This window comes from Cupressus sempervirens, chromosome 7 (assembly GCF_028749045.1).
Source record: "Cupressus sempervirens isolate cs-2001-9-10 chromosome 7, ASM2874904v1, whole genome shotgun sequence".
Taxonomy (NCBI): Eukaryota; Viridiplantae; Streptophyta; class Pinopsida; order Cupressales; family Cupressaceae; genus Cupressus; species Cupressus sempervirens.
The window spans coordinates 812,607,339-812,751,517 of record NC_143124.1 but is presented as its reverse complement, the minus strand read 5'-3'; the positions used below and the strand labels follow the sequence as shown (position 1 = coordinate 812,751,517).

The 144,179-nt window shown below is 35.4% G+C and overlaps 1 protein-coding gene across 2 annotated transcripts; it reads right to left on the bottom strand.

Annotated features, from left to right (window-relative positions):
* Positions 1 to 43,610: 43,610 nt before the first annotated feature.
* On the bottom strand, positions 43,611 to 107,464 carry LOC149549879 (apoptosis inhibitor 5-like protein API5). Of its 2 annotated transcripts, XM_089793097.1 has the most exons (16): positions 107,121 to 107,464; positions 81,099 to 81,260; positions 78,458 to 78,557; positions 78,314 to 78,379; positions 71,259 to 71,341; positions 71,050 to 71,124; positions 50,565 to 50,714; positions 48,805 to 48,870; positions 48,636 to 48,701; positions 48,305 to 48,415; positions 47,971 to 48,060; positions 47,731 to 47,837; positions 45,050 to 45,164; positions 44,899 to 44,964; positions 44,656 to 44,759; positions 43,611 to 44,559 (listed from the first exon to the last, which is right to left on the bottom strand). In XM_089793097.1, the coding sequence occupies exons 1-16, from the start codon at positions 107,205 to 107,207 to the stop codon at positions 44,352 to 44,354; spliced, it is 1,656 nt and encodes a 551-aa protein (XP_089649223.1). In that variant the 5' UTR covers positions 107,208 to 107,464; the 3' UTR covers positions 43,611 to 44,351. The 2 variants fall into 2 exon arrangements, with proteins under 2 accessions (XP_089649223.1, XP_089649224.1); XM_089793098.1 differs by lacking the exon at positions 107,121 to 107,464 and having other exon boundaries at positions 80,167 to 81,260.
* Positions 107,465 to 144,179: the final 36,715 nt, after the last annotated feature.

The window sequence follows — 144,179 nt, the reverse complement described above, 5'->3', positions numbered from 1 at the left end:
TGCTTTGTCATCACTCTTGTGACTGTGCACTTCAGTGCCATTTTTTGATGAGCACTCTGGCACTGCTTTTGTGACTACGAGGTCCAACACTATTTTTGTAACTAAGCACTCCGGCACCACTTCTCCACATCACGCATCGCGCGCTTGGTCTCGGTGCCACGCACGCACGCAAACACATCCATGCTCACCACAACACCCACCTCTGCTTCCATGTGTAGCACTACTCTCATAATTGCATTGCGCACCTCATAATTGTGTCGTGTACCTCTCAAACGCGCTGCGCACTCCAACAAATTAGGGTCGCATGCATCCCAATCGTGCCACCAAAACACTGCGTGCGGCGCTTCATTTAAACCACTCCACACACACTCCACATGTAGTTTTTAGTTTTTGATTTATTGTGTTTATTTTATTTATTTAAAGTTTTTTTTTTTTAATAATAAGTTTAAAAATATATATATTTTTAAAAAACCCAAAGGGGACTTTTTCCCCTTATGCTTTTTTTTAATTTTTAGTTTAATAACATCTTATCTTTCGACTAATAAATATTTTTCTCATTGTGTGTAGATAATCAAATGGCATCCACATCTGGAGTAGCACCTAAGCCTGTAGTTTTCAAGTTCCAAGGTGTACCATCCAAATCAAGATTTCATGATGATTATGTCGAGATTCGAGATACTAACCCCAGACACACTAACTTAGAGGAATTCCTAAAAAACTATAATAAACCAACTAAGAGATCAGATCTATTTTTGTCCTTGATATTTTTTGATTTGGTGAACACAGCATCACATCCCATATCAGTGCAATCAACAAAACTAGTAATGACATTGGCGCAACATTTTGTTTATGAAGAGAGAGTGGTGAAAAGTGTGACAGGAGAAGTGGTCCTTGATCTTTGACCTGACAACATTGAGAGGGTATTCCATCTCCCAAGAGCGAATCAATTCATTAGGCTCTCCAATGAATTAGCAGAGAGATGGTATAGGGAACATATAAAGCAGGTGACAGATATTATACAATCATCCTACCTTATTGAGAGACCTCCTCAAGGAAGGATAATAGGAAAAGTGGATATGACTCAAGGATATATAAAGGAGGGTATTGGTTACTCCATCATCCTTTTGAGTAGAGTCATGAGTTTATCTGCAGTAGGCCACCTCAATATCTTCATGATCAACTTCATTGAGACCATCAAAACATCAAAGATACCATTGGACTAGGCCACCACACTAAGTGAAAACTTGTGTGAGCAATTGAGGATAGTGAAGGACAAGAAGAAGTTTTATATGATGTCTTACATAGTATACCTGCTTGCAACAAGGGCAATAGATTATCCCAGATTGTATAGAAAGAGCAACATGCAGGATCCCAATGCCTAGCCTTACATAATCTACCCTCAACTAGTGAAGAAGAAACTATCTGCTCAAAGAAAGGAATATAGAATCATGAATGATGCATTCATTTTTGTGATTATTCAATTAATTGAAAGAGATTATGGAAAGAGGCTACCTGATGAAGAAAAAGCACAGATAACAACTCTCGGGGCCTATTTCATTCAGTTTAAGACATTCACATACCTGCAAGTAGGTGGTGCCACTATCAACCCCAATAAGCTCCCGAGATATTTGAGTGACAAGCTGGTGCTATTGGAGATTTCCTGGCAAATTGAATCTACATATGAAAGGGTGAAGAGACAAAGAAGACCCTGTTGGACATGGCCTCTCATCATTGGACCATACCAGGTAAAGTAGAAGCAAGACATTCTAACTTTTGAGTGGGAATGGGAGAATTATCCCCTTGAGGAGTACAATTCCCCTAGGATACATTTTGATAATATCAGGAAAGTAGAGTGTATGGTTGGAAAAAGGTTCCATCATGAAGATCCTATTGAAGATCATTGGATGAATGTGACAAATGACTATGATATCCACATACGAGATTATTGTAGGATGAATTTGTAACTAGTAGAGAAGACCCTCAATCTCAATTTTCTAGAGGAAATAAGGAAACAAGATTCTAAGGAGCTATTGGACCCCTTGTTCAACTTAGACAAAGTCAAAAAAAGACCCATTATGAATGCAAAAGTTGACAGGGAGGAGGGCAATGATATTGATCATTGGGAAAGACATGTGGTTAGAATGATGAAGGAATAGATCAAGCAGCCTTTTTGACTTGATCCTGTACCTGACACTATAGTCTTCCATGCTCAAGCCTGCCCTGAGAAAGGTAGAGGAAGGAAAGTTACAGTTCCTACCTTTGCACTCCAATCTCCCATTAGGCCAGAGATAGTATACCAACTTGACCACCCAGTTCAATACTATCATCCTCCAAAGAGGACAGGAAAGAATAAAAGGAAGAGGACTTCCCCGCAAAGAATTCAAGCAGAACAGGGTGAAGTGCAAGCACCTTCCTGAAAACAAGAAGAAGATGTGCAAGGATCTGAGGATATCAGAGCTACTCAAGTCTAGGATAATCCTCCACTACCTCCTTTTGTACCTTTCCAATCTAAATAGGAAGAGAGTCAACAAGTTTCTATGCCTCCTACGTAAGAACAGCCAATATCCCCTTTCACCTCCACAAAAAAAAAGAGGATTAAGATCTGAATGAATAAAAGGAAAAGGGTGACTAAGAGAATGGTGTTTTTTCCTTCTATTCCTAAAACCATCTCAGAATAAGAAGAAGAAGAGGAAGAAGAGGAGACAAATGAAGAGGAAGAAGTGCCCATACCAAGAAGAACCCAGCTAGCTAGAGCCATGAAGGAAGAAAGGAGGAGTACCTCGAGCATACCACCATCCACTCAGGCAAGACCCTTACAAGTCTCTTCTTCAAAAGATGAAGTGCAACAGTGGGTAGATGAGAAAAGTGAAGAAGGGGATGATGTATTTAAAATGTCTATTTTTGACTATTGCCTATGGGAACAATGTTGATTAAGGGCAAGATTAGGCATACTCCTACATGGAAATCCCAACAAGAAGGCTAGATGCAGATACCACCAGGCACACAAGGTCTTGATCATGCTCCCCCATCTCCACCACAAGTTATAGTGGTAGATAAAGTTTTGATTATTTCTCTACTTCCAAGATTAGAAGAACAAGTTCAGAAGGAACCATCTCAAGAGGAGAAATTAGAACAAAGGGCAACTAATGAAGTGTCTAAGGAGGGATAAATAGTCAAATATTCCCAATCACCTTCCCCAGACACTGAGGTGCAAGCTATAGGGTCCACTGAGACCGAGAAAATAGAAGGAGAGCCCTCACAGATGGAAACAACTCCAAGGAGGAGCGATAAGGGGAAGGAAGTTGCAGAACATACTCCTTCATCCTCAATAAGAAGACCTCCAGTTGAACACATTCCAAGGTGGCTGCAAAGGGAAGTGATAAGAAGCTCCAGACCTAGATTCTGAGCTTCAAAGGAAGAAATTTATGAGATTGTGGAAATTTTGAATAAACTTGAGTCCCCGACACATGAGGCAATACCATTGGCATTTGTTACAAGTACACATAATAGCCCAAAGTTGTTTGCATAGGTAGTTGTTCCTCCTAGAGATATAGACATAGAAAGCCTTGGTCCCAAGGATTATGAATTAAAAATTGTCATGTTGGGAAAACCCACATGAGATGCATCTCGATTAATGGTGACCATGGGAATTAAATAAATTATGAAGAACATTGGGGAGGATGAAATGGAAATCCAAGAACTTTGAAGGTAGGTTGAGATCCTAAAGGGATATTTGGCCGAAGTTGTTGGTCCTCTTGATCCTGAGTGCCCTAAGGAGACATTGAATACTGTTCTTACATAAGGGGGAGAAATCCATATGGATCCATTTTTTAGAGCCTCTCAGTAATGGCGGGAGAGTTTTGAGGAGAAAGGAGTCATGATTATCACAACAAACCGAAAGATGTTGCATGCTACACAAGAAAATTTGAATAAAAAATGGTGGCAATTTTGAAGCAAGACTTCCGCATTATTGATGAAGTACAAGCCTGGAGAAAAGATTTATAGACTCTACAAGCCATAAAGGGGAAAAGGTACTAAGTTTTGATTGATGTGTAGATGGGAGATGAATTAGATATGATTGATGACTAGATATAAAAGATAGCAGATAGCAATAAAGTAATGGAAACATTACATGATGAAATTCATTGGCTCAAGGATCAAGCCCGAGAGCAAATTTTGGAAGCAGAGAGGCACTATAGTGATGCCTGCTTGGATATTTTTGAAGATGAGGAACGCGAGAGATTGCTACCTGTAGATATAGTAGTGGGGAATTTTAAGAAGATTTTTGTGGAATTTGATGATGAGGAGGACATTCGGTAGGCCTTCAAGACCGAGGAAGCATTGTTAGAATTGGATACCAAACTTGGGGATTTTGCTGATACCCGAATTGAGGTAGAAATTATAGATGAAAGGTCAAGGAAAAATATGAGGCTTTGGATTTACCAAATGCAGCCAAAATCACTAAGATTATAGAGAAATTCAAGGGCAAACATCCAAACATACCTTTAGGATGAAGAAGAACAAAATCTAGATGCCATAATTTCAGTTTTGACACTTAGTGAAATTTTGAGATTTTTTGACCCTATCGAGCTCTGCAGCTATGCAAGTCCATAGCTACACAACTCTACAAGTCCCCAGCTTCGCAAGTACACAGGTCCGTAGCTCTGCAATTCTAGAGGTGCACTGACAGTTAACTGCTAGTTCCAAAAATAAAGCTTTCCATGCATTGAAAATGCATTCTGACAACAATTTAACTTCGACAAACACCCTGTGAAGGATCAGCTTCTAATTTTGGCATCTCCAAACACTTCCACTTCAACTCGGAGCTTTCACATGCTTTTCTCTCATAATTTCTTTTTTTTTAACATGTAAAGGCTCATGCATCCAATTAATGAATATAAAATGGATGGAGTCCTACTAAGCACCAGTTAAATAGATAGTTTGTATATAATTAGTTTGTTTTATTAATTTAAAAGCATCTTATTGCATGAAGATATCTCTCACTCTCAACACAAATTAAGGAGATGATTTCTTATAAATACCCTATTGTAATATGTAATCAAGGCCATCGTTATTTTGCAATAAGATTATGCTTTTGGTGCTTGCATTTGGAGTGTATTTATTCTTTCCTGAATGTGTCATTATTTTGTGAATTTTATTCATGAGATTGTGATTGAACCAAAGGTTTATTGCGTTGTATCTAGTTGTGCGATCTTTTAGTTCTAGTGTTCGCACAGATTTATGGATTTTACTTACGTATCAAGCTCGAGAAGGAATCACCAAATTGTGCCTGCATAACTCTCTATCTTGCTTGATTTGATGAAGAGTGAAACATCATTTGACTTCTTAAATATTCTCACCAATGATTGCATCAGTAGATTCTAGGAAGCATTGCTCCTATTTTCATTGGTTTCCTATCGATTTCTTCGAAGGTTCAACTCGCAGCATGTTGTGTTCTGTAGCTTATGTGCATTTAGGAATTTCAATTTCAATTCATTTGATTTCATATTATTTTCTTTCAGTTTCACTATTTTATTTGCTAACCAATTTTTAGGATAGGAATGCATTTTAGTTGCATTGGTAGTTGCATGCATTGAAAAATAGAAAATACAAAAAATATTGTTCTTTTGGTGTGATATTTTGAGACAACAAACAGATTTACTTCAATTCTGAGATAAAAGATTTTTTTAGAACCAACAAAGGCCTCCTTGTGAACACTCACATTTATCTTCTATTGAGCATATTTTGGTATGTCACAAGACAAATACTGAACCTTGGAGCGGATCCTAAAAAAGATTTGCTTTTCAAGAGAGGAATTACGCAATGGATTCCTATTATTGACCTCATGCGAAATGAACACCCAAAAAGTCCCCATATGTTTCACTCGGCATGTACTATAGCCTAGTCTCTACTAAGGTGCTCAATAACCTTTGATTTGTTTGGCATGTAGTAAAATACAAACTATTATAATATATAGTCCACTGATACAAATGAGAGGGGGGGTGAATTAGTTATCCAACTAATATCACAATTAACAGCCTTAAAAAATCTTAACCATATGAGTAATATAAATTGAAACCACAACAAGATACTCATACACAATAACACTAGATATGTTAACTAGGGAAACCCTTGATCAGAGGGAAAACCCTAGTGGGGATGGTACCCACAAGATGATGTACTAATATTAATATTCCTTGTTAGAGAATAGACCCTATTAGGTGTATGTTACAACATTCAATAAATATGAGTCCCTATTAAAAGACTTTGAATCCTTGTTAGGAGATTCCAACCTTGTTAGGAGTTGTGCCAATCCTATTAAGAGTTGTGGAAGATAGATGGGCCTACTACCCAAATAGCTTCAAGAGAAAGACTAAAGAACCCACTGTCCAAATGATCTCTATATTATTCCTTGCAAAATAATAGAATTGAAATGTACTTCCTTCCTCTATCTCTATCATGTCAACCAAACTTTTGCTTCTTCAGATCTTGTAACTAGATCTAATACTTCTTATCCAACTTCCCTTGGATCGCTTACATGCATTTAGTAAGCACTTTCCTCCATTTTTTACTTCACACTTCTTCAATAATCTCAATACACATCATACACTTGATCACACATTTACAATAAAGGAAAACATATTTCCTTTATACCACATCATCATAATTCCTTGTGGGCCTTAAGGCTTTCCCAATTAATTAAAATAAGATAATTAATTACAATTAAAATAGCACTGTTGGCTCATAGTCTATACAAGACTTCACAAGTGTGATATTAAGGCTTGCACAAACACTAACATCATCATCTAACTTTTATGAATCATTGACTGACTATGCATCTCTTCATTACATCCCAAATGTAAGATAGCCAAAAATTATTACGAATTTCTTTCCCAATACTCTATCTGTGTACTGCTCTTTGTAAATTAGATAGAACTTCTATACAACTTTGACTAATACTTTGTGTACTTAACCACATCATTAGGACACTATGTCATACATGTCCATAACTACACACAACTAGAAAATCATACCATTGTTCATAATATCAAGATCTATGTCTACTACTCTACCAATCTTTCTAGAATCAATGCTATGTTGACATCAATGATAAACATAGTCATGAATGCAACATATCAATATCTCCAATGCTCAATATACTCCCCAAAGTATTATCATTAGCATTCATTCTAACAATCTCCCCCTTTGGCATTGATGACAACATAGATGAAAAAACATCTAAGTTCCAAGAATACCAAGTAGTAATCTGTTGTTTCTTCTATCCTCATCTCATGCATACTCTCCCCCATGCTTTAGGAAAGGTTTTTCATACATATTCTCCCCCATTGATATCAATCTCAATGTACCAATTGTTAATCACTTGCTCAAATTCATCAACTAGTTGGAGTGTCCAAAGACATTGTTCACTACCAAATACCAAATACCAAGAGTCCTTAATGACTCAATACATACCAGATACTCCCCCATATGGGAAGCATCATCATTCATTCTAGTCAAATAATAGTGCTTTGTACCATTGGACTAATGCACTTTTTACATCACCTAATTAGATTTAGGTAGGGGCATAAGCCCAAGCATACCTCTCAAGTACTCAAATGTATCTTTAGGAAAAGGCTTCATAAAGATATTTCTAGTCTAATCCTTAGTATGTGATTTGATCTCCTTTTCTACTACTTTCTCTCTTAGCACATGATACTTAATAGAAATATGTTTAGTCTTAGAATGCAACACAAGATTCTTAGACTACTCATTGTACTTGTGTTACCATAGTAAATTATAATAGGTTCTTCAATCTCAATTATGTTATCCTTCAAAATCTACTTCATCCACATAACCTTATTATAGGTGTTTGCTACTGCAACATACTCTACCTCAAAAGTACTCTGTGAAATGCAATCTTGCTTCTTTCTTAACCAAGAAACCAATCTTCCTCTAAGAAAGAATGCTCCACCACTAGTGCTCTTTCTGCCATCCATAGTGCCTGCCAATATGCATCAGTATATGCACACAAAGTGAAATCACTTGACCTTTCATACTAAATTCCATAATTAGATGTCCCTTTTAGATATCTAAATATTCTCTACACTTCTACAAAATGATATTCCTTAGGATCATCTTGAAATCTAGCTACAATCCCAACTACACTTTCTATATCTAGTCTAATGTGAGTTAGATACTATAAACCTCTAGTCATGGATCTATACTTCTTCTACTCCACTGCAGGTATCTCATTTTTGTTGGATAACTTATGACTAGTTATCATAGGTGTGCCAATAAGTTTACAATTTTCCAAGACAAACCTTTTCAAACAAATCTTTTAGGTACTTATCTTGTGAAATGAATATAGCATCATTATTCTACACAATCTACAAACCTAGGAAAAACTTCATTTCTACTATCATGCTCATTTCAAAGTCATTCTTCATCTCCTTAGCAAATTTATCACTAGCTTCACCATTACCTCCAAAAATGATGGCATCAACAAATATTACAATAATCAACAAACCATCTTCAATTTCTTTCAAATACAAGTTATTTTCTATCGTACCTTTATAAAATGCAAGCTTTTCCAAGTAACTATCTAACCTTACATACTAGGCTCTAGGAGCTTGCTTTAGACCATAAAGATCTTTCTTCAATCTGTATACTATGTCTTTGTCTTCTGATATAGAAAAACTTTCAGGCTACTCAATATAAACCTCTTCTTCTAGTTCTTCATTTAGAAAGGTTGATTTAACATCCATTTGGTAAACCTTGAATTTTTTGTTTGCTACATAAGCCAAGAACATCCTTACTACTTTCATTCTTGCTACTGGTGCATATTTTTCCTTGTAATCAATGCCTTCTTGTTGTGAATAACCTTTACAAACAAGTTTGGCCTTGTTTCTCACAACTTCTCCTTGCTCATCCATCTTATTCCTAAAAACCCATTTTGTTCCTATCACACTCTTGTCTTTTGTTTTAGGAACTAACTCTCATGTATCATTCTTTACTATCTAATCCAATTATTCCTTCATTTCTTGGATCCAATGATTATCTTTGACTACTTCATCTATGCACTTGGGTTCAACTTGAGATATCAAACGTATCTCCTCATTTACTCTATTCCTTGTCATTACGCCTTTACTTCCAATTATCTACTCAAGAGGGTGATTCCTTATAAAATTCCTATTAGGGGTAGGAGTTGAAATCTCAAGCCTTATTGCTTCTATAGTTTTAGAACTATGTTCTCCTCTATGCTCAAAATTTAGCACATCATTTTGCAAGTCATTGTTGGTCTTAAAAAAAACTTCAAAATTATGTCTAACAATTCTAGAGTGATTCTCTTCTTCATTTAAATTATAATCTACCATCTTTTATTTAGTTCCAAACTTCTCATCAAATTGTCTTAGTTCTAAAGTTGAAACATTTGTAAGCCTTACTTTTTAATGAATAGCCAAGAAACATACCTTCATTTCCTCTTGGATCAAACTTACCAATATTATCGTCTCTCTCAATATAACATTTGCTCCCAAATATCTTGGAATATTTGATTGATGGTGAATGTTCAAACCATAGTTTATAAGATATCTTGTCCATATCTTTTATGATATGTACTCTATTCAAAGTATATATTATTGTATTAATTGCTTCTATCCAGATTGTCTTAGAGACATCATTCTCAAATAACATCACTCTAGTTGCCTCTGCTATGGACTTATTTTTTCTCTCACCAATCCCATTTTTCTCAGGTGTTCTTAGTGTAGATAGTTGTCTTTTGATTCCATTTTCTTCACAAAATATGTTAAATTCTCTAGAGGTGAATTCTCCTCCTCTATCAGATCTCAAACACTTAATATTAACACCAGATTCATTCCTCAACTCTATTCTTAAATATCTTAAACTTCTCAAAAGCTTTGTATTTCTCTTTAAGAAATGCTACCCACATCATTCTAGTGAAATCATCAACAAAAATCATAACATACCTTTCACCATATAATCCTCTTTTTCTAGAAGGACCTCTCATATCTGTGCGAATGATCTCTAGCTTCTCTATAGTAGTGAACTTCTTGCTATGGAATGATACTTTCTTCTACTAAGCCAAAATACATTCCTTACACATAGCATTAGTATGCTTAACAATCTTAGGCAAGTCTCTGACTACAAAAGTGCTACTAACCTTCACAATATTATCAAAATTTATGTGACAAATTTTTTTATGCCACAATCAACTATTATCTACTTTAGCTACCAAACATGTCATCTTGGTAGGATTCAACTGAAATACATTACCTCTAGACTAGTGCCAATTCCAATCATCTTACCATCTCTATCTTTGATAGTACAAGTCTTCTTAGTGAATTGCAACAAATAACCCTTGTCCACCAATTATCCAACATGCAACAAGTTATGCTTCAATCCATCAATAAAATAGACATCATCAGTGTTAGTTTTACCATCAAGAGTAATGGATCCAATTCTTTTTATATGAGAGGCTACATTATTACCAACTCTAACAATACCTCCATCATGATTCTTGAACTCAAAAAACTTATTCATATCACCAGTCATGTGATGTGAACAACCATTATCAATCATCCTATCAGACTTTTTTTCCACTTGGGTAACTAGAGCTCTTTCTTCTCTAATTTTTCTATCAAGATCATCCTCCTTGATAGCCACAAATCCTAATTCATCATCACTTTCATTTTGACCTTTCTCATCAAATTTATCATCTTCATTTGCATACAAACAATTTCTATCTCTATCTCTTCTAGTGTTCAAATTTCCCTTATACTTTTTCTCTCTTTAAGGATATTTAGATGCATAATGACCAAATCCATTACAAGTCCAAAATTTAAAGATTTTCTTACCATCTTTTTCTCTTCTCACCTGAAGGGATATTCCTTCCTCAATCTTCTTTTCTTCATCAGCTCTACTGCTACCAGCAAAATCTCCACGAGTGCTTACACTCCTTGTCCAATTACATTGAATATTTAGGGCACTAAAAGTTGTTTCAACTCTAGCAAGTTCTCCAGACTATCTCATATATGTGTCTGATGATTCTAATCTTCCAAGCAATATTTTCTTAGTGAAATACTTAGTTCAAGGCATCACTAGTTGAATCATCTGAGTTATTGGCTTGAATGGTGGTGTCAAACTTTTCAAGATCTTCCATATGACTTCATCATCTTCCTTTGTTCCACCATGAGACCAAATACCTACAACTATTTTTGATATTCTACCAATATAACTTCCTACAAATTCATCTTCCATCATTCTAGCATCTTAAAATGCACATATCCAATTATGTAATCTCATTCTTCTTTCATGATCATCACATTCAAAGGTAGATTTTAATGCATTCCAAATTTCATGAGATATTACAAGTGACTTTACCTGACTATATTCATTCTCTAGAAGAGTTTTCAATAAGGATTCTCTTTCTCTCATGTTACACATGAATAGATCTCTTTCTTCTTCACTACATCCTTCAAGATTTTCTTCTTCAACTATTATCTTCTGACTTTTTGTCAAGATACAATATCCTGGAACCATGCACAATAGATGAGTCTTCATCTTCTCCTTCCAACTATCATAGTTGGCCCCATTTAATCTTGGACTATCCTTCTTGAACATATTTTCCATTGATCTCCCAAAGTTGTTAAGATTATTCTTCAAAGACCTGAAGCTCTGATACCAATTGTTAGAATATATAGTCCACTAATATAATTGAGAGGGGAGTGAATAATTTATCCAACTAATATCACAATTAACAACCTTAAAAAATCTCAACCATATGATTAATATAAATTAAAATTACAACAAGATACCCATACACAATAACACCAAAAATGTTAACTAGGGAAACCCTTGATTAGAGGGAAAACCCCAGTGGGGATGGTACCCACAAGATGATGTCCTAATATAAATATTCCTTGTTAGAGGAGAGACCTGTTAGGAGTCTATTACAATATCCAATACATAAAATTCCCTGTTAGGAGACTTTGAATCCTAACGCCTTGTTAGGAGTTGTGCCAACCCTATTAGGAGTTGTGGACAGCAACCTGACCCACTGGCCAAATAGCTTCAAGGGCAAGACCAGTGAAACCATTGTCCAAATTATCTCTATATCATTCCTTGTAGAATAATAGAACTAAAATGTACTTCCTTCCTCTATCTTTATAAGCTAGGTTTTGCAAATGGGGTTGCAAGCTTTGGGTTTAACCATGGAGGAAACTCTGTAGTTAAGTGTGCTCAAGTTGGAGTAGTACTAGGATGGGTAACCTCCCAGGAAGTCCTAGTGCTTCACCCCTATGAGCATCACCTAGATCCAATGACTTCTAAGTGTTCCATTTATTCTCATGAGAGATGGATTCATGTTGAATCACTACTCATGAAACATGGGTCAATGAGTTTGACTCAAAATCACACAGTTAAATCCTAATAGCAATATCACAATTTGACTTGTTGTGGAAATTATCTCCTACTTATCAATTGATGAGCTTAAGGGAGTTTCTAATGAATGGTTCATAAGGCACAACACTTGGTGAAGGTTTTGCAAATGGGGTTGCAAGATTTGGGTTTAACCATGGAGGAAACTCTGTAGTTAAGCATGCTTTTGCAAATGGGATTGCAAGCTTTGGGTTTAACCATGGAGGAAACTATGTAGTTAAGCGTGCTTAGGCTGGAGTAGTACTGGGATGGGTGACCACCGAGAAGTCCCAGTGCTTCACCCCTATGAGCATCACCTAGATCCAATGAGTGTTAAGTGTTCCATTTATTCTCATGAGAGATGGATTCATGTTGAATCACTACTCATGAAACATGGATCAATTAATTTGACTCAAAATCACATAGTTAAATCATGATAGCAATATCACAATTTGACTTGCTGTGGAAAATATCTCCCACTTATCAATTGATGAGCCTAAGGGGATTTCTAATGAATGGTTCATAAGGCACAACACTTGGTGAAGGTTTTGCAAATGGGGTTTCAAGCTTTGGGTTTAACCATGGAGGAAACTCTGTAGTTAAGTGCGCTCAGGCTGGAGTAGTACTAGGATGGGTGACCTCCCGGGAAGTCTTAGTGCTTCACCCCTATGAGAATCACCTAGATCCAATGAGTGTTAAGTGTTCCATTTATTCTCATGAGAGATTGATTCATGTTTAATCACTACTCATGAAACATGGGTCAATGAATTTGACTCAAAATCACACAGTTAAATCCTGATAGCAATATCACAATTTGACTTGCTGTGGAAAATGTCTCCTACTTATCAATTGATGAGATTAATGGATTTATAATGAATGGTTCATAAGGCACAATACTTGGTTAAGGTTTTTAAAATGGGGTTTCAAGCTTTGGGTTTAACCATGGAGGAAACTCTGTAGTTAAGCACGCTCAGGTAGGAGTAGTACTAGGATGGGTGACCTCCCGAGAAGTCTTGGTGCTTCACCCCTATGAGCATCACCTAGATCCAATGAGTACTAAGTGTTCCATTTATTCTCATGAGAGATGGATTCATGTTGAATCACTACTACTCATGAAACATGGGTCAATGAGTTTGACTCAAAATCACACTATTAAATCCTAATAGCAATATCACAATTTGACTTGTTGTGGAAATTATCTCCTACTTATCAATTGATGAGCCTAAGGGGCTTTCTAATGAATAGTTCATAAGGCACAAAACTTGTTGAAGGTTTTTTAAATGGGGTTGCAAGCTTTGGGTTTAACCATGGAGGAAACTCTGTAGTTAAGCGCGCTCAGGCTGGAGTAGTACTGGGATGGGTGACCTCCCGAGAAGTTTTGGTGCTTCACCCCTGTAAGCATCACCTAGATCTAATGAGTGTTAAGTGTTCCATTTATTCTCATGAGATATGGATTCATGTTGAATCACTACTCATGAAACATGGGTCAATGAGTTTGACTCAAAATCACACAGTTAAATCCTAATAGCAATATCACAATGTAAAACATTTCAAGCTTTCATTAAAATGGTTAAATAAGCTTATTTTGAATTCAAGTTGCATTATCAACTTTATTCGATTTCTTCTCTTTTCACTTCATTACATCCAAAATAAATAATAATAAATAATAGCCAAGTTTCTCAAAAGAAAACATGCATCCAAACTCATGTACCCATTAATGATAGTAGATTCGCAATCCTACACATTCTCTTCTTAATAGACAAGGTTAAGCTCAACTATAGGTTCCAACAATATGCTTATCATATCGTCTAGTTGTACATGTTTCTAAGATCTTTTTCATAGATTTCATATTTTTTAGGATTTACCCCCAGAGAAAAATAATAATTACATGCAAATATAACCAATATCATAATTTAATAAATCACACATAAGTGAATACAAGACATAGGGATTTAATTTGGTTCACCCAATCCGTAGGCTACATCCACCAATAGCAAGTCCAATATTATTATTATCCAATTATTACAATCTAAAATCTCTTACAACTCAATACCACCACAACAAGCTACAATATCATCATACATTATGAAATTGTTGAGATAATGGGTGTTGCACACATTGCATAATATTGTTATACTGTATAATTTTATTTTATTATGTAATGTTGTATCTAGGAGCACCTAGATGGATGTGCAACATGTAAAGATTCCCATGGGATATACTTGATGAGTTGTATTGTAACATTGTGATAATATTTCATGTAATTATTTAATATTGGAGAAAATAATTAAATTTTCAATATTAAATGTGGGTTCAATGAGTTAGGTAGCACATGGTTTATGTAATACCACTTGGTGGTTTTGTGGGATTTGCTACTATATAAGTAGCCACAAGGGTAGTTTTTGTATGAGAAGAAGACAAGAAAAAAGGAAAGAGTCAAGTGGGATAAGGCTTGACAAGTTAGCTAAGGGAGCATTTGTGAAGGTTGGAAGCATGGCATGAGATGTATGGATTCATTCTTGTTCACATAGATGGCTTGGTAGTAGCTATGGCTTTGAAAGCTTCCATTATTGTATTATAATAGTGTTTTTGTTGAATAATACATGGTGATGGATGCTTTTGGAGGTTGGGTTTTTCCCTCAATGAGAATGTTCCAAGGTATATCTTGTGTCACATTTTTGTGGGTATGTTGTCTATTTTCTCGCATGTGGATTTCAATTACATATTTATTTAAGATCTATTATGAGTTATTTATAAATGGTTATATTCTTTATTGCAAGTTTCCTTACAGAAATCCCTAACCATAAGTTATTTTATAAAAACTTTTATCACTTACAAATTTAGGGCTAGAATAAGTCATCCAATAGAAAAATAATAGTCGACATTGTTGGTAAATAGATTGTTCTTTCCTTTTACTCTTTGGATGCCCAATATTTGTGAACAACAACTAATTACAATAGCTATGAAGTTTTTTTTAAGTGACTAACTTCACTCTAAATTCTTAGGTAAAGCTCCCTTTTCTATTTTTGATTTGCAATGAATTATATTTATTCTTAACTCTAAAAAAGAGTTATGTTCTTAACTCAAGAACATGAAAGGTGAACCAAGTTAGGCCTAACTAGGAACTAACTTAGGTGAGGATTTCAATGTTAGGATTAGTCAAATTTTTGGATTCACACATCTTATAAACCCACAAAGTTTAAAAATTCTACAATGAATGTTATCTAAAACTAAACTGATATTAGCAAGATTCTAGCTCTAAGAATGGAAAAGAATAACTACAAAGAAAAGCATAGAAAAGAAGCTCTCTCTTGAACTTCCAATAACGATAATATTATCTTCAGCTCGTTGCTTCAAAATAGGGGAATAAAACTCTGTTCATTCCTTGATTTGATTCAGACCAAAAGAGAAATGTAAAACTAGAAAAGAAAATAAATGGAATAGAAAAATTTTGACACAAAATACCATCAAATTGTCTCTACAACATCAAGTATTTCACGCCAAAAATTAGCTGACCTTTTATTAATCTTTCAAATCAATACATATAGGATTTTGAGATGACCATTATAAAATGGGATTCAAATTGGTTCATCTCCTCAAAATTGACAAATGGGAAGGAGTCAATTGTCAGTTACAACTAATACATCAAAATGTGAAAAGGTGGGATAAGAATCACTTCGCCTTCTTTCCTTTTTCTAACTTTTCATTATAAGCCTTGGTAGCAACAATGGTTGGAATCAACTCCTCATGTCTATGAACATGAATGTTAGTGTATCTTAAGAGCCACTTGGAATGCTCTCTTGTTAAATCTTTGATGACATTCAACCGCTCATGTATTTCCTCCATAGCCACGTGTATACACCTGTAAAGTTTTTCGAGCTTGAACACTTTGTTCCATTGATTGGAAGATATCTTTGTTAAGCTATCTAGATAATTGGAGAAGTTCTTTTGCATGACGACCACTCCAATTATCCCTTTTCCTTGTCCACTAGCCTAGGAATCTATATGTAGGCATCTTAATAATTCATAGTCTATATCTTGATCCTTTTTAACTTTAGCTTTTATTTCGTTCAATCGTTCCTGTACCACTAGGATCATTTCATATTTGAATTGCATTATTTTTAGCCATTCAAATAAAGGCTTATCTCCCCTAGGTAGAATATTTACCACCATAGCTTCCTTAGCCCTCATATGAATAATCACCTTCACTAAAGAAATGCAATCTTCACTCTTGACTTTCTCTATTACTAGGGTGACTCGATTAGCTAAGATATTATCCTTCTCTATTTCAAGCCTTAGTGTTGCATTGCCAATTTTCTCTCAAAACCCTCATATTTGAGTTTTTCACTCCACTCTTTACCAATCTATCTGAAGTGCTTGTCTTCTTGTAACTGGGAGATGAGATCTTGAACGTCAATAGTAGTAGGATCACTAGTGATTGACATTCTTGAGATACTTTCCAATGGGGTGACTAATTTCTTGATGAAGTAATTAAGTTCATGAATCTTTGCCTTCATTTTGAATTTAGCTAGCATAAGGATTTTAAGTTGTCCTTCTATCACATCATTTGTTGACTTCTATAGGCCCACCTTAGTATCATGTCTTACTTCTCTGAGATCTATAGAATGCAAGGTGAAATCATCTACAAACATGTCTTTAATTCTCCCTTCTTTAGTAGGCTTCGCAATCTCCATAGTCATATTCCCTATGTCAAGATCTTGTCCAAGAATTGACAAGGTCTTCTACTTCTTGACTTTATTCAATCTTGATCCACAGTGGATAGCTAGAGATAAAGTATCTTTATTAATAACTCCCTCTTCTTTCCTCTTCCTTTTTCTATTCAAGCCATCATTATATCCAGCTCTTCCCTATTATCTTTGTAAGGCTCTGAGCTTATGGGGGTGCATTTGAGCTTGGTTAGGTATGTATTGCTATACATATTTTGGGTGTCATCTTCCACCCCTTCTACATCAATGTTAACTCGGTACATCTTCACCTGATCAATTGTCAATCTGGAGAAGGCTCGATCATGACTCTCAAACTCATCCTTGCAGTCAACCCATTAATCCTCAATGGTGGTGATATGCTTTATTACACTTCCTATTTGCAAACCATCCCTAGCTTACCCATTCTTGTCAAACATGGGCCTCAGGACTTAGTACATGTCCAACTTATACTTCATCTCAAATACCTTCAACATATTATTGGCATCAAAGTGACTGTCAAAATTGAAAGCCCTTGCCTTTATGGGGAATTCATATCATTTCTTCTTTGAGCTCCCACTCAATATGTTCACTTGAATGGCTTGTCGCACAACCTCATTCATCACGAGCATGTCACTAGGATACCTTGGTAGCTTCAAGGGGAATCCATCAAAATTTGCAAGATGCAAATAAGAGAAAGATGAGAATTGAATGAAATAAATCCCAAACTAGTTGATGGTGGCCATGGCTTTAGGATTGAATCTCCTTTTTGGACATCCCTATAGCTCCTTGCAAATCCTTATAGTGAATGCATCATTTACTTTCACATACTCTGCATAACTATTATGTAACTATAAGTATGGATAAAAACTCATAAGATTTCACATCATCGGGAAAATTCTCTACACTTGGAAGGCCCAGCCATAGATGTAATGAGGCCAACACATAGATGAGGAAAGAGGACATATAGAACGTATTATAAATTTTGGTTGTATGGAGAGCATTGGATAGAATTTTTCTTACCTCTTGAGCCAAATCAATGTATTGAGTGTCAAAGAAAATGACTTGTACTAAAAAGAAATATTACTGAACAAAATTCAAAGCTTCTACCTCACCTTTCAACCTATGTAGGAGAACCAAAATATCAATAATCTTAGGTTTGAGGTTGGTCCCAAATAAGGTTTTAGGAACTTTACTCTTAGCACTTTGTGGTTTCTAGAACCATGTCTGCATGATTTCTTTCCTCGAGATCATTTTTTTGTGGAGAACTCAAAAATGACTCCTCTAAAGGTCAAGTCTGAGAATTCTTCTCATTTTGGTACATGAAGGCAATTCACCATAGTTTGCTTATCAATTGAAATCAACACTATGTTATCAGGTAGCACAATTTGCCTTGTCTCTGGGTTGTAATGATGTATGCATTCGTAGATTAGCTCGAGGGCCTGAACTACAACTAGAAAACCAGTAGCTTTGACCAACCCACATCCTTAGAGTTTATTGACAATGGGCTGAATCCATTTAGACTTTAATCTCTTTTGAAAATTGTTTATGTCGTAGAAGCGAAGAGAAGCGTCTGTGAAATTATGCAATTGGAATTTGATTCCAGTCAATCCATCAAAACCCATGAACATAGTTTCCATGACTTTGAGAACAAAATTTGAATTGATAAAGTGAAACGAATGGTTAATAAAATAATCACTAACTTTTCAAAAATATATGCACATTAATAGATTAATAGTTCAAAGAAAGAGCGGTAGCTCGTTCAACTATTTATGTTTCTATATATGGGAGCCTCAATTCATTCGTTGATCTTCAAAATTTGTGCCACATGAATAAATTTAAGGGGATACCCATTGAATAATAAATGAAACATTTTAACAAACATCTAAAGGTCTTCTCATTGTTTTGTTGAGCTCAACGGTAACCTTCTATATCTTCATAACTTACTTTCCTATTTTCATTTAAGTTTAGGGATGTTACCATTAGGGTACTCTATGGGAGAATGTCTGCCAAGTTAAATCTTGATTATTATTTCTTTTCCATAATGGTTAGGTTTGCTTTATTACCATTCTGAGATATCCTAAACATGTCTTGTGAATTCAATCTGATTGTTAACTTAATTTTCTTTGGAATTTGGGAAACTATCCTCATGGGTTGAAAACCCACCGAGGAGAAGACAATTTCCACTTCTCCGTTAATGTTTCCTTTCTTAGTCGAACTTTGGACAATCACCCCTCTTGAAGTTAGAAATTTCCAAATGAGATGTGAAAACCTTCTTAAGGACCACTTAACATTCCTTTTAGTTCCAAACTACCTTTTCAGAATACCAACTTCATGAGTTGAAACCCCGCTAAGGAGAAGTAAGTTTTGATTTTTCCATTGAGGATGATTATTTGGGCCATAATGAATCTAAACCATATTTGGGAGTCATAATCATGATTCACTATATAATGCCTTATTACTTCCATGTTTTTGATGCATGTACATCATTTAGTGATCTTTGCAAGAAATCATCCTCATGGGTAGGAAACCCACTGAGGAGAAGACGATGTCCAAATTTTTGTCAGCATCATGTTTTCAAATAGTAATAAGTCATAAACAGATATAGCTTTTAGTTGATCTTTGAATGAGTAACATGAATCTCCATTAGATTAGGCACTAACCTACCTGTAAGATCACTTGACAAAATGAAAAACTACCCATCTAGGAATGAGGAGAGGGAGAAAAGGGAAAGTCTGATAGAGATTTGCCTAACCTAAAGGGACTTAGACCTAGACTCAAACTAGATTGAAACTATTCTTCTTTCATTAAAATACAAGAACTCACTTTTTCCAATTGGTTAGAGAATGAAAAGTGGGGCAAAAGTTGGCTTTGTCTAGGGACTTTGGCAATCTATGTCCAAGCAAGGAATCCAAGTAGTTTAGCAAAATTAAAGGGTGGCTATACAAAAAAACTAGAGCAAGAAAAGTGAGGGAAACGTAAATAGGAAAACAAAAATGGGAACTAAACATAACTATAGTACAATACATGGGATACCTATTTTCAATTTGAAATTTGATGTAGCTTCAAATCCTGACCATTGTATGTTAGGGGTAGTACTTCACCATCTAGATATGCTAATTTGAATGAGTTGTTTCAAAGGCATGATGAATATTGAATGGGCCTTTCCACAAAGTATCAAATTTCTTGTGCATGCCTCTCGGTGCCCTTCACTTATCCCATAGCAGTTAACTATCTCCTACAATGAATTTTTGTGGCCTTGCCATTTTTTCGAATGAGTTCTTTACACACATTTGATGTTGCATAATGTGATCCACAATATCTTCTTTTTCTTCTTTGAGCTTGCTCAAGTACATGATTTTCTTCTCTAGTCCATCTTTAATGTCATCTTCAATAATTATCCTTAGTCTGGTTGTAGCCAATTCTAGGGATAAAGGATGATTGGCTTTCATTCCATAGACTATTTCAAAAGGAGAGATGTTGATCACCTTCTTTGGGGTCATTCTATCTACCCAAAGCACCTCGTGTATCTTTTTGTGCCAAATTTTCTAATTATTTGACACCAATTTTTTAACAATGTTTATCAAATTATTGTTACTAGATCTAGCTTGACCATTACCTTGTAGAAAGTAGTCAGATGAGTGACTAACTATCATGCCATACTCAAAACAAAATTCAGTAATCTCAACTGAAGAGAAATGTGTTGCATTATCCATTACTAGTTTGATGGGTACACCAAATCTAACTAATATGTTCCCCTTGATGAATTTACAAACTGCTTCGAAAGTAGTTTTCTTGGTTGCTTTTGCCTCCACCCATTTGGTGAAGTAGTTAGTTGCAATAATAACATATGTGTGACCAGCGCTAGATGTTGGACTAATTGGGCCAATGAAATCGAGACCCCATTTCTAAAAGGACCTTCAATGATTATAGGTCTGAGAGGCAGAGTGGCTAATCGAGGTCTATTCGTGAACATTTTACATTTTCACATTTTGACACCTAGTAGTAGTAGGCATCCTTGAAAATTTTGGGCCAATAATAACATTGTTGCAGTATTTTGAAAGCAGTGACTGAGGATGAGAAATGTCTGCCGCATGCTTCATCATGAAATTTTTTCAACAATCTTTCCTGTTTTGTTTATCTACACACCTAATAAAAGTATCATGTATAGCTCTTTTGAATAATTTATCATCCCAAATCACATACTTGGCAGCCTTTAGCTTAAGGTCTCTTCTTTGCTTCATTGTCATCCCTTCAAGATATTCTCCATATGTCAAGAGATAAATGATATTCTCAAACCAAGGGTCTTGTAGACCCACAGCCAAGACCAATTGTTTATCTTCTAACTCTTCGGTAATTAATTTTTTTGCAATAGCTTTGCATAGGGAATTACCTCTTACTAGCTTGGTGGGCTTAATTTCAATTTCGTATTCATATGTTTTTTCTACCCATGTTCCTCTAGTATTTCACCCTACATCTTGTTGATTCAACACACTCTTTACTACTACATCAGGTACGTAAACCATGAAATGTCAATGCAAGATATAAAACCTAAAAAAATTTAATGGTTTGACCACGACAAAGGCATGTTTTTTGATTTGAGAATATTTCAGCTCATGACTTTTCAGGGGTATACTCATGAAGGCAACAGGGGCTTGTATTCCTTCTTTGTTAGCTTGCATGAGGATGGTTGATAAGGTGTGTTCAAAAGCATAATAGTACATCATGAAATCTAGCTTATAGTTAGGATGACATAATATTGAAGCATTAGCAATAGCAATGTTTATATTTTGGAAGGCCTGTTTTCCTACCTCATTCCATTTAAAGCCCAAAATTCCCTTCATCATATCTATAATACACTTAGTGATTTCTGCAAAGTCAGGTACAAACCTTCTCAGGAAATTCACTTATCTGAAGAATGACTTAACTCCTATTATGCTTACTGGTAGGCTTAACTTTTGAATGCCCTCAATTCATTTAGGATCGATTATGATACCTTCTTGAGATACTATATGACTGAGTAGCTTTCCCTCTATTATGTAGAAAATAGATTTCTTAGGATTCAAAGAGATTATGTGTTCTCAGCACCTTTATAACACCTTTTTCAAAACTTCTAAGTGGTTTTTTCTCTTCTTTGAGAATACAGTGAGGTCATCCAAGTATATAATAATAATTTGATCTTTTAAGTCAGCAAAAGATTTACTCATACACCTCTGAAATGCAGCACCAGCATTAATGAGGCCAAAGGGTATTCTATGATATGTGAACATACCCCAAGGGGTGGTGAAAGTTGCCTTGTATTGATCTTTCTCTTCCACTTTTACCCGATTGTATGCTGAGAATCTGTCAAGCATAGACATCATTCCAGCTCCAACCACTATTTGTAGTAGATAATCCATGTTAGGGAGAGAGCATAATTATCTTTCAAGATGCCTGGTTTAGATTTCTAAAATCTACACAAATCCTTATTTATTTGTTCTTCTTTCTAACTGGTACTATATTTGCTACCCAAGTAGAATGATGAATAGGATAAATGATTCTAGCCTTTAGCATCTTGTCAACTTCCTAGAATATAGCGTCTACTATTTTTGGATTATAATTTCTCTGCTTCTGCTAGAAAGGAGTTGCATCAAGTTTTAAGGGGATCTAATGTTTTATTTTTTGGCCTCTATAGCTTTTCAAATATTTGTAACACTAGACAAAAACATCTTGATATTTTATGAAAAGTTGTTTGGTGACTTCTTTCTCCTCAAATGAGCAACACTTTCCAATATTTATCATCTTGGGGCTTTGGATGTCTCCATTGTTCACTCCTTTGTACTCACCAGTAGTAGGCCCCTTTTCTATCCTCTTTTTCTTTATGTGGATATCATTCCTATTAAACAATTTTTCCAATAATACAAAGTATGGGGGAATGACATTACCTTGTAGTTGAACTTCATTAGTTTGATCTTATTTTTGCATCTGGTGAAGGTCCTCTTGATTAATTTTACTAGGTTGATCCTCGCAAGTAGCTTTAGCATTTTCTAAAAATAGATGTAGAATCTTGTCATCTTCAAACACTTGCTAGGATTCTATATTGTCAGGAACGGAGGCTCTGTACACAATTTCTACCTGGTACTTTTTGTCCTTGAATTCAAGGTGAGGAAGAAACAAGGAGGTGGAAGCAGCTAATGAATCTTCTTTAGAATTCATCTCTCTAGGAACTAACTCGATTGTGAATGCATCTAGCCCCTCCATTGTGTCATAGACCCTATTTCTATAATTTTTTAATTTATGGTTTTTCACATAGTATTGTCCTTTAATCTGTCACACAATGAGCTCTGCATCGCCCCAAGCTCTTACGATCTTTATCCCCTTTTCCTTCATAGCTATTATCTCGAGTAACATAGCTATACTCCCAAATTCTAGTCTGAAATTCATGGGTTTGGAGGGTCCTTTAGGGGATATCAATACTACACCTGCACTGGACCCAGATGAAGACCAACTCCCATCAAAATCCAATGTCCATATGGATGATGATTCTTCTTCTTCACTAAGGATTTTATTTTTCAAGTCTTCATCTTCTTGATCATTTAAAACATCTTTAGTAAACAACATATAGTTACCAAATTCTAATTCTTGGTAGAGAATTTGGGCTTTGGGGTCGTCTAACTTTACAATTGTAAATTTAGCTTTCTCTTTAGGTTCCAACTTAACCTTCTTGCTTTCTATAAGTATGACTACTTGAGACCAATCTAACTTTATTTATCCTCCTATATCTCTACAAAAAAAAATTCTTAAGTGCAGGCCATAGCTTGTCAGGATATCCACAACTAGGATAGTTAACAATAGTTTCTTCTCTAGATGAGAGGCCAGTGCTACCTAAGCATCTTTAATTTGTCCAAGTAATGGGACTTTTTTGACATCCATAGAATAACATCTACCATGAACTTTGGTGAGAGTGAGGCCTAGAGCTTGAGCTACGGGATAAGGCGTCACATTGTCTGAGGCACCTAAATTGATTATGCAATTACTTAAATTGCACTCATTGATGTATAGTGATATGTAGAATGGGCTGGGTTTTTGTCCAAGGAAGTTCATTAAGATTGTGGATTCATCTTGATCAAAAAGGTTAGATGTTAGAGGTTCATCTCTTCTTCGGTGGTAACCTTATGATTCAAATTCAAGTCATCTCCTTTATAGTGATCCATGAATCTTTTTAATTCAGATGGATGAGATTTTATGTAATCTATGGGAGAGATTTGGATCTTGGAATCTTTACAAAACTAGATGAAATCAAAAGGATTCATTTCCTTACCTTGTTGAGATATTGTGGATCCTTAAACAATGTGACTGGTACTTGAAGAAGGGATGGTATCACTTCCTGGAATATGACTAGAAGACTAATTCTTGTGTTTTTTTCTCTTAGATAACACTATATATGAAGTTCCATCAATAGTTGCATAGCATTTGCCTTGTTGCTTAAAGTCTCACTCATACTCTAATAATAAATTTCTAGAGTCATCATTTGAGTACAAATCTGACTCAGAACTAGGGGTTACAATATTTAACTCATTAATGGCTAACAATTGCATCATATGAGTTGTTTCAAGACAACTTTCACTATCGTGATCCGTTGTTAAATGAAAAACACACGTATTCCCTTTCTTACGTGTCGCTTCAATTGCCAACATCTGTTGTGGACCTACAAGCTATGGGAACTTTGCATCGGCATTCCTTCTTGGTAGATTTTGGGAATTCTGTTGGTAGGAGTGAAAGTTGCTTCTTGATGGAAACTATCTCATTTGGAAACTTTTGTATCATCTCATTAGATGAAGTGGTATTACTGGAACTTCTCTTGAATTGAAGTTCTTGTTTCCATTTTTTTGGCAGAAATCAAGTCGTCTTCGAACTCAACCACTTTCCCTTGTGCATCAACCAAGTCTGTGGGGTGGGATGTCCTTAGAACATAGTTGATATCTGGTGGCAATGCACTTATGAAGAATGTTTTCAAATTTTTGGCAGTGGATTTGTCAGTGGTAGAAATTCTACTAGTGATCTCATTGAAAGTTGCAACAAAATCTCTCATACTCATAGAAGGTTATTTTTTAATGGACATCAATTGTGTCAATAGGATGTGCTCATCTTCTGCCATTTTGAATATTGTTTTGAAATTCATCCTCATCGTGTCCCAACTTGTGATTGAGCCATCGTCCAAATGATAAAACCAATCTATTGCATTCTTTGTCAAAGTTTCTACAAATAGCCTTATGGCCACATCTTCATGAGCTACCCCTAAGATATGAGTAGCTACAAAAAAGGCTTTGATATGTTCATCAGTAGTAACTTTCCCATTACCTAAAAACTTAGGGAAATTCTTTCTCAAACTGAATGGGAGTGGGTGATAAGCTATAAGCACTAAAATACCTATTTCTACAACCCAAGGAGCGGCCATGATTGTCCTAGAAAGGTATGGTCAAAAATTGACAACTGGAGGGGCAACTACCCCGTGTAAGGCCAATACCTAGTAAGTAGTATGTGAAGATTTTTTATTTCTAGGAGATGAAGGTAGCCTACTCTGATTTTTCTTATTTCTAGGAGATGAAGTTAGTACTTCTAGGATGGGCAAACCAAGTTTTGTAAGCTTTTCAAAAATAAGGTCTTGCCCACTTTGGTCTTTGGTGCTTCTAAGAAACCTTTTCTTGGTCTAGGATGTTAGATTAATTTTGCCTTTGGGCTTTTCATTCTACTTGATTTTTTTCTCTTCAAAGTTCTCTCCTATGAACAGCTCTTTCCAATGCTTCCACTCTAGCTTCTTCTTCTTCTTTTAACACTTGGCTAGCATTTTTATAGTACTCTATGTTCCTCTGATTCCTCCAAATGAATGTGTTAAGGGATGAGATTATATCTTCCTGGTCATCTTGGAATCTAAGATTAGGTTAGAGTAATGGAAATATGTTCTCATGAGGTAACACCATCTTTCTTCATACTATAGGTCGATTAGTCTAGCGATTGTTCATCTCCTCAGTAGAGTCACCAAAAGATGCCTTTTACAATAGTAGTCATTATGGCTTTGGGGGTGTTGCCCTTGAAAACCCTCATAGGGACGTTGCCCCTCAACCTCACCCTGTACTACAACAAGGAGTGCACTTGGGGCATTGCCCCAAGACCCTGCAAGGGGTGTTTTCCCCAACCCCCTTTAGAAATAATCTAGAGAGGAAACCACGCTAAATAAACCTCTGATTCTAATTAGGTTCCACATCACAATACTCTCTCGCTTGGAGACTGGTCGGACTCCATAACCATAACCTCCCACTTGGAGATTGATCGTAGCACTGCTAAACCTATAGCTCCAACTTGAATATTAAACCACCCTAGACTTTGATGTTCTTTTCATTCTATTCATTCTAGAAGACCAACCAAAGCTAAATAGGAGTTCAGCTTCTCCCTTGTGACTTCCTTTGTAAACATATATGTTGGATTATCATATGTATGTATCTTCTCCAGCTTTAACTATTCATTATCCAAAACTAACTAAATGAAATGGTATCGCAATTGTATGTGTTTTGTCTTAGAATGTAGAGTAGAATTTTTTGGCAAGATGAATGAAACTTTGGCTATCTATAAAAAAAAATTATCCCTCTATGAGTGTCCCATTGTTCCATGAATAACTGAATCCATATCATCTCTTTGGTTGCCTTTGTAGCAACAACATACTCTACCTCTATAGTAGATAAAGCATTCACCTTTTGTAATTGAGAAACCCAGCTCATTGTTGCCCCACCAATAGTAAATAGATAACCTATAGTACTTCGTCTAGTATTAATATACCCTACCAAATCTAAGTCAACATAACCCTGTAAATTAGTAGTAGAGCCCCCAAAATGTAAACACTTACTGGATGTTCTTCTCAAATATGTAAGAATCCATTTGACTGCATTCCAATGCTTAATTCTAGGATGACTCATATACCTGCTAATAACTCTCACTGCATGTGCAATATCTGACCTAGTACATACCATGGCATATATCAAACTTCCTTTAGCTGAAGCATATGGTACCTTGGACAATTTGTCCTCCTCTTCTTGTGTCTTGGGACACATCACCTTAGTCAATTTTAATTGATCAAGTAAATGTGTGCTGACAGTTTTAGCATTCTCCATAGAGAAACATTAAAACACCTTCGCAATATAATCAACCTGAGATAAAGTCAATTTTCTATTTTTCCTATCTCTGCAAATCTACATACCAAGGATTTTTTTTGTTACCCCCAAGTCCTTCATAAAAAATGAATGTGCTAACTATCATTTCAACCTCATAGTATGATCCATGTTAGACCGAGCTGCAAACATATCATCAACATATAAACATAAAATGATGTAGTTTTCATCATCTAAACTCTTAAATAAATACAAAGGTTAGAATGTCACCAATTGTAACTATGCTCATGATAAAATTGTCAAATGTAAGATATTCTTGTTGAGGTGCTTGCTTCAAGCCATATAAACTTTTCTTAAATCTACACACTAAGTTCTCCTTACCTTTGACATTAAATCCCTATGGTTGTGTCATATATATATATCTCTTCATCCAAATCACCATGAAGAAAGGTTTTTTTAACATCAAGTTGCTCCAAATCAAATCTTCAGTAGCCACAATACTTAAAATAATATGAATAGAAGTCATTTTAACAACAAGAGAAAATATCTCATCGAAATCAATGTTATTTTTCTATACAAATCCTTTTATAACTAACTTGGCTTTAAATCTTTTCTTACCTTCATCCTCTTCTTTAAACCTATAAACCCATTTTTTCTATAAAGCATGTTTACTTGCAAGCAACTTGCATAAGTCACATGTTTGATTTTTTAGCAAGAAGTATGTTTCTTCTTTCATTGCAAACTCCCACTGAATCTTTCTATCCACCTACACAGCTTCATCATAACATTCAAGTTCATCGGCGCCTATTAATAAAATAGAATACAAAGAGGGAGAAAATCTTTCTAGAGGTCTACTTAGCCTTGTTGGTCATCTAACATTCACTAGGGTGTGTGGTATTTTTTGTTGCACAGCATAAGGGACTTCTAGAACATCTTCCTTTTGAGTATCATCCACCACTACATAATCATTTTCTTTCTTCTCATGTTGTTGCAAAAAATATTTCTACAATGCTTTCTCATTGAATATGACATCTCGACCTCTTACAATTTTACAATTTTCAAAATCCCAAAGCTTATAATCGAAGTCTGTTGAAAATAGATTGATACAAGTATGAGAATGTGTTTCAATCATTATTTTCTCACTGATGTCAAACATGATACTTACTAGTAAGACAATTTCTTAGATGATTTGAGTACTATCATTTATTTGATTGATGAAGAGAATTTGATCAAATGAGGTAACAATAGCACCTAGAGGAAAGGTCAAGTTATGATATGGAAAAAGAGTACAAAGATCAATTAAGATAGTGATATTATAGTGCATTGATTATCTACTTAAGTTGCAAAGGATGGATACACTGATTAAGTTTAGAAGAATATGTAAAATAAATTGTGTCTATCAAGCTTAATAATCTACATAGTAGGTGCCGACAAAAGTTAGTGTAAGTCAAGTAGAAAATTAGTTGGAGCTGAGCAAAGTCAAATTTTAGTGTATGCCGAGTGATTGTTATCCAAGTAAAGTTTTGTTGATGTTGAGCACTAGTAAACCTCAGTTTGTGTCGAGTGATTTGATAGTGGATGTCGAGCAACAAAGTGGTATGTGTCAATCATCAAAAGTAAGTTAATGTCGAGTGTCAACATTATAAGAAAGATCATGAATTCAATGAATCTAAGCTGTTAAGTTTGATTTCTTGGATTTTGTGAATCATGTGGAAGATAAGCTTGATGAGCTAGTGGCACAAAATTTAAGATGAACCATTTTGAGGTAAATTCAAAGAGAATTGAAGGAGAAGTTTCTAAAAGGGAATTAAATGAAAAGATGGGTAGATTCATTGAATCCTACCTAACCATAAAATGGACGATAGAGGATGAACAGAAAAAGATCTAAAAAATTTATTTATAGAGATGGTTGGTCAGAAACAAAGGTTGTCATGTGCAAGAACCGAAGGAAGACAAAGAGTCTAAGGTATTGCTTCATTCAATGACCAAAGAGAAGAGATTGATATTGGCAAGCAAAGCAAGAAGGCTTAACGATATGGATGCTTGAAGGGTGGACAACCTATCAAAGTTGAAGTGTGTGAAAGATAAGCAGAATGGAGGATTGAAATAGAGATTTGTAATCTGCAAAGTGAAGTTGTAACTTATTATCAGATCAAGTCTTACTGTTACTTTCTAACCATTATATCAGTATAGAGTAAATCCTTTATATCAGTATAGAGTAAATCCTTTGGATTAAGGTTGACCTAATAGTCATTTGTAAATCCTTTAATCAGGTGACATTCCAAGTGAATGATCTAAAGTCCTCTAACAAGGCTCACTCCTAACAGGCTGATTAAAATCCTCTAACCAGGTCACATTTAATAGTGTGCATTATAACCTTTAATAGGGTTGGCCTTTCACATGGCATCATTTTAGAAGAGTGAGAATTAGTAGCATATTACTGGTGATTTTTTCCAAATTGGTTTACACGTAAAATCATTGTATCAAATGTGTTATTGAATCTGTTATGTTTTACGCTTACATTTCTACAAAGTTGATTTGACAGTAACTTACAAGTTTAAGTGATTGTATGATCTAATGGATGCATGCATAATAAATATGTTTTATGGATATGGGTTCACTAAGTTGTAAAAAAAATTATTTGTACATCTGGACCTTGGCTAACTGATTCATCCCCCCCAGCAAAATAACAAGATGTCAAAAAGAGAGGTGTCAAAGCTTAATAGAGATAACTTTCCTGCATGGTAAAGTTTGATGAAGCTACACCCAGGAGGTCTTCGAGATCATGCACAATCTACGATCATCACAAAGCATGTCAATCCTATTGGAGCCCTAACTACTGAAAGTCTAAAAAAAGAAGAAAAAACACAACCAGGCAATGTTAGAGATTGTCTCTATCCTAAGCTATGTTGTATTTGATAATATCAAGGGTTGTGATAGTGCAAAGAAAATGTAGAATGCTCTTCACACTATTTATGGAGGAGACACAAATGTTCTAAGAGCCAAATCTAAAAAATTAGAAGTAATTTTGATGATATGAGAATACAAGAAGGTGAGAATGTTGCTCAATATTGCTCTAGGATAAAAATATGTTGTTAATGCAATAAGAGGAGATACTGGTAAGATGGATGATGAGACTATACTAAGAAAAGTCTTGAGAACACTGTTGCCCATTTATACTATTGGAGTTTCTGCAATACAAGAACTGAGATGCATACCAAGTTCTAATTTGACTCTTGAAGGTCTGGTAGGTAGGCTCTAATTTTGATAATTTCAAATCTAACAATATTGAATTTACTTTCAAAGCCAAGTTTTCATTGAAGGAACCTAATGAGAATAAGAAGAAAAAGGTAAAATATGTTTCCAATGATAGTGATACAAATGAGGAAGATGTAGAACAACTTGAAGCACTACTAGTAAGGAGATTTTATAGAGGTAAAAGAAAATTCAAAGGTAGCTTACCTATCATGTGTTTCAATTGCAATGAGGTTGGTCATATTATTGCTAGATGTCTAGAGAAGAAAAATTATAGAGGTGGAGACAAGTATAAAGGTAGAAGAGATGAGACAGAAAAGATTGCAAATATAAAGCCAAGAAGTCTTGCTACATTACTGAAGAGGAAACTAAAGATGGATCTAATGATCATCATGATGAAGTGGTGTATGTTGCAATGAAGGATGATTTTGTTAAGGATGAGGCAACTGCATTGGTGTCTTGTGTGAACAAGAATGATAGATGGATCATTGATAGTGGTTGTTCACATCACATGACTGGAGATAAAAGTAAGTCCAATACCTTGAATTATTATGATGGAAATAGAGTAAGATTTGGTAACGATGAACCCTGTCTGATAAAAGGAAAAGGTTCTGTCAAACTCACAAAAAAAATTATATGACAATGCTTATTATGTTGAAGGACTTAACTATAATTTGTTGAGCGTGTCACAACTGAATAGTTCAGGTTGTAAGGTTGAGTTTGAGAACAAGATTGTTAAGATATATGATACTGATGGAAAACTAATTGGAAAAGGTGATCAAACTAGAGGTAATCTATTCTACCTTGATATGGAGGATGCCACTTGTTTACCTATAGAATTTGATGATGTATGGCTATGGAACAAGAGGTTATGTCATGTTAGTTTTGATAACTTGGTTAGTATCAGTACCATGAGAAGATTTAGAGGTTTTTCTAAGTTGAAGAAACTTGACAAAATAATTTGCAAACAATTTCAGTTAGGCAAAATGACAAAGTCGAGTTTTAAGAGTAAGACTCATACCTCTAAAGGAATATTAGAGATTGTTTGTGTTGATTTGTGTGGACCAATTGATGTGCAAAGCTACAAAGGAGATAAGTACATTATGATATTTATTGATGATTATTCTAGAATGATGACAATTATGTTTCTGAAATAGAAATATAATACTTTTCAAATATTTAAGTGGTACTTAGCAAGAGTTGAGAAGGAAATAGGTAAAAGTCAAAAATGTTTAATATCTAATAGAGGAGGAGAATTTACATCAAATGAGTTTGAGATATTTTGTAATGATAGAGGAATCAAAAGACAGACATTTGCCTCTAGGACCCCTCCACAAAATGGAAAATGGAATTGATGGAAGGAGTAACAGATCTATAATGGATTGTGCTATGACAATCATGACAGAGAAAAAAATTTCTTTGAAATATTATAGAAAAGTTGCAAGTATAGTTGTCTATACCTTAAACTGTGTGCAAGTCAAGAAAGGTACTCATTCAACACCTTTTGAACTATACGTATTTGGAAGCAAGTGTTATATTCTCAAGGATTTCAGGAATGGTAAACTAGATGCAAAAAGGGAAGAAGGTATATTCCTTGGCTATTCCACAAGAAGCAAAGCTTATAAGTGTTTAAATTCTAACACTAACAAAGTTGTTGAAAGTGAAAATGTGAAATTTGATGAATATACAAAATCACATGAGGCTAAACCTACGAAGGATTCAGAGGAATACAAATCATTTGTATATTTTTACAAAGATATGCCTGTTGACGAAGATGTTGTAAATCAAGTTGCAAATCAACAACAAGTTTTAATGACTATCGAGTCACATACTATGAATGTCGAGTTGCATTTAAGAACCGAGCTACATCTAGGTGTTGAGTTATAAAATGAAGTTGAGGCTCATTCTGATTCTAATATTAGTGTGCATGAAAGAGATGTTGAACTACCTAATAAAGATGTACATAGTGATTCAAAACTTGAGAAACCAAATGAGAAAAATAAAGTAGAACCAAGATTGTCAAAGTATGTCAAGAGACATCACCTTGTAGCACAAATAATGAGAGATAAAGATGCAAGACCAATGACAAGGAACATGTTGAGAAATGATACATGTTTTTCTTAGCATGCATGAACTTAAAACAATGAAAGATGTCTTAGAAGATGTCCACTGGAGTAAAGTCGTGAAAGAAGAGATTTAACAAATTGAGAAAAATAAGATATGGACTCTAGTTCCTAAACCAAAAAATAAAAATGTGATTGACACCAAGTGGCTGTATAGAAAAAAGTTAAATGAGAATGGTGAAGTCACAAGGAACAAGGCAAGATTAGTTTGTAAAGGATATGTACAAGAAGAAGGGATAGACTATAGAGAAACATTCGCTCCTTTTGCAAGACTAGAAGGAGTGAGAACTCTACATACAAAGGTTTCAAATTTTATCAAATGGATGTTAAATCCACATTTCTAAATGATATATTGGAAAGGAGGTTTATATAGAATAGCTAGAAGGATTTGTTGATGCTAGCAACGAAAACATGGTATGTAGACTACACAAAGCTTTATATGGTTTGAAGCAAGCACCCAGAGCATAGTGTAAAAGGCTTTATAATTATCTTGTGAAGATTGGATTTGAGAGGACTAATGATAACAGCAATCTATACTTGGAGACAGAGAAAGGAAAAGGCATTTTACTATCTGAAATTTGTGTTGATGATACTATATTTGGAGGTCAAGATACTGTATGTAAGGCTTTTGCAAACGAAATAAAGAAAGAATTTGAAATGTCTATATTTGGAGAGATCAAGTTCTTTGTGGGTTTGCAAGTACATCAGATGAAATATGTATATACATCACTCAGTCAAAATATGTAAAGGAGATACTAAAAACTTTTAGATTGCAAGATTCCAAGCTAGTAAGCACACCTATGGTGATAGGACATAAATTATCAAAAAATGATGATTCAGCTAAGGTGAATCAAACATTGTATAGGTCTATGATTGGAAAATTACAATATGTAGTACACAAAAGACCTGATATTGCATTATTTATTGGGATAGTTACAAGATTCTCTACTAATCTCAGGGAGAATCATTTGATGGTTATGAGAATAATGAAATATCTGAAAGGAAAAAAAGACTATGGTCTATATTATAAGAAAAATGAGAAATTTGAATTGAGAGCCTACAATAATGTTGATTAGGCTAGAAATATTGATGACATAAAGAGCACTAGTGATGGAGCATTTTTCTTAGAAAAAATGTTGGTTACATGGACTAGCAAGAAACAAAACTGCATATCTCAATCTATTGTTGAAGTTGAATATGTTGTTGCAGTAAATTGTACAAACATTGTATGGATCAAACAGCTACTCAAAGGTATGAAGGAGGAAATCACTAAACCTGTCATACTTTATTGTGATAATACAAGTGTTATAAATATATCAAAGAATCATGTGATGCATACAAAGACTAAGCACGTTGCAATTAAGTATCATTACTTAAGAGAGTTAGTTCAAGATAAAGAAGTAAAGATGGAATGTATTAACACAAAAAAAGAAAATTGTTGATATCTTCACAAAAGCATTACCTAGGTATGCCCATGAGTATCTAAGAGGTAAATTAGGGGTGATACCCCTATCCAAGGCTATTTAAGAAGCATGAAAAGTGTCCTGCATCAAACAAGATGATTGGTATATGTTATACACTGATGTAGTGGATCTTACTTTAGGAGTTGCCTGAAGTAATCAAAGAGCTAGAGCTACAAATTAGTCACAAGCTAGGTGATATAGGGAGAAACTAAAAATATTCATATCTGCATAGTAAGATGATAAGTCTTTAGCATTTTTGACAAAGAGTGAGAAAGACAAAAAAAAGAGAGAAACATGGAATATCTACTCAGAGGGAGATGGTGTTAAGGGAGATATAAGAAGTGATCAAGAGGGAGTCATAAGGATGAGTTGATTATTTGTTGATCAGAACATAATTTTGTACCCTATACAGAATATGAAAGCTGTTGATAGAGGGAGGGACTTCAATACAAAGAATTATTTTCTTTTTGGTATTATTGTTGATTGTATTGATTTAGTTTGGTTTGCCATCAATGTCAAAGAGGGAGATTGTTGAAAATGGATTGATATAAGTATGAGAGTGTGTTTTAGTCATTGTTTTGTCACTGATGTCAAACCTACTACATGTTGATAAGAAAATTACTTAGATAATTTGAGTACTATCATTTTTTTGATTGATGAAAAGGATTTGATCAAATGAGCTAACAATAGCACCTATAGGAAAAGTTGAGTTCTGATATGGAAAAGGAGTACAAAGATTAGTTAAGATAGTGATATTATAGTGCATTGATTATCTACTTAAGGTTGCAAAGGATGGATACACTGATTAAGTTCAAAAGAACAAGTAAAATGAATTGTGTCTGCCAAGCTTAACAATCTACACAGTAGGTGTTGAGCAAAGCTAGTGTAAGTCGTGCAGAAGATTAGTTGGAGCTGAAAAAAGTCAAATTCTAGTGTATGTCGAGTGATTCAATGTTAGCGGAGTAAAGTTTAGTTGATGTCGAGCACTAGTAAACTTTAGTTCATCATGAGTGATTTGATAGTGGATGTTGAGCAACATAGTATGTGCCAAGCATTAGAAGCAAGTTAATGTTGAGTATCAGTATTATAAGAAAGATTGTGAATTCGATCAATTTAAGCCAAGTTTGATTTCTTGGATTATGTGAACCATGTGGAAGATAAGCTTAATGAACTGATGGCACAGAATTTAAGATGAACCATTTTGAGGCAAATTCAAAGAGGATTGAAGGAGAAGTTTCTAGAAGGGAATAAAATGAAAAGATGGGTAGATTCATTGAATCCTACCTAATCCTACCTAACCTTAAAATGGATGATAGAAGATGAATGATAAAAGATCTAAATTTTAAATTAATAGAGATGGTTGGTCAGAAGTAAAGGTTGTCATGTGTGAGAACCTAAGGAAGACAAGGAGTCTAAGTTATTGCTTCATTCAGTGACCAAAGAGAAGAGACTATTGTTGGCAAGCAAAGCAAGAAGGCTTAAAGGTATGGATGTTAGAAGGGTGGACAATCTATCAGAGTTGAAGTGTGTGAAAGCCAAGCAGAATGGAGGACTTAAACAAAGATTTGTAATTCGCAAAGTGAAGATGTAAGTTGTTATCAGATCAAGCCTTACTATTACTTTCTAACCATTGTATCAGTCTAGGGTAAATCCTTTGGATTAAGGTTGACCTAACAATCATTTGTAAATCTTTTAACCGGGTGACATTCCAAGTGAATGATCTAAAGTGCTCTAACAAGGCTCACTCCTAACAGGGTGATTGAAATCCTCTAACCAAATCGCATTTAACAGTGTGCATTGTAACCTTTAGCAGGGTTGGCCTTTCATAGGGCATCACTTTAGAAGAGTGAAATTTAGTAGCATGTTACTGGTGGTTTTTTCCAAATTGGGTTTCCGCGTAAAATCATTATGTGAAATGTGTTATTGAATCTATTATGTTTCATGATTACATTTATGCAAAGCTAATTTTATAATAACCTACAAGTTTAAGTGATTGTATGATCCAATGGATGCATGCGTAATGAATATGTTTTATAGATATGGGTTCACTAAGTTATGAAAAGTTTTATTTGTACATCTGAAACTTGGATAATTGATTCACACACCCCACCCCCCCCAATTATTCTAAAGAATTTCAACAAAATTCATCAATGTTATATCCAAAAAATACACATTTCTTTGACTTTGCTTCCAGCTTGGTTCTATTTTCAAGATCTATATGTGCAAATGCTTCACAGTTGAAGGTTTTGAGAAAAGAATAAATCACCTTCTTACCAGTCCATGCTTCATCGAAAATACCACAGCCCAAAGGAGTAGAGGGACCTCTATTAATTCAATATACAATAATATTGATAGTCTCTGCCCACATATTCAAGGGCATCCTAGCATGCAACCTCATGCTCTATGCACGCTCCATTATTGTCTTGTTCATGTGTTCAGCCATTCCATTTTCCTATGGAGTCTCTGGAACATTTTTCTATCTATGAATACCATTAGTGGAGCAATAATCTTCAAATTCATAACTACAATACTCACCGCCATTATCATATCTAAGATATTTTAATCTCTTACCAGTCTCATTTTCAACCAAGCATTTCTATTTCTCAAAAGTTTGAAATACATCATATTTTTGTCTAAGGAAATAAACCCATACTTTTCTAGTTGCATCATCAATGAATATAACATAGTAATGAGATCCACCAAGAGAAGATACTTAAGCTAGTCCCCATACATCTGTATACACAAGCTCTAATTTCTCTTTTTTTTTCCTTCCCACTCTTCACAAAACTCACTCTCTTTTGTTTTCCATACACACAACTTTCACAGAAATCCATATTAACACATTAGACTTGGTAAATCATTTTTTGAATGAAATGATTTCATACCTTTCTCACTCATGTGCCCAAGTCTATTGTGTTATAGTGTTGTATCAGAATCTAGAGCAACGATTTGTTCTCCCTCCTCAACTACAGCAACCATACCTGAACATCAATTTTTCTCTAAAACAATTAAAGTAGAAGGAATAGTATGACCTATACAAAGATATACGATGTCTACTTTTCACACCTTTTTCTACCACAAGGGAACCTTTTGAGACCTTCCAATTTTTAACATTATAATCAACTACGCAACCCTCATCACCTAGTTGCCCTACTGAAATTATATTCCTACTCGGCCTTGAAACATGTCTTACCTCATGTAGTAGCCAGTGATTCTCATTCTACAACTTAATCTTAACTTTTTCCTTTCCTGCAATCTAATAGGGTTCATTTCCCCCAAATAAACAAGCCCAAAATCCCCTTGGACATAATCAATAAAATAACTTGTATGGGGTGCAGTATGAAATGAAGCCCCAGAATCTAAAAACCAAGAATCATTAACAATTTCTAAAGAAAGAAGCAAAGCATCCTCTTTAGATTTGTTACTTACCATATTTTCCTCATTGTTCCCTTTTGATTTATCTCCTTCATTGTTCTTTCAAGTCCAACAATCTTTCTTTGTATGCCCTAGTTTCCCACATTACCAGCAATCTCTTGGTCCTCTAGATTAAAACTACTTCCCCTCTGATTTTTCTCTTGATTTCCCATGATTTCTAGAATTACTTCCTCTCTTAGTCACTCTACTTCTACTTTGTGCATTCAAAACACTTCCTGGTGTAAATCCACCTGAGGTTTTTCTATGATTTTCGTCACTCAGGACAACACCAATCACATCATCAAATTTTAGGGTATTAGATTCAGAAATAGAATTAATCATAGCCATTATCAAGTCATTCTAACTTTCAACCTAATCTCATCATCAAAACTAACATTTATGGAAGATAATTGAGTAGTAATTGTATTTAACTCATTTAAAAGATTTGCAACAGATCCACCTTCTCTCATCTTCATATTAAATAAATGCTTCATGAAAAATACCTTATTTCAAGTAGAGGATTTTTCATACAGTTTCACTAGGGTTTGCATTAACTCTTCTGTCATCTTCGCTTTTGTAATGTTAAATGTCACAGATTGTGTCAGTCATAATCGAATACTTCCAAGTGTCTTTCTATCCAAAATTTTGCACTCCTCATCTATCAAAGTTTGTTATTTATTGGCTTTTCCTGGTCGCCATAAATCCTTCTGATAAAGATATTCCTCCATTTGCAGTTCTCATAAATGAAAGTTTTAGCCATTAAACTTCTCGACCTTCAACTTAACCTCGTTTGTCATCACTGCCACTCAACCATGAGACCTTCCTGCAGAGGATAGCAAAAGAAAATGACGAGTCTAGGCTATAAAAAAATTGATGATGGTCTGGCTAGATACCACTTGTTAGGATTAACTATGAGCAAAAATATCAATTACATGTAAATATAACGAATATCATAAAATAATAAATTGCACAGAAGAGAATACAAGACACAAGGATTTAACATGGTTCACCCAATCCCTGGGCTACATCCACCAATAGCAAGTCCAATATTATTATTATCCACTTATTACAATCTACAATCCCTTACAGCTCAATACCACTGCAAGAAGCTACAATATCATCATACATTAGGAAATCCTTAATCCTAAGCCATTTATACAAGCTTTTGTTGCTTACAAAATTAGGGCTAGAATAAGTTGTCCAACAGAAAAATATCAACCGACCCCTTTTACAATAGTAGTCATTTTTGGTTTCGAGGGTGCTACCCCTGAAAACTCCGATGTTCCCCTTGACCCCACCCACATGAGGAGCTACCTTAAGACCCCACAAGGAGTGCTACCCCCAAACCCTCGTATAAATAATATAGGGGGAACCATGTTAAATAAACCTCTGAGTCTGATTAGGCTCCACATCACAACCACCTCCCACTTGAAGACTAAGCAAACTCTGCAACAATAACCTCCCACTTGGAGACTAATCAGACTCCACAACAATAGTAGAGTCATTTTTGGGCCCCACAAGGGCATTGCCCCTTAATCCCACCTTATACTGCGACATGCGCACCTAGGGCACTGCCCCAGGATCCCGCAAGGGCGCTCCCCCAAACCGCTATTGAAATAATCTAGGAGGGGATTGTGCAGAATAAACCATATGTGAAGTATTCGTCAATTAAGAACATTTTAGGGCTTCTCCCTATAAAAAAATATAATATTCATAGGCATGGTCCACAATAACCATTTACCGAATCTCCTATCATGATTATAACTCTCTTACTAGGTTGCGATGGAAAGGGTGCAACTCTTCTTCTTTCATGCCTCATCTGTTGTCAGCTAACTACTCCTACCAGTAGTATCTTGGTCATATTTGTTGCTCACCCTTTCAAACTTTGCACGATCTTTGATATGGTTTGATTACTTCACATACTCGAGGGGTTTTACAGACTTAGATGATGGCAGATACTGTTATTCCTACTTGGCCTACTATTCCTTAGCTTCAATTGTAGCTTCTGACCCTACTGGTTGAGCTCAGTGCTAGTATGTGTAGATCTCCATACTCCTCAGCTTTGTGCATTTCGATATTAATCACCTTCCTCCCTTTCAGTATTCCCTAAATGCTCTCACTCATCTCCTCCCCCCAGTCGAAGTTCAATAAGGCTATTAGGATGGACATCTACAGGAGGTTTATTCACGTGACTTGGATTGACCTATCTAGGGGCCTCCACCCGTATATGGCCTTTTATGTAGAACACTATTTTGACATTCAGGGTGGTATCATTGCTCGACCTTACTACTCTTCCTGGTGGTGGCCTCATGCCTTACGTCTACAATTAGGCTCCTTCAAAGTGGACTCTCACCAACTCTGTATTTAGATAGATCACCAAACCAACAGAGATGAGCGGTTCGACCAATGTTGTGACATGGGTGTGGTTGAGACTAAGATCCACTTCCTATTCTACTATCTGATTTACTATGAGATTTGAGAGAGATTACATTTCTTATTCAAAGAGTGCAGGTCCCTTTCCTCTTTCTTTAGATATGTTGATCAGTGATGCCTTGCACTCTATCTCCAAGAGGTCTTCGTCTTCAATATCTCACTCTTCGGGAGTCTTCCCTTCTAGATCTACATCCCCTCATCAACTTATCACTTTCTTCTTCACTCTAGTCACCTCTCCTAGAGGAACCGAGCGGTGTATGAGCATGTCCACTATTACACATATCAGATTGGTGAGACTAAGTAGAGATCACACAAACATGCATCCCCAGCGATAGCGGCCATCCTCTCTCTAATGATGGGATCAAACTTCTCCACTTACAGATAGTTATCCTTCGGTGTTGAGCTACTTTTCAATGACTACAAACTGCTAGTTGTTTGGCGATTGCATAGCCTCTTGTTTTGTATTCTTTCTCCTTGTTTGCCTCTTGTTCTGTTGGTTTCCTTTTGTACACAAACTCTATTTGGTGGGCTTGTTGCATTCTGACCCTCATTTGTACTCCGAATCCCTTAGGCCCATTTGTGGTCTCTTGTTGGACATTAATATTTTATCTTATCTTGTCCTAATTTTAAGCGAAAAAAGCATCATGTCAATCTGATAACTAGAAAAATTTTGCACACATTATACTTTGTGAGTGTTGATGTTTGATAGCTTATGTTGGATATATATATATATATATATATATATATATATATATATATATATATATATATATATATATATATATATATATATATAAGTTTATTATTATATGAGAAAAATTAATATAGTATTTGTGTGTGTGTGTGTGTGTGTGTGTGTGTGTGTGTGTGTGTGTGTGTGTGTGTGTGTGTGTGTGTGTGTGTGATTAAATTTTTATCATATTAATTATCTAATTAACTAATAGAATGGGACATGTCTCTTCATGGCTTATACTCAATTTAAATAAGAGATTGTTGCCATTTAAAAAACTATTACCAAACATTATGGTAGTTTTAATGTAATTTGAATATTGATAATGTGGAATGCACATAATTGTTTGTGGAGGAATTGATAAGCCACATAATTATGTGCATTTAGAATGCACATAGTTTTTAATAAGGAAAACAGGTTTTGAAAGAAGCCTGAAACCCTTTACAAATCATAAAATTTTCAATGAAGCTCAAACCAAACTAAACTACAGACCAAAAGTGAAATAGGTCACCCAACAAGACACAATAACCAGAGTGGCATCGCAGATAATACAATACTCATCAACCACACAAACAGGTTTTGAACGAGCACTTGAAGCCCCATGATAAAAAAAGAGGAATAGACAATAAGTCACTTACCATGTCAGACAACAAAGAAACATGCCAAAAGAGCCAAGAAAACCAACGAAAAGGATAACCACAACTCAAGCTTTCCCTTTCAGTCTCGACTTTTGAGAACGTAAAGCCACATCAAAAAGTGTGGAGGGCTTGACCTTTTTTCATTTAATGGTGGTCCATCCATCCTCCACCAAACTAGCTGCCTTTTACCAAGCAAAGTCAGCAACACCACAATCATCCCCTAAAACACCCGCAATCGGGGAATGGACCGCAACAAAAGAACGATCAATAACATCAAGAGATGGGACAGCAATATCTAGAGATGAAATCGTAGGTGGGACAACAGTCGAGTTGCCAAAGACATAATCCGAACAAAGGTGATCAAAAGAGCTCTCCACCATAGGGACAGTCGTGCCATCAGAAACAGCAATCGAGTCCGCCACCAAAGTGTCCTGAGAAGAGTTACCATTCCCAACAAAGGAATCTTTCTGAACCGTGTAGTGATCATCTTAAAGCCCCTTCCACCAAGGAGACTTCTTCGTTCTAGATTTTTTAGAAGAGCAACAAGCAACAAGGTGGTTGGTCTTGTGGCATATCCTGCATCGGAAAGGAATGCCCTCATAATCAAGAAGCCAATTCCAAGGGCCATACAAAGAATTCAACTTAATCATTTCAAGGAGTCCCTTAAAGACGTCAATCTCAACCAGGATATAGGTTTATCTGACAAAACTTACCAAGCATCAACACTCCCATATATATATATATATATGGTTTATCTAATAGAACTTACCAAACATCAACACTCCCATATATATATATATATATATATATATATATATATATATATATATATAGGTTTATCTAATAGAACTTACCAAGCATCGCTCCCTCTTAGCTAGGAAGGATCAAACACACGTGTTACCTTACAGTAATATCAAGTTAGCAAGATTAAGGCTATATATCTCATTCATGGGACATCTCTTCATGACTTATTCTCAATTTAACTAACAAGTCACTGTCATGTGGAAAACACATCCTAGACATTATGACAGTGCTATTACATTTGCAATGGTCTTCAGAAAAACAACAGTAAGTTAGAATACAACTTATAAATAGATGTACCTGTGTTGATATACTTGATAACAAAACTAAAGCGAAAAAATGATGCTTAAATTTTAGACAATATATAATATGTTGCTTGCTTACATTTGATTGTCACATATCAGTTCAGCTTTCAACCAAAAAAAAATCAAATCACAATTTGAATTTTACATATACTATGGCTCTCTGCAAGTGAGAACCGTTGGAGCATATACACAAATGTTCCTCTGTTTGCGCGTGCAAGATGCATGTATGTGGCCATATGAATGTTTCCCTCCGTGTAAATCTGTACTTTTGTCCATATTTGTGTAAACGTGTGTAATTATTTATCTATTTGTATCAATCTTTGTTTTTGTCTATGTGTATACAACTTATGTAGGTGCGAATATTAGGAATAGTCATGACTTGGACAAATTATTTGTGTACATATGTGACTCAAAGAACTGAGAGAAACATTAAAGAATGCTGAATGATTTGTTATGTGCACAAGGGCCAAACCGTAATCATTTATAGGTGTCATTAACTGCTAACTTAAAGTAGCCCTTATAAGCAGCAGAACTACCTCAAAAAATTGCATAATTTATCCACACGACATATTCCCCTAAGAACCAATACTTTCCTCGCTAGTAACTGCTTTTACTACTTTTATCAATAATTATATCCATGCATGAGTATACATACCCAAACCATCTGTGCCCACACGTTTGCGAGAAGCCTGAGTGAAAAGGCTTACGCATGGTGGTGGCTGAAGTGTGATTGTGTGCAACCTTGTATTGGGATGTTTCTCGTGTGCCCGCTCCGGCATAATAAATTTTGCAACATAAAAATTCATTTTAATAGTTAATCCGCTCTATAGCTTTGGTTGAACTCAATACACTTCGGTACTAGTGTAACTTCAAACCAGAGAAGCTCTCCAAAATTGAGTCTTACCCTCCCACTAAGAATAGTTATTTAAACTGTCGTGTCAAATTATCAAAAAAATATTACAACCATCGACAAAGGATTTCAGTGGGTTTTAGTCCCTTCATCCTACTTGATATATATCAGGTTAAGATAAAATAAAAAATGGTAGATGGAATGTTAAGAGGCTCAATTTAATCCATAAGAATTGTCCTGCAAGTATGTAGGTCAAGAAAACTCAAAATACAAATGGTAGATGAAATGTTAAAGAGTCCCATTTTAATCCATTACAAATGTCCTGCAAGTATGTAGTTGAATGTATAAAAATTCAAGAGTGAGGTGCCATTTGTCCTTTTTTCCTCTATTACAAGCCAAATCCAGAAATATAAACGACCGATTCCAAATAAAATGAAACTAAATGTTACCTTGTAAGGATCTTAACACTTAAAGTTAGCAACTTACAATTGGCATGCTGAAGTCATTACAGTAAATGCTAATATTGAAGTTGAAACACGACTCCATAGGTGCATGATCCAAGTCCATTGTGTTTAATGATCTTTGAATGACAGGTTGAAAAATAACTACAAGGTTAAAGCTGGTACTTGAGTCTACTAGTACACTTCGAGAAAATTGCAGAAACTATCTGCTTAGTGGTGCAAAAGTCAATTTGAAAAATCAAATTAGTGTTTAATCCCAGCAAAGACAGCTTAGCACTTGTATCGAATCATACTGATGACTGTTCAGCATTCTATTCTCCCTCCTGCATATTCTGACATTTGCTCACTAATCTTGATCATCTAAATATATAACATGTGAGATAGAAACAGAACACTAAGAAAGAACTGCAACGACGATGGCCTTCAATTTCTCAAGGAATATGCTCCAAGCAAGGATCAAAGAGGGCTGTTAATACATCCACATCTACAACTCACTCATAGCTGCCATAGTATGTTTTCTTCAACTTGAACACAGCCACCAAGGCATCCAAATTTCATGAGGTAGAAAACAGAACACCACTGTTGCCATCTGGCAAACCTACCAATAACTCCTTCCCCGGCCACCACGACCACCTCTCCAACCACCCCTTCCACTTCCTCTTCCACTACTCCCTCTGCCTCCACCTCGAGACAAGCTTGCAAGTGCCCTATTCACAAGCTGTGTGGGTGGCACGCCTTCCACACGTCCTTTCTTCGCTTTATTAACACCAGAAGTACCATTGTTTACAGGAGCCGTTCGCTTCACCCTGCCATAAACAGCTAAGTCAATACATTTCTTCTCTCATCTTCATAACAATAACCACATTTTTTGGAAATTTGATTCAAATAAACCAAAGACATACCCAGCCACAGCTGAAGCGGGAGTTGCAGCAGGTTTTACAGCTTCTTTCCAAGAAAGATTTATTTTCTTATCTCCAATGAATGTAGGGGCCTTTGAATGCAGAGGCTACAATGATGCAAGAGAAATTTCATTAACAAGAGAAACAGGAGTCATAAGACTGCCATATCAGTATGATTTAAAATGACCGACACTCAGATCTTTGATTCAACACATTATTATTAATAACTTTAAACATCCACACTACCTGAGTCATCGCCAATATATTGTTGCAGGTCTTTAGACCTGTAGCTGTATTCTGCTTCTTCACTTTCTGTAAAAAGTGTCGAGAATTTGTGTAAGAGCCTAACCTGGCATTTAAAACCAGTCATAAAATAGCTAACAAAAGGATAACTTACAACATCAGCCTTTGCAGCATCATCCTTAGCAGCAGCCATGGCTTTAGTATGCTCTGACATTCCTTGGTTTAACTTTCTCAAAGTGGCTCTTGCCAGGTCTTCAACAATGGTCAATCTAGAAGATCATAAAAACTGAAGCTTGTCAATTATAATTAGAAAATTGAAACAGGTAATTCAAAATGATGAACTCCTCAAACTAGAAAGCCATCAACTTTGGAAGGTATTGATTGAATGAAATGAAATGATGCATGTTGCATGGTCTTCCGCTATGAGACAAGGTTTATCCAGACTCAAGTTTGGCAAAGAGAAATAAATAAAAAATAATGTCAATAAACAAAAGTCAAAATCATTCTACATTTTTTTAATTTGTCATGTTGAATCTAAAATTTAAAAAATTAGATTCTAGTAAACTAAAAAATTATTGAAATATACATATTAAGAACATAAAATATACTAATTAAAAAATGGAGAAAAAAATTAAAACATATCCTAATATATTAATGTTAAGAGTAATTTAAATAATTATCAATAGTAATAAAAAATGCCTACAAGAAATATAAGATTCTTATATGTTTGTATGTGGACCATACGATTTGAAAAACTCTGCAACATAAGTCTTCAGTATTTGAAGTACAGAGAATTTCATAAAACAAAATGCACGACACATGGCCTTAATCATAAGTCACAGACTCACAAAAATCACCCACAAAATAAGACTCTATTGGCAACAGTAGAAGTAGATTGGAAGCACAATTTCTTGATGAAGTATGAATTCTAATTCCAATTTTGTATTTTGCAAACAAAATTGGCAAATGCGAGTATTTAGATTTTCCTATTCCCGCCCAGTTCCTGCAACCAAACAGGACCAACCAAACGGGGCCTTAAGGTATATAATTAGAAAGATATAGATTAGGTGTAAGTGATCCGTATGAGGAAAGAATAGAACTTCAATCTTTCTCTTATTTCTTATCGTTCCAGGTTTTTGTTTAAATTTTGTGATCAGCTAAAGGCTGTAAGGACTGGCATGTGTATTGGCAGTTAAAAGTTGACTGTGCAGGGAAGTGGCAGAAAATGGATTTATTCAATTTATTTTATCCTAACCTTATTTAGCCTATGATTTTAATTAATAGCAAGGAAACCTTAACCGAATTTGCTTTGAGGAAGTTTCTAATATGGAGCTGGGTTGGTAAGGATGAGATAATTTTGCAGATTGAATAGTCTTTTACTGGGAGTTACAATGTGAATTTCTGTCTGCATTGATCCGCAGGAAAGATGATCCAATATTGAGTACATTAAAGTTTTAAACTATATAATCAGTCAAGTATATCAGTGGAAAAAAGGATGATTTACCCTTCCTCAAATATATTTATTATTATATTAATGAGATATTGATATATGACCAGATTTTTTTGTAGGAAAGTGCATTTCTTTGTAAGTTATTTAAGAAGTTACTAACAATGGTATTGGCTGTGCAGGTGAGAATGTTTTTGCGGCATGATGATGGGAGATTCATTTATTAAGCATTGAGCTTGTCAGATAATTTAGACATGCCAAATCAAGATAACAAAGATCTAAATTAATTCAAGCCATTGTATCTTTTCCAGCTGAATGTAAGTAACAGAAAATTTGTAAAAAGGATTAAGTGGCCCTATCGTAGGATCATCCTATGTAAATAATCCCAGCATGGGAAAGATGAATGTATTACATTTGTAAATGAGGGTATTCCCTCATCATCTGCCTTCATAGCAGCTTCATCGTGATCTTGTATCTAATTTTAGTGGACTTTGTCCCAGGCAAGACTGGAGGGTTTTTCACTCCATTTCTTCTTACCAATGCCCATACCAAATGGATTTGGAATTTAAGTTATTGATATTTTTAAAAATCCTAATAGCTTTTGTCTTTTACCAATCCAAAAAAACATGGTAAGCTAATAATTCAACTTTTGAAAATAATCAAAAGATCAATCCAACATGATGAGACATCCATGAGCTAAAAATGTATAAATCCACAAATCCTGTCACTGCCAAAGATATCTGAAACATAAGGATAACTACATTCAGTTCCTTTAATGCATGCCCAAAACACATTGGAAGACTCTGAATATGAGAGTAAAATTGTGCACAAAACATATAACATCTTTCTTCAAAGACTGATCTCAAACAGAGCACACTAAATCAAGCTCCCACTGGGGTTAAAGAAAGCCAAGGCAACCAAATAACTAGAAAAAAATATGAAGTTCTTCTAACAGAAGACTTTAACGATAAACACATCTTTCAAGGCAAGGCACCTTTTATTACACCAAATGAACAAGAAGGTTACAACCTCCAATAAATGAACGGGATTCAAAAGAAAACCTTGAATAAAAGATTAGTAAAAAAGCACTTATGGACATGGAGTTGATGTCTTTATAGACCCCCTCAAAATGGACCTTAACAACTCATATCTTTAAAAAAAAAATAAACAAATAGGAGAAACAGCAATAATGAAAGAGTCATAATTTTGCGCTCACATGTGTAAGGGCACCCCACAGTTCCATCTTTGTTCATATGGCTCTTTTGTGGGAACAAGAAGAATATTGAAGAGAAAAAGCAATTAATGAGTGCTTGTATCACAGGATTCCCAAATTCTAAAGCAGCTATCAATATACAATACACAGAAAATATAAAATTAGATTATCTAACCTTTCAGTAAAGTCCTTGAAATTCTCGGAGAAATCCTCCCCAAGCCTATCTGATGGCTGACCAGTTACTATTTTATAACCACAGAGACTATTTGTAGCATTTGGTGTCTGCAGCAACGAACTTACTTCAGAAAGTAGATATAATATATACCAGCAAATAGGACTGAACTCTTCAATACAAAATCAGTTATCAATGAAGCATGACGGACACAACCTAATTAAGGGTTGCAGTTAACCAAACCTTGTGAGCAAGTTGATGGAATGTGTACAGAAGGCACTCAACATAAGTGAAGTTCAATTCCTCTCCTGTCTTACGTCGTGGCATATATTTCTGAGCAATGACAAGAAAATGATTTGATGAGAAAAACAGATGAAACTTTGAAATAGAATTAGCAAGCAGTGTCGCAAACTTTAGATTCACATTGCTTAAACATTATGTAACATGAGAATAAAATATTTTTACAAACAACTCTAATATGAATGAGATGTGCAATGGTATTAATTAATTTACAGGCATCCAAAAGAAAATACAGTATTAACAATCTAAATTTTGTTTGATATAAACAGTCGTAGACCTTAAGAAGTTGAAGGATTGAGGGAAGAAGATGTCGTGCATCCTGAGGTGTTGTGTAAGGTGAACTTTCCGCAAGGTTCTTCAATAAATCCAATGTCTTTTCCTCAGGAAGCTGCAGTAACACCGATACAGTGCATTAAGAACCTGCATAAATTTATATACTAAAGCATCTGTTTGTAGGATAACTGTAACTTGATAAATGTAAAACCACAGAATGCTACCATTTATTTTTAGACACCAGAATCAGTAAACAATTTTATAATTCCATTCAACTATATAACAAATTGTGATTACATTTAAATTTTCAGCACTGAATAATCAAGGCATCATACCTTCTCGAACACAGGAAATATATGTTTGTTAAGATAGTTAAGAAACTTGCTGTTTAAAGCTCCTCTCTGCAGATTGGCATCCCAATGGCACAATAATGCTGGTTAGGTCTACCATACATCAATCCCCAACAAATATTATGAAATTCTTTGTATTGAAGATGCTGCTTACTATATAAAAGGGGAGAGCCATGTAAAGACATGACATCAATCTGTCAATGTGATCATTATCTGCAACCTGCCCTCAAGCCATCAAAAGAAATATGGTAAGTGTACCATTTTAAAAAGCTGTTTAACTGCATCACGGGCAGAAAACATATTAAGAAAAGTAAAACTGCTAAACAGTCCATTGTGTGTTAAAGACATATGTTGGAGTCGTGGAGAGACACTGTATTAAAGGACTATGAAGACAATTTGAGATTCAAACATGTCAACTAAGTTGCCAAATCAGGTACGGGTACGTGTACAGGCATGTGGGTACAGGGTGCCAATGCACAAAAAAAATTAACAATCTATTAATATTCTAAGTTCTTCAATATTCTTCTCTTCTTCTCTGGCATTAGTTATGCTACGGCCAATGGGATCAGCAGCAGCAGCAACATTAGTTGTGGATGCCAAAATATCATTGAATTTTGCAAAAAAATGTGATTTCTCTGTCTGTGGACTTCATATTCTTCTTCTTCTTCTCCGGCATTAGTTGAGCTAAGGCCAATGGGATCAGCAGCACCAGCAACATTAGTTGTGGATGCCAAAACAATCATTGAATTTTGCAAAAAAATGCGATTTCGTTGTTCATGGGGCCCAGCAAACAGGTGGGTTCGACACGGGAACTTGTTTCGAACCAATCGAACCCCCAGTCAAGAAACAGCACCCTGCCCAAACCAGACCAGAACTTCTAACCAGTTCCAACTTCTGCGAAGAGGGGGGGGGAGGAATGAGTCATGGTAACTTAGGGTTTTCCCAAGATAAATGTATTGAGTCTTTTGTGTATTGTTTATGCTCTATTTTTGGCTGTTTTATCTTTATTTCTGGGCAAAACCTTAACAAAAGCAATATCATGAATTTTTCCTAGATTGTGGAATTGCATCAGGTTCCAAAAAAAAAAAAGCCTAATGCAGGGCCAAAAACTGAAAAATATCTCATAGCAGATTAATCTGTGTTTTAGAGAAAAATAATCTTAACCCAGACAGACCCACAAGGTTTTTCAGATGTATCCACTTCCAGTACATCCTGTACCCTAAATCATTGAAGGAAGTGTGGTTTGGTAAAATAGCAACTTCAACTCCCACAAAGATCTCTGAACAGCTGATATATGTTTTCAATCTAGTTGCCAGATCCTGATCAAAACCAAATACAGACATCTGGACTGGCAGTATTTGTTCGAAGCAGATTTTAGTTTTAAATTCCAGATATCCGAATTCTTTTAACATCTTGAATGAACCATATTCAAGCCTGCCAAATATGGCTTTTGGTTGTTTGGGACAAGAATGAAAGGTTTCAGTAATCACTTTCTGAGATCTACCTAACTAAAACTTCCATTAACAATGAACTTCAGCAATTATTGTCATTACACTAAGAGTCCACGGGCAACATGGCATTTTAATATTTTCTTCACCTTGTAAAGTATAATTTTGATGAGTAAGTTTGTCCAAAGACCTATAAAGATAATTGGAGACAACTGTCAGAGCTTGACCACACAAAAAACTACGAGACAGATACAATCTACATAAATATGCCACTACCAGCACTATCTTCCAATTTTTGCATGTTATTGCCCACATTTTGATCAACACACTATTACTGTTTCAACTGCTTGTGCATAACAGCTTCAAACGCAATTAACATTGCATCATCAACCTTAACCTAAAGGAAAAAACATTCAGTTCATTATTATCTGTAATACAACTACATTTGGAGCTGAATAGTACTTACATTAAATTGTGAATCCAAATCTGCTTGTCCTTCAACAATTCTTATAAGCTCTTGCACACGCTCTGGTGGAGCCTTTTCACCAAATATACTCAGACTCTTCAAAAAATCCATAAACATCTTGAACTCTGCACCAGTAACATCTTGCAAACTCTGCAATGAATGAGAAAAACGAACAATCATAAAGCACTCTTCATTTCTTCATAATTTTGTGATTACCAAACAAATACTGATCATTGTAATCTAAAATATTTTGAAAAACAAGCTACAATGTAGAAAAGATTTGCTAAATAATTCTATAAAGGCTTTTTGTATTACAGATAAATCATAATACACAATGGATTCCATAAAAGAAATTCTAATAAATCAAAAGGCAGAAAATAGGTAGGCGGACTTGTCATTGAAACTGAAAAAATACAATGTCCATCAACGAAGTCTTAGAGCTGCCTTGGTTGTCACTGATTTTTAAAGTAAATCACTTGATGCAAAAAATGACCAAGGTTCATGTTTCTTATTCTTTTCAGCAATTTTGAAACTAAGATGTAGAGAGAATAGTGAAAAAAGTTTAAAACAGTTGACTTAATTCCCCATCATATATTTGTTAATTTTATAGCATCGTCTTTTGCAAATGTAATAACGTTGCTATTTATTTGTGTTCCAAATGTATATAAATGTATAGAGGAGACATTTCTCATGAAGAGACGGGTCTCTATGGTTTATTAGTTAATAACCATTTAGACAATATTAACATTAATATAAATAACCATATATATATATATAAGAATATTTGTCTAAATGATGATTTACCATCAACAATGTATCTAGTGATCGAATCAATCCGACTAAAGCTACAAACTTAACACTCCCTCTTAACTAGGGAGGATTGTTATAGAACAATTATGCTCTCAAGTATATGAAGAGATATCACCTCAATATGATATTCTCGGAATGGCATATTTAAGGATATCAACTTATATCCATCAACTTAGATGTTATCTTTCAATGTAATTTGAAGTATGATTCAACAAGAAATATCAATCATATGATATTCATCATACTTATATTCGTTTGGTATGTGCACTGGCATCAAAAAGTCCTTGATGCCTACCAAAAGAATATGTTATATCCTAGTAGGATATGAGTTATCTAATTTCCGGCACTTTGGGACAGCAACTTAACAAGAAATCACAATGTCATGGTCTCTATCATGATCTCCGACACTCTAGGACAACTTAATGAAATTTGACCACGATATGTTTGTTATCATGACTTCCAGCACTATGGGACAACTTAATGAAGTCTATCATGATAACAGGTCTACCATTTATAAGATCGTCACCTTACAATGGTTATCTTTTGTTTATTAATGTCAATGAAAGATCATCACCTTTCATTACATATCATATGCGAAATAGTAACCACCATGAACCAAGTCAGAGGTTGGTACAAGGGTTTTCACCTCAATTCTCTCTCACAAAGAATAATGCAATACAAGGAACTTCGCCTAGAAATTTTCATGGAGAAGAACTCATTAACAAGGAATTGTATCTTGAAATTCTCCCTCTTAACAAAGATCCTGACAAGTCAAATCCTCTAGCTGCTCCCTCAAAGTTCAAGGATGCATGTTATAACATATTAGACTCCCTCTGAATCTGATATCAATCTTCTGACTTTCTGGTGACAAGTTGTTAGTTCCTCATAATGTAAACAAGGTTAAACCCATCAAAATCATGCAGTCACACACATATTTTTAGACTCCCTTTGAATATCAATCTTCTAAGCTCCAATGTTGCCTTTGAAGAAGTGTTAGACTCCCTCTTAATGGAAGAGCCCCTTGCCTTGACTTTACTTCATAGTCTTGGATGTTATCACCCACTAAGATGCATCCATTCCTAATGCATCACTCTTCTTTTCCTGGAGGAATATCACTGTAGACCAAGGAATAGAACAAGAGTATATCAAGGCAAATAACTCTTATTATTCATATAAGTAATAGAAAACAATAAACAAGTAAATATAATACTCAAAGATAATAATACTTATTTGTATATCAACATCCTTGATTCAAGTTGTTCCAATGAAGTTCCATATGCATCAAATCAAGAAAATGCCTTCATATAAGTATTTTGTAAACAATGGGAATGGAACATTTGTTATTATCCCCGCCCCTGCAATGTAAAATTCTCATTCTTATATCGTTGAACAATTTTGTATCAAACTTCTTTCTACTTGATAGATCTCAAATCCTTAGTCTATTTGTAATATGAGAGGGACTCGATAGGAGCAACCAAAGTCATTTTCATGTCAATCCCTATGCCATCTTCTAGTTTTTTTAGGCTTTTTTTTTTTTGGTCTCCAAGGGTTCACAACATTAATATTTGCAGTTAAAACCTTTATCCATATTCAAATACATTTGTTGTGGCAAAAACACACCCAACTTCTCCACAATCTTCTTCGCTATAATGAGAAATGCATTCTCAATATTGTCTCCATGATGCTTGCTAGAGCTTCTAAGGTCAAATATTATTTATTTTCTTATAAGTGTTCACAAATGTAAGGTAGACCCACAATGACCAGGCTAATACTATAGAAATCTCAACCTGCAATGCTATTATTTTATCAAATCCTTGAAAATTGTAAATACTTTTGATTTGTATATTTTGTGCCTTTTCCATTATCCCAAACTTGTTATGTTGAGCGGTAAAAACATTATTTACACCCACATATATCACTGAGCACTCTACTTCAATATTCAAATTATAGCTCAAAAGTTTAAACATAAATTTTTACTACGTGTGGGTGGTCCCAAAAATTTTGTTATGTACCATATCTTTGAAATGGCTTCATCATTCAGAATATCCATAGAAGCTCAACGTGTAGCAAAATCAAGAAGATTAAATATCTATATCAAACTGAGATGCTTGTTCAACATTATGTACAAACAAATATAGGAAGTGTCACTTATGTCTCTTGTCCAAGAAATATGTGAATGTAGTGAATTGAGCTCTCTACCCTACCTACAAGCCAATAACTTTAGTATTATTTGATCGCACTTATTAATAGCGACACTTTAAATCATTGGAAATGTAAATAGAAATATGCAACAGAAGGCTTTCCACATAATACTTTGCAACCCTATCTGATAATGTTAAACACTAAACATAAGGAAAGTGAGAACCATCTTCTATAATCTTGGCAAAATAGTTGCTGAATAGTTCATCTTAAATAAGACTTTAGAATATATATTGGGTTCCATCAATATTGCCTCGCCACTTAATTGAATCAATTTTTCATTCATAACCTATGTCGAACAACATGGCAATACTTCATTTAATATGTTCCGTAGTACTTAAATTTAAATTGATGGAATTCTTGTAATTTCCATCTCTGTGAATTTGTAATGGTATCTCTTTTGGTCATTCTATTGAAACTTCTCGTGTTTTGTCTATGCTTCAACATTTTGCACACATGTTTATCAAAACCATTGCAAATACAGCTGACAAAAAATCCACTCCTATATTACCATTCTTGCTTTATAAATGCTAGTCTTATATTATTATTAAATTCTTTGTATGTCATCGTTTTGACATTGCTTCTGATAAATCCTTAGATGTCCCTACTGATAGTGATCGGCAAATAAGGTGTCTGATGGAGATAATTTGAGGTATGGAATTTGCTTCACACGAGAGGCATAGAGATTTTAAAAAAATTTACACTACACTACAATCTTCCTTGAGTTTTAATCAAAGCCTTCTAAAAAAATTACAGTTGCCCTAAATGATCCATTAAGATACCAAACACTATTTTATGCAATTACGGAGGTTGTCTGTGAAATGTCAACATTAGAGAACAATGCAGTGAACTCATCAATTGTCTCCTTTCTCATTTATTTCTTTGACTTTCTCCCTTTTGATCCGAGTTGTCTTTGTAATACACGATCACCTTGCAGTCTGACTGCCTTTGGAATATGCCGATTAATGAATATGCATTTAAAGTGGCCTTCTCATTAAATTCCAAAACTGGATCGCTTTGACCCATTCCACTACAAGTGTGGGGCCCTCTTGTCGATGTGGGATATCATTCCCAATTTTATTGCTGAAAACACAAAGGTCGTTGAACTCGTATAGCTTGGCACGATCACCCAACATATTTGGCAGTACCAATTAAAACACACTTCCAAGTTACTTGTTTATCGTGCATACTAGGAAGTCCCTCTACTAAATGCAAGTTAAAAATTTGTGGAGGAAAATTTGCCCTGTTATTTCATTCACTCGTTCCTATTCCCTCTTGACCATAAATGGCAATGCAAATCTTTATTAAAGAATTCAATTCTTATAATGCTCAATATTTGATTATATTATCTCTCATTCCTGCTTAAGACAGTTTGTTACTCTATGTGTTGACGAGTAAGTCAAGGTATTTGCAGAACTTAAGAATGAAATGGTATGCCCAAGTTTTGAGTACCTTTTCCAAATGAAGCTATTGATTCCTTAAATGATAATACTAGTAATCAATTATTATGTCTGATCACAATTTGAAATTCACAACAATCGCCCAACCAGTTTTGCCAATTCGTTCTTCCTATTCCCAATGTCATCCTATCCCTCAAATATATCTCTTGCATTATATCAAATAGTCATTGTCGTATATGCTTCCCTTTAGTTCTTTAATTTGAAGAATGATCAATTTGTTTATTATTTCCTATTCACTCCCGACATTGCTTTTCTTATTGAAATGTAGTCTTCACTTGTCTGCCAGATATTTTCATTGTATGTATTCACGTGTCTGAATATCGTGTTCTAATTCTGAAGATTGATTCTTAAGTTGCTGATGTATTCTTTCCAGATTCCTGATATCAAACCAGTAGTATTCTTCTATTTTAGCCTATGTTTTGGGTATTGCTATTTTGTTCACAGATCTCTAATAATATGCAGGAGTAAGATGTAGTTCTTTATTCATATATTCATCTGACTTTTAGGATATGCTTTTCCTTTATGTTTTAATTTGTTCCTTTTTTCTTACATTTGCAGTTTGGCTCTGATAACATATTTATAGGATCCTTTTCTGCAAATGTAATAACATTGCTATTTATTTCTCTGTGTTCCAAATGCAGATTCAAATGTATATAAATATGTGTAGAGGAGACATGTCTCTATGGTTTATTAGTTAATAACCATTTAGACAATATTAAGATTAATATAAATAACCATATATATATATATATATTTGTCTAAATGATGATTTACCATCAACAGTGTATCTCATGATCGAATCAGTCCGACTGAAGCTACAAACTTAACAATATTTAATAGCCCTTGAGGAACAACTCGCTAACCTCAATTTTCTAAAAGGAACTGATACGGTTCAGTATATGCTACCCCTGAACACTTTGCAGTGGGATGCATCATCCGTAGACTTTCAAGGACAGCCTTATTAAGACTTCTCTAAAAACCTCTCATATATGCATGTAATTACTCAGATAATCATCCCCGGGATGGTACTGAAATCAATGAAGCAGCTACCTGTATTTTTATGAGTGCGGTCCTCTTCAAAACAATTGTATGTAATTTGCAGACAAATTGCAGGACACTCTTCAACTTTATGGTCAACAGGGATAAACACTGAGCAATAATATTTGATCACACTTTGTCACCAGTTCCACAAATTTGTCAGTTTATAGCAAGATGAATTAACCTCAAACAATTGGATTTCACTGGAACTCTGAGGTGTAGATATCATTCACATTGCATATAAGTAGCTTCATGTTATATTTCATATATTGCAAGCAGAGAAGAATAGAACAAAAAATGTAGATAGTTTGGGGAAAGACTGGTTTGTTCCATGAGACCTTAGTTTCTTAAATCTCTGCTTACATGTCTGGCTATGAATAATAAGGAAACTTGTAATTGAAATTGTTAAAAACGGGACAATAATTGTATTATCAATGAACTCTTAAATAGAGTTTACAAACGATAATAATAGCCTGAACAAAAAAGGCAAAGTTGTCATAATAAAGACAACTTCTATAAATAGGAACTGAAAGAGAAAACTAAGAAGAAAGCCAGAATGATCGTTAACCAGAACTAGCTAAATATAGCGAGAGATTAAAAATATAAGTATTCTAATAGCCTCACTTAATGGTCATTCTATCGACTACACCAAGTTGCCCCTAAACTTGACAAAGTTTTCCGGAGTGAAAGACTTGGTGAGGATGTCTATAGTGTTGTCCTCAGTGCATGCATATTGCAACATCACAGTCCTGTCTTCGACAAGCTAGCGGATGCAGTAACAGTGAAGATCTACATGCTTTGTCAGTTAATGGAAGATTGAATTCTTGGCTAACTTCATAACTCCCTCATTATCCCAAAATAGGGGAGTAAGGCTTGCTTGAGGCAGATGCAAGTCGGCAAGCATTTGGTGAAGCCAAACTACCTCGCAAGCTGCCTTAATTGTTCATTTGCATTCAGCTTCAGTAGATGAGAGTGATACTGCATGTTGCTTCATGTTGGTCCATGTGATGACACGTGCAGAAGCTGAAAACAAACACAAAAGTAGACTTTCAATCATCAATAAAACCTCCCCAATCTAAGTCTGTATAACCAATGAGTCGAGGATCTTAACTTCTGCCATAAAGAATGCCAAATATAGGAGTGCCCTTCACATATCAGAGCACACACATCGCAGCAACCCAATGTTCAACCTTGCGGGTTGCCATGAAGCAAGAAAGATAACTAACAGCGCCGCTAGTGTCAAGCCTATGATAGTGAGACAGATAAGGCTGCCCACTAGTTGTCATTATATCAGACTTATTCTCCACTAGTGAATTTGATTTAGCTGAAAGCTTAAACCCTTTCTCCATAAGTGTAGAAATGGGATTGCAATCCTAAATCCTATATTTGTTCAACAAACTTTTGGCATACATTGACTGAGATATGAAAATGGAAGTATCTATCTGCCAAACTTCTCCAACAAGAAGCTAATGGAGATATTCCAAAATGGTCATGGGAAATGTCTAATACAAATTTTGTTTAGCCTACACAACCAGACATGTTGCACTACTAGTAAGGATCAATTCGTCACAAAATGACAAGAACAAGAATCTTGCCGCTATCATGCTTGACATACAAATTAGAATCAGAAGGACCACGCTAAAACCAGTGTTTCAGGACTCTACAAGTCCGAGCAGGACTCTACATGTCCGAGGCAAAGGCAGCCTTTCCGAGGCAAATGGCCTCTAGACTCGGACTCGGCTAAGTCCCAGCAAAGTCCCAGGGACTTGCTAGACTCACTGAGTCCCAAGCCCAAGACTTTTGCCGGTGGCTAAGGCCAAAAAGTGATAAAATAAAAAATAGAAAAAGTGTTGACTTGCATTTTTTCAGTTTATATAACATCTATTTGAACTAAAAGGGTCATTCCACCCTTTGTTAATGTTTGTAATAGAGAGGAAAGAGTTAGAGAAGAGTATTGGGTTTTTGAAAGAGAAATTAGCGAACCAGTTGGCTCTCCCATATCAATTGCTAATGGTTTGTGCAACTTTGTAGTTTGCACTTAAGCATTGAGAGGAGCTTAACGAAGCATTTGGAGGAGGCTTCTACAAACTTACTTGCATTTCCATAATTTATGCAAATTTGAAGAGGTAAGCAACAAGTTGCATTTCTTTGTGTTGTTTTGTAAATTGTTTTACATTCATATTTTTTACTTTCCATTTTGTTTACATTTGTTTTAGTCTCTACTTCTAGTATCTACGATTTAGATATATTCTAATTTATCTTGATGACAAACTTGATAAATAAGAAGGCCCTAAAGTTTAAAAATCTGATTTGATGCTAACTTTTTTCTATTAATAATATATTCATATTGCAGCAGCAAACACACTGACATCATGCCTCAAGGTGAGCCTTGTGGAAGTGGAACTAGGGCTGCTTTAACCCTAATGTAAACCCAACTGCAATAGCAAGAGATAGGACTTGGAAACATGCCACCCTAGGCCACAAAAAGGGAGTTCTTACAGGTTGGCATTGCGATGTAATATATAACGGGAAAAGCATAAATAGATTTAAGTATCACCTACCACATATACCTAGGCGTGATGCTAAAAAATGCAAAGTACCCCAGAATATTATGCAAGACATGCAAACTCTTCTAGAGGGAAAAATGGAGAAAAAGGAATTGAAAAAGTAGCAACAAAAAGAAATGGCACAACTTAGCCCAATAGGGATCTTCTAGTTTTCACTCTCCATTATCCCCTACTCCACCTACTGTTGATGCTGCTTCTACGAGTGTGACCATTGGGCTTCGCATTCATAAGCAAAGATCAACACTTGATTCCATCTTTATTCCATGCACGGCTCCAAGTGCACAACCATTGCTTGAGAGCATGGGTTGGAACATGGAGAAGTATGATAATGCAAAATTGGCACTTGGAGACTTCTTAATCTACAACAACATTTCATTCAATGCAAAGAGGTACTCATTTATTTAAATTTAAATTTATGTCTTACTTCTCTTGCTTTCAAGTTTCAAGAGACAATAATATGGTTATTTTGTTTATTTTAATTTGTTTTCAAATTTAATCGTAATAATATAATATACCAATTTGTTTAACTTTAAATTTTATTTTATTTGTTTTAGGTCCCCTTATTGGCAAATTGAAATCGATGTCCTTATTGTTTGTGGTCCGGAGTTCAAAGCCCCTACTGTTGACGAGCTAAGAGGCCCTATTTTGACCCAAAGAGTGGCTGATGTAGAAGGCGCAATCAAGGAGCAGCACGAGGCGTGGAAGACGAAGGGTTGGACCATCATGATTGATGGTTGGACTGATAGAAGTAGAACACTCCTCAACTTTCTTGTCTCCTCCTCAGATAATTGTAGACATTAAAAATTTAGAAGTAGAACTTGTACTTAAGTGATTACGTTTATAAATTATGAATTTATGATTGATCATTAATCATTATACTAATTTTTTTTTTTTCAGTGCCACTGTTTTTTGAAATCAATTGATGCCTCAAGAAAAACAAAGAATGTTGAATATCTTTGTGATGTAATGGATGAGGTGATAAAAGACGTGAATGAGGAGAATGTGGTGCAGATAGTTACAAATAATGCACCAAATTATGTTGTTGTGGGAAAGCTTCTTATGAAGAGACACTCTCACTTATTTTGGACCCCTTGTGTTGCTCGTTGCATTGACCTCATGTTAGAAGATCTTGGTAAACTCCCTTGGATTAAAAAAATTATAGAACAAGGAAAGAGTGTATGCAAATTCATATATAATCATACATGGGTCCTCAGCCTCATGAGAAAATACACAAACCAAAAGAAGCTGTCTCATCCAGGGGTCACTAGATTTGCAACCAACTCTCTCACATTGCAATCTTTGTTTGATTCAAAGTGAAGTTTGAGACTCATGTTTGTAAGTGAGAAGAAAATTGCATCATCATATGCAAAGACCACTGTAGGGACTAATGCAGCTGATCGCATTTTTTATGAGGTTTCCTTCTGGATACCGATCGAAGATATTGTGACGGCAATTTTCCTTTTCGTCCTCATTTCAACTTTTTGGTTTATGAAATTATGGTATAAATTATTGTTCATTTTTTAAAGAAAAAACTAAAGATGATTGTTTCTCTTCCAACTTTCATAATGATTACAGTTCATAAAGCCGCTTGTTGTTCTCCTAAGAACTACTGATGGAGAGAAGCCCTCAATGGGCTGCATTTATGAGGGCATAGATAGGGTGAAAGAGGTCATTCGCTCTTTTTTAGCAAGAAATCGAGATAGGTATGGCCTATATGGGATGTCATGGATAGGTGTTGGCACAATCTACTTCACAGGCCTATACATGCAGCGGCCTACTTCCTTAATCCAACATACCAATTCAGCCCACATTTCAAGGCTGATGATGAGGTGTGGAGTGGCCTCTATGATGTTGTAGAGAGAATGTCACCTGATTCAAGAGTTGGAACAATTGTAGTCCATGAGATTTAGTTGTTTGAGAAAGCTCAAGGGGACTTATTTGCACGGGAGTTGTGCAAGAAAAATAGGACTGAATTGATGCATGGTAAAAATCTTTGATTCTACATCCTAATTTCTAATTCCATTACCATTTTAATTTGATAAAGTCAAAGTTATTGAATTGATTTAAAAATTTCTTGTTTCAGATGCATGGTGGGAAGTGTTTGGCACTAAGGTGCCAAATTTACAAAGGATTGTCATTTGCATCTTAAGCTAGCCATCTAGTGCATCAGGATGCGAATGTAATTGGAGTCCATTCAAACATATACACTCAAAGAAGCACAATAGATTGGCAATGCATCACTACAATCTTCGCCTTCGCCATACACAGATCCTAGGCATTGATACATCACCGATTGTATTAGAGAATGTTGATCCACATGCAGAGTGGAACACAAAGATTGTTGATCCTGTCTTCAGTGAGGAAAATGTAGAGTGGGTTGATCAAGTGGATAGGGAGGCTGACGCAGTAGCGATGGCAGTCGAAGAGACAGAGTGCAAGACGCCGAGGCTAGTTGTGATGGATTCGAGTCTGATGATGAGGATTATGTGGGCGAGGGTGAGGATGAGGGTGAGGTTTGGACTCAGACAGAGGGAGATAGGATGGCTCTACACTCTTCCATGACTTATCTTAGGCATACTCGTAGGAGGACATAGGCTAGTACGAGCCTTAGTCTTCTATTGTTCTACACTCTAGTTGTTATTTTGATATATTTTTTGAACTTTTGATACCATGGATTTCGTAATCCATGAATATTGTAAACATTTGACGCTACAGTGACACTATGTTCATTACTTTATATTGCATTATTCAGGTTTTTTCCTTCAAAAATTCACTTTTATACTTATGTGATCTATGCAAAATTATGTATGTGTATTAAGTAGCTTCTATTATCTCAATTATTGTGTATTTGATGTTAATTGACTAAAAGATGCATGAAAAAATCTTAAATCCTTATAAATCTTTGAATTTCATGAGTTTTTCAATTTTTCGAGTCCTTGCCGAGTTCGTTAACTGAGTCAAAGTTCGAGTCAAATTTTGACTTTCCGAGTTAGACGCAAGTCCGAGCCCCCTAACTATGGCTAAAACCCATTATGAATCAAATACTTATCAATCTTGATGTGCCATGCACAACTTGCCTGTTTGAGGCCATAGAGAGCTTCTAGCAATCTGCAAACTCCATGCTCTTTACATGCAACATAAAACCTAGAGGTTGTGTCATGTAAACCTTTTCCTGCATATCACCATTCAAAAAAGCACCCTGGACATCCATCTGATGAATGTGCCAACCAAATTATGCTGAAAGGTCTAGGACAAGACAAATGGTACTCAATTTGGCAATTTGATCAAATGTCTCATGATTCATCATAGTCAATGCCCTCCCTCTATGAGAAACCTTTAGCAACTACTCGTGCCTTAAACTTATCAAGTGTGCCATCAACCTTATACTAGATCTTATAGACCCATTTGCAACCAATGGGTTTCTTCCCTGGTGGGGACAATGGCCAAGTGTTGTTCTTTATGAGACTTTGATGTTCCATTGTCATTGCATGTTCCCACTCTAGTATACCCTTAGCCTCTCAATATGTCTGGGGCTCAAAAACACTGTGACTATTGACCATAAGAGCGAAATTGATTGTGAGATGTTGCTTACTCTTATTTCAAGAACCCCTTAACTAACTCATCATCATGAAGAGCACCAATGGTCATGGCCCACCACTTAGGCTCGAGAGTAGAAGGACCAACATCCACTACAGGAGGAACAACAAGATCTCGAATCAAGGGATGTAGACCCTGAATATCCTGAGGAACTGGTAACAAATTGTCAACCAAATCCCTCCCATCAAAAGAACCGACTGGAAGATGAACATCCATCTCTGAAGCCTCTAGATACTAATCCTCATGAGAAGGCTGAAATAGACCTCGATCTTCATCAAACACCACATCTTAACTAAATATGAAATGACTTGTATCTACATCAATCAGTTAATAAGCATTATGTGTATTACTGTATCTTTTAAGCATCAATCTCCAAGTCTTGGAATCTAGTTTAGTGCACTTGCCATTTAGAATTCAAATGTATGTTGTAGAGCCAAAAACTCTTCAAATGATTGATTTTGGGCTTTCATCCAGACCAAGCTTCCTATGGAGTTGTCTTCTTAACAATTTGTGGAAGACCAATTGAGAAGATAAATAGCAGTAAGGACTAAATCTGCCCAAAACTTCTTTGGAACATTGCGATGCTCCAACATTGATTGCGCTGTCTTTGTGATTGTACGATTCATGCGCTCAACAACATTGTTATGTTAAGGGGGGTGTAAGGTGTACTAAGCTGATGCTTAATCCCATGTGATGCACAAAAGTCAGAGAACTCAAATGAACAAAATTCTCCATCATTATCAAACCTAAGTGTGATAATCTAACAACTGGACCCTTTTTCCACTAAGGCCATGTACTTCTGAAACACACTGAACACCTCCGACTTATGCTAATGAAAATACAGCCACATCTTCATGCTGAAATCATCAACAAGCAAGAGAAAATACTCGACTCTGTAATGTGCTTGATGGAGCCCTATTTTTTCACAAAAATAAGGCCTCCATTTGTGAATGATGTTGAAGATTGATGATATCAAAGGAATTTATAAGCATGAACAGGATTGCTAAGGTAACCATTACCAATATTTAAAGTATGAGGAGCCAAACTCACAGTTTGAATGAAGTGGAAATTATCTTCAATTTGTCAAACTTGTTGAAATGCTATGAATATAAATTGAAATAATACTATAAGCAAAGGTGATAAAGCATCTACAGCTTGCATAATGTCTACATTGAAATAGTGATACATGGATACACTCAAGCAATGGTAAAATATTCTACAGCATATTGCAGTCAGCATATTGGAGATATGATTTACTCAGTCAATTAAATATATGCTCTCTTCAAGGAAATATCTCGTCCTAAGGATTTTAGACCCAACTTCTAATCAAATGCTTGTTGGGACTGACAAAACATTTAGCACTTTAATTACAAATCACATTTCTGGCAGACACATGGGTCCGGCTGTGTGAAAGAAAAGGGCAGGAAGATGAGACTCGGTTCATAATCCAATGTCATAAATACTTTAGTCCTGAAGGCTTACAATTTGCTTCATGTCACGATGTTACAACATATCTTTCACAGGCAATTCTTTTGTTGGGTTGGTTGCTCCTCAACAAGACCCAAATCTTAAAGAATTTAACGCTCAGAAAATGCAATAGCAAGCATATCTGCAACAGAAAACATAGACATGGATGAAAAGAAGTCCCATAAAAGTTATCACTGTAGCTCTGCAAACTCTTGTCTGAATATTACCATGTGACTACACAGTACAGGGAATGAACGAGGCAGAATCATCATTGAATGAGGACCTACACACACTTGAGATTATTTCCCGTAGTTAGTAGTGATGGCTGAGACATTGATATCTATTGAGAAGGCTTATGAGTGGATGACACACTTCGAGAGCAGATGCAGAAAGAGAGAATGGACAGAATAGAGTCCATCAATAGGAATAACTCTATGGAGTAAAATATGCGCCCATAGGAAGAAATGATTGCTCTATCGAATAAACACAGAACCGTCAGGAGTTCATAATCCAGGAGAAGACGTAATACAATTTTCTGTGCAAACCACGCTGAAGGATATTACTATCGAAGGCATTAAGAATCCAATACCAAATACGAGATGTATCTGCAAAACAATCAGCCCAGACAGGATATGGTTTCACATCTCCACGCATTGACTCAACAAAGGAGTTTGGCTCTTTTCTCATCTATATCACATGAACAGGCAAACATTAGATTTGAAGGTGCTCCATGTTTATCACAGGTCTAAAGAATTATGCACAAGGATGAATATTTGCTACAGTCACAACTGCTCAAGAACCTTGTGAAGAAAGTTTATCGTAGCACCTGATTTATATATCAAAGTCTTACTTGTCATGCACCCCCTGTATTTGGAAACTCGTGATGCTTGTTCCCTTTTCAATAGAAGCTGCAGAGGAAGCTGCAGAGGATTCAAATCATAGGTGATACATGATGGATACCTATACAAAGTTGCTCAAAGATCATCCATTAAGTGCCGTCAGAAGTATCAATATCTGATGCAGGAGCATCCTAGGGTAGTTGACCATCTTGCATGTTGGAGGGATTTTGGTGGAGTTGAGTGGACCTATTTGTTTCTTGCTTAATTGTTTTTGATGTATTTAATAAGTGCTATAAGCCTTTTAAGGCATTTGGTATATAATTTCTGTTGGAGGCTGACTTGGGACTCTACATGTATTTAATGTAAGGGTTATTTAATTTGTAGCTTACTAGGCCGACTTGTGGTTTAGTTGGGTATAAGTAGGGGGTGTGGTGAAGTCTTTAGGCATTATTCATCCATCTTGGAGAAGAGGATGTGGTAGAGGAGCGAATTTTGGAGAAGAGCTAGTAGCTGAGGCTTGGGAAACAAGGAGATTTCTTGGTGGGCTTGCGAGCACAAGTTTAGATCTTCCTTAAAGGTTTCTACCAGCGTGTGGATCTGGACTAGCTAGGGTTTGGATGGGATCTTGAGGGACCTTGCAAAACTATTACTTGCTTTGTATTTCGCTGTAACCAAGAAGGCCTTACAGCCCGACACATTGCATGTAATCAGTTATTTTATGAATAAACATTTGTGATTTAATATCAGCTCTTGCATTGTTGTTTATCTTTCGTAGTGTGGTTATTTGTTGGGGGCTAGGATATCTTCTTTGGGGATTCTCCTACCTTGCACTACATCAATACCTCATAAGGGACTCACAACGGTTGCCATGTTTCTATTTTTCGAATTTAAAGCCCAATACAATATGCTCGATCGTAGAGACTTTAGTGCTCATACCTCAAATGGCCTCCAAAGCATGAGAAACATATTATTTGTTACCAATCATTGGCATCTAATGTTGTTCTATGTTTATCGTAGGAAGAAGAATCACCATGGAAGCGGAGAATTCGAACCAAGGTATTATGTTGATGGTAGATGTGCAAAGAATAGACATACGCATGATAATATTGATCACGGGAGCATATAAATCCTCCAGGAGAATTGCTCGTTGTAAAGAAATATGGGAAATGAAGCCTACATTTACAATCTTAGTGCCACATGACGATTACTCATCTAATGGCATCGTTCAGCCCATCTCATGTATTAAGAAAAAAACTATTAAATGCTACAATCATAAATGCATAGAGGGAGGAGAATATGTGCGATGAAAAATATTTCTAGCATATTCAAATATAGTTTTATAATTGCTAATAAAACTATACAACCTATCAGTTGTTATTATTACTAAATCAAAGTTTCATTAAAATTTTATATTATAGCAAAAGATTAGTTTCTTGTTATCAAGGGGCATGATGTTCTGAAGAGACACCCTGTCTTTTGTAGAATTAAAAATAGGGGATTTTTTATATACAATACATAGATTTCATAATTTTTCTCTTACAAATTTTTACATACCCAAGTTACATATGCACACTTGTTATATTATATTCTTCTATTGGAGAAGATTCAGTGATTGAACAAACCTCGTGGATTTTAATTACTAGGTAAAATTTGTGCAATCCTGGATAAATTTGCAGTAGATAGATCATATGTAAGGAGTGTCTTTATTGCAATTTTATTTCTGGCATAATTATTTATTTTTAATTCTAGAGTTGAAACATTATTAAGTTGTCCTTTATAATTATTTTTAATTTCTATAAATAATTTATATGATAGATAAGTGGATAGGGTCAATTATAGCATTTTAAATTTGATTATCGCAGATATTGTGGAATAAGTGGATAGGGTCAATTATCCATATCTGTGTCTAGTTTGTCTCTTCAGAGTTAAGCACATTCTAGACTAATTTAAAATTGCCTCTATATATTTGAACTGTCATGTCTTGATTACTAAACTGTTTATGGTTACGATGCATAGAACCTTATAAAGTTGTACGTAATAACTTATAATATTGACTCTATTTGCCCTTTAAATTCTGGCACTGGTCTTTGAATTATTCATGATTCATTATCCATATGCTGGCAATTATCTCATATCTTTCCTTTGAATAATTAATATTTTCTTTTGTTGCAACATTCCACAATAATTATTTTTATTTAAAACACTCACATTTACATAATCATTTACTTTTATTCTTAATTCATTATTTACTATTTCAAAGTTTTCTATAATCCTTGCCATTTGGGAAACTTTCATTGCATTCATATTCATATCAATCTATTATAATTATCTTGGACTTAAATGATTTGTTCAAGATCAAGTACACTTACCTTGGCCTTGCAAAGCTAGAAGTGCAGAAGACTCGAATTCAATTGATCGATCTTGTCAAGTTGGCCTTAACCGATTGGATATCCCAACATCTAGTTGGCAAGACTTGTAGGATACCAATCTGTAGTTTTGGGAACCAACAATCCCCACTTCTAGTCTAAGCAATGGATGTTTGAATTTGTAACAAAACATTAGTACATTATAGCAAATATATATTTAAAATCCAAAACATGTTAGAAATATTAAACTAATTAAATATCAATAGAAATATTATCATTTACTAACCCTCCTAATCCTTTGGAAGGAACTCTTCTCGATTTACCTAACCCTCTAATGAGAACTAATTCTCCATTAGGCAATCGTCATGTGAAGAGAGTCTCCCTAAGGCCTCCAGGATCTTTGTATTCATCATAACACTACTTGGTAAAGATCCCACCTCTAACCAAGCCTCTTTATCTCTAACATATGCATATGATTGACCACTACAATATACATTGCTTCTAAGAGATTCTCTACAAATCTCTCTGTGGATTCCTTTTGAGAATCGCAACATTCAGTTAAGAATGTCCCCTAGTCTCTGAGTTCTCTTATGAGAAATTCGACATCCATAATTAATGCCCTCTACCAAGATTAACTTGGTCACTATAAGAACTATAAGCTCTGATCTCATTATAATCCATTGTCAACTATCACATAAATGAAACAATTATAATATACCTCTGGTCGGTTTCTAAGTTTGCACTTGATTATCTACAATATTATTTATGCTTATGGTCCAGTGTTATATATTCTTTACTCTCTCTTTTACTTTTGAGACTTAGTTTCCTCAAAATAACCAGTCCTCCCTTGATGATCTTGTACTCATTTAAAAATTTCTATCACTGCCCCTTTTATTTAATATCTTCACACAATCATTGTCTTATGTGTTTACTTGTTTTAATCTGCAGGATGCTTGCACTGACAGAATCTTGGTGAATGGTTTTTACTAACTTTTCTTAGTCTTAACTTAAATGGTCTTCCTCATCATTTGCTTCACTCCGATGTATATGTGGTTTAATTCACGATGTCTACCTTTGTCATCTTTTTTTTTGGTCTCTAACTTGTTATTGGTCCTCATCCTATTAGATGTTTCTGCGCTTATCCTGTTATCACTGCTAAATTTTGGTACCAGTCCTTTCCTTTACTACTGGCAAGTATCTCTGACTACGTATGATGTAAATGTCTTTTAATCTTTTTATTGTCTTATCTGCCATCCCCGCTGTCATTTGGAGTCTATGTTATATGTCCATTTCTCACTTACACATGCTTCTTCCGATTTCTTTCCTTCTAACTGGGGTGACAGTTTTCACTCTGTGTTTATTATTAAACTAGCCTTTTCTTATTTGTTTTGTCTGTTCTCCTGATCATTCCACGCTATGTGAGTCTGTCTTATTCTCCTGTTCCTTGTTCATCAGCTTATAACTTTTACTTCTGTGATTAGATTTCTTGTATTTTGCTGCTATCAAATTGCCTTAATCCCAATCTTTTTCCTACGGTCCTTTGCTCAGTCAGTGGAGATTATTTCATTAACTTTCCATCATGGCACATTAGCATATGATTGGGCTTCTTTTATACTCTAAGATTGCTGATCCTAATTTAAGTTTTAAAATGTCTCTTTTATGTTTTCTACCTATGATCCCTATCCTATGCATTTCACCTACTTCTATATATGCCGATGATGGGGACACGGCCTTATAGCGGTTGCTTGATATTTGGGTCCCACCATTAGTTTATTCTTGGCCTATAATTTAGTGTTAATACGTGAATGGTGGCCTATAGTTATTTATTAATTTATTACTATGATAAATGTTTAATACTATACTTACTGATATTAATATATGTATATCAATTTGTTTATATATTAACTGATTTATTGATTGATCTAACAAATACATTAGAAATAAGAATATCATTTATGATTTAATATTAGATTTGATTACTATTTAGGGGGATATTACAGACTCCCTAATGCTATTGGCCGAAAAAAAACTACTGATGTGAACCTGCCTCCCTGCCACTACTGGCCAATAACCCTGCTGACATGGATGAGGACCAAAAGAATTGCAGGGCAAGAAATGAACATGGGCCCTGGTGTTGTTATTTTATTTTTCTCATGTGCATTTTAGAGAACGCCAAAATTCTGAAAAAATATAAATAATTAAACACACAGGTAGCTCAGAGATATTTTATTATTTTTCTCAAGTGTTTTTGTTAAACATGAATTATGGAAAAAAAATCATTTTCCAAAAAATTCACTCTGATACCATAAATTTGTTATAAACAAGAAAATAATTGTATTATCAGTAGACTCTTAATATAGTTTACAAACGCTAATTATAGTGTGAACAAAAAAGGCAAGTTGTCTTAATAAGACAATATCTATAATAGAACTGAAAGAGAACTTTTAAAAAAGCCTAAATGTCCATTAACTAGAACTAGCAAAATATAGCAAGACTAAAATATTAAAAAAATTATAATAGTCACTGATGCATTAGGTAGAGGCAAACTTGTCGCTGATGCATTGGAAAATTTTGTCACTGGCTGATACAATACCAGTTGCACATATTCCTGGTGGTACATACATGGTCAAGGCTCCATTTTCTTGCAGCCTTTTCCATTTAAGATTCTATTCCAATTATGTATGTTTTAACTTTTTATGAATTATATAAGTTCATAATATATAAATATACGAAAGAATGCAAACCCAAACTCAAACCCAAGACTGGAAAAAGTCATACACGAACTGGAGCCCAAATTGGCAACACAGTAATTCCCACATTCCACATATTATGTCACAACAAGAATCAGTCTCTCTGGATAATAAAAAATTGCACAGAAATAAAAAAATGTAATTGAAAGCAGTCAAATCTAAATTTGCAAATGCTGGAATTTCTTAAATAAACTACCTTTTGCTATCTTATTTTTAATTTTTATAGCTTCTTGCTGTTTATAACTTTTTTCTTTATTATACTCTGGAAGTTAATTTTACATAGAATCTATATTTCCATAATGAAATGATTATTTTTTAATGAAATATTTTAGGAAAACCCTCTGTTTTGCTGCCCAATATTTCTAGCACCATTAATCATTCAAAGCACAGTTGTAAACCTATCTACATTTGAAAAAGCTGAAATTTCTTAAATAAACTACTTCTCAATGTCTTATTTTTAATTGTTATAGCTTCTTGCTTTTTATAACTTTTTGCCTTATTATACCCTGCAAGCAAGGTTGCACGGGGACAGGGGTACTTGGGGTACTTAGGGTACCGGTACGGGTACGGGTACGGGTACGACTATTTTTCATGATAGGGGACGGGGGTACTTGGGTATGCCAAAATTTATTTTTAATTATACTTTTATATTTATAGAAAATCTGAAATTATGAGTCGTGACAATGGTTTTTCAAAAAAATAACAGTGATAAAGTGTGCAAATGTAATGTATTGTTTTCAGTTTCAGATTTTCTATATGTTTGTAATAATAATGTATGATAAATGTTTAGATGCATAACAAGAACAGTGATAAAGTTTGCAAATGTAATGTATTGTTTTCAGTTTCAGATTTGCTATATGTTTGTAACAATAATATATGATAAATGTTTACATGCATGATAGAGAAGGCAGACTAGGCAGACTTTAAACATGAACAAGAAGATCATAAATCATATGACAATGACATATTGCAAATGATAAACTTCTGACTTGAACAGTGATAAATTTTATTGTTAATCAATATGGTATCAAAGTTTCAAACTAATTAGGTATTGAATTAAGCTTGATAAACAACAAGCTGATACACAAACAAAAAACTTTTTTTTAAAAATCAAAAATCTTAATCGAAGTCCTTAGCTATGATGCTCTCCACCGAGTACCCGGTACTTGGGATACGTGTATCCGGTACTTGGGTACGTGGGTACAAGTACCCATGCAACCTTGCCTGGAAGTAAATTTTACACAAAGAAACTATATTTCCATCATGAAATGTTTATTTTTGAATGAAAATATTTCAGAAAAACTATCTGTTTTGTTGCCCAATATTTCCAGCACCATTAATCATTCAAAGCATAGTTGTAAACCTTTAGTTCAAAAAATGTCAAGAATGGACCTTTTTTATCAAATCAGTAACATGCCTTTCCATTTCTTCCTGTGGCTTCAACAGCTCTGTCTTGAGAGGGAACACCTGAATCAATTTATCAATCATCACAAAAAAACTAAATGATTTCAATTATAGACATCCAGATTTCTGTAAAGGAATATAAAATTTTAAAAATTGGACTAAATTTCGTATCTCAAAATTTCTTGCCACACACGTACCTTATCCTTCACAAAATTCAGTACTCTTTCACGAATATTCTCATCAGAACACTCTATGTGTTTAAAGAGGGCTGTCAAAGATGCTGGTCCCACAAAACAAATTTTATTAGTATACAGGTATTGCACTTCTACATAGACTCTATTGCTGCAAATTCCCACCAATGAAAGCTACAAACAAACAAAGAAAAAATGGCATTGATTTTGCATTTAAAACAACTTGATGTAAAAAATGTCATTCTTTACAAAAGTATATTGACATCACAAAATTGTTGTTTGAATCAAAAATAATTTGACATAAAAATCATTTTAGTTAGAGCAATGTTAACATAAAAATCATGGGATGAAACTGACGTCTGCAAGATTAATGTTCCCTTTGATGTATTTAGTTGGATTAGGCTGAGAAGTCACAAGCATGCATGAAAAGGCCTTGTACAGATTGGGTTAACTCCAATTCTGTTAAATTACAGGAGATATAGGATTAACAAGAGGAGAAATATTTATAGATGTCTATAGACAAGCTCTCCTGATGTTCTCAACTTTTCAGTACATTGGGGACTGGGTGAAATTAATAAGGCAAAAGAAAAACCTTTGTCAGAAGGAATAAGATTATCTACGAAACAGGGATGGAGAAAACTTCATGTGGAAAAGAGCTCAAATTTCTATATATTGTAATAAATTATAAAAAGAGGCGGAGCAATGACTGGCAAATAAACAGTTTCACTCAGGAAATTAAATTTAAATAAGTGCCAGAGAATTTTGAGATTTCATACACATAATTATGTATAGAAGACAAGGTGGAAGATCTAGCAGCCTGCTGAGGGTAGAAGAGTAACAAAATAGTTTATACTTTATCCAATTCCCATTTGAAATAAAGCCTATCTACACCAACTCTGCTTAACCATAAAAGCTTGTTTTCATTAAATATTGCAGAAATCCGGGTCCAAGAGATGAATGATCTTTGACTTAAAGATGCCGTTATGTATGCTCAGTAGTATTTTTTCACAAATTAATCAAAAATAGAGGGATAAGAGAATATTTTTATAAATGAGGTGTGTAAAATATGAAAGCAACTGGGTTTTAGATTAGTTAACACTTATTGGATGTTGGCTCACCAAAGACTAAGGTCCCTTAACCCAAGTCATTTTCAAAACAAAACAAAACTTACAAGACCTGTTAGAATATTTTTTAAGCTCTTACTTTTTACTATAAACCATAGTTTAAATATTCAATATTAGCAATATCTCAGCCAGCCCAAATACATTTAAAATCTTGGAATCGACAAAAACTCGGCAAAAACTTCAGCAATAAATGTATAGAAAACAAGGTGGCAGATCTAGCAGCCTGCTGAGGGTAGAAGGGTCTAACAAAATAGTTTGTACTTTATCCAATTCCCATTTGAAATAAAGCCTATCTACACGAACTCTGCTTAACCATAAAAGCTTGTTTTCATTAAATATTGCAGAAATCCGGGTCCAAGAGATGAATGATCTTTGACTTAAAGATGCCATTATGTATGCTCAGTAGTATTTTTTCACAAATTAATCAAACATAGAGGGATAAGAGAATATTTTTAAAAATGAGAGGTATAAAATATGAAAGCAACTGGGTTTTAGATTAGTTAACACTTATTGGATGTTGGCTCACCAAAGACTAAGGTCCCTTAACCCAAGTCATTTTCAAAACAAAACAAAATTTACAAGACCTGTTAGAATATTTTTTAAGCTCTTACTTTTTACTATAAACCATAGTTTAAATATTCAGTATTGGCAATATCTCGATCAGCCCAAAAAAATTTAAAATCTTCGAATCGACAAAAACTTCGGCAATAAATCGGCACTTTTATCAAACACTTGAAAAATATACAATTTCTTAAAATATTCTTAAAAATGCATATACACACAAAATTTGTGGAATATATAATGATTTGAGATATCCACCATATATCAATCAAAGTTTTTAGTTAAACAAGTAATTCATAGCCACTAAAAACTTAGTAGGTTAACATAGTGCTAGACTCATATACCAAAAAACAAGTACAACATCTGAATATATATAAGTTCAATAAATATAGAAGTCAAACTCCATAAAACTACAACTTCTAAATACATATTAAGTTCAAGTTTCAGTATCAATGAAAACTAAATGTAGTCCAACTTCTCATTTGGGCGGGGGCCCTAGCTCGGTTGGCTAAATCTTCCTTGTTGCAAGGGGTTGGTCATGGGTTCTAGTCTCCCCCGTCCCCGTGGTACCGGTGGGCGTGTCGCGCCAGCGCTACCGATCACATTAAAAAGTTTACCCGGCGCACTACAGTTTATAAGGGGGGCCGTGCCGCACCCGATTCCTGCAGTCTAATAAAAAAAAGAGGGCGGAGGCCCTAGCTCGGTTGGCTAACTCTTCCCTGTTGCAGGGGGTTGGTCACAGGTTCTAGTCTCCCCCGTCCCCGTGGTACCGATGGGTGTGTCGCGCCTGCGCTACCAATCACGTTAAAAAGTTTACCCAGCACACTGCAGTTTATAGGGGGGGCCGTTTTGCACCCGATTCCTACAGTCTAATTTAAAAAAAAAAAAAAACTAAAAGTAGCAATCATAAATTGCATAAATGAGTAAAACTCAAAAGATAACGTTGTTGTTGGGTGGTTGGTGCTAAAGTAGTTGTTGTGGCAACATTTTCAACAGGTGCCCTAATAGGTGCCTCACGCTCGACAGAAGCCTCTGATGGATGACTAAGCTCATGCTCCTCCTCACATGCTACCACATCTGCATCCCCAGTCATCTGCCTCTATCTCAAACTCAGCTAGTTGCTCATCTGTCAATAAAAGTTCATCCACATCCACATCTGCATCCTCACCATCAAGAGGAGCAATCCAATCTGCTAAATATGGATCAATGTCATCCAAGTCTAGTGTTTCATATGAAGCTTTCCCTTTCACCTTCTTTTTGCGAAAGAGAAGGTTGTAATTGACATAAACCAAGTCATTCAAGCGCTTTTGAGTCAACCTATTACGTTTTTTTGTGTGTATGTTCTGAAAAGTACTCCACTTTCTCTCGCAACCAGAAGCACTACAAGGCTGCAATAAAATTCGAAGGGCAAGCTATCAAAGATTAGGCATTGTGGCACCTTAATCTTCCCACCACAGATCTACAAGGATTAAGAAAAAACCATTTATGATGTAATAAAACTTCTAGTAAACTTCATAAGCGAAATAAATGGTATGATAAAACAAGATACATGTTATTTTTTACCTAGTTGCAAGGTGTATCTCCTACGTTTGCAATCAAGAGAAGAAAACAAATGCCCCTCTTCCCTCTAGTAGCTTTGCAACTCATCAAGTATGAGGCCTCAGAGGTCCATATCAGCAAGCAACCTTTGAATACATGTTGAGGTTCAACTAGTAGGCAATTGAATCAATATGTTGGTGGAGTTGTCAATTCCACCTCCAATTAATGATGTTCCATATGGGTCTATATTTGATGTTCCATATGGGTCTATATTTGGTTTCATTATCAGCAAGCAGCCTTTGAATACATGTTGAGGTTCAACTAGTAGGCAATTGAATCAATATGTTGGTGGAGTTGTTAGTTCCACCTCCAATTAATGATGTTCCATATGGGTCTATATTTGTTTCATTTGACCTGTACAAGTGTTGAATGGCCTCATATAGAAACCCCATGGGGTTTTTATCCCCATCCACAATTTTTAGAACCTTCACCAATGGTTCTCACACCTGGACATAAAAAAATTTACAAAATTCAGTCAATGAAGATATTTCAAAATTAAATACTAAATCATCTATGAAGACTTGAAAGCCTACTTTGAGGATCTCCTCCATTAGCTTTTCAAAGCTAGCATCAAGCACAATCCTCACAATCTTTTATGTTTCATGCTTCCTGGCATAAGGACTCTCTAACCATTTCTTATCTAGAAACATGTGCCTCAAGTCTAACAATGTCTCAAATATGCTTTGCAAGTTTAGAAAATTAGTAGCAACGCGTGTGACCCTTGCTCGTACAAGATCCTTACCACTAGTGATCTCTCTCATAAGACCCAAGACACATGTATGATTGAAGATGTACTTCACAATATTCCTTCCATCTTCAACCACCTTCTCCACCAAGCTTAGTTTCCCTAGAGCCTCAATAAGCAAGTCAAGACAATGGGCAACACAAGGGCTCCAAAATAATGTGGGATTCTCTCCATCAGAAGTCTACCGACAGCCACATAAGAAGCTGCATTATTAGTCACAATCTAGATGACATTAGCCACTCCCACTTCTATTACTACCTCATTCAACTAATTTTAGAAATACCGTCCCCCCTGAAGCAACTATATAATTGATGAGCATCATATTCCTGCCATTTGTCCACCCATTGAATATAATAGTGCGACCTTTCTGTTCCCAAACTTTTCTTTGCTCTTTCACAAGCTAATGAATGTTTCTTACCCCACCATCTAACAATGGCCCACTCACCTCATAAGGAATTGGGGGCCTGAACCCCTTACCAAACAAAGAAATCGAAGTTACCACTTGATCCCCAATACAAACTACATAAAGCATTGAAGGGAATACCATTGCAGATCCAAAATCTTGTAATTGCCACCTTTGTCTTCTCATGCATCTCTTTGTTCCATGCAGTGCCTGGCAACTTGGGTTGAGCAATAAGAGTGTTATGTGGAATCCAAAAGTCTGATAAGACGCACCCCCACATCTCAATCCTCGTATTTAGGGCCCAATGGAAGAAGTCTCTCCACATGTTTGTGATCCTGTAGAACTAAAAGTGCCCATTGGGGCTGCTATAGCCTCAAGTGTCCTCTTTTTAGCTGCCTTATTATTTAATTATTTTTGAACGCTTGTCAAAGCCTCTCTTGTAGCCTCATTCTAACATGTTTCGCATGGTGTAATATCATTGTATGGAATCTTTGCAAGACGGCATTTCAATCCGCTTATGATTGAAGTCATATGCTTATAGCAAAAAATACATTCAATGTGTCCTTTGAGTTCTCCTAGGATCCCATATTTCCATAATGCTACCAGTCATCTTGTGAAGAAATTGGTAGACTTTGAGAACCTAACAAAAAAACAATGAATTATGATTAGAAAGCTTCCAAATTTACAATAAATCAAATTTAATATTTTATAAATTTACTAAAATACTGTTATAAATCTATTAATATATCTTATAAATCTATTGAAACTATTAAAATGTATTATAAATATATTAAAATATATTAATTGTAAATCTGTTTAAAATATAGTAAATTGCAGCACTTACTATTTACTAATAGTATTAAGTTCAGTTAAAAAAAGAAAATAAGACAATATTAGTAATGTACTATTAATAATTATACTACATTTAAAATACTAAATTTGAATCAGTAATATTTAAACAGTAATTGTTAAATTATATATATATATATATATATTACAAATAATACTATATTATATACTATTATAGGAAATTTAAAAATTAAAACACGGCCTTATTGTATATTTTAAGTTTTTAATATTTAATTAAAAACCAAAACATAATACATTTTTTGAATTTTGATTAAATGATTTTGCTATTAAAAAATTAAGTTTTAAACAAAAAAAATTTAACCAAATATATTAAAAAAATTTAAAGAATTACAAAAAATAAAATACATTATAACATACCTCTGGAAGCTACCAAAAAACTCGAATGCCAGTGTTGTCCAATGCAGAGGTGCAAGGTTGAATGCAAAGATACTGAGAGCAAGGTTAAATCCTGATATTCACATCACAATTTGACTAGCTGTGGAAATCATGTCCTACTTATCAATTGATGAGCTTAAGGGGCTTTCTAATGAATGGTTCATAAGGCACAACACTTGGTGAAGGTTTTGCAAATGGGGTTGCAAGCTTTGGGTTTAACTGTGGAGGAAACTTCGTAGTTAAGCGCGCTCAGGCTGGAGTAGTACTGGGATGGGTGACCTCCCGGGAAGTCCCGGTGCTTCACCCCTGTGAGCATCACCTAGATCCAATGAGTGCTAAGTGTTCCATTTATTCTCATGAGAGATGGATTCATGTTGAATCACTACTCATGAAACATGGGTCATCGAGTTTGACTCAAAATCACACAGTTAAATCCTGATATTCACATCACAATACTGAGAGCAATGTCGGAGATACTGAGATGCAAACTCCTAACCTAAGTGTTTTTACCAGTGTTGATACTGAGATGCAAGGTCGAATGCAGACAATGTCATCGAGCAAACAAATGAGAGTGGTCGAGCAGAGTTGCAAACGAATGCAGAATGAGAGCCATTGCGAAGGAGACAAATGAATGGAAGATTCAATGCATACTTTTTTAACTTAATAGCAAACCTAAAAAATTTACCACTGCTCATGACTTTTCAACGATATTTGACTGCGAGCTTTGGAATATACCACAATTTATTCCCAAATTTTCACTGTGATTTTCAGGGATATACCATTGCCGAAATTTGGCACAATTTAATCGCCCACGTCTGTGCTGCGCGAAATACCGAATGATTGGTGATATTTTGCCAGAATTTTAAACCATGCTATAAGCTATTAATTTTTTTTAGAATAATAATTATATTGTCGTAACTTCTACTGTTTTTATAGGTTACAGCAATTCGGTGAATTCTTAATTGACACTGTTTATTAAGCTATTTCTTGCTATTCTTATGTTAACTGAGAATCTTCTAGTCACTCTTGTTTAATTGCACTGGAAAATGTCGTGAAGCAAGCTCAAAGAACAGATTTGCTTCAAATATCAAAAAAGAAATTAAGAAGTTTTGTTGCAACTAGAATCACAGTGTTGGATTTAAGCATGTGTTTGAAAAATGGAAATTCTTACAAGCTTCCCACACGAATCAGAAACAGAATCTTCAATATAATATATCTGTGCCATGTAGTCCATCCATGCATGATTGTGCACATTGTAGCAATTACCCCAAAAAATGACAATAACATTGGCAATCATAATATATCATTGGTAATATCAAGGCAGAATACAGAGAATTGCTAGGAGATGTGCAATGAAAACTTAAAGAACATATAAAATTGTCACCTTTAGTGTCCTGCCGTAAAATGGACATCAGTGCTTTCTGTACAGCATCCCTCTCCAGGTTTTCCTCTTTATAAAAAGAAAGTAAAAATCAGGAAATCAATAGCAAGAAATTATATCTCTAAAGTTTAAAATCAATGCTTGTACCTGCTAAAAGTAGCTGACCAAGAACATCAACAATCTTTGGTACATGCTCCGGAGTGTCCTTGCAAAGAAGAGGAAGGCCACGGATTGCCTGTACTCTAATCTGCATCCAAAAAACTCAAGACAATGTTTAGGACCGTATGAATCAAACTACAACACCATAATTAACAATTAGTTAATAGAATTCAGTCAATGACCATCAGGTTTCAGTTGAAGGCTTCCCAGCAATCATGGAATAGCTAGACCTGTTAGTTCAGATGAATAATGTGCTCACTCTGGCAGTCAAATGGACATAAATGTATCTTGCAGTTGTGTCTTAGCGTGAGCCAATTGATTTCTCCCATCTTTTTTTACTCCTAGAATTGAAGCTATGGCTTGAAATCTTTGGTTTACCCAACAGTTTGCATGGATTTGTAACATGTGATGCAATCTGATCTTTTTGTTGCTCTTGTAGATGAGATAAAAGACAAAAAGCAAGACCTTGTAACATAAAACTTCAAGGATTTTAAATTGATTTATACATTATATACTCGGGATCATCATAAACAATCTCTGATTAGTTACATCTTAACATGGTTCAGACTTTAATTATCAAGTCAGACATGCTTCCTCTTCTTGATTGATTAAAAAAATTAAGTTCCATGAAAATTTAATTCCATGTTAATAGGCTGTGTTTCTCATCTAACAAAACTCCTAATCTAAAGTAAAATAATAAGGAACTTTACTACCCCAATTCCTTACAAAATCGTGGGACACAATGACCTATTGTTAAGATTACTTATGAACTTGGATCAAGTTAGTAGCAAGCAAACAGGATCATGCTCACAACCCTTGGATCATTATCCTAGTGAATGCCATATGCATATGCCAAATCTTGAGAAAGTGCAAACAGATGCAGCGCTAGCTAATGAAGGCAGCGTCCCAAATACTGACCAAAAAGGCTTAAAAGATTTGCCTTAGTGACTTGATCCAATAGCAGCATAAGATTTGGAAGGTAAATAGGCAGTCAATATCCGCCCAGTTTTATAATGATCACAAGCACCACCAAAGATTATCAAGAAAGAAGAGTGTACATTAATGCGGTTTGACATGAATGGAAAGTCAAAGGTTCACATTTCCAGATGCCAATATAAAAATGTTTTGAAAATAACTGCAAACAAGATGAGCAGTCATTTGTACATTGGAAACTAAACCATAAAATAATAATTGATTAATCATATTCAAACTGTTAGTACAGTTGGTAGTGGAAACAAACAAACATACATTCAGGATTTGAAAGAAAACTAAATGACGACTGTAAGAAGAATATCATAGAGAGAAGCACAAGACAGACCTAGGTGAAAACTTGATCTTAGTAGTCTATGTTAAAGATCCAGTTCCCAAGCAAATTAGACAACTTATAGTTGTTGTGTTGCACAAAAATAAAAATGTGATGGGAATTGGATCAATATGCTCCATCTGGTCATGTATTTCTTAGCATTATATCAACAGATTTAAATGCTTATAAAAGATTTTAATTCTTACTTATAGACATTTTAATTGTGACGCATTCACATCCACTTTAAACTCAAATTCTACTTATGGCATCTAGTTAAAAGAAATCCTGGTAACGAGAACCAATATTCAACTTCTATCTGCATCACATAATTTCAGTGGTAGTTTTATTGGAAAAAAAGACCACCATCTGATTCCAGAATCCCTAAATGTCAAACCTCGGCCATGAAGTTGGCAGTGATGTACATGTACAGCCCTAGGCACTTCCAAGTAAAAGGAGGCTGAGAAAGCAACTCGGAAAGTTGACACATCTTTTAAGCATTCCCCTTATGTTGAGTAGATATCCTCATGAATACATAAGCTCCCATCAAAGTTATTTTCTCCTTTTGAAACTGTGACCAAGGATCACTCACTAATATGAGGTGCTCATAAAAACATGGATCACAAGCTAGAACCCAAGATTTTAGAAAACAGTTATAGGGAAGGGGGGCTTCCAATTTGTCCTTGATCATTTGATCAACTTTGAAGTGAACCAATACTGTAAGAATGTATCCTTGCACTCTGATCCTTCAATCCAAAATTCAAGAATACACAACTAAAAGTCCACAACTAGATTCTCTTCTCTAGCAACTCAGAGAACAGCAACAACACAACACCCTGTAAGAAGAGCAGATAAATAAAACCCCAAGAGTTTTTGGGAACTCCAAGCAGTTAATATATTATTGCAGTAAAATATATAGATATGCTTTCAGAAACAAGCCTGTGAGTCTCTGTTTGTCCCCAAATGCAAGCTGACCTGTATCAAATCACCAACTTTTCATTCTCCACCCTTCACACTTTTCCAATATTTTCGACCACTGATCTGAGAATTCCCTTTTAGAGCTTAATGGGAGGAACAGGCTTGAAGCATAAGATAAAAACTGGAAAATCAATATCTTGCTAAAGCTTGAGTATTCATGTTTCACATTTCATACGGATCAGAGTAAATTTAGAATAGTGGTTCCAGATCAAGATTTGCCTTCAAGTGGTTGATTGCCAAAACTCGTGGGATTCCAAGAGCCAGAGCAATATATACCATGACCAAAATCATCTTCACTTAGGTTAAATTTGACAAGCATATCTTACTTCAAGTAGGGGAAAATTGACTCACCCCCAACTCATCTTCTTCGCATAAATCAAAAAGAGCACTTATGGCATCAGCATTGAGACTCGGAAAATGCTTGAAGAAGCGTGGAATAAATTGAGCTGCCAACTGCTTTGCTCTGCTACTTCCTTTAGCTGCTGCTATGACTCCAATGTAATCACTCTCATTCTGCCATAACAAACCAATAAATAGCAATCAGTATGAAACCCACGAGACAAAATGCGAAAAAAATCAAAAGAATGTAATATTGAAATTAAACAGCTTTGGCAAATAAATAAAAACAAAAGAAATTGAACAAAATTCACGCAATGATAATCTTTGTTACCAAGTGCAGAAAATACGATATTCCATGAAAATTTTTGGAAAGATCCATTTGCTAGAGAAATAAAAAAACATGTATGAATATGCATATGTACAAAAAATCACACAAAATAAACATATGCCAAATTTCAATGAAGACTGCACAGAAAGATGGCATGCACATGCAATAGTTGAAACTTGAAGTATTAATTTGCCTCAAAATTTACCAAGGTCACTTGGAGACTTCGAGATTGGTAATGGTACTGGTACAGCTAATGTATAATTTGATCAAGAAATATCATTACATAGAGCTTTGAAAACAAGAACAATGGAATGGTTCAAATTTGAACATTTAAACCACTCAACTAGGGCTTTGAACGACAACGTCTGCACTTCCAGCTGCGGAAAATGATGTTAAAAAAATTATTTGTCTTTTAATTTGCCTTTTTCACCTTAAGTGCCGGAGACACCATAAAACTTGGCAGGCGACGTTGAGATGAAGTATCTGCTCATTTTTCAGGTCTCTGGGTATGCGTCTCTGTCTCCATCTCCAAGACGTGTCTCGGACGGGTGGAGACGAGACACATCTCCAGTTAGAATGCAATTTACAATACAAAAAGTTTTTGTATCAAACTAACTGATTTGTTATGCATGAAAAATCCATGTCAAACATGATATTAGACAAATCTGGACATGATGCCATTCCTCACATAACTATAAAATCATTCTAGAATATATCTACAACTGAAATAAAACAAACTACAAGAACTTTCAAATTTTCAATGTCATTGAGCAATTGGTAACTATGAAGTAAATAGACAAATGTAAGGCCATTCCTTGCAAAACATAAAATCATACTAGAATATATATTTTATAACTCAAACAAAACAAATTACAAGAATTTTCAATGTCATTGGTATTTAACTTTTGGTAACTATGAGGCAAGTAGACCAATCTAATGCCATTCCTTGCAAAACTATAAAAATCACGCTAGTATATATCTACAGTTCAACCAAAACAAATTACAGGAATTTTCTACCTTATTGAAGTTGCCATTCCCAACATAAAACAGCAGCTCAAAGAATGAAATGAGAGACTTGTTAAGGCACACTTCTATTATACCCAAAGGATGAAAACCCCACAAAGTTAATCTTATGTTAGAAATAAGGATGAAACAAAAAATAAAAAATACAGAATTCATTGTATCATCACTCCTCTCACCATTATCAATACACCATATAAACCATGCACAAAAAGCCCTCTAAATGATAAGAGAGAGACTCCAGTGCAATCACTTCAATTGCAGCACACTTAAATGAAACTAAATAAAAATTCAGCTAAGGCTTCACAAAAAAATTGAACAACATGAAAATAGAAATGATTACAAAACTAAAATTTATGACTGAATAACAGCCTAGAGTAAAACACTTATGATCAGGTTGCCAGTGCCATGCATCAACCAAAAGAGAAAATAGAAACAACAGAAAATGCTACTATTTTAGCTATGAGATACATCAACAGAGATACCACAAGATTATAAGGTCCCTACAATGTCTGCAAGTTACTCTGCATCGTCCACTCAAATGCAAAAGCTCTACCTTGTTGTAGTTTTAGGCATAATGATATTGTACGGTAAATAGAAACAGAAAGAAAAAGAATTACTGTGCAAAATCTAAGATACCGATGTGTGGTATTTTGGCCAGTATGTGGATGCAGATTCACGGGGATGCACGCATGCGTTTGGAAGCGGCACGGAGGTGGACAAGAAGCGTGGCCGCTGCCTGTGGATGCTTGCGGAATGCTTGGGAAAGCATTCACAAAGTATCCATCAAGCACCTAGGCAAATCCACTAAGCATCCGGAAACTCATTAAAGCATGTGTTAAAATAGTTTTTTTTAATTTAATTTTGACTCCTTTTTGCCCCAAAACCCTAAAACGGCCCTAATATAGGCCATTGATTGCTCAATCATCTCTCATTTTGTTTGCAGCTAGTCTCTCTTCTCATTTGGTCTCCATTTTGGCATTTTGAAAGCAAGGCCATTATTTTTTAAGAGGATCATTCGTAGGGTGTCTAATAACTTCTATAAAGGACGTCTAAGCATCTAAAATAAGCATTTGATCCATTTCATGACCTTTTTTAGTGATTTTTTATTTAGATGTTCATCAATTTTTCAAATTTTGGAAAAAAATTTCCATTTTTTTTGTTTTTTTTTTAAGAAATGCAGGAACAAGTTTAGCTATCTTTTTTTAGTATTTTTGTATCATATATTTGCACTTGTATGTTTCATGTTCATTGTTTATTTAAATAGTTCTAATTTAATATTTTTATTTTCTATTAGATTCATAGTTTGTATTGTGCAAGAATGGCCACTACTGGTAGTCAAAGTTCAGCAGCAGGGCAAGGTCAACGAAGTGATAACTTCAATATTAATGTGGCATCTCCATTATGTAGACACACCACAAGATTACCACAGGTTTCAGAAGGTGGGTCATACATTTGGAAATGCAATGTATGTCATAATAGTAACCATTCAACAGCTCATTTTATAAGCCCTACTGGTAAAGGAATAGCATTGTGCAAGGGAAGCAAAGATGGAAAAAGGATGACTGATGCATAGTTAGCTGGATTTATGAAAGAGCAAGAAGTTGTTGATCGTTTAGTAAGCAAATTAAAAACAAGTTTGTACAAACCTTCATCCACAGAGCAAAGTGAATGTTTCCACCAATCATGTTGCATCCTCCAAACATCCATTTTTGGAAGTGGGTGAGGAAGATGAAGAAGTAGAAGTTATTACCCGCAAAAGAGGTCATTTGGATCAAGCATTCAAAATGGGGGCAAGAGTGCTTGCTGATGAAGCAATTGCACATTGCCTTTATGCCAATGGTCTTCCTTTCAATTTGGTAAGGAAATGGTTGCAGCCATCCTTAAAGCACCAGCTGATTACATTAGCCCTAGGTTTGAAAAGGTTCGTACTACTCTTTTGCAAAAAGAAAAGGTTTCTAGAGACAAATCTCTTCAACAAATTAAGATGTTTTGGAAAACTTCCGATATAACTATTGTATGCGATGGATGGAAAGACACATAAAACCAACCACTAATCAATGTGATTGCAATGTCCCCCAAAGGGGCAATGTTTTTTAGGACAATTGATTGTGAAGGACAAGACAAGGATTCACAATTCATTACTAGAATTCTCATTGAGGCAATAGAGATGGAGGGCAGTGAGAATGTGGTCCAAGTGGTCACAAATAATGCCAAGAATTGTAGGGGTGCAAGTGCTTTGGTTGAGTCTCAATACGACCATATTTTTTGGACACCATGCATCGTACACACTCTCAACTTGGTCATGCAACAAATTGGCACCCAAATAAGATTGGGTGAAGCAAATATACAAAGAGGGAGAGGAGATTCAAATGTTTGTGACAAACCACCACATGTCACAATCCATATTCAGATCATTCTCCAAGTTGGAGTTGTTGAAGGTAAATTTAAAATTGTAATTACTTAGTTTCATTTATTTATTTATTCAATTATTTTGAATAAGTATTATATTCATATTCAATTTTCAATTTTTCTTGTTTATAACTTTGCTTTACATTCATTGTCATATTGTCCAACTTGCTTAGGTTGTTGAAACTAGATTTGCATCTCATATTGTTCTTATGAGACGACTCCTCAAGGTGCAATCAACATTGAGCCAAATGCTTATTTGTAACCAATGGGGTGTATGGAAGGCTTCAAATTCAGAGAGAGCCTTGAAGGTCAAGGGAATGGTCTTGGATGAGCATTGGTGGTCTTGTGTGCAATTTTTATTGGATTTCACCAAGCCTATCATGACTATGCTACGCTTTGCTGATACAGATACACCTTGCATGGCAGATGTGCACGATGGCATGGACACCATTATAGAAAAGGTAAAGCTTTCCATACAAGCACATGAGACTAACCCCACAAAATGTGAAGCCTTGTGCAATCAAGTGGAGGCAATCATTCATCATCATTGGGAGAAGATGACTACCCCATTGCACCTCCTTGCATATGCCTCTCCAAGGTATTATAGCCAAGAAATACTTGCTATGCCAGATAAAGTTGCACCCTATGCGGATGAAGAAGTTGCTACCGGGTGCTACACTGTATTTGCAAGACTCTTCCCAAAGGATGAAATGCACAAAAAAGTGAGGCTAGAATTTGGCTTATTTGCTTCATGATCAAAACTTACTCCATATGCAATAAAGGACCAAAATGACATGGGAGCTATCACATGGTGGTACATGTATGGTCAACCAATCAAGAACCTACAACATTTTGCAATCCAGATCCTCTCACAAGTTTGTTTTCATTTTTTTTTATTTAACAATTGTATTCTACAATTTAGCGTTTAACATTCTTCAATTTGCTTTTCATTTGTATGTTTAATTCTATAAACAATATACACGTTGCAAGTTCTTCCGCTACTAAACGAAATTAGAGTACATACCCCTATATCCATTCTATGAAACGCAACCGGTTGGGCTCAAAGAACGCTGAGGACTTGGTTTATATACATACCAACTTGCATCTTTTGTCACGTAAGGAGGATGGATACAAGGAAGGGTCAACCAAGCTTTGGGATGTAGCCCCTGAATGTGCAAACTCGGATGTAACACTTCAGAATCTTACTGTGATGACTGATAATGATGTTAATAACATCATAGCACGTGCATATAGCACAACTGGAACCATGCTTGATTCAAATGACGTGTTGCAGCAGAAGGAGATGATGAGAATGTGAATTTTTCTGAGAATCCTAATGATTCTGATTGACTAAATTTGATTTGTGAATCTTGAGCCTTGACTCTTAATTGATTAACATTGAACCATGATCTAGCACAACTAGAACCATGTTTGATTCAAATGAACTTGCAAGTGTTGCAGCAGAAGGAGATGATGAGAATGTGAATTTTTTTGAGAATCCTTATGATTGTGATTGACTGAATTTGATTTGTAAATCTTGAGCCTTAACTCTTGATTGATCACCATTGAACCATGAACTATGTTTTGATTTTGTAATTCGAATTGCATTGGAATCTTGAACTCAAGTAATTTACTAATTAGACATTTCTGTTATTTCAATTTGAATATGCTAATTGCTATGGAATGGTTTACTTTTCATTTTGTATATTTCTTGCATTTCTTTGCATAGATAAATTATATTATACATACATACATATGTGTGTGTGTGTGTGTGTGTGTGTGTGTGTGTGTGTGTGTGCACCCAAACGCATCCAAAATCCCAAAAAATAACTGCACATTAGCACCCCCCACCCACATCAGCATCAGAACCAACATTGATAACTTAGTGCAAAATATATAAACAAGGCCACTAACATATTAAACTTAATATATAGAAAAACCAAGCAAGGTAGAACTTGTCATTAAAATTTAATTTTAATCTAAAATACATATAACCAGTCTTCCATTATTTCAAGCTAAGTAGACGAGTTTGTATTCTGCAAGGATACAATGTCACCAATCATTACATGTTAGTAAAACAATCATGCATAGGTTCCACAAACATAAATTTGCATTTGTATTAATTTGCTTTTAAAAGACAAGAATATCAAAATAGATAAATATTACTCAATTGCTTTGAAAAACATAAACAATATTATAAGTGTAAGATATAAACTATGATAAATTGATTAACCAGTGATCCCCTGATAAGTTAACCCCACGCTCCTTAAGGACATGTTCTCAAGGACATACCCCATTTTATGAGATGGGGACATCCTAAGAGTTGTAGGACAGGGACAAAACATCCCCATAAGTTAATCCCACACTCCCCAAGGATGTGTTCTCAAGGACATACCCCATTTTATGAGATGGGAACATCCTAAGAGTTGTAGGACAGAGACAAAGCATCCCCCTACCCCCAAAAGAAGCTATTGCAGGAAAAATGTTAGAGAGTGTTAGATATCCTTCAAGATGTTTCCCTCTTGGAAGGAAACATAGGACTCCCTACCATCCCCAAGACAACTTAGGGACCTGCAGACACCCCTCGAACCTCTCAAGAATTGCCAAGAATGTCACACCCTTGTAAAAAATAACAATTACTAACCTTTAAATCAATCATAAGAAATTAAACCCTAAACCTAAATCTAAAAGGGGTCCACAACCACCCCAAAACTTTATAACTTGCACAATTAAAATCACAAAAGGAATGGACCACCAAGACTGCCAACTCTAAAAAAATTATAAACATGTCAGCCCCTATAGGTTCCACAAGGAAATGTCCCACCAAAAACCCTGCATTCCGGAGATGAGAGTATTTCTAGATGGTACGACTTGGGGGAATATCTTCCAACAGCAGTGCCAGCTTTTGCTGGGGACATCATCAGGTCATTTACCTATGGCACACACAATTACAGTATGATTGCAACCTTGGTTCCATTCAGGGGACACTCCCAGAGATGCTATATTGCAGATTTTGCCTTGAAAATTTTGATTCACCTCAATTTGTACAGCAGCACCATCCCCCCATTGTCCCCACCAAATTCAAGTCCTTGGTCCCCCTATCACTGAAACCTATCCCTGCATCCCTCCATGGGGAAACTCCTTGGAGCTATGTTGTATGCTATAAAAACTAAAAAGGTTGAAAATAATAATTTAAGGCTTTTTTAAATAAATGTGAATGTACCATGAAGTTCTTGTGGTTTTGACACTACTCATGTCCCCCGCTAGGACCACCATCCCCAGACCCTCACCCTGATTATAAAAAAATTGTTTCATTTTGTGCCAGATTAAGTTCAAGTAATTGAATTCTATTCATTCTTTTGTATGGGAAGCGAGTATTGATTCTGTGTAATGTTACTATGGTTACAGTAAAATGATTTGAAAAATAAAAATTATGATCTTGGTAAAGATCAGAGTTAAGTTGGCGAGTCCAACAACGACTCGGCAAGTCCCGAGGCGAGGCTGGTAGCCTCTTGCCTCGAACTCAGACGAATCCTGGGTGAATTTTCATGGACTTGCCAGACTTGCTGACTCTGAGTTGGATTAAGGGTGTGTGTTCATTGGAACTGCAACTTCTCATGTATATTTTTGTAATTGTCTATTTGCTAGCAAAATCCTTACTTGAAAACATGTTGAAACTCATGACTAGTTCTTTTAGACACTTGTACAGATGATTCAATACAGGTCCCTGCCCAAGAAAATGGAATACATAAAGAATAACACCAATAGAATTACAGAAACATACACAGGGTTGATGGTAAACAAGAACAAAAAGCAGAACATTGCCATCCACAAAAAGCACCAACAGAAACTGCAATCAAATGTTTCTGTGGTTACAATTTACTGTCAAATGACTTAGAAAAAAATATACAAGGATACAGTGAAGATGCTTTAAGTTTTGTAACATTACTATGGTAATAGTCAAACAATTTAGACAGAGTGACAATGCTTGGCTTTATAACATGTCACCAACAGAAATTACAATCAAATGTAACTATGGTTACAACTTACACTCAAATGATTTAGGAAAAATATACAAGGGCTCAGTAGAGATGCTTTAAAGTGGTGTAATATTACGACATTTAGAGTCAAACAATTTCAAATTAGTGACAACGCTTGGATTGATAATGTGTAAGTTGAAATGAAATGAAATGAAATGAAATGATTCTACTAACATCCACGAGGCCAAAGGTCTATGGGACTAGAAAAGGGGATCCACTAAATAACCACTAAATATCCTGCTGGAATTTTTCCAGGCTGTCTCTTCTTTTGTGGAGCTGCATTAGCAAGGCAGCCACCTTGTGAAGTCTTGGTCCCTCAAAAAGCTCATGTATACTGTCCACTTGTATCATGTCCATGAATTAGACCCAAAGTCTTTGTATGTCGTACACTCCTTGATATAGTGTCATTCCATCTCCACCGCGCCCTCATTACAAAACCTACAAATTCTCTCCTCCGACCTTTCTTTAGGGATCTTCCATCTGCCGGTTTCACACCTCAAGTGATGTGAATAGGACCTCAATTGAGCTATCAGGATTCTTGCCTTTCCTCTGATGTCGGCTCCTAGGTATTCTTTGTCACCGTGCTCGCAAGTGTGGTTAAATTTGCTGACATAGTAAGCCTGTTTTCTACCTATTTGATTTGTCCACATGGCAGTCCTAACTTTTTCTAATACCCACTTTTTTATCTCCGTGTTAGTTTCTAGGCACTCTTGATAATCAATGTTCCATTTGTTGAGCCATTTATTATTTTGTTTCCTCCATGTCTTCTTTCAACAATCTAGCTTCTCCCCAACCACTAACTTAGGCCAGCGGTATGCATCCATCTTTTCTACTTTTTTTAGATAGCTAAGCAAGCAAATAACTGCATAGGCTTTCACCGAGAACATGCCTACTTCAGCCAGAAGAATCTCATAAGGAACACTTGATTTGACTTTGAGGTTGGTGGTGATGAAATGTTTTTGAATTCTTTCTATTTGTCGCAATTTATGGTTCGATACACTGCTCCCCCATATTTCATTGTCGTATAAGACAACTAGAATCACCAAAAGCCCAAATAGGATTTTCAGAGTCTTCCAGTCCCACAACTCCACTTTCTTGCACCTATTCTAAAGGAGGTAAGAGGCCTTCCATCCCCATTGTATCCTTTTTGATCTGCAAGTTTCCCAGAGTAGCTGATAATGGAAGTCAACCCCTATGTACTTGTATTCTTTCACAATTTCTAATGTGTTACCCTTAAATATGCATGCATGTTGCTGTTGTCTTTTCTTCAGGGAGAAGATCATGATTTTGGTCTTAGATGTGTTGAATTCCATCTCTACCTCTATGCAAAAGGTCTCTAGTTTACTCAAATGCTCTCTCAAGCCTCTAGCAGTCTTAGCGATGAGGATGAGGTCATCCGCATAAAGAAACAGTCTAACCACATAACCAGCAAGTTGAATACTGTCATGTCCCCTTTTCAAATAATTAAAAAATAATAAACTTTGCTAAGGCAGGCAGGCTCCAAAAAGGTGAAGTTTCGGAAAAAGAGGCTAATCTTTGGAAACCAATGGACTAATAAATAAAAATTATTATTAAATTATATTTTATTAACCCCTCTTGGACATGAGTTAGGGTTATGCCCTCTTTTAAGGGGTTTGGAGGCATTTTGGGCTCATTTCAGAACTTGATTTTTGCGAATTTTCTTGTTGTTCTTCAGAGGCTGCCAAACCTGTGGAGAAGGAGACCCAAGAACGGGAGTTTGCAGGTTTCCAGGAAGGCTAAGGACGGGAGTTTGAAGCCATTCCATGTGCATGCTAATACAGAGTTTGCCTTTGTGCTGAATAGTGCCGATTTGTGGGTTTTCGGGGTTGTTTTTGGTTTGAGTTTGGTGTTTTCAGTTGAGTGTTTCATATCAGTCTGGGTTGCTGCTGTATTTCAGACTTTAAGATGTTAAAATAGAGCTGAATATATGTATTGGGTCGTGATTAAACTTCTGAGATAGTTTATGAGTGTTTTTGTGGTGTTTCCGGGCATTGTGTGTTAATTTCAGGAGCCCGATTGAGCATAGTTTTGTCCTACATTTGTGAGCTGTTGTGTAAAGGCTATACAACTCTGGAAATGTCATTTTGTAAGATGTTATGCTGCTGAAATTTCTGTAAAAATGTCCATTCTCAGATTTATTAATAATTTGTGAAGTTGTGAAGTTTTTTGGCACTAATTTGGACATACCCGATTTGGGTTTTATTGGGAAATTGGCAGATCTTTGTAATATTAGTTGTTTGATTTTAAAGATCTGATTTGAGGCTGGAAATACCATGCAAAATCAGTAAAGGGACATTTCAGTGGTATCAGAGCCATGATCTTGCCAGCCTGAGAGTTTGTAGAAGTTGCATGTCAGTTTTAACAACTACCCAGATCTTGCATGTCAGTTTTGACAACTACCCAGATCTTGCATGTCATATTTTATGGTTGCATGTTGCTTCTAATTAGTTGCATGTCAAAGTTTATGATCGCATGCAACTAAGTGAAAGAGAAAAAAGATATTTTGCAGCGAGAAAAGAATAAAGAAATTTTGATCAAACCCCCAGTTGAAAGCAAAAATACAAAATCCAAGGAATAAAAAAGTATGGCTGATCCAGATGAGATGGCAAAGAAATTCTTCCAAGACATCCAAAATACTCAGAAGCAAACAGTGGATGGTTTGGCGGAAACTAGAGAGGCTTTGCGAATATTGACAGAAAAATTACAAGGAGTTGCATCTATTAATGAGAAAGGGAGCACTTCAGAGGAGCCAAGAAATGGGAGATCCACACCATCTAAATCAACCAAAACTATTTTCTTACCTGCAGATGAGCCACCAGTACCAAATCCAGCCATTAATCCAGTGGAAGAGGTTACAGGTAACTTGATTACATTAAGAGCTACTTACAATGGCTTAAATGATGACTTTCGTAGTTCAGTTCCTTTTAGAGAATATGTGAATATGATGAACACTTTGATGCCCAAGAAAGAGAACAGGAGGGAGCATGACACAAGTGGAAGAGAGCTCAAAAATAAAATAAGCAAGTACAGCACCTACTTTTGATGGAACAAATAAAATTTCAGCTAGAGCATGGCTACAAAAATTACAAACTTTCTTCAAACTTAACCCCATGAAAGAGAGTGATGTTGTTCAATTTGCAAGTCTACACTTGGAAGATGCAGCCTATGATTGGTGGTATCATGGAATGACTATTCAAGGTCACGATCAGGTAACTACATTTGAAGATTTCAGTCAAAGAGTGATAGATAGATTTGACCTCAAGGATGATGAAGAGTACTTTAAAGAATTGTCAAAGTTGAAGCAAACCAAATCAGTTAATGAGTATATAGAAGAATTTCAAAAAGTGGCTGTTATGGTACCTGATATGAATGAAAAGAGGATTGTTTATCTTTTTCTTAATGGTTTAGAAGATTCTGTTAAGGGTTTGGTTAAGGCTTTCTCACCCTCAACCTTACAGAAAGCTATCAAAAGAAGCTTGCAACTTGAAACTTGTGTGCCTATGAAATCAATCACTAATCAAAAACCCCCAAATCTTTGGCAACATAAGGGAAATTTTCAGAAAAAGACTTTCCCAACACTACCACCAAAAGATGTAACAAATGTGGCAAAAAAGAAGGTCTAGGAGTGAATTACGAAGGAAAAAGCTTTGTTTTACTTGTAGAGAACCATGGGTTCCAGGACACAGATATTTGGGGAAAGGTCAAGTGCACTATATTGAAGTTGCTTCAGAATCTGATTCAGATGAGCATGAGGAATTTCATGATACTAAGGAGGAGGTAGAAGAAGAGAAAGTAAAAGAGATCAGCAAGGATGGCACTTTAGCAGCATTATCAGGAGTCCCAAGATACCATCCCTTCCGAATTCGAGGGGTACTAGCAGGGCAAAGGTTGACCGTTCTTCTTGATAGTGGGGCAACTCACAATTTTATTGATGAGGGATTTGTCATGAAAAGAGGGCTTAAAGCAGAAAATTTTGAGGGATTCAATGTTACTGTAGCTGATGGATTCACTATGCCTTGCACACGGGTGGTGAAACAACTCAAGATGACCTTAGGAGATTATGAGTTATGTGATGACTTCTATGTGGTTGGTATTGGGGAGACAGATCTTGTATTGGGTGTTCAATGGTTGCACTCTATCGGAGGCTATTACATGAACCATCAAACTATGGAGTTTAAATTTCATTCCAATGGGAAAGAAGTCATATTGAGAGGGTTATCGAATGGAGCACCTAAGGCGGTCTCTGCAAAGAGGATGGAGAGGACTTTTCGAAGAGGACAAGTAACATGGGCAGCAGGAGTCATAATCCAACCAACAAGCTCTCCAAAGAATCAAGGTAATTTCCATTTTGAAATTCAAAATATTCTTGATAAGCATAGTATAGTTTTCAATGATTTGCCTCCAGGATTACCATCAGATAGAGGTTTTGAGCATGTTATAGAGTTAGAACAAGGTGCCAAACCAGTTATAACAACCCCATACCGCCATCCAAGAGGTTATAAGGAAGAAATTGAAAAAACTATTAAAGAACTCCTGGACATGGGATTCATAAGGCCTAGCTCTAGTCCATTTGCATCATCTGTGGTACTTGTCAAGAAAAAGGATGGTACAATGAGAATGTGTATAGACTACAAAGCTCTAAACAAGAAGACCATAAAAAATAGGTATCCCATATCACGCATAGATGAACTCATTGATGAGTTACATGGTGCTGTATACTTCTCAAAAATTGACTTAAGATCAGGCTACCATCAAATCCGAATGAGGAGTGAAGATGTGGAAAAGACTGCTTTCAAATGTCACTATGGGCACTTTGAATTTCTTGTTATGCCATTCGGACTCACTAATGCACCTGCAACATTCCAATCTTGTATGAATAAGGTATTCAGTCAGCATCTTCGAAAATTTGTTTTGGTATTTTTCGATGATATCTTAATATACAGTAAAACATGGGAAGAGCATCTAAAGCACATAGACACTGTTTTGGGAATCTTGGAGCAGCAATCCTTCTATGCTAAGCTATCTAAATGTGAGTTTGGTTTGACAGAGATCCTATATTTGGGACATATTATAATTTCTAAAGGAGTACAGGTTGATCAACAAAAAATCCAGGCAATTTTGGATTGGCCTCCACCCACTAATCTTACACAATTGAGAGGTTTCTTCGGGTTGTGTAGCTACTATAGGAGATTTTCCAAGGGATTTTCTCATCTCGCTGCCCCCTTGACTGATTTGACAAAGAAAGGAGCTTTTGTTTGGACAGAAGAGGCACAAAAAACATTTGATAAGCTTAAGGAGGTAATGAGTTCATGCCCTGTGCTTGCAATTTCAGATTTCTCTTTACCTTTTGTTGTTGAATGTGATGCTTCTGGAGAAGGTATAGGGGCTGTCCTAACTTAAAGGGGACATCCAATAGCATTTGAGAGTAGAAAATTAAATCAATCAGAGAAAGGTTACTCCATCTATGATAAGGAAATGTTGGCAATCATGCATGCACTTCATAAGTTTAGACAATATTTGGTATGTGGGAGATTCATTGTAAAGACAGACCATAATAGCCTCAGGTCCTTCTTGAACCAAAGGGATTTGAATGATCGTCAACAAAAATGGGTAAGCAAATTGCAAGCTTATGATTTTGATATTGAATACATGAAAGGAAAGAATAATGTGGTTGCTGATGTTCTCTCAAGAAAGCCCACTTTGTGTTCCTTATCATCTATCTCTGCTGATTGGAAAGTCTCCATAATTTTAGAGTATGCTAAAGATTCATTTGCCACCAAGATTTTGGATAAATTAGTGGATGATAACAGGTACAAGGCTGTTGATGAATTGATTTATTACAAGAACAGGATCTTCTTAGTGCCAGGGTCAAAAACTAAGGAGAGGATATTGAGGGCCTTTCATGACACACCTTTGGCTGGTCATCAGGGATACTTCAAGACATACAGGCAAATTCGAGAGCGGTTTTCATGGAAGGGTATGAAAGAGGATGTCCTTAAACACATCAAGGAATGTATGGTATGCCAACAAAGCAAGAGTGAGCAAAATTTTCCTGCAGGGTTGTTGCAGCCACTTCCTATTCCCGAACAAAAATAGGAAAGTATTTCCATGGATTTCATCACTAGGTTGCCCAAGGTTCAAGGTAAGGATTGCATATATGTGGTGGTAGATAGACTAACTAAGTATGCACATTTCTTTCCTATCACATCTGATTTCAAGCCATCACAAGTGGCCGAATTGTTCTTCAAGGAAATTTTTAGATTACATGGTTTGCCTAGAAACATTGTTAGTGACCAGGACAGTAGATTCCTCAGCTCTTTTTGGAAGGAGCTCTTTCATTTGGCAGGAACTGAACTCACTCCTAGTACTAGCTATCACCCTCAAACAGATGAACAAACAGAGATAGTTAATAAATGGATAGAGGGATATTTGAGGAACTATGTTTCAAATCAACAACATGCTTGGCTGAAATGGTTACACCTAGGGGAGTATTGTTACAATACATCTCATCACATGTCTATTGGTATGCCTCCTTTTCGTGCTCTTTATGGTTATGATGCCCTTTCCTTTGTTGATCTAATACTTTCCGATAGCAGAGTACCCGCAGCAAGTGATTTCATCAAGCAAAGCCAAGACATAATAAGGTCCCTCAAGGATAATCTACAACATGCACAGAACCAACAAAAGATATATGCTGACAGGAAAAGGATTGAAAGATCTTTTGAGGTGGGAGATTTGGTATTTGTTAGGTTGCAGCCATATAAACAAAGCACCTTGAAGAGGAGTGGGGCAAAGAAACTCAAGCCAAGGTTCTATGGGCCTTATAAAATCATCAAGAAGGTAGGAGAGGTAGCTTATGAATTGGAGCTCCCACCAAACAGCAAAATACATAATATTTTTCATGCATCTTGCTTAAAGAAGGTTCTAGGCCAGCAAACCATAGTATCTACAGAATTACCACCTCTTGATGATGAAGGGAAATTAGTTTTGATACCAGAAGAGATTTTGGATACAAGAGAGAAAAGGTTGAGAAATAAGAGCGTCATAGAGCATTTGGTCAAATGGAAAGGATTACCACTAGAGGATGCAACTTGGGAAGGAGCACATATTCTTGAGAATTTCAACCTTCATTGCTTGAGGACAAGCAATATTTGGGAGGGAAGGACTTGTCATGTCCCCTTTTCAAATAATTAAAAAATAATAAACTTTTCTACGGCAGGCAGGCTCCAAAAAGGTGAAGTTTCGGAAAAAGGGGCTAATCTTTGGAAACCAATGGACTAATAAATAAAAATTATTATTAAATTATATTTTATTAACCCCTCTTGGACGTGAGTTAGGGTTATGCCCTCTTTTAAGGGGTTTGGAGGCATTTTGGGCTGATTCCAGAACTTGATTTTTGCGAATTTTCTTGTTGTTCTTCAGAGGCTGCCAAACCTGTGGAGAAGGAAACCCAAGAACGGGAGTTTGCAAGTTTCCAGGAAGGCTAAGGACGGGAGTTTGAAGCCATTCCATGTGCATGCTCATACAGAGTTTGCCTTAGTGCTGAATAGTGCCGATTTGTGGGTTTTCGGGGTTTTTGGTTTGAGTTTGGTGTTTTCAGTTGAGTGTTTCATATCAGTCTGGGTTGTTGCTGTATTTCAGACGTTAAGATGTTAAAATAGAGCTGAATATATGTATTGGGTCGTGATTAAACTTCTGAGATAGTTTATGAGTGTTTTTGTGGTGTTTCCGGGCATTGTGTGTTAATTTCGGGAGCCCAATTGAGCGTAGTTTTGTCCTACATTTGTGAGCTATTGTGTAAAGGCTATACAAATCTGGGAATGTCATTATGTAGGATGTTATGCTGCTGAAATTTCTGTAAAAATGTCCATTTTCAGATTTATTAATAATTTGTGAAGTTGTGAAGTTTTTTGGCACTAATTTGGACATACCCGATTTGGGTTTTATTGGGAAATTGGCGGATCTTTGTAATATTGGTTGTTTGATTTTAAAGATCTGATTTGAGGCTGGAAATACCATGCAAAATCAGTAAAGGGACATTTCAAATACCTTCCCCCTTGGCCTTGTTTATCCTGTCCTCCAGCTTGTCTATATAAATTCCAAACAGGGAAGGGAAGAGAGGGCATCCCTGTTTGACCCCAATGTTACTCCCGAAGCACCCTGACATGCAGTCTTTAGTTCTGATTTTCACTTTAACCTGCTCATACAACTTGTAAACAGCAGCCCTGTATTCGTTTGGCACTTCCAGCTCTTCCATTCTACTCCATAGTTTATCTCTGGGGACAGGATCGAAGGCTTTCTTAAAGTCAACAATGCAGAAAAGCTTCGTCATTTTGTTTCTCCCATACCTTCTCTATGAGGTATCTCAAGGTAATGCAGTGATCTATGATGGAGTGTTTTGGTCTGAATCCTGCCTGCCCCTTCGCTCTTTTTTCCTCTTTTTCTGCCCAACTGTTAATTCTACGCTCTAGCATACTCCCAAAGAGCTTACCTAAAGGAGGATTCGCCATGATGGTGTGGTAATTGGAGAGATTGTTGAGGTCCCCACTCTTGTGAAGTGGGATAACTACGCTGGTAATCCAATCTGTGGGAAAGCAGCCTTGGGAGACTTTGTTGAAATTGTTTTGGATGTGTGGTGCCAATAAATCTGCCCCCCATTTTAAGAATTCTGCCTGCAGCCCATCAATATCTTGGGCTTTGCCATTTGCTAACCTCTTTATCCCTAGGTTGATGTCTTCTATTGAGAATAAATCAATCGAGCTATTGATTACAAGGGGGGTGTCTATCCTTCCGGTCTCTCATATAACAATTTTGCATATTCCAACCATTGAGAATCCGTAATTTTATTTTCAGTGTATTAGAACAGCAATTTTGTGTGTATATCTTTGTCAAGATGATATATTATCTAGTAAATACATCGCTTGGTAACATGTTGAAGCTCTTAGCTAATTCTTTCAGATAAGATCAAAACAGATCTGGGCCCACACCCATAAAAGAGAAAAGCCAAACTCAAACTAACAAGGAGGTTGTCACAACCAACTAAAACAAAAGGAGGACTGCCATCCACAAACCAAGCACCAACAGAAACTACAAGAGAAAAATACAAAAAAGCAGACCTAAAGAACAGAAGCTCTCAAGGAAGTCAGAGACAATCCACTTAACACAGCCTAACGCCCCAAAACCATCATCCTCGCATTTCAACTTGTCACTCCAAACATCACCATTGATCACTCCTTGCTTGGGCACTAACTCCTTGATGCTGGGAAGATTACAAAGAACTTCAACTTTGACACCATAAATAGCATGATGCATTTTCACAGCTCTATTTAGTACACCTCCAATCAAAGACAACAAGCATGAGCATTGGTCACCTCTAATTTCCCTTAATGATGTGACACCAATAGGTTTTCTATCATCAAACATAGATCCTAACAAGAGGTAAGCTCCTTCATATCACATTAAACTACCTACACCAACTCTATTAGGACACCAAACCCAAATTCCATGGGACACTGAGAATCAAATTATCAACATTAGGGCCATCATCTTCCTCGTTCTTCTACTTCTTTTAAAGTTCAAACCATTTCCTAAGCTCCTTCAAAGACATCACCATTCCCAATTTTGTAAAGAAATACGTCACTATTGTTGCCATAGACCTCATTGATCATTATCTTCAATGCCTTCATTCTCTAGAATACTCTTAGCAAGTTTCCACAACACAATCCTAGCAACAAACATCTTCTAGAGTCGATCATCTTAAACCTCACCAATGCAAAGGATCTTTGTAAAACACACCCAACTAAGAAAAGGCCAAACATTGAAGACAGTTACCACAACCACCACCATAAACCATCGCAAATAGATGTGCACGAAGTCACAAGATCCGTCAAATTTCATCCATGAGATTTTGATTTCAACAAATTTTTGCTCTTTCCGAACTTCATCCAAATTTTATGATATTTAATATAACAGTATTTTATTTTAAACCGATATTGAGTTATTTAATTAAATTATTTAGTAATGTTTAACTGTTTTGCCGATTTTGTGGATATATTACTAATATTTAAGAATACATACATATATATAACTGATATTTTTTGCTGAATTTTTTCCCTTGTCGAATTTAATTCAAATTTTATGATCGACGAACTCGAATTCAAATTCAAACATCGTGACTTAGGATGTGCATATTAACCAATACACACCAACAAACAAAAAACTATGAGTAAAAGAAATCCGTCACAAATAATACCATCTCACATATGTCACCTCCATCCACATCAAATCTCAAATGTCACAAACTCTTGATTCCTTTACTAAAACCATTGGCTAGAATACATTATAAAAAAGGACTCCAGAGACCACACAAAAGAAAGAAGGTTGGCCCAACAAATCAAAACCAAACCAATCATAGTGACTCTACTTATAAAAGGGGTTCAAGACCCACCCAAACATTAGCTTGGTTACTACACAACCTTGAAAGGGTATTTGGTCAATGTCAACATTGGTAACAACACTGCCACACAATTACTTTCATGAAAACAATAAAAGAAAGACTGTGTCCTCTACATTCTTACAAAAAGATACCACTTCTACAAAAACCTTCTCAACTTCTGACTCAAGTAATCAAATTTCCTCAAAATTTGGATATCCCATATAACTGACAAATCCCTACAATCCACAAGTCTACCCCATTATTGGTCCTAGCTACCAAATTTGAAAAATAAAACACTTGACAAAATTCTACATTCATCTCAAATCTCCACAAGTCCCAAATGAACCTTAGATAATTCTTTAAGGCCATCAAGTTTTGACTTGATAACAACCCCAAGGCAAGGGTTTCCAACAAGCATTAACTCTTATCATCTTTCCTTTGTATTACCTCATAAACAAGGGTATTTAAAGAGAAGTTTTAGCTTTTAAGGATGCTCACTTCTTTAGCTATAAAAGAGCTAGTCACTTTCAACAACAAACTCACATATTCCAGAATAACACCTTCAAACATAAACAACCACTTTTGCAAGCAACGGTAGTCATCCTAGGAAATACATCAATTAGATCCTACCAAATAACCCAATGTAGACAAGAGCAAAAGCCCTAAGCTCACGAGTGTCATAAGGCAAAAGATAAGCATGTTTCACAAAAGGCCAAGAAAGCCCAATTAATACATTATTTTCAAACAAGGTTAAACCAAACAATTTTCAAGAACTAGCAATGATTAAGAAAATCAAAATCTACCATACGAAAAAACACCTTCTCAAGAATGCATCCCATACTCATCCTCCCTTGGATAGGTTCTCATACTGGGGACAAAGATACCTCAAAAATGACCCCCAACTATCCATTGTCGAGTTTTTTTGGAGAGACAGCCCAAAATCAACAACTCTACCAAGAACATCAAAGGACATTAGTGAAATCCCACAGCCTTCCAAAGACCCCCATTGCCCCCATACAACAAAGGTCAAAATTTTAAGTTAAACACACCTCAAAGGGAATAGAAAACTATTTTGGTGTCTTATTTTGTGGGCCGCCACCATTGCATTCAACACTAAATAACTAAAAGAAACCACTCTCTTCCATTCCAAACCATTTTTTAAATGACAATAAATAGCAGCAAAGTTGGAGCAAAAAACACATTTTGGCCAAGGTTGAAAATGTAGTTTGAGATCACAAAACTAGGGAAGCATCACTAAGCAAAGTGTACTATTTTCAGCTTGCAATTGCATTCTAGTTTCACAAAACAAAATAGGCAATGGCAATGACAATAGTGATTCATTAGGGTGTGGATTGTTGTGGATGAAGGAAAACAATCAATGAGTGTCATCCCACCATCTTGAAAATTGATTAAAGGACCCTTTCAAACTCAATAAAGATGTTGTACAATTTGTAACACCTATAGACAAAGACAAAAAGATATATTTTGGGTGGAGGTTGAGTAAACTACTGTTTAATTTATTATGTTTGTAACAAAGGCTTTGAACAAATCTAGACCAAGCATTATTGTAATCTCTTGAACAATTTGAGTTAAGGGGTCTCAAGTTTGTCAATATTAAGATTGCTTGTAAAGGCTGCAAGAAACTCTATATATGTGTTGATGCTAATATAATCTACACAATCAACAATGCATCAAGGGTGCTGATGATAGTGTGAATGTTTCCAGAAGAAGGAAAAAATTAGTGGCAGTTCTCTATGATAATTTTGCATGCAAAAATTTATGATTGTTCTTATCTATTGTAAATGTCTTTAAATTTGTTGGTATGGGCTCTTATATACTTGGGAGAGATTTACAAGGCATTTCAATGCATTCTAGGACACAAGAAGAAAGCAAATTGTGATAGAAATCATAATGTGACATTGTGAACAAAATATCAAGCACATTGCGATCAAGCGGTGACTTCAAATGGCAACCTTTGCTCTAAATCCCAAATGATATGCATCAAAGCCTCAAAGATTGCCTTCTTATTATTAGTAAGACATGACAAAGAAAATAATAAAGGTCATTCAAATGATACACTCAAGTGAGAAGTCAACATCATAGATCTTGGGTTTCTCTTGTCACCTTTCATTGCCCACCTTTTAGCAAACCATATGTCATGTCCCTTTTTACGATATCCCTAGTTTTGCAAAAAAGAGTAAGAAATCCAAAAATACAATTTACAAGAGTATTCTTTCACTAGATTTCCAATAGTATTCTTTCACTAGATTACACAACAGTAACTATATTTAGGAAAAATTAATTGACATCAAAAACATATGATAATGAATTTGTTGATTGTAAACATTCAAACCATAGCTTCAACCATATTAGAAAGGTAATGGAAGCACCATAGGATGACAATAGATTATCCTACAAAATTAAGTCCAAGACTACCAAACAACCAAGTCAATTTGCCCCTTTGACCCGCAAACAACCAATTCAATGGGTGTCAACCATAGTTACGCCACCTTGGTGGACAAGAGGACGTCAGGACAAGAGGGACAAGTTTCTAAGCGAGGTGGCAAAGGGCCTCAATTTGGGGACGGCACCAGGGGACGGGAGGGGGGTGTGTATATTATATAGTTATACTATACATGTGGTTTTTAAAATGCTCGTTATGAAAATATATATAACAATATAAGACAAAGATGTAAAATATCAATTAATTAAAACTTAGATACTTGAACATGGAAGTAGAACATTGAAGATTGAACAATAAATATTAAAATTTTAATTACTTGAATTGAGCAAATGGAAGAGTTCTAACTTCTATTATATAAATATTAAATAACAATAGTCATAGATATCAAAAGTATGAGTATCTCATCATAAAGATGATTACATTGAGCAACATGATATGATATTCAATACAACCAAATAGAATATAAAAAATTATTTTATATTTTTAAACAAAGTTCTTTTTTTGGTTGGATAGGGGATGTCCAACCATCTCCAAGAGGGGTCAAGGAACTTGTTCTCGGCACCCTAACCCCTCAAGGGACGCTAAAACGTCCCTCGTCTCCTCAAGGGATGTCAGGACATCCCTCGGTCTCCACCGAAACGACAACAACTGGAGTCATCGCTAGAGACGTTGGAAAGGCCTCCCCAATCTCCATTGTGTCCCCATCTCGAAGACATTGGGAATTTTTTCGAAGACATGTCCCTGTGTTACACTAGTGTCTACTTAACTAGGAGGACCCATACTCTTGCATCTCCTTATCATTCTTCACTTCCAATTCCTAATATAATTTCTTTATAAAAATTAAATGCATAATTCCTAAACTTTCTTGTTAGACGTATAAAGCCTATCTTCCTCAATAAGTCCAAGAGCATAAAAGGAGCCTCCAAGTCATTTGGCCCCTTGGCCCACAAACAATCCAACTCAATGGGTGGTTTACTTAATTGAGTGAACCAACACTCTTGCATTTTCCTCAATAATTCCCAAATAAATAGTAAATACAATAATATTGCACACTAATCACTTCCCATATTATTTACGATTGATGTACTTTTTCTAAGTTTTATTCATCCTATTATTGTTAAATCATTGATTGATCAAATAATTGAATGGATGTTGATTTAATAGTGGTTTGCTCATGGATTGTTTGCTTGATTTAATAAGTAAAGACTGCTTTTGTGTAATGTGTGATGGTTGATATCTGATCCTTGAATGATTGGAATGAACTCTTTTATGCTTTATTAGTGAAAGGGTCACCACTTCTTATAATACTTGAGCCAGAGCCCTACATTGTTGCACTATGAGAGAGAAATTATTTTCAAAATTGATCTCTTGGATCTCTTCCACAAATGCTTAGTTGTTGGTTCGAATTCTAGTATGAATTCAAGTTCAAAAATCATTCAAAACAATTATGGGTTAGGCTTAAATTCATTTTGGGTTCATTTGTACAAGAATATATCTTTTAAACAATATGTATGCAACACCAAATAAATGCATACACCACTTAGTTTACAAATGGAAAAATGGCATATAAAGCAACCTTTTGGTCTTTTAATTGGTCACTTCAATTTGGGAAGAAAATTCATTTTGCAAATGTCACCAAAAGGTGTTTTTGAACCAAATTCACTTAAAATTCTGCATCAATTTTGTTCAAGTCCCTCTTTTGGAAACCAAACTCACCTAAAATTCATCTAAATTATATCAAAGTTCCGAATTCATAGAGAAATTTGGTCTCTATGGCAAAATCTGACAAAATTCAACAAGGAGTTGACTTTGAAGTGAACCAAACCGAGAATTTCTAGGTCCAAGAGTGAATTTGGTAACGTAGCTCAAATGAAAGCTTCCTTCAATTATATGTTCCAACATAAGGTATGAGGTCACACCTCTTTATCATCTCTACCCAATGCAAAGAGTACCTTTCACCATTAGCACCCTTTAAAGTAGAACCCTTCAGAATTTCTAGCCTTTGAAAAAGAGACAACCTTTCACATTTAGAAACTTTTGAAAGAGTATAACCCTTAATAATTTCTGCCATTTGAAGTTTCAACATTTCACATTTAGCACTCTTTGGAAAACTACAACCCTTCATAATTTCTGCCCTTTTTAAGAGTCATTTCTATATTTACCTCACATTCCTTTCTTTTTTCATTAATCCTTCCTTGATTCAAATGCTCCCTTCTTTTGCTCTCTTTGCCTCTCCATCCAAATGAAGTTCTCTCCTCCCTTATATATCTCAAGGTTGAGGGGGTCACAGGTTTTCAATTCATGCCATTTGAACATTCATTAAACTTAATTAAATTTTGATCATAATATATTTTTAACTTAAAAAAATTTGTATTGTTTTACATTTTAGTTTTATCATTATTCATTATTATTAAATTCTATTTCAAACATAGAAAATTAGATCAAAGGTAAAGATAGATAAGCTTCCAATGGACTAAACCAACATTATTAAGAATCGTGTGCATGGCAAGGCATGTCTTCGCTACACCAAAGTCAACGATACTTGCCATTCACCTCCTTTCACAAATTGCATATTTCTTTGTTGGAAACAAGAATTAGTCCGCATAAAACTTCATACACTCTGCTAAAAGGAATAAGCTTAGATCTAAACAAGTGAAAAAGTTGGTTAAATTTATGATTGCTTTGCAAATTCAAAATTGTTAAACTTTAGAGTATCAAAAAATTCCATTTTTACAGAGGGATGTCAATCATGAAGATGTCACCTAGATTGATGAGGAAAAGGCACAAAATAGATTGGTTAGGATTCAATTAAGATGACGCTTCCCCTCATAGTTAATGTAGGCTCTTTTCCCTTTTTTTCCATTACTTGATAATTCCCACACATCTACAAAACAAAAATTAACAGAGACAAACGGTAGTTTGAAAACACAAAATCCAATTCTAGATTTTCAGCTTTTTGAGAGCCTGCAACTTGTGGGTTAACCCAAGGCACCACCTAGGCCTGCAGGCTTGTAGCATAGTCGGGTCATCTCTAGGACACAAAGCCTGCAAAATCCATCCATGCACACAAACCCAAACACATATAGATTGGTTACACAAGTTGGAAAGGGACATATATAGCGGCATAGCTCATAAAATTCTAACTCCATAAGATACAAAATTGATAAGATTGAATATCCTATCAAAGGTCAATCCTAGCCTACACTAGTACTTCATCTTTTTCTCCTCACAAAGGTTTTCTATTGTCAGATTTAAGTTGATTGATAATATTGCATCCCACTTGTTCAAAAAATATTTTTTTAAAGTTTTCCTAAAGGATTTAACACAATCTTAACCATCAAATTACAGATAAAATCAATAATTTTCTTCAATCAGAGTTCTAAAACAAAGCTTCCCAATTTGAAAAAGCTTTTCCAACCACTAACTAAGAAAGACTTCTTTTTGTGTGTCTATTAAAGAAAGACTCTCTACTTGTGTGTCTATAGAGGGAGGATTTTAAGAACATTTTATCTTTTGAGCTATTCATAACACTATTTTCTTTTTTAACTTTTACTTTAAAATACAAACAAGGGAATTGAGCACACCAGCCTCATGCATCAGCCAAAGATAGCCACAAGTCAGCACATAGTCAATTATCCATAAAACCTGTCTGTCGGAGGAGATCAAGACTTAAAAATTTGCTTTAAATCCTTTAGTCTGTGGAACGTTTCTCCCTATTTGAATCATCACATCCTCCTAACTCCAAATTGCTCATAGAAAACGTAAGAAATAATACCTCACAGAGAGTGGGCAAGAGCATGAAAGAACACAGAACAGCATTTGGCAATTGATTTCAGAGATATTAATTAAAATCATTTGCATGCTAAACAATTACACAGAAATACTGAATATTTGACCACTAGAATTGACAGAACTTCAGCTTTGCCTATAATAATTCAACGACATTAGTGAAATATCTTAAATATAAAGTGTGCTTACAACTAGCCAGCTATATGCAACAATAACCATCTCCAAGTTCTTCAAAAGTTCAACCAACCTTATATCTAGGATATATATGTCATGACTGATTACAAAACAATTTATCGTCGCTGGTTATGACCAATACAGAGCTATATAACTTATAGGCATATTTTCCCATTCAATGCTTAATGTATATAATCTATATGCATCTTTTAAATTTTTCTCTTTATACATTCATACTTTGCCATTGTTTTGCATAAAAATTAAATGTGAAAGCAAACTTTTGTTATCGAGTAACAACATCTCCAGCATAGGTTTTAAGTCGGACGCAAAAATTCACGTGTCCATGATTTCCCTATTGTGTATGCTTCTATAACCAGCCAAGTGTAGTTACCCCTTCAAAGTCGAACAATCAGTCTTATATCCGGGTGAAAGTAAGTGAAAAACAGGTATATGCTGATTCAAAATGCATAGTTTTTCAGAACTGCCTTATTAATTACTTTCAAACTAATCATCCAAAAAATTACTTTTTATTTATATTTTATTTTTGGGAGACATTTTACTACACTGAGCAATTTTTTTACTTAATTCCACACATTGATACCTGTTTTCTATCACCAGACATTGTCTTAAATTTTTAATAACCTTTCACTTATGTATGTAGCGAACAATTATGACTAGTATTTGACATTTGTTAATAAGTGGAAGACCAGTAAAACATACTGCACGAAATGAAAAAACATTAAAACTACTGTGTTTACGGAAAACAACACTAAGTGATTAGTACTTATAAGTTTTCGAATAAAAAATTAGACAGAGTGTCGTAACAAGAGCCAACGGCAGACATGGAGTACAGGCATAGGCAAGGACCAAGCATCGTCGTAAATAACGCATATGAATATATGAAGAAGGTTGCAGCAATATGACACTTACATATGGTCGCCAGGATATGTAACTAAAGGTAAGGCAAAAAGTACTCGCCCCTATATCCTACTTTCCCATTGACTACAAGCATAGAATGAAATTTTTAGACCAAAATCCCTAAACGAAAAATTAAATTTATGACGCCAAGCCGCCGTTGAAGTATTAACTCTAAGAATCAACTAAATAAATACTAAAGGATTACTATGGTCATTAGATTTTCGGAATTTCAATGTCAAACTAATCTTCAACTTTTATATATAAAACATATGTTAACCTTGTCTCAGTGATCAATGCACAGGCCAGCATAAATTTAACACTTATAGTTCCAGTGCCCTTTGCATTCAACTTTTCAGCGCACCAAAAATAAACAGGAAATCACGTTATATTCTTTAAAATAAGTAGATAAATAAAAGAAAAAATATATTAGAACCTGTGATTTATCTTTGGCTTCCTGAAGCCGGTCTCCATACTCATACAGTTTCTGCACGTCATCGTGTATTTCTTCCGGCAACGCCATTTTTATTTGAAAACCCTAATCGTCTTTGGAAATCCTTTAGAAAAATCTGATGCAGATGCTTTTAACACCAGGCTTCCCAAATAAGCGCTTCAAAAGGAAAAATAAGAAAGGATTAATCCCAAGTGCGGGTTCTCCGATCGAATCCCGCCGTGGAAGGAAAAAACCAAATGGAGCTTTCAAAACCTGAAATGCTCATCGGTTGTTCAAAACCCTCGGATATTATTTGTTCCCCCTGTCGCAAACAACACTGAGAACACAAGAGAACTCGGGTCAAATAAATTTATGTTTTAGAAGAAAACTGGAGTAACTTCGTCAGTTTATGTGAGCAATTTTCCTTACTTTTAAAAAATAAAAATAAAACTAGCAGTTGCGCTTGTAGGTGGGGCAACAATAGCTGATAGGATTATTATTTTTGTTTGTTTGGGGATTAAAAGTTCTTACAAGGTTGGTTGGATGACTTGTTGGACTCTATGTATTTTCCAATTGCGATCTTACTACAAGTTCAAATTGTACTGTCTAATATTAGGAGGTTTTTGAATGCTAATAAATTGGATATTTTTATAAATAAGAAAATAGTTGTTATTTATTCGAGGAGGATCAAGTGAAGAGAATAGTGGCTCTGATTATCAAACTTCAGCGACGGAGAGACAAGTTAACCAAAAGTCTGCAATATGGGAACAGTGGAGACAGAGCAACACTTTGTCATGGAATGCTTGGCTTACAACGACATCAGATCTGATTATACAAAAATTCTGCAGAACAAGGACTTCAACTATTTATTTGAGGAAGATCAAGTGAAGAGAATAGCGGAGTTGATTATCAAAATTCAGAGAAGAAGAGACAAGTTAACCAAAACTTTGCAACTGACTAGTTTGGCTCTTGACTCGGGAGGGCGATTGCATGGGTCCCATAGACTACTTTAGTCTCGTGGACGTCATTAAAATCTATCATATCATATCATATCATTAGTTTCACTCCTACCTTAGGGGGTGATCGTGTGGGTCCCATAGGCTACTTTAGCCTTGTGGACGTCATTAAAATCTATCATAGCATATCATATCAACAATGGAAAGTGTACAATGAAATTGCGATGTGAGTTTGTCGAACATCTAACTTTTGGATCCTATTTTAGATTTAGCGTTACAATGCAAATAGGAAAAAAGAAACTAAAAATATTGTCTTAATCCAAATTTAGAGATGGAGAAGAACAAACCTTTTTGAAAAGATAATAAGCATGTCTATAGAAGAAAAGGATAAGAAATTGTCTATGATATTGAATCAATTTGTTCCACCATATTGAAAACTCATTGAAATTAAAACCATGTTGTAATGAACAATTTTTCTAGACTAAGAATTTGTAAGCTTGATGTCGAGCCTTCCAAACAAAATGGAAAGGAAAAAAACACTATAATATCAAAGGAAAGAGTCAATAGAATTTTTTAACCCGTTGGACGATCTATGATGTTTTTAACAAAGGTTTGGTTTATATGAAACCAAAAATGTCATAAAAATTTGTAATGCAAAAAATAATTGTAACAAACCAACGATGGATTGTATGTGAATGATAAATATAACATGGTGAGGGACATTTATTGAATGATTACAATTGAAAGCATAGGCAACAATAGTTTAATATTTTGTAGACCTAAAATTGTATCTAGGGTTGTTGGTAGTTGGATGTTAGAGTTCTTAAATCCAAATTGAATTATTAAGAGTAAATGACTATCTTTGATTGTAAGGATAAAAGAAAATACTAAAATGGTATCACCCTCATTATTGTAATAGAGATAGAGAATAGGAAATCAAAGTTGCAATGCAAGGGTGCACAATATTCCAACTCCAGCTTTAGTACAATCAGCAAAAATCTTAAAAAGTAGAAGACCAAACCAAAATGACAATAATGCTTGTTAATTTCCCTTAATGTTCCTACCTTATTCTTGCATTGGCAAATTCTACACCCTAGTGTTGATGGTGTGCTCTTTGGGAGTCTTGTCCATTGAGTTGTCATCATTATCATTCTTTCCAATTTTGCTCATCTTATTTATTACAATAATTATTTTCTCCTTGTGTTTATAATTAGTTTTTGAAACAATATATGGCATCACCATAAATAAAATAAAGAGGTAGAGAAGTGGGAACATTACAATGATGAATTTGATCATTGACATGCCTTCTTATTGTTTGTAGGAAACTTAAAGAACTTTAATTGAATAGATTGAGAGTTGTGAATATCTATAACATACGTAAAAATTGTACAACTCGATGAGTACATGATAAGTGGCATGGCCAATCAATATTGGTAGTGATCAATGAGCTCATTATTGATGTTCAATTTGTAACTCACAAATATTTCTCAATGCCGAACATGGTCGTGGATTTTTAGACAAAATGGAAATTGTTTGAAATCAACCATTTAAAGGGAAAATTGATTGCGATGAATAACAAACTCTTAAGCATAAGGGAAATTGTATTGCATCTAACTTTATCATTACAATGAGAGCATCAAATGAACAATATGTAAAAAATATGTGATGGTTATATTAGTCGGTGTCATAATTGGACACATAATAATTTCAAACTGTTGAAGTTGATGAGAGATCAATCCCACAACTCCCAAGAATCGCCTGCATTCAAACACCTATTACAGAAGAGAGAAGCAAAAAGCTACGGAGGCAGAAATTGCCAAATCCATAGATGAGACATTCTTGATAAGCAAAAAAGAGATTGTTATAATCAAAACTGAATTAATAAATTACAAAGAGATCAATCCTTATAAAAGGAGATTGAAACCCAAAAAGGGTAACCTAAAGCCTGAAAAAGCTAGGTTGTACATTATAATTAATATAAAATATTAATTATGTGCACCTAAAAGATAGCTTAAGAAAACTAGAGTAATAGGCAACTTATTTAATTAAATCAAAGTGATTTAATTAATAAGTGTAAACAAATAATTACTCTAACACAAACAAATGTGAGCCATAAGGGACCAATTGTCTTTTGGCATTCAATTTGAGAAGCACTATGTGAACAATTGTCATATTCTTTCCAATGTATTTCATTCTGAGTCATTTTTTGTGCAACGTTTACAACGTATGTGAGAAGTATTCAACCCAAATTGATTTATAAAAGTACCTACCTTAATCATTTCCTTGGAAAAAAAATCAGTTATTCATACAAACCACTATAGATGGATGAATGTTAAATAAAATTGAGTTTGAGTGTTCACTGAAAATCATATAAGTATTTTAGATTGTTACATTGCACATTTGAGGAAAATTATAATAATCAATGTCCACAAATGGATAATCGTATTTTTCCAACTTAGCAAGTGTTGGTCCCAAAATAATAAAATTAGCATTGTAAAGCATTATTGGAATTAAAATTCAAGGGACAACATAATAGAAGATCACAATGAATAATATTATCATTACAATGACAATAATAAGAGTCATAACATGGAGAGTATGTTAAAAAATATGTAATGATTATATTAATCGATGACATAGTTAGGTATATTCAATATTATAAAACAAATAATAGGAAGTATGTTGTCTTCAATTTCAGAAACATTATTTCAATATTTTTATGTTCGTTCTTATTCCTAGTTACTATTTGTGCATGATCGTTGATAGGTGGATGCAAGAGTTGTTGGGTCATTGTTGATTTGTCAAGAGTAGTTGCATATCTTTAATGTTGATCATCAAAGAAAATAGTTACATTGTAGCTTCTTCGTTAATCTAATAGTTGGCTTATGTGATCCACCAAGAAAATACCATTAATACGTGCTATAATCCAATGTCATATGGCAATGATAAATATGACATTGTGAGGGACATTCATAGAACGATCCTAGCCAAAATCATAACTAATAACAATTTAATACCATGGAGAGCTCAAATTGTGTGAACAACTGGTAATATGTGGATGACACAATTTTGTGGTCACCATTATTTTATCAGAAATAGTTGCCTATGTGTGAAGGATTCCAATAATATAATGGTATCATGTACCTAGTAGTAAAAAAGGAAGAATAATAAGAAATCAAAATTACAATGGAAGGATGCATAGTATTTAAACTCTCGAGCGAACAAAGGGCCACATAAGTGGAAGACCCAACCAAACTAACAATCAATGTGTTATGGTTTCCCTAATGATTATTGATTATTCTTGCAAAGCTTAGTTCTACAACTTAATGTCAGTGGTGTTTTTTGGGGGGTACCCACCCATTAAGTTGGCATCTATGTCATTATTTCCAATTTCATCCATTGTATCTATTGGTGTAAATAAGTATTTACTATTTACACTTACTTTACTTAGGTTAATGCATTGTTTTATTATTTTGCATTATTTTATTATTTATTTAGGAGAGACACTTAGGAGTTTGTGTACTCTCATGAGTTGTCATGTTCACAACACAAAAGTATGCAACTCTAATTCAGCACATGGTGTCTACAACACTGGAGTTTGCATCATTCACTAAGTTGTCATGTAAACAACATAGTTATTTGCACTCTTAATTTAGCACATGTTGTCTACACCACTGATTTGCGTGCTACACCACTGTAGGTTTATCCTCTCATCATCACATTTACTTCCATGCTTAATGGAGGATAACCCATATCTGGTGGACATGTGCCTAGTTGTATGACTTATCATGTTGTTGACTTCTATCCATTCTAGAAGCTCTCCAGAAGCCTTTATATACAGGCACTCCCAGTGTACTTTCATATGTCATATTGAATGAATATATCATCATTATGATCATACTCTCTCTTTGGTCTATAGTTGTGCTTGTGTTTGAGTTCCTTGGTCTTGGGTGAATTTTGCCTTAAGCCAAATTCTTACATGGTATCAGAGCTCGGGGAGATTCTCTACGCATAGTCATTCGAGACCATTCATGCTTCAACACCTCGACCCGAATCTAGAGAATCTGTAAAATTGGGAGTATCTAGAGCTAGATTTGACCTCACCGTTGCGTCCTAAATGTTGATTTGGTGAAGATCGACTATAAATTTGCCTATGCTAGGCTAAAGTTGATCATGAGGCAAAAAAAATTATAAACTGACACCCAAAGGCATCGATTTGCAAATCGGGTATGATCTAATTCGATATGTGCATTTATTTTAGATCTAAATTTAATTATTTAATCTCCACAATTTTATATTTTGAATTTCTATTTTCAGAATTTCTCTGTTAGTTGGCCAGTCAGAGAAATTTTTTTTGCAAAATCGGGCAGTCACACCCCAGCTCTACAATTTTGTAAGGAATATTTATTAAATTGTAGGGTACCAGCTTATTAATTTGGTGGACTAAGCCACCAGACTGGGTGCCTTCAACAAACTCGACTTTGCAAATTATCGATGGACGCCTGCATATTTTTCGGCCATAGTGACCAAACTCACCATTGCTCTGGCCACAAAGTTCGCCAGTCCCAACCCACGGCAAACCTAAACCTCGACAGTGCATTTGAGTTTGTATATTTAGCGTAGTCTTTTTAAAAACTCCATGACATAGTCCACCCACGCATGTGGGATTATATTTTGCAAAAATTAGCGACATCCGCATTAATATTCCTAGCAGCAATCATTCAAAACTTTCTGGTGTCTGCAATGATAACCGCAAAACACAAAACTGGCGCTCGCATATTAAAATCCAACAAGCATGCCCTTCGCCTGTGCCACGCAATGCTTATTTATTGGATGAATCTGCATACATGTGACATCCACTAAATTGGGCATGCGGGATAGTATGAGCACCTAGTTAGTGTATAGTCACATGCCTGTTGTTATGCCACACCAACAATACGACTGGCACAATCAATGCCAAATAATCTGCCCACATGGCATTCATACTTTCTTGCATCATCATCCTAGTCAGCATCCAACTCAACATACACGTCAGCATCTGTACGCCAGCTCACCCAGACACGTCAGACTTTTCCATACAATCTATACAGGTCGTACTACTGACATCAAAATATGTACTACTGATGTCATCACAAGCTTGAAGGTGCACTGATGTCATAATTTTATGTGCCCAAATTTGACAGTCATCTGACCGTCATTCTAGGGCCGATTTGAACTGTTGCGACGACTGTATAACTATCAAATTTAACCCTATCTTTTGTTAATGCAACCCCTCTTCAAATTAATTTTTGATTTTGTAGTCCAACTTTAGGAGGCCATATCTCAATCATCTGGACTCCAAATTAGGTGTTTTTCTTTTGAAATTGGGTAGAATTTCCTAAACTTTTTAGTGTTGTAGCTCTTCTCTGGTTTTGGTGCACGAATTTGTCAAAATTTGCATTTATTGGCGACTATACCTGCATAATCTTGCATTATACAACTTCAAACACTTCGTACAGGCACATCTGGAGTCAAAAATAGGTTCTATTTTTTTTTTAAAGTGCATTATTTTTTGTCTACTTTCCAGATCTGTAGTCGGATTATAGGGTTGTGTGGACAAAAGTGTCACTTTCAGCAATAGGGCCTTTCTTTGCTTTATATTGCTTCAGAATTGTAGCACATTGTAAAGTTTCAAACTTGTAATCCATTAAGAGGTTGTAACAAGAAAAATTAGAAGTCCACAAAGGCCAAAAATTGGCAAGTGACCATTATAATCGCACTATTGATAAAGTGCCAAAAAGCATCTATTTTGGGGAGGGTTTTGATTTAGTGAAAGGGGGGGGGTTGTTCTTGGTGTTGTATTCCTTCTTTTCTGCAATTTTCTTTCATTGTCTACGTCATGGGAAATTTTAAGTTTCCAAAATTAACTCCACATAACTATGCTACATGGTCTATCAAAATGTGGTATCATTTAATACACAATGGAGTTTCTCAATATGTAGATGGTACTCTTCTTGAACCAGCAGGTGATAATGTATCAGCAAGTGATATCTCAACTTGGGTAGCAATGGATAAGAAATCCCTAGGTGATATATGTTTGGGGGTTGATGACAAGATCATGTATCAAATTAAGAAGTATTATACATCCAAGGAAGCTTGGGATACCCTCGAACACCTATATGGTAAAGTGTCTGGAGAGGATGTTTTCAAAATTGAAGATGAGCTTGTCTCCTTAGATCCTAAGTCATTTGATTCTATACATGATTTCATCATTAAGGTGAATTAACTAAGGACAAAGCTTACTAATTGTGGGAGTTCTATCAAAGATGACAAATTGATCTATCTCATACATAACAAGTTGCCATCAAAGTATTCCACATTTGTTTCTTCTTTTAACACCTCAAAAACTACATTAGGGTCTGCCTATAAGAAAGTCTCTTTTGATAAATATGCTAATCTGTTGGATACCAAAGAAAAGAAGTTGCAATCAACGGGGATTCTCAATTCACCTAAGTCTAAAGCATTGGTGGCCAACATTGAGGGTTCTCAAAATTTAGTTGGACAGTCATCAAATAGAGGAAAGGGTAAGAAAAAGAAGTGGAAGAACAAATCAAAGGATGCAAAAAAGACAACACCACAATCCAATCAACAAGGCAAGTCATCCTCAAATTCCAACAAGAAGGGAGACAATAATAAGGAGAAGAAAAAGTGTGCCTATTGCAAGAAAATGGGTCATGAAGGACATGAGTGTTATCTTAAAAAGATTGATGAGTTGACCAACATCATGAAGAAACATAATGTTCCACTGCCTAATGCTTATAAGGATAAAGGGTCTTCTTCAGATTCAAAGGGCAAAGGGCAATTACTCATGGAAAATTCAAATTCTTCAAAGGAATGGATACTTGACTCAGGTGCCTCTTATCACATGGATTCTTCAAAGGAGGATTTTTCTTCAATGAAGCAGTCAAAGGTACTGCATATCTTCGTGGGAGATGATACTAAAATGGAAGTTGAAGGGAAAGGAAATGTGGAGATGGAAAATGGAGAGTTTCAAGATGTTCTCTATGTTCCAAACCTAAGTTCTAATCTCCTCTCAAATTACCAAATCACTCACCTTGGAGATGGACATAGAGTCGAGTTCCTTCCTGACTCAGTACAGCTGCACAATCTTAAAGATGACTCCTTGGTTGCAGTGGGGAAAGTGAATCAAGACAAAAGGTTGTACTCTTTCTCCCATTTTGTGCCCAAGTCTCCTTCAAAGGCCTTGTTATCTCAATCCAATTCATAAATACAATTATGGCATGAGCGGTTTGGTCATCTTTCCTTCCGCTATCTTCAACAACTTTGCACAAACAAAATGGTCAAAGATCTACCCCAAATTAACTTTTCCTACGATGAATGTTCAACAGATTTAGTGGATATGCATCCAAAAGGGAAGTTACAAAAAGGGAAGTCTTCAAGAGCACCAGTTGTTCACACATGGTTCACATGGTATTAGCAGGTCCTTTTGCAAGAACATCAGTCAGCCAGGGTTGCTATATACTTACTTTCATTGATGACTTTTCAAGATGCACTTGGATCTACTTTCTTCATCATAAGAATGAAGTGTTGGACAAGTTTCTAGCCTTCAAGACTCATGTTGAACAAAAATTGAGGAAAGCCATCAAAGTTCTAAGAATGGACAATGGAAGCATGTATCTAAACATAAGACTAAAAGAATTTTGTAGACTTGAGGGAATTGATCTTCAGAATCCACCAGCATTCAGTCCACATAAGATAGATGTTGCAGCATTGAGGATTAGGACTCTCAAATCTATGGCAAGTTGCATGATACAGGCCAAGTCTATAGATCCATCACTTGAAGTCGAAGTAATCTCTAGTGCCACTCACATACCTAATAGGGATCCTCATCCAGCCTTAGAAGGAAAGACTCCTTTTGAGGCATAGTGTGGCAGAAAACCTATTGTGACACACTTCAGAGTCTTCGGTTGTCCTACATGGGTAAATATATCTTCTAGGGGATGTAAGGCATAGTCACCTCGACCTTGTACTTTCATTGGTTATGAAGACAGTGTGAAGGCATATAGACTATTGGATCTAGAGACACATCAAATTTTTGTGGAGAAGGATGTACGCTTTGAGGAAAGTTCACCCAGCTTGTCCTCTAACCCTCTCCGCACATCATACCATGTGGAAACTGATAGTGACACCAGTGATAGTGCTTCAATAGATTTAGACATGTGGGGTTCTATTGATAGTTGTAGTGAGAGGTCACTATATCAATCCAGTCCACATGCATATATAGCCATAGTGATAGGTCCAACACAATAGGGTACGTCCAGTCTTCTAGGTCCAACTTTAGTGACAGATTTGGGGGACAGTATTGATGATCTGCCTCTTCTTCTTGAAGTAGCAACACCTTCTTCAGTTGTCACGAGGGCTCCATCTAACCCTTTTGTTCATTCTCTACATGATTGATTATCACAAGTTGCAGTGATTATGGATACTTATGATCAGCAGTTACAGAGGGATTCTTCATTAGCTGAAGAGATAGACAATTCTTTGAGACGGGCTCTTCAACTAGTTGAGCAAGTTTCAGAGACATCACTTATCTATAAGATTCTTTCCACACATAGCAGAAGCATCTCATTTGTACCCTTGGCCTTGTTTCTTCCTAAGGGGAGGAACACCATTCTATAGTCTTGGATCGACTTATTCATCAGAGTAGTCACTGGCAGGCATTCTTCTTTGGGGGAGGGAGCCTATCCTGTCTCTCTTTCTCTTCTCATCATTCTCTTATGCATATACTGGATGTATGTTGTAATGGGGGGGTCTAGATTACTCCATCCATCCATACATAATATGTGTTTTTCATCTCTCTTTTTGGGGGAGGGTTTTTCCCATGAGAATTTCCCTCTTTCTCCACTTTATGAGAGATTGCATTTCATTATATACACGAGTACCTAACATGGCCTAGTAGCTAGGACCCATCATGCATTTCATCCTAGATTTCGTAAGCTTAAGGGCATTCCCCTAAGTTGCACTTAAGGGAGGGTGTTGGTGTAAATAAGTATTTACTATTTATACTTACTTAAGTTTACTTAGGTTAATGCATTATTTTATTATTTATTTAGGTGAGACACTTAGGAGTATGTGTACTCTCATGAGTTGTCATGTTGACAACACAGAAGTACACAACTCTAATTCAACACATGGTGTCTACAACACTGGAGTTTGCATCATTCACTGAGTTGTCATGTAGACAACATAGTTATTTGCACTCCTAATTTAGCACATGTTGTCTACACCACTAATTTGCATACTACACCATTGTAGGCTTATCCTGTCATCATCGCACTTACTTCTGTGCTTAATGGAGGATAACCCATATCTAGTGGACATGTGTTTGGTTGTATGACTTATCATGTTGCTGGCTTCTATGCATTCTAAAAGCTCTCTAGAGGCTTTTATATACAGGCACTCCTAGTGTACTTTCATGTGGCATATTGAATGAATATATCGTCATTTTGATCATACTCTCTCTCTGGTCTATAGTTGTGCCTGTGTTTGAGTTCTTTGGTCTTGGGTGGATTCTACCCTAAGCCAATTTCTTACAGTATCTATTAGTGTAATTGTTTTATGCCCATGAATATAAATAGATGTATAAATAATGCATACAATCACCATGTTGCACTTGTATGAAAAGAAGGGAAGAAAATTAATGACTTATGCAAAGAATTAAATTTTCTACATCTTTTCTCACTATTCATAGAAGAATTAAAGTTGTGATTAAATGGAAGGGATGGTTAGAAATTTCATAGTCCTAAAATAAGCACTTACTTTATGTGTATTTGGGACCATTTTTAGCCCTCTTTGGTATGCTTCTTAAGTTACAACCTCACATTGTACCATACATAATTAAAATACAGATCCTCCTTCTCCTTCAATATTTCTCGAGCTCTAAGTTGGATCTAATTTCTATACACAACTTCCCACTTATCCATCCATTCACATAATTCAATCACCTCTCAAGTCCCATTTTAGTGATTTCCTTGATTTTGGACGTGTTGATGCTTGTATTTTCCACTTAAATTTATATTTTTTTGCAAACCAATTAACACTTCTTAGATCCCACAACTTCATCTCTAAATTTAAACTTTCCAAATATAGATTGGACCTATTTCAACCTATACCTTAGGGATTAATTTTTTGCCAGTTTCGGTCCAATGTGAAGTTTTTTCATTTCCCACCTAGTGAAGTCAACCTTCACAAAAAATGAACTTCAATTTCAATATAAAAGGAGGCCGCTTACTCTCATTTTCACATATTAATCATCAATTGTAGCACATATCATTCAAAAAATCACATCCACTCTCAAGCAATCCATCCACAAGTGAGTCATTCTGCATTCAAGGAGTTTTGTATGCCAAAAATGTGACACTCTTCCATAATACATTCTATCCAATGGATCTAATAGATTAGGAACCTTGAATGGTGACTTGGAGCTTCCTATCTATTATGATGTGCAAGAGAAAATAAGAAAATAGAATATGAAGAGGGCTCTCAAACAAACCTCAATAAGAGACCCTTTCAAGGTGCACAATAGAATGAAAGGTTCAAAGATAGGAGCAACAATGCTAGTATCCAAGAATCAAGAGAGTGTACCAAGAGAAATGAAAGCTAGAATTAGAATGCAAATCTAAGCTAATATGAGATGAAAGTACAAGAAAAGTAAATCTAATCTAAGTACAATGAAAGAAAAACTAGTAAAAGCTAAAGTTAAGAACAAGAAAGTAAAGTTATTCTAAGAATGCAAGATTAAGTTAGTATGAATCCAAGAGTGCAAAGAGTGCTCAAGTGCTCAATAATGCCATGAACTCCAAAGATATGAAAGAGTGAGGAGAGAGCCTCCTTTTAAAGAGCAAAGGACAGTGAGAGAGAAAGAGGCAAAATTTGTGGTGGAGAGTAATCCTCATGTTGACTTTGGTGCACAAGAATCTCAAGAAGCAAGATCAAAAATTATGTTTAAGAGGAAACAGATTTGTTGAGGAGAATAAGAGGCAAAAGAGATTCCATTTTATTGGAAATCATGCATTCAAAGTGAAGGCGACAAATGTTGTTGTTTTTTTTTTTACTTCTTCATGTGCACACATAGGATAAAGGGGTTTTATTTAATTAAAGGGGAACCCGCTCTTCTAAATAAATAAAGACTTTGGATAAGGTGGTCAAACATAAAGTTACAATCAATTAGATTTGATCAAAGTTTAAAGATTGATAAATATGCATAATTTATTAAGCATAAGGTGTTGTAGTCTGGAATAGAGATTAAAAATATTTAAAAGGTGGCTTATAGTTTACTAGACCATTTTAAGGTGATAACATTTGCCCCTCTTTGACTAATGTGTGAGCAATCTAGGAACACATTAAGTCAAATAACAAAGATGTAAAGATAGCTGGTAAAGATTTGGCTTCGAACTTAGAGAGATATATAGGGCAAATTAGAACCCATAATGATAAGATGAGAACATATGCCCAAGATAGATGGATAGATCAAAATGAACTATAACCCATAACAATAAGATGAGAACTGATACATTTAAGATAGACAGGTCAAGAGTCTTCCCCAAGCAAAGTAGAAGATAGATAGATAGTATAATCAATTTGTAGATAGATAGAGTATTCCTGCTCCCTCAAAATCAAAATCAAAATGAGGTAGAGGAGATGAAAAAATGAGATAGACATGATCAAATCAAGATAAGATAAGGTTCATGATGACACAAAGAGCATAGAAGCAAGATTAACAACCAAGCATTGAGAATGTGCCCCAATTTGCCTGAAATGATGAAACGTTGCAATTAGGTCAAAATAAGAAGAAAAATGAAAGATAAAATGGAATGATAAGAAATAGAAGATGAAGGTGATAAAAGAGATGGAAAGATGAAGGTTGCTTTAGAAAATTGGAACATTTTCCCCAAAAGATATCAATTAACTACTTTGAAGAAGGAGAATTTTGAAATTGTAATTTTGATAGTCAAGATGAAGTGGGATTTTGATTTTGATCCCGAAAATGAATCCAAGATGCTGAAATTAGGTAAGGGTGCAATTTTCATAAAAATCTAAGACTGCCAATGATGCAAGGCCAAGATACCAAAGGAGGAAATCCTAAGATACCCTTGCTAAGAGTTACACATGGAAGATTTACTCAAATAAATAACAAGCAACAAGAGGTCATAAGAAGGAAGTCAAACAGGTGTAATTATTTCACTTCACATATTAAGAAAGCAACATGCCGCCGCCATATACAATGAATAATTATAAAATCAAAGTCCAAGCTCACATCTTATATCCTCTTCTCTCTAAGATGATTATCTCCTACATCTAACCAAGATTCTTATATAACCAGCTAAGACACAAGTTAGCTAGTCAAGCATTTAATTACATTATAGGTCCAAACTTGGAAGAGTAAGCAAAAACCTAAGAAAAGGATGACATAAGTTCATGCACTCTTAGGAATAGGTTCAAACACAAGTTAGGAGTCGACTCCCAATTGGAAGAAATGCCATGTCAGCAAAGGAAATTGCACCAAAGGAAACAACGTGCCTTGCTAGATGGAGCTACAGGAAACAAAGACCACAAAGAATAGCACAAAAATCCAAGAATATGAAACATCAAGACACATGCACTTAGTACAAAGATCTAGGATAGGTTCTCAACATGATATCAACTACGCTCAAACCAAAAGCAACAACAACTACTTCGTGAACAACATATTGGTACAAAAAACAAGAAATATTTTTGGTTGGTGAAAGATTTCTGAAAGACCCAAGATGGTCTTGCATCAAACACCTAAGGTTAATAAAGAATTGATGTCCACATCAAGCATTCCTGATATTATGACCTAAATCATAAAGATCCAACTTAGCATGTGTAATCCACGAACTTTCTTCTGTTGGTTTGTCTATCCATTGAACTAGGTATTCCATGTAGTCTTTTCCTCTGGTGCTCATTCTTATTTTGCTATTCAAGATCCTCACAATGCTATAGGTCTTCTTCTTAGGATAATCTTGGTTATATTTTAATTCATCATCTCACTTAAAATACTCAAAGATTTTTGCAATATTGAGTATAGGCAAAATATGTATGTCTTATAGGAGTTCCACTTCAAAAGCATTTCCACTGTCAAACTTTCTCATAATCTTACAAGTGCCAAATTTCTTCATTTTTAGCTTGCTATAGGTACTAACTGGAAATATATTTTTCTTCAAATGAATCATAACCTCATCTCCAACCTCAAAATATTTATGTCTTTTCCTTTCATCCACTCTTTGTTTATGTTCCAAATTATTGTTCTCCAAATTCCCTCTCACTTCCTCATGCAAAGTCTTCATGAAATCTGCAAATTCCTCAATTTAAACACTTATTTTTACCTTAGTGTTCGGATCCCATAATTTAGTAGTTCCCTTAGGATTCATTCAAGTAAAAATCTTAAAAGGTGTCTTGTTAGCAATCCTATTCATAGAATTGATATATGTGAACTCTACTTGTGTCAAAACCAAATCCCAATGAGCAAGCTTATCCCCAATCAAACATCTCAACAAGTTACCCAAACTTTTGTTCACAACCTTAGTTCTTCTATTTGTTTTTAGATGAAATATAGAACTAAACTTCAACTTTGTATTTAGCTTCTTTCAAAGTGTCCTCCAGAAATAACTAGTAAACTTAGTATCTCTATCTGAAACAATAGTCTTAGGAAAATGATGTGGGAATATGCTAGGTTGCTTTGCTATCTTGATTGTCTTTGTTGTTTTTTCAAGTTCCAGTGTTGGCTGAGTTGTAGCTTTGATCAAGTTCTAGTTTGAGTTCTAGTGTTGGTCAAGTTTTTATTTCGACTGAGTTCTTGTCCGCCATTGGTCGAGTTCCTACGAGTGTCGAGCCCCAATTTTCACTAAGTGTTATTTGGACTGAGCATGTTCGGTGGTTATTCTACCTAATGATCAATCATGTATAGGTTTTCTTTGGATGAGTTTATATGTGTGTTAGTTCTCTTATGAGCTAACTTGTTCATTTATTTTAAATTATGCATTTAATGTAAGGATTGTGCATTAAGATGTGTGCAGCTCATTATGTGGTTAGCCTTCTCTAATGTGAGGATATAGAATGTTCTGCAAGCCATTTTGGAAACTATAAATAAAAATGTCTAGGCTTAGGATAAGTAGCATGGAAGTGTAGTAACATTTAGAACAGAATCAATGGTGAGATCATAGATCTTGATTTATAACTTGTAATCAATTTGTTGGTCACAACCTAGAAAGCCTCATAGTCAAGCATGTTAGAAAAATATTTGATGAATCAATAAGATATTGTTGCTTCTCTCCCTCCTTGGTGTTGTTCTATGTGTTTTGCTTGTATTATGTTTACTCAACAAGGTGGTTCAAAAGTTAGGTGTGCCTCTACCCTAATTACTCAACCTACCTTGTGTCAGGTGGTATCAAAGTGAAGTTCATCCTTATAGAGATTGGATCATATAGAACCCTAGTTGATCTTGGTTGTAGGGTGAAAGATCTAAGTCTAAACTATAACTTGCTAAGGGATACAATCTTGCGAGTGCTTGTTCAAAATGGTTTGTGGTAGAGGAAATGTTGATAATGCTATTATGGACATGTTAAGACAAATTGCATCCATATTAGATGTTGTAGAGAGAAACCCAAGGAGAGGAGTACATTGATGATGTTAGCGATGATGAAGGAGCACCTAGGCTACCAAACTCTAATCCTGAACCTGAGGTAGAATCAGATGAGAATAGATTATTATGAGTCTTGTTTAGGGCACATTCAAAGCCTGTTATTGAAGTGACAAGTTATGATGGAAGATTGGACACCAATGCTTTGTTGGATTGGACCTCTAAGATGGAGGAATTCTTTGAATTTGAAGGCACTTCTGATAATAAGTAGGTAAAGATATATGTTACTGAGTTGAAAGGTCATGCCTCACTTTGGTGGGAGCATTTGCAATTTGATAATAAAGCAATGGCAAAGAAAAGATATGAACTTTGTTGAAGATGGTGAATAAATTAAAGAATAAGTTATCCTTGTTGATTATCAAGTGAACTTTTTGATGAAGATGAAAATTTTGAGACAAAAGGACATGACTGTGAAGGAGTACATTGAGGAATTCAATAGATTAGACATCAAATCTAGACATGTTGATGATGAGGTCGAGAAAGTTTTGAGCTACTTGAATGGTTTGAGATTTGGAATTTAAAATGAGATCAATTTTGTGAAACTAGATAGTGTGGAAGAAGCATATCAATATGCCTTGAAAATTGAGGAGATCTTGACAAAGAAGCACACATAAAGACAAAGAGGTAGAGGTGGCAAATTTCATAGAGGTAGATGTAGATCTTATGGAGAAGGTGGTAGATTTGATAATTTGTTTAAGATAAGAGAAAAACCAAGTGGAAAAATGAAGATAAAGGCAAGACCGAGTGGAAAGGTGGTAGTTCTTACCAAGGAATAGGTAGTTCTTACTAAGGAAGCTATGGAAGTGGAGGATTTATGGTAAATTCTTTAAATATGGTAAAGAAGGACATAGGTCCTTTGAATGTAAAAATTATGGAAGGAAGAATGAAGGTAATAATGGTCAAAATGTTTTAGTTCAAGGATATCTTGAAGGTTCACTAAGTGGACCTGAGGTTGGAGAAAACTTGATGGTAAGGAGAACTATGTGTAGTGAAAGAGTTGATGAAGAACCTATTTTTAGGATCAGTCTTTTCAAAACCATACGTAAGATGGTTGGGAAATGTTGCAAAGTGATCATTGACAGTGGTAGTTCAACAAATTTGGCATTCAAGGAGTTGGTTACAAAGTTTCAATTATAAAGGTTGCGACATCCTATATCCTATCATATTCCATGGATAAAATATGAGCATAAGTTATTGGTGAGTTAGCAATGTGTTATAAAATTTCAGATTGGAAACTACTCTGATGAAGTTATGTGTGATATTATGCATATGGATTGTTGTCATATTCTATTGGGTAGACCTTGCCAGTTTGATAGATATGCAGTAAATGATGGTAGATTGAATCAATATACTCTTTGGGTGAATGAAAGAATGAAAGCATAGTTGCCTTTGATTGAAGTTCTAGACGAGGTAAATTGTACTAATTTTGAAGATTGTATGGTTAATGGAAAACAAATTGAAAAAGACATGAAGAAGATCAAAGTTTGCTTTGTTTTGATTCCTAGAGGACTGAGTTGTGATAGTAATGGTCGAGTGACAAAAGTGAGTATTAACCAAGTGGCAACAAAAGACGGCAATGCATGTCAAGTGCCAGCAGAAATTGAGAAATTGTTTAATGAATACAAGGAGATTGTTGTAGAAGGTATACCTAATGGTTTACCACTAGTAAGAAGTATAAGTAATTGTATGGATCTAATTCCTGGAGCGAGTTTTTTGAATAAAGCACCATATAGATTGATACCTACTGAGAATGAAGAACTTAACAAGCAAGTACAAGAGTTATTGTAAAAGGTTTGATCAGGGAAAGCTTGAGTTCATTTGTTGTACCTATTGTATTGGCACATAAGAATAATGGAGAATGGAGAATGGAGAATGTGTACTGATTCTAGAGCTATTAACAAGATAACAGTGAAATATAGGTTTCCTATGCCAAGGATGGATGACATAATAGATTGTTTGAGTGGAGCAAGATACTTTACCAAGATTGATTTGAAGAGTGGTTATCATCATATCAGAATTAGACAGGGTGATAAGTGGAAGATTTCTTTCAAAACAAAAGATGGTTTGTATGAATGGTTAGTTATTCCTTTTGGTTTGACTAATGCACCAAGTGCTTTCATGAGGTTCATGAATGAGATTCTAAAGAGATTCTTGGGAAAATTTGTGAATGCTTATTTGGATGACATTTTGATATTCAATAAGACCAAGGAAGAACATCTTGAGCACATTAGACAAGTGTTACAGATATCGAAGGAGGGGAAATTATTGATTAATTTGAATAAGTGTTCGTGAATGCAATAGGAAATTGTGTATTTGTGATTTGAAATTTTAGTTGATGGTTTGAAAATGGATCCTAGGAAGGTTTAGGTAATTCCTGAATGGCCTACTCCTAAGAATGTGAGTGAGGTAAGATCATTTCATGGTTTGGCCAGTTTTATACAAAATTCATACATAATTTTAGTTCTATTTGTAATGCTATGACAAAGACAATGAGAGGAGATAAAAATGATTTCAAGTGGACACATGGTGCTAATAAGAGTTTTGAGATTTTGAAACAAAAGGTTGTTGAGTTACCTATATTGGCTTTACTTGATTTCAATAAGGTATTTCAAGTTGAATGTGATGCAAGTGGTAGTGCAATAGGAGTTGTGTTGAGTCAATAAGGAAAATTTGTTGCTTTCCTTAGTGAGACATTGAATGATGGTAGGAGAAAATATTTTGTATATGATCAAGAATTCTATGCTATTGTTTAAGCTTTGAAGAAGTGGAGACTGTTAGAGTGGGGTTGTTGTTGCACCAAAAGACCGATCTATCAATGCTTGATACAACCACTCAACTTATAGTACACAAGAGGTGCTTAAGCCCTTGTCATGAATCCTGAGGGGAGTACTAAAAAATTTCCAACAATCGCCCCTCCAGTGACCCGAGGGTCTGAGGATTCAAACTTGTGACCAAGCTCTGATACCACTTATTAGAGTGGGGTTTCCATTACACCAAAAGACTAATGTATCAATGCTCGATACAACCACTCAACATATAGTACACAGGAGGCAGTTAAGCCCTTGTCGTGAATCCAGAAGGGAGCACTGATTTTTTTTTTCCAACAGAGACATTATTTGCTTCCTAAAGAATTTGTGTTGTATACTGATCATAAGGCTTTATAGTACTTGGTAAGTCAACATAAGTTGAATGGAAGACATATGACCTGGGTCGAATACTTGTAGAGTTTCACATTTGTGATAAAGCATAAAAATGGAGTCACTAATCATGTTGCAGATGCATTGAGTAGAAGGTGATCTTTGTTAACTAAGATGAAGATTGAAGTGCTTAGATTTGATGAGATGAAGGAGTTTTATGCTACTCACCCTAATTTTTTTAAGGCATGGAGAGAGTACAAAACACCAAATCTATCCAATAAATTGAGTAAGTATGATGAGTATTATGTTCAAAAGTAAAGTCCACCAAGATAACTAAGAGGGGGGAGTTATCCAACTATCAAAACACTTATCAACCTTATTAATCCTTAAGCATGTGAACAATATAATCAATAACCATAACAAGATACTCGTACACAATAACACCATATATGTTAACTAGGGAAACCCTTGATCAGAGGGAAAACCCTGGTTGGGATGGTACCCACAAAACGATGTAGTAATATAAATGTTCCTTGTAAGAGGATGGAATTTGTTAGGATCCAATGAACTACATTTAGTAAATATCAATCCTTGTTAGGAGACTTTGAATCCCTGTTAGGAGTTGTAGAAGGTAGATGGACCCATTGTCCAAATAGCTTTAAGGGCAAGACCATTGAACTCATTGTCCAACTGATCTCTGTATTATTCCTTGTAGAATAATAGAAATGAAGTGAAATTATTTTCTTTATCCTTTGGACTAGACCAAACCTCTTTAGATCTCAATACCAAATCACCAACTTCACATCCAATAATCCCTTGGATTGCTTACTTGCATTTACCAAATACTTTGCATGTCACACACTTGAATACTTCAATCACATTTCACCTTCCTTTATACCATATCCTCAAAATCATTCCTTTAGTAAGCCTTGAGGCTTTCACAATTAATTATATAGGACCTCATTAAGATATTACAAAGCTTTACATCTTTTCGTAATTACAAATCACTATCAGCTCACAGTCTTTACAACTTCTCACACATGTGACCTCAAACCTTGCGCACTTTCCGATGGCATCATCAGATTGTCTACTATCACTATCTAATTGTGCTCATCCCAATTATATATCAGTTAAGAGATACAAATCAATAATAAAAAACCACTTATTAGGCACTATGTCTGCTTACTGTCTTTTGTAAATCAAGCATATCTTCTAGATGTCTTCGATTCTCTGCATGTACACTTAGCCATGTCATTAGGATATAGTGTAGAATACATCCTTAATTGTGCTTGACTCAATCATCAATACACAATCCATATGACCTTGTTCTTTGTCTGTTACTCTGTCAATCTTTACAGAAACAATGCTATGTTGACAACAATGACAAACACAATCATGAATGCAACATGTCAATACTCATTAATGCTTAGGATAGTCCCCAAAGGCATACCATCAGAATTCATGCTAATAATCTCCTTCTTTGGCATTAATGGCTATATAGATGAAAAACATCTAAGTTCCAAGAATACCAAATTAAACTCTATTGTTGTTGTTCTCTTCTTTTCAAATCCTCTTCATCAATCAAATCTAAAATCCATATCCTGTGAGTTTCCTCATGCTTTCATGGATTGACATCAATTATTCACAACTTCTCCCTCATTCAATCTTTCTTGCCATTGACATCAGTGAATACATGAATAATTATCCCCCCTCCCCCATACATACATCTCCCACATACTACCAGAATATGTTATCGTGTACTCTCTCTTCCTTATTGTGCTAGAGGATGTTTTTCATGAATATTTCTCCTCCATTGACATCAGTGACAAAGGCTTCATCATGTCAATCATTTGTTTCAATTCTTCAATCAACTCAAGTGTCTGAAGACATTGTTCAATATCAACTACCAAGAGTCCTTGATGACTCTTCTCATCACAGATACTCCCCCATGCAGGAAGCATTGACATTCAATCGAGATAAATTGATGCAGGAGCATCCCAGGTGTAAGAGAAATCTTGCATCACCCAAAAATATTTTAATTTTTAGTCTTTTTTGTTTTAATCAGGACTAGTAAACAAGGGGTTACTATTTATGGAAACTTACTATTTTTAGTAAGTTTGTCATGCGAGCTTGAAATGTCCTAATTTCAAAAGTAGATATTCATCTTGGATATATCAGCCTACCAGTTGAGGCTCAATGCCATATTATGCATATTCATGGATTTATTATGGATTTTTGGTTTGCAATTTTGGTATATAAACTTTAGGCTCACCGTTGGAGGCCTTAGATTGCTCAGATGGGGCCCAAAAACTCAATGGATGGGTGCTTAAGTTGAGCATGTAGATTAGGAGCTAGGGTTTCAAAAAGTGGTTAGAATAGCCAATCAGAGCAACGATTCAAGAGTTATGGTCTTTCAAAGTTGGGGCAACCAAAATGTCAAAAATTAATTTGGTTGACTTTATATGTATTTGTAGAGTTTGTCAGCCCTAGGTATTAAGTTTGAATGTTTATAACCTTCCTAGGCGGCATAAAATTGCTTATTTAAAAAATGCCCGAACATTATCTAGGACAATTTTGGGTGATAGTTCACAACTTTATCTTGCAAATTACTGTAATGAAGGCACCCATGTGGGTTAGCATATTATAATTGTGAATTCTGTAATTCCACATTTGCGGTGATAGTAAGAAGCCCATATTTTGTTTTTGCAATTACTATTGTTTCTTTATTTTTGTTACATGTTTATTGTATTAAGGGGAGTGTCCTTCATCAAGTGCTATCAGAGCTAGAGTTCCTGAGTGTGTGGACAGGTCGTTGACTATGAGGCAGTTCACACTAGGGTCATGGTTTGGGTTGAGCTGTAGACATATTGTCAATTGTGAAGTAGTTTGCACTAGGGTTTCAATGGAAGCGCGAAAATGCCTCCACAAAGAGAGTGTGGTGGAAGAGTCAAAGGTGTTACACTAGAGAATTTTAGAAACCTTTAGAGGAAAATGTTGTTGGAAATATACGAGGAGTAACTGAGAGGGGAGGGGTAAATTAGTTACTATTAAAATAAATCCTAGATCCCTTGGATTTCAAATAAAATTCAGACTAATAAAACTGAGTACTATTGATACTCAGTAAGCATAGAAAATTTGTTGTAACTCGATAAATGTAGAGTATGTATTACTTTAGCAGATCTTAAGATGTTATCAATAATTTACTTGTAAGCATGAAAGAAATAACATGAACACATAAGACACCAGGATTTAACATGGAAACCCAATTTGGAAAAAAGCACCAAATGTAACTAGTTACTATCTTTCACTCTTTTGAAGTGAGCCTTGTTAGGAACCAACCCTATTAAAGGTTACAAAACACACTGTTAGGTATGATCTTGTTAAAGGATTTAATCACCCTATTAGGAGTGGCCTTGTAAAAGGTCTTGAAACAATTCAATGGAATTGCCACCTTGTTAGAGGATTTAAAAATGGTTGTTAAACCAACTCTGTTAAGAGATTTTAGTTCACTGCTACAATGGTTAGAGAGTAACAATGAAATGACCTAATTGTGATGCAACTAAATTGCTGATTATAGATCTCTATTCTAGTTCATACTTGATCCTTCCTAATCAAATAACACTTTTTTGCTCCACAAGGATACCTACTTATCCTTCAAGTTCGCTTCCTCTGTTCTTATCTCTTTCAACTCATGCAACTTGCATATCACACTCTTTGAAATCACAACTTGACCTTTTACTTATATCTTCCATATTGTCAAGTTGGCTCAAATATGAATTAGAATAACCAATATTCATCACCTCAGTCAGCTAGAATCAATAGGTAAAATAATTAAGCTATACATTCTAAAATAGGAGAATCCTTTGGTAGCCGACCTAGCTCGGTAGAAATTGATTCTGAAGTGATTTCCTGTGTTAAGGAACAGGAGCTCAGTTAACACTGCAAACTTACAAAATCCCTTTAGTAATTGAGTGAACTTGGTTAATACTGACTATGTTCAACTTTTCCTTTGTTAACTGAGTGAGCTCAGTTAACACTCTTTTCTGCATAACTTCCTTCAATGCCCGAGTAAGCTCAGTAGATATTGCCTTCTGTATAGAGTAAACTCAAGAACACTTGGTAGACTAGGAAAAATTCCTTCACTGACCAAGTGAGCACGACATGCACTGACTATCAACTAATATGACATTTGTGTAACATCAAAGACAACATACAATTAATCAATTATATCCAACAATCTCCCTTTTTGGCATTGATGGCAACACAACATGTCATAGCACAATGAAATTTTCAGAACAAGACTCCCTCTATTAGAAAGTTTCTCCCTCTTTGATTTTATACACAAAAAAAACTTCTCCCTTAGTATTCTCCCTCTGTGAAGGAATTGCTTAACTTTGCCCTCTACAAAATTTCAAAAAAATATGACAGTAAACTTCTCCCTCTTTGACAACACATGCCAAGAACAATTCTGATTAGTATCAATGTACCTTGAGTACAGATTCATCTGCAATATGTCCTTGTCAATACTACATCAACTGATTGATCTTCAACTTAGTTTTTGTTGATACATCACTAAGCTTTATTTAGTGAGCTTCAGATAGGGGAATGACCCCTAGCTTACCTCTTAGATACAAAAATGCATCCTTAGGTAATGGCTTTGTGAATATATCTGCAATTTGTTCTTTTGTATGCACATATTCCAATCTGATTTCTTTGTCCTGAACCAATTCTCTTACAAAGTGATATTTTATAGCAATGTGCTTTGTTTTGGAATGCATCACTAGATTCTTTGATATGTTGATTGCATTGGTGTTATCACAATACATGACTATTGGCTCTTTGATTTCAACATTCATTCCTTCCAACAATTGTTTGAACCAAACAATGTTAGAGCAATTCACTGTTGCTGCTACATATTTTGCTTCTGCTGTGGATTGAGATGTGCATTTTTTCTTTTTTCTTGTCCAAGATACCAACCTTTTACAAAGAAAAAATACTCCAGCACTAGTGCTTTTTCTATCATCAAGATTTCTTGCCTAATCAACATCAGTAAATACTTTTAAGTCAAGGTTGCCTCCAAGTTTGCACCATAAGCCATAGTCTTCAGTACCTTTTAGATATCTCAAGATTCTTTTTATTGCCATCATGTGGTTTTCCCTAGGTTTAGCTAAGAATCTTGCCACTATCCCAACTACTAAGGCAATATCAAGCCTTATATGTACTACATACTGTAATTTCCCAATCATTGATCTATATAATGTCTGATCTACTTCTTTGGAGTCATCATCTTTTTTAACCTTAAGTCTAGTACACATGGGGGTTCCAACTAGTTTTGAATCTTCAATTCCAAATTTCTTGAGTATCTCTTTGATATACTTAGATTGAGTGATATAGATACCATTTTTGTTCTACTATATTTGCAATCCAATGAAGAATTTTATTTCACCAAACATGGACATTTCAAATTCTTTATTCATTTGTTCTAAAAATGCTTTCAATAAGTCATCATTTCCTGTGAATAGAGTATCATCCACAAATATTTCTTTCAACACAATCTTCTTATCTGGTCCTTCCTTGATGTACAAACTACTATCACCATGTTTTCTTTGAAAATTGATTTGTATCAAATAGTTATGCAGTCTTTCATACCAGACTCTAGGATCTTGTTTTAGACCATATAGGGCTTTGTGTAATTTGTAGACCATGTCCCTTTTGTCTGGATCAACAATGGTTGTTCAATGAATTCCTCATCAAGAATGGAGATTTAACATCCATCTAATATACTTTGAATCCTTTGTGGGCTGCATAAGCCAGTAAAGTCCTAACGCTTTCTAATCTTGCAACAGGGGCAAAAGTTTCACCATAATTAATACCTTCTTCTTGAGAATAGCCTTTACATACCAACCTTTCTTTGTTTCTTGATACTTTTCCATCTTCATTTAGCTTATTTCTGAATACCCATTTTGTACCAATCACATTTTTATCTTTGGGCCTAGGTACAAGACTCCAAGTTTTATTCTTTTCTATTTGTTCTATTTCTTCATTCATAGCTTCAATCCAACTTTCATTTTTCAGTGCATCTTTAACACTTCTAGGTTCAAATTCAGCAAGTAAACATGTGCCTTTTAGTTTGCTTCTTGTCATTGTTCCATCTAATTTGTCTCTAATGATATAATTAGGTACATAATGCCTTCTGACATATTTAGCCAATACAAGTTCTTTGATTTTTGATGAATTGTACTGTCTTCATTTTGAATTTCAACTTTTGGCTTAGGTCCTTCTATCAGTGGCTCGGGTTCTTCAGACTCAGTATGCACTAACTCGGTAGCCTCTGAATGTGACTCGGGTCCTTGTGACTGCTTCCTGCAACTCGATAACTGATGGAGACTTGGAGAGCTCGAGAGATGAAGTCTCCTTTTTGTCAAATGTTTCTGGCAATGTATCAAGTTCATAGTAGACAAATCTTATGTAATCTTTTGGCTCCTATTTGCTTTCTTCTTCAGTCTTTTCTACAAACTCATCAATTCTCACATGTGCACTTTCTATGATTTTGCGAGTGGACAAGTTTAGACACTTGTATGCTTTACTTCTGTAGGAATATCTTAGAAATACAACTTCATCACCTTTTACATCAAATTTACCTTTTCTAGATTCTTTCAAGATATAACATTTGTTGCAAAATACTTTCAAGTAACTTACATTGGGTTTGTAGCCATACCATAGTTCATAGGGGGTTTTGTTTGAGTCATTTTTTAATTGAACTCGGTTCAAAGTATGAACTGTAGTGTTGATAGCTTCCTTCCAATATTTGATAGCAACATTCCTCTCAATCATTAGTGTCCTTGCATAATCCATGATGGATCTATTTCTTCTTTCAGCTATTCCATTCTGCTCAGGAGTACGAGGGGTCGATACTTGTCTTTTGATTCCTCTTTCAATGTAGAAATTGTTGAATTCATTTGAGATGAATTCACCACCTCTATTTGATCTTAAGTATTTCAATCTTTTTCCAGTTTCTTTTTCTACTCTAGCCAGATACCATTTGAATTTCTCAAAAGCTTCTAATTTTTCTTTCAGATACATAACAGTCATTATTCTAGAATAGTCATCAACAAAAAGAATGAAATTTTTTCTCCACTATAAGTTTCTATTCCAATGGGTCCACACAAATCAGTATGCACAATTTCCAAGACATCTTCTAACTAATAGTTTTTGCTCTTAAAACTAGTCTTTCCCATTTTACCAATTTGGCAATTCTTGCATAACCCAACATCAGGTTTCTTCAAACTAGGAAGACCTCTTGACCATATTATCAAAGTTTACATGACATAGTCTTCTGTGCCATAGCCAGTTTTCTTCTACTTGAGAAATAAAACACAAACAATCACCAAGATCTAAATAAAATAGGTTAGCTTTTGTTTGCTTGCCTGATCCAATCAGATTTCCTTGGTTATCCAGTAGTCTTGCCTTGCCATTCATGAATTCTACCTTGAATCCAATGTTTTTTTAGCTATGCCACACTTAGTAAATTATATTTTAGTCCTTCAACCCAATAAGCATTGTCACATACAAGTTCATTGGTTAATGAGATATGGCCTTTTCCTTTTATGCAACAAGAATCATTGTTTCCAAACCTTACACTACCTCCATCATAGTGTTCAAAAATTTCAAACTTAGTTTTATCTCCAGTCATATGGTGAGAACATCCACTATTTATGATCCATGTGTCATTTTTTCTAAGATGAGAGACAACTACCATCTTATCTCCTTCATCATATTCATCTTTTACAACAATATACACTATTTCATCTTCACTATTATCATAATCTTTAGCCATAAAAAAAGTTTTCTTACCTTTTTCTTTGTAGGATTTGTGATCTTTGAATTCCTTCTTGCCTTTGTACTTGTGACTTTTCTTCTCTTCCTTTCCTTCTTTGTTTAGACTCCTAGCAGCAATATGACCAATTTCTTCACAAGAAAAACAAATTAGAGAGATTTTACATTTGTATTTTCCTTTGTTCCTAGAATATTTCTTTGCAAGTAGAGCTTCAACAATTTCAAGATCACTATCAGAACTTTCTTTAGTTTCTTCCTCACTTTCTAATTGATTTTTTTTTCTTGCCTTTTTCTTTGAGTGAGAGTTTAGCTTCAAATGCAAACTCAATATTCTTGGAAGCAGGAACATAGTTGTCAAAGTTGTCTAGTTCAAAACCTATCAATCTTCCTACTAGGGCATCCAAGCCTATCTTATTATTTGGATCACATCTCTATTCTTGAATAGGAGATACTATAATTGCATAGATAGGAAGCAAAGTTTTGAGTATTTTACTTACAACAATTTCTTCTTTGATTTCTCCTCTAGATGCTCTGATTGCACTAACATTGGCCTTGATTCTTTCCACATATTTTGCAACATTTTCATCTTCTCTCATTCTCATTTGATCAAATTGTGCTCTAAGGCTCTGTACTTTGGTTGTTCTTACATTGTCATCTCCTCCATAATTTCTTTCAGTTTGTTCCACATATCAAAAGCAATTTTACAGTCTTTGACCTCATCAAATTCAGCATAACTGAGACCAGATGCAATGTCAATCATCATGATGTTATGGTTCTTCTTCTCAGCAATATCTTCAACTAATAATGTTCCAGTGGGAGCTTTATATTCTTCATCAAGATATTTGCATCTTGAATCACTGATGATAGCTAGGTGAAGCCTCATAAGTCCTTGCCATGCTGCAAAGTTATCTCTTTTCAGCTTGGAATCTCTCTTTTGTAAGACATTTTGATCTTTAGCTTAGGTCCTTGAAACCTTCTCCGCAAGCACCAAAAGCTTTGATACTAATTTTTGGAAATATAAGAGGAGTAACTGAGAGGGGAGGGGTGAATCAGTTACTACTAAAATAAATCTTAGATCCCTTGGATGTCAAATAAAATTCAAACTGATAAAACTGATTACTGTTGATATTAGATAAGCATATAGAAATTGTTGTGACTCGATAAATGCAGAGTGTGAATTACTTTAGCATATCTTAAGATGTTATCATTAATTTACTTGCAAGCATGAAAGAAATAACATGAACACATAAGACACTAAGATTTAATATGGAAACCCAATTTGGGAAACACCACTAAATGTAACTAGTTACTAATTTTCACTCTTTTGAAGTGAGCCTTGTTAGGAGCCAATCTTGTTAAAGGTTACAAAACACACTGCTAGGTGTGACCCTATTAAAGGATTTAATCACCCTATTAGGAGTGGCCTTGCAAAAGGTCTTGAAACAATTCAATGGAATTGCCACCTTGTTAAAGGATTTACAAATGGCTATTAAACCAACTCTATTAAGAGATTCTAGTTCACTGCTATAATGGTTAGAGAGTAATAATGAAATGACCTGATTGTGATGTAACTGAATTGTTGATTACAAATCTCTATTATGGTTCATACTTGATCCTTCCTAATCAAATAACATTTTTTTGCTCCATAACGATACCTACTTATCCTTCAAGTTCACTTCTTCTCTTCTTGTCTCTTTCAACTCATTCAACTTGCATATCACACTCTTTGAAATCACAACTTAACCTTTTACTTATACCTTCTAGATTGTCAAGTCGGCTCAAATATGAATTAGAATAACCAATATTCATCACCTCAGTCGACTAGAATCAATAGGTAAAATAATTAAGCCATACGTGCCAAAATAGGAAAATCCTTTGCTAGCCGACCCAACTCAGTAGAAACTGATTTAGAAGTGATTCCCTGTGTTAACCAATAGAAGCTTGGTTAACACTGCAAACTTACAAAATCCTTTTGGTAACTGAGTGAACTCGGTTAATACTAACTTTGTTCAACTTTCCATTTGTTAACCAAGTGATCTCGATTAACACTCTTTTTTGCATAACTTCCTTCGACACCTGAGTGAGTTCGGTAGATACTGCCTTCCATATAGAGTAAACTCAAGAATGCTCGGTAGACTAGGAAAATTGTCTTCATTGACCAAGTGAGCACGACATGCACTGACTATCAACTGATATGACATTTGTGTAGCATCAAAGACAACACATAATTAATCAATTGTATCCAACAAATACAAGCAATGGAAGAATAGATGCACAAAGGAATGAATCTTGTCATAGGAGATGAAGAAAGCAAGGATGAAAGAGAAGAAGGAAACATAGACCCAGATGCAGTAGAGGAAGTTCTTAACCTAGAGGAGGCAAAGCTTTTTAAGGCCATTTCCAGTATTAGAAAAAGACCTAAGTTTTATGTTCCCACATTTTTGGAAAATCTCAACCCAGAGGAATTGATCGATTGGATCAATGAACTTGAAAAGTACTTCGAATATGAAGATATTGAAGATCTAGATAGGGTGGTCAAGTTTGCGAAGACCAAACTAAAGGGTCATGTAAAGATCTGGTGGTAGGATATCTAGTTGGATTGAAATAAAAGAGGAAAGGAAAAAATCACCAAATGGGATCAGATGGTAGCTAAAATGAAGTGATGGTTCATTCTTGTGGATTATGAGCTTGATCTATTGAAGAAAATGTAAGGGTTGAAGCAAGTAGGAATATCTATTTAAGAGTATATCGAAGAGCTCTACCAAGTTCTCATTAGATCTGACCATGCAGATGCTAATAAGGAGAAAGTCACCCATTATCTTAATAGGTTAAAGCCAAGTGTTCAGGATAAGATGAGTCTTGTTCAAGTGACTAGTATTGGGGAGGCATACCAGTTTTCTCTAAGAGTTGAGAAGAAACTAAGCAAAAAGTTTGATAACAAGAATAGTGGAAGAGGTCGCGGTGGAAGATCTAGCAGATGATCTTATGGAGGCCAAAATGATGATCAAAAGAACAAGGATGAGGTTGGAAGTAGTAGTTAGAACCATAGCAAAAAAAATTCCAATCATGTCCATGATCAAAACAATAGAGATTAGAGAGGAAGAGACATAGGACAAGGATCTAGAAGAGGAGGCTTCCCTGGGAAATGTTTTCACTACAGAGAAGAAGGGAATAAAGAATTTGAATGTTCCCATTGCCAAGGAAGGATAGATTGAAGAATAAAAGGTCAGGCCAAAGTTGCACATTCAGTGAAGATGCTAGATCATCACATTCTAAAAATGTTGAAAGAGGAGAAGTCATAGTTAACAGAAGAGTCTTGTTGAGTGGTGAGAATGAACTTGATCAAAGGAGCTTGTTTCTCACAAGGTGCAGATGTGAAGATAAGTGTTCTGATGTGATCATTGATGGTGGAAGTATAGATAATCTAGTTTTAGAAATGATGGTCACAAAGTTGAAGCTAAAGAGACAGAAACACCCACGTCCATACTGTATTGCTTAGGTGTAAGATGACCACAAAAAATCATGGTCAGTGAACAATGCTTAGTGAAGTTCAAGATTAGAAGCTACTAGGATGAGGTACTATGTGATATCATACCTATGGACATATGTCATATGTTGCTGGGTAGGCCATGACAGTTTGACAGGCATGTTTTATGCAATGGGTGAGCAAATACCTATACTTTGACCAAGGATGGAGTGAAACATAAGTTGAAGCCATTAAAGGAGAAAGAAGAAAATGTATGTAGTGTTTTTAGAATATGTTTCATTGATGGAAAGGAGTTTCTCCAAGGTATGAAGCATGAGCATATTTGTTTTTCTATAATTCCAAAAGATAGTAAAGAAGAAGTAGAGAAGGTAGCTACAGAAGTTGCAGATATGTTGAGAGAGTTTTCTGATATTGGGTCAGATAATGTACCTGATGGATTATCCCCAATGAGGAAGATCAGTCACCAGATGTATTTGATTCTAGAAGCCAGTTTGCCAAACAAGGCAATGCATAGAATGACACTAACAAAATGTGAAGAGTTAAACAGACAAGTTCATGAGTTGTTGTAGAATGGGTTAATTCAAGAGAGTCTGAGTCCATGTGTTGTACCAGTAGTATTAGTACCAAAGAAGAATGGAGAATGGAGGATGTGCACAGATTCTTGCACCATTAACACGATCACAATCAAGTACATATTTCCATTACCAAGGATGAATGATATTATGGATTGTGTTGAGTGGGGCTGAGTATATCACAAAGATAGATCTAAAGAGTAGATACCATCTGATTCACATCAAAGAAGGTGATGAGGGAAGAATCAAGACAAGGGAAGGACTATACAAGTGGTTAGTCATGCCTTTTGGACTAACCATGAATAACCAATGCACCAAGCACTTTCACGAGGCTCATGAATGAGGCACTGAAGGAGTTTATGGGTAAGTTTGTCATTATTTACCTAGATGATATTTTGATCTTTAGCAAGACATTGGAGGAGTATTTGATGCATATTCAAAAGGTGTTTGATAAGTTGAGGGGAGAAAAGTTGCTAATAAAACTGAAGAAGTGCACTTTTGTGAAGAAGGAATTGGTGTACCTAGGGTTGGTACTCTCGCCAAAAGATTTGAAAGTAGACCCAAAGAAAGTGAGGCTATCCTTGAATGGCCTACTCCAAAGAGTGCTACAAAGGTAAGATCTTTTCATGGACTGGCTAGTTTTTATAGAAATTTTAGAAGAGGTTTTAGCAGTATTTGTGGACCCTTGATTGAAACAATTAGAGGGGATAGGAAATAATTTAAGTGGACTATAGGAACAGATAAGAGTTTTAATTTGTTGAAATAGAAAGTTACAAAACAGTCTATTTTAACACTTCTAGATTTTAACAAGGTGTTTCAAGTAGACTGTGATGCTAGTGGTACTATAATAAGACCTATTTTGAGCCAAGGAGGTAGACCTGTTGCTTATTTCAGTGAGAAATTGAATGATGTAAAAAGAAAATATTCTATTTATGATAAGGAATTTTATGTTATAGTTCATTCATTAAAAAAGTGGAGACACTATCTTCTTCCTAAGGAGTTTGTTCTGTATATTGATCATCAAGCTTTTTAATATTTGAATAGTCAAGGAAAATTAAATCAAAGGCATTTGAATTGGGTTGAGTTTTTGCAAAGTTATACATTTGTTTTGAAACATAGGAGAGGGAAGTCTAACAGAGTTGCAGATACTCTTAGTTGAAGACAACTTTTGCTGACAAAAATGCAGATTGAGGTGGTTGGGTTCAAGGAACTTAGTAATTTGTATCTAGAGGATCCCAATTTTGCTGAAGCATGGAAAGATTGTATAGTACTTGTTACTCTTCATAGGACAACGTGGTTGGATTTCATAATCCAAGATGATACGTTGTTCAAAGGAAGTTAGTTGTGCATTCCAAGAATTTTAATGAGAGAGAATCTCATCAAGTAGAAACATAGTGGAGGATTGGCTAGACACTTTGATAAAGATAAAACTATTGCTTTGGTTGCTAAGAATTATTACTAGCTATAGTTGTAGCAAGATGTGAAGAAGTTTGTATAGAGTTTTAGAGTATGTTAGATAACGAAAGGAGTGAAGCGAAATATAGGGTTGTATCAGCCATTACCTGTACCAGAAAAGCCATGGGAGGATGTCAACATGGATTTTGTTCTTGGATTACCAATGACTCAACAAGGGCATGGTTCTATTTTTTTGGTGGTTGACAGGTTTTCAAAGATGACACATTTCATTCCTTGCAAGAAGACTAGTAATGTTGTTCATGTGGAAAAATTGTTTTTTAGAGAAGTGGTAATACTACATGGTCTGCCAAAGAGTATAGTTTCATATCGAGATACCGAATTCATTGGGTATTTTTGGCGTACATTATGGAAGAAATTGAAGATAGAGTTGAAGATCAATTCATCACATCATCCATAGACTGATGGATAGATAGAATTTGTGAATTGTAGTTTGGGAAATTTGCTGAGATGTTTGGTTGGAGACAAGCCAAAAGGATGGGATCTGATTTTACCACAGGCAAAATTTGCATATAATAATTCTATCAACATGAGTACTAATAAACCACCATTCTCTATTGTATATGGGAGCAATCCCATAAATGCTTATGAATTGAGGCAGTTGAATAAAGGAGAGATAAGTAGTGCTGAAGTAGAATAAGTTGTTGAACGTTTGAATAACATCCATGAGGAGGTGAGGAAGCACATTATAAAGATGAATATGTTAGAGTAAATAATTATTTATTCTTTTACTTAAGTTTACTTAGGTTAATTCATTTATTTATTAGTTGTAGTTTAGGAGTTGTTGATAACACGGAGTTTGTTCCTATCTAAGTCATACTTATCTCCTCACCTTGATCGAGGATATTCCACCTTTATGGACACATGCTTAGTTGTCAACCTTATCTTCTAGCACTTTTCAGCTTGTTCTACAAGCTTCCTTGAGGCCTTTATATTCGGGCTCTCTTATTGTATTTCTCAACTCATTTTCAAGGCATATTGTATAACAATACATTTTTCTTTGTTTGTAATATTTTCTCTCTCAGTCCATTTAGTTTTTCCAAACTCCACCTCTTCCTTTTTTGGTTTCTCTTTGACAGGTTATTTGCATGTAGGTGATCTTGGCAAGCTGTGAAGTTGGTCATTATCAACTTCTACATGGTATCAGAGCCTCCTTGCTACTTCTTGGCTGAAGGATTTTTGAAGTCGCGATTTAGATACATAGACCCTAGTTTGTTTGTATTTTTTTCTTCAATCAGGGGGAAGTGTATTTTTTTGGAGCACTTTGGGCCTAAACAAACATTGTCATTGAGTTCAGAAGGCCTATTACAATAAGGATTCATATAAAATTTTCCATTTTTGGCTTCCATAGTGTTTAGCAAATTTTTTTAACCCCCCGGGAGGACTAATGGACGATTTTTTGGCCAAAAGAAAAAGTGCAGGGCCACCCGGCGACCACTATCACACCACCACGATCCCACCTGTGCACTGTCTAGGTGCCACCACCACCAACAATGCAACTGTGGTGCAGCTAGAACTTGGTTGGTGCTCTGCAGCCATCACCGTCTGGCCGACCCACCACCCTCGTAGCAGTGCCACTAGCAGCAGCCACCCCTGCGGCTACTGCCACCAGGGATGCCAACTAGTTCACTGCCCACTTGCGGCCTGCCAACACTTTTGCCACCTCTACTTTTCCAGGATAGTTGGTAACAGTTTGCAGGTGCCAAATGGCATGGGTGCTATGTTGGCACTTGCCACGTGGCCCCTGTCATGTCACCCACCACATCAACATCTTGCCATGTGGCCCTTACCACATCACCCACTACATCAACATCTTGCCACGTGGATGCCACGTAACACACCACATGGCCTCTTTTTTTGCTATGATGGCTCTGTGGCTGTCAATTTTAATCAGGTGATTTGTTGATGTCAGCATGATGTCAACACTACATCAGCACCCCTGCAAGCACTCTAGGTCCCTTTTTGACCTACGTCTAGTTTTTTGGCCATAACTTGAGCATAAAGAGGTATTTTTTTGATTTGAAAGAAGCACTGGAAAGCTGGTTTCGAGATGGGGATATTGGTGTAGGTATTTTATGGTTTTGATATAATTTTTTGCCCATTTTTGCAATCAAAGTCCAAAGTTCTATTTTTCACTCCGATGAGTTTATCTTGTGCATCCCATCTCCTTTTTTTGAAAATGTTATATTTTTAGAAAGCTGGTTTTGTCATATTTTTTAGAAATGCCATCATTTCCTCCAAAATTTTCCCCATGCTCTTTCTATCATGTTTTTGATATTTTTGCTCTATGGTGGATATCTTGGGTGTTCTAGGACCAAGGATAATTTTCATGGCATGGGATCTTTTGTTTTGGGTTGTACTATCTTTTGTATTAGCCATTTTCCCTTTCTGATCATTGTTGATATCATTTGTAAGCATCTTTATGTAAACACACTGAGATAAAGTGTCACTCTTGCATTTCAAGTTCATGAACGTTGTTTTAAGATAGTTGTACTTGCACTATTTTATAAAGCACCATGGGGGGATAATTGTTTTCCATTTTTGTGCCCTCTTCCTATTTTTTTCACCATGCAGAGTTAGTAACTATGTCTTTATAGGTGTTTGTACCTCTTCAACTCTCTTTTCATTCTTGGTTCTTTCCGCAGGAGGATTTTGGCCCACTTTCTTAGTTGCCTATCATCTCACCCTATTTTCATTAAGGGGGGTTCTTCTGTTGTTCTAATGCTTCCTTGGTTTTATGGTTCGATAGTGTGAGCTATGTATTCAATATTTGATCTTATATACTAGGCAATTGCAGTGGCTGGCTACCTATGCATTTTGGTGAGATGGATCATCTACCATATAGACACGCTTGATTCGTGCCTTCTTCTTTCATGGAGGCTCTTCAGATCAATAGTTTCTTTCAGATAATAGAGTTTGCGACTTCTTCATGCTTCAGTGATGTTCTTCATGATCACTCTTTGTTCCTATTTTTTGGGACATTCCTCTAGTTAGAGGCTTCTTCAGTCCTTCACTAGGTTTTTTTACCTCTTTTTGGGGAAGGGATTTTCCCATGTGGTTTTCTCTCTTTCCCCATTTTCAGAGGTTGCATTTCTTTGCATTATACATGGGTACCTAACATGGTCTCATTGCCGAGACCCATTCTGCATTTCATTTTAGTTGTTGTAAGCTTAAGTTCATTCCCTTAAGTTGCCCTTAAGGGGGGGTGTTAGAATAAATAATTATTTATTAATGCATTTATTTATTAGTTGTAGTTTAGGAGTTGTTGACAACATGAGAGTTTGTTCCTATCTAAGTTATACTTATCTCCTCACCTTGATTGAGAATATTCCACCTTTTGTGGACGTATGCTTAGTTGTCAATCTTATCTTCTAGCACTTTCTAGCTTGTTCTACAAGCTTCTTTGAGGCCTTTATATTTGGGCTCTCTCATTGTATTTCTCAACTCATTTTCAAGGCATATTGTATAGCAATAAATTTTTCTTTGTTTGTAATATTTTATCTCTCTATCCATTTAGTTTTTCCAAGCTCCAACTCTTCCTTTTTTGGTTTCCCTTCGATAGGTTATTTGCATGCAGGTAATCTTAGCGAGTTGTGAAGTTGGCTTTCATCAACTTCTACAGAATACACAGTACAAGGCTAAGGTAGATGTGAAAAGAAGGTATAAAGAATTTTAGATTGAAGATGAATTCATGGTTTATTTGAGAAAAGAGCATTTTCTTGTGGGTACATATAATAAGCTGAAAATGAAGAAGTTTGGATTGTGCAAGATAGTGAAAAGACACGACTCTAAAAATGTCTATGAAGTGGATCTGCCTGTTGAATTGAATATTTCACCAATATTCAACATTTTTAGAGTTGATAGCATATTATGAAGGAGGTGATGGAGATGAAGTTGTAGGAGTGTAGTGAAGCATTCCAGTAGCTAGTTTGGCTACAAAAGAGATTGAGGAGATACTGGACAGTTGTGTTGGAAAAAGTACAAGGAACATAACTTATGAAGAATGCCTAGTCAAATGAAGAGGGAGGCCAGTAGAGGATTCATCATGGATAGCAAGGGAGGAGGTTAACCATCTTGGTTTTCCTTTGAACACTTGAGATGTGATAGAGTCACTTCTCAAATTATCTTGAGTGTCTGATGCATGAGCATCCTGGGTGTGAGCGCAATCTTGCATCATTGAAAAATATTTTTTAGTTTTCAATCTTTTATATTTTAATCAAAACTAGCAGGCAGGGGGTTACTGTTTCTAGGAACTTACTATTTTTAGTAAGTTTTTCATACGAGCTCAAAATGTCCTAATTTCATAGGTGGATATTCATTTTGGATATATCAGCCTACTAGTTGAGGCTCAGTGCCATATCATGTGTATTCATGAATTTATACTTGATAGATACAACATAAATGCCTATGAAGTGGAGTTGCCTATTGAATTGAATATTTCACCAATATTCAACATTTTAGATTTGACAACATATTATGAAGGAGGTGATGGAGATAAAGTTGCAGGAGTGCAGTGGAGTATTCTAGTAACTAGTTCAGCTACAAAAGAGATTGAGGAGATATTGGATAGTTGTGTTGGCAAAAGTACAAGGAACGTAACTTATGACTTATGAAGAATACCTGGTCAAATGGAAAGGAAGACAATTAGAGGATTCATAATGGCTAGCAAGGGAGGAGGTTAATCCTCTTGGTTTTCCTTTGAACACCTAAGACATGATAGAGTTACTTCTCAAATTACCTCGAGTGTCAGATGTAGGACCATCTTGGGTGTGAGCGCAATCTTGCATCACCCAAATTTTTATTTTTTATTTTTCAGCCTTTTCTATTTTAATCAGGACTAGTAGTGTCATGTCCCCTTTTCAAATAATTAAAAAATAATAAT

Excerpts from the sequence above, each read along its gene's own strand:
- LOC149549879 (XM_089793097.1), bottom strand. The coding sequence starts at position 107,207 with ATGGCGTTGCCGGAAGAAATACACGATGACGTGCAGAAACTGTATGAG. Across the intron at positions 81,261-107,120 it reads AAGCCAAAGATAAATCACAG|AATGAGAGTGATTACATTGG; the intron begins GTTCTAATATAT and ends TTGTTATGGCAG. Across the intron at positions 48,702-48,804 it reads TGGCTCTCCCCTTTTATATA|AGAGGAGCTTTAAACAGCAA; the intron begins GTAAGCAGCATC and ends GCCAATCTGCAG.